We start from the raw sequence: 144179 nt of genomic DNA on the forward strand, positions 1-144179 counted from the left end.
ACTTACCTGTGGAAGGTCAATGACCTTCCACAGGTAAGGTCAACGACCCCAAATGTGTTGGGGCCATTAACACTTTGCCCCCTCTGGAGAGAACAACACCTTGAACCAGCTTCTTGGGGGACAAACCAAAAGGGAATCAAAAGACCCTTGGCAATATCCCAAGACAGGGACTGTTGTTGGATGGGCCCTGGAATCAATTTTCACACCTCAAGTCACAGCATTCCAGAATCAAAGGATGTTGTGTAACCTCACTGGACAGATTGAAGCACTGGCTAGTGCCACTCGTGTCAGGTTGGAAGAACTGAACATGCAACTACAGGCCACATCGAACATGGCATTACAGTATAGACTGACATTAGATTTGTTACTGTTGCATGAAAATGGAGTGTGTGGGTACTTGAGCTTGGCCAACAACACTTGCTGTATCCATATACCAAATGTATTAAAGAATTAAGGTCTTGTGTTACTTAATAAACAACTAGGCAGCATGAGGCATGTGGCAAAAGTGAGTAGAGACCTTAGGGAAAGTATGGAAGGCAGATGGTTGAACAAACTTTTGCATGGATTAGGATTCTCACTATCAGGATAGCTTGCTTCTTTATTGCAATCTACATTAACAGTAATCACTGTAATTATTGTTTTGTACATTATTAGCTTGCATCAAATCCATGCTAACCCAGTTGTTGCTTCGTCAAGTGTGCATGGTGTCTGGGTGGACTAAATTAGAGCTGCGTCCAGGTGGAGAGGAAGAAAATGCGAACACAAGAGATACCCCCAAGACTGATTCTATACAAGCATGATTTAGATCTTGAATCAAGAAGTGACTATAGTCACAGGGTGGATAATGTGGAGAACAGTCATACTTGTTAATGTCACTGATAAAGCACCAGCCTTGAGCAAAGGGGAGTTGAGCAGCTTTCTCCTGCTTATCTCATACAAACTTTGTGGATGCAGTTCTGCAGGCTTGGTATAAGAGGTTGACGAAGGTGGGAGTCTTGTGTTGGTGAGACGGCCCTGTTTTGGTGGCAGAACAGAATCTTGAAGGCTACGGTGCCTGCAGTGAAACCTTTTGCTTCATTATTTTAAAAATGAATATTAAAATTAACACTCCTGAATATGATAATGAGTTTAATGAAGTACATGCTAAACATATATGACTATGGTACTCGGCTCTTCACTCAAATCATGCTAAACATCACCCCAGAGAGGGAAGAGATAAGGTTAGGATATAAAAGAGTACTAGGATTTAGTGTAAAGTTAGTGTTAGGGAAAAAAAAAAAAGAAAAAAAAAAAAGAAGTTAGAGTGCAGAAAAAAGAAGAGCTGGTGGGGAGAAAAAAGAATTTGGAAACTTAGAAGAGGCAGTTGATGGGCTGTGCCTCCTCCACCAAGACAGGGATGCCTTCTCGGTAAGCTCTGCTCCTTTGGTGAGGAATACCCAGGATAGCATTTTGCTAGCGCTATCATCATATATTAGCGCTATTGCAGTAAATGTATTTATTAACGGCAATTCCGAGTCTATTATATCTGTCACCATATTAAATACGTTCAACTTTGCAAAACTGTCTCAGTGAAAGTCCTTGGCAGGGCTCTAAAACAGGCAAACGTTGGACTAGAAATACTTTCAACTTTGTGAAACTGTTTCAGTGAAAGCTCTTAGCAGGGCTCTGAAACAGGCAAACGTTTGACTCTGATAAGTCCCCTTTAACATGACAGACCCTCAGCAACCCCACAACAGAAGGGGGTTGAGAGACCAGACAAGGTAGACACCCCTCTAATTTCCTCCTTCTCCAAGACAGCTATGCCAAAAAGCCCACCGGAACCCTTTTGGGTCCTTGAAATATCCTCTCTGGAGGCAGTTTATGCCAACAATGCACAGAGCTTCTGAGCTCGTCACAATGGGGTGCTTTTGCCACTCATTCCCAGTTAGGCTCAGCTTTGGCCTCCAATACAATTAACTGTTGGGATCCCCCTGTCATTCCAGAAATACAGATGGGTTCTGCCCCTTGGTAGCCTGATGGCTTTAGGGTACACTGTGCGCTGGTATCCACTAGAACCTTATACTTCCATGAGTCTGATGTGCCAGGCCATCGAATCCACACAGTCCAATAAACCCGATTGTCACTTTCCTCCCCACAGATGGAGACAAGGCCCCTCTAGTGCTGGTCATAGTATTCATTACTCTGGGGAACTGGAGCAGCAATTTTCCTAGAAGAACTCTCTTTTGTGATTGTTTTTCCTTGCAACTCACGTACCCGTGCCTCTAGGGTCAAGGTAGATTTCCTGTCCCATTTCCTCATGTCCTCCCCATGGTCATGCAGGTAAAACCACAGGGTGGCTCGTGGTCTGTACCCACTACATCCTCTCTCTTGAGCAGAGGGACTCTTATTTCTTATAGTTGAGATACTGGTTCGTACATGTGAGGAGGAAGATGTATTCTTTTTGAGTTGGTAGACCTCCTGGGAAAGTTTCTCCATGATGTCATATGGTATGGAATATCCCTTTGGCCAGTTTGGGTCAGCTGTCCTGGTTCTGCCCCCTCCCAGCTTCTTGTGCATCCCCAGCCTTCTCGCTAGCAGTATGAGAAGCTGAAAAGTGTCTTGGGGGAAAAAAAAAAAAAAAAAAGTGACTTAGTGTAAGCACTTAAGCACTGCTCGGCAGCATTTAAAACATCACTGTTTTATCAACATTATTCCCATCTTAATTCAGCACCATACCAGCTACTAGGAAGAAAATTAACTCTAGCCCAGACAAAACCAGGACAACACATCACTCCCATTTTCTATGAATGAGGTAGCATTTCATGTCAGAGGAGGAATTCTCTCTCTCTAACTGTTGCTCTCTCTGTAGAGCTAGCCCAGTAGTGACCAACCCTTCTGATGGCTATGGCAAGTTAAAAAGTAATATAACATACATTTATTAATTCTAAATCCTATAAAAAGACCCTAGATAATTATTCTAGGAGTTGCACAAATCATGGTTGCGAGTCCTTGAAAGGCCACCAGTTTGGAAGATTATTTTTTTTTATTTGCTTATTAAATGAGGTTGTAAGTCTCACTTCTTACAAATGATATTGCCTTTATGTATCGATAAATATTCTGACTGAAATCAGTTGTAGAGATGCATCAGGTGGAAAATAATTTCAAGTGTGCCTACTTATGTGGCAATCTCATTCTTCCCCCTCCCCCATGACTTTTTTAAGCTCTTCAATAAATACATATTGAATTTTTCAGTGATGTGCTATCCATGTTTTGAATCTTTGAAAGCTTTTTATGAGTAAACATACGCGTTCACTGACAAATAAGACAACATTCTCTATCAGCAGATACATCTTTGCTCTCAGGGTCTGAGAGCACCCTGTTAATAACACTATTATTTCAGTCTAACAGCTTATCTTTCAAATGCCCAATTTCATCATCAAATCCTTTCCCAACAAGTTAGTCCCTGCCTTGGGTACATATAATAATTGCCCAGTGATCATCCTATCCCCTAGTCTCAGCTTGGTGTTTCCCAAAAGTAGCACTGTTATCCCAGTCCCTTCTATCCCCATTGCTTTTAGGGTTTCATTAGTTTATTTAAGCCCTGATACTTTATGGGCCAGTAATGACCTATCTGTCACAGTGTATTGGGTTTACGTGACAAGGTTCTGGTAGCAGGGGGCCTGCGGTGGTAGTCCCTGTGAGAAAAATCCAGAAGCTGCCCCATGTTAGATAAGGCCAGTTTCAGCTGTCTCCAAAGGGTCCCACTGCTGCCCAGAGCTGAGCCATGAGCGACGCTATTTGTGCCTCTGTGACAGTACACCCAAGCAAAATAGAAAAAAATAAGGAGAAAAAACAACAGCAACAAACCACCACCACCAACAACAAAAAACTGTTGTACAACAGCATCTGGGAGAGCGAGGAGTGAAAAACCTCCCTGCAGACACCAAGGTCTGTGAAGAAGGAGGGGGAAGAGATGCTCCAGGTGCCAGAGCTGAAGTTCCCCCGTGGCCCACAGAGAGGCCCATGGTGGAGCAGGCTGACCCCCTCACAGCCCATGGTGTACCACGGTGGAGCAGATCTCCATGCTGCAGCCCATGGAGAGGAGCCCATGCAGGAGCAGGTGATGGGGGGGTGTCCCCAGGGGGTTCCAAGCTGGACCAACCCACTCCTTATGAATAGACCCTGCATCACAGATCCACACCTGGAGCAACATCCAAAGAGCTGCTGCCTGTGGAGAAACCCACACAGGACCAGCCCAGGAAGGTTGGCACCCTGAGGGAGGGGGGACCCCACACCAGAGCAGGGGAGAGAGCAACTGTGAAGGAGCAGTGGAAATGAAGCACCTGGATCGACCACAGACTCCACTCCCAGCCCCCCCGCGCCACTCAGGGTAGGGAAGTAGTGGAAGAGGGTGGATGGGGGAAGGTGCCCCCAGCTTGTTTCTTTGTTTCTCACTGCTCCAGCCCGTCAGCAATAGGTAATACATTGTATTAATCTCCCTATGCTCTGTTTTGCCCATGACGATAATTGTAGAGTGATCTCCCTGTCCATATCTCAACCCTTGAGCCCTTTTTCATTTATCGGGGGCTCTCAATGGGACTAGCTTTCCAAGAAGCCCCGACTCCCCTATTCTGAATTTATAACAGCAAACTATCTCTTCTTCTTCCACTACGGATTCTCCTATTTGAAGTAGATGGCCAAGCCATACTTAAATCATCTTCTCAAAGCCTGTCCCTTCTAGGATTTAGGCTGCAACACAGGTAGCTTTCCTTGCCTGCCTCTCCTTCATCTCTCTTGCTCTCCTTTCCATCCTGGGCCCGACTCCCGCTGAGAGTTTTCTTCCTCTATCTTCAACCCTCTGCCTCATTACCTGGTATGCTGTGAATACCATTAGTTTCGCTCTCTGCTTTTCCTTCTCATCTCTCCTCCTGACATACACCTTCAGGCCCTCCTGCAGGAGGGCCTCCAGTGACTGTTCACTCCACCTTCTGGAGCTTTTTCTGTCTATCTGGCCAGGCTTTAATCACAAAATGAACTTTCAAGATCCCTTGGGCTACTAGGTCCTCAGGATTCATCCCCGAGTACTTTCTCATTCTGAACCCAAGTCTTTCATATGATTTCTGTGTTGTGGGTTGTTATTAACCCAGCTGGATAAGCGGATATTTCTGCCTATCGAAATTACTCCCAATCTGGGGTGGTGGTGTTTTTTTCACATTCTTGCATAGCTGCCCACCTAATCATTCCCCTCCTAAACATTCTTCTGTTCTTCTCCAGTGAATAACATACTCAAGATTGACATTCTGTGCCCCCCCCCCCGAATACAAATTAGGCCTTAGAAACTGATCCAACTGTTCCACTAGTCCTATAGGGTCCTCAATCAGAAACTTCATTTCCCATTTCCTTCTTAAAACTCTTAACCTCTCTGCTGGTAAGGGTGGGGGGGAGAGTTCACATAACCTATTTGTATTTCAGGTGTGCCTACTTACGTAACAATCTCATTCTTCCCCCTCCCCCATGACTTTTTTAAGCTCTTCAATAAATACATATTGAATTTTTCAGTGATGTGCTATCCATGTTTTGAATCTTTGAAAGCTTTCTATAAGTAAACATGCATGTTCAGTGACAAATAAGATGGCATTCTCTATCAGCATAGCTTCAACTATTCCTTGTAAGATCATGTGTTGTTGTTTGTCTTTCTGTAGTTGCTCTATTTTTGTATTGTTGATTTATTTAGATAACTTGATGTGACTGTTTCACCAAAAGCCAAAAAAAAAAAAAAAAAAGGAGCCTCGCAAATGGAAATGCTTTCTATGTCTGGGTTTAGACAGTATGGTAAAATATCTAACTAGCTTCACAGTTAAGAAACATACACCAAATAATGGACTTATGTTCAAAAAAGTACTAGGATATTGGCTCAATGGGAGCAGAAGTGTAGAGTGAAATCTTTGATTCTGAAGATCTAGTGCCCACCCCTGCATGTTTTGGAGGATTTTGCTTTGTACAAGCACTACTCTGATTCAAATAGTGTATTATATACTTTTCTAGAGCACTTCCGATATAGTTTCATCTGAAAGGAGCTATTTCATGCAGTCCAAGATGTGAACCAAATCATGGTGAGTGGTGACAATAAATAATCACTTCACTTCAAAAGTAAAAATCTTGTAAACTCTTTCAATAGTGGGAAAAGATCACCTGCCTGGTAGTGCTGACAATTTTCTTACAATCCTTAAAATCAACATGCTCTATTATAGCTCCCTGAGTAAAAAAGAAGCAATAACAAAAATCAACCCCATAGCCTAAAAGCACCTCATTTGTAAGTGAACTGGTTAGTCAAATTACAAGAAGTAAAAAAGAAGAAAATGCTCAACATAACACAAAAGCAGATGGCCCAGATCTAGCTCTGCCATTGTGGAGAGGACACTGTGTAATCTTGGGCAAATAATTTTTTCCTCATTGCACTTGGTTTCTGTTCTACTTTTTATGTTTTTGGTAATCTCTCATTTAATCTTTGGACAAGGCTGCTGTGTCCCTCACTGCCAGGCCCTCATGTCAGTGGGTCCCTCATGTCAGTCAAGATTTCTAGGTAGCATTATTGTAAATCAGATAAAAATAAACTCCTAGTGCCATTAAACTTTGCTCAGAGTATGTTTTTACTGGAGATTTGAACTGCCAGTAGTTAACTGGCAAGATATTGGCCTCCATTGGGGTACTTGCCACAAACTAACTGCAGTTTAATTGTGGATAATAATCACAGAATCACAGAATTGAAGGGGTTGGAAGGGACCTCGAAAGATCATCAGGTCCAACCCCCCTGCCAAAGCAGGTTCCTTAGAGCAGGCTGCCCAGGTAGGCGTCCAGACGGGCCTTAAATATCTCCAGAGAAGGAGACAATAATGGTTAATAATAATAATGGTTAGCTGATAATCAAGACAGAAACTTCATTTCCTTCTTAAAACTCCTAACCTCTCTGCTGGTAAGGGGCGGGGGGAGTTCACATAACCTATTTGTCCTTGCCTTACTGGGGCCTCCCTAAGAGGATACATAGGAGTGTTAGTACTGCTAGTATCAGGGAAGGGGAAACTCTCAATCTCTCTTCTACCTTGTTCTAATTCTTGCTAGAGCCTAGAGTGCACTCCTTCTCTAGGGACAGCGTTAATTCAGTCCCTGGCTCCCTTCCTGGAGCGGCTGCTGTTGCCACTGGTGCAATATTAGGATTAGAGGGAAGGGGTAAATTATCCAAGGGTTCCCATCCTTCCTTCTGACTCTTCTTTCTCCTGGTCCTGACCCATTTTCACTAACTGACTTACCCCCTGCACCCAGCAAGCAGCATAACTCCTCCAAAAAAGGAGTCCTATTGTTTACATATATATTTAAAGCCCGAATATTCATCAGACCGGAATTTTGGTCAAAATACTGCTGTTTTCTTAATTGGTTCCTTTGTCCAGATTAATACACAGTATTTAATCATTTTCTTTTTATAATTTCCCCTAATTTGGGGATTATTTTTCCAATATCTTATCATTCTTCCTGAAGGACTGTCAGTAGGCACTCCCCCAGGGATATCTCCCTGTCCCCTGGAACCCTTATTTCCCATTTTTCCTAGTCCTTGTCAGTGTGCTGCTACAGAATTTTTTTCCTCCTGCAGGGTACCACACACTAACATTCCAGTTCTAGAAAATGGGGGTGTACTGCCAAGCACTTTACTGTGCAAGGGGGTACCGTACTCCAGACTTCCCCAAGACTCTTCCTTTCTCACTTTTAACTTTCGCTTTGTACGTCTCCGGCCACACCCATCACAGAGCTACAGAATCAGGGACTGGGACTCCACACTCACTTCATACAAAAGTACATCCCCATCACACTTCACACAAGAGTCTTACCTGACCACCAAGGCAATATTTAATATTTCTTACCTCAGTCTGTGCACAGAGTTACCGGGTCAGTTCTCAAAACCGGAGTGCCTACCTTCCTTTCTTCCCTAATTCTTCACCGATCCTGCCTTCTTAACCAGTCTCGGTTCCTTTGTCAGTTCTCTGCAGTACCACCATCACCAAGGCACAGGACCGCTGAAATCAAGGCTCTGCATGAATTAAAGATGCCAAATAAAGGGGACAAGCCCGAAGGGAGGAAAGGGAGATGGCAAGACCAGGGCAGGACCCTCCACTGCGGTGTGTATAGTCTACCGAGGGAGGCAACCCCTATGGGTACTGACTGCCGAGTGAGAGGGCCTCGACCGGACTTCTCCCGTACTAAAGTCAGGTTGTCCCAGGGAAAAGAAACAAACAAACAAACAAAAATATATGTATATAATAAATAAGATTGTTTTTTTAAAAAACAAACAAACAAACAAACAAAAAAACCTGTTGTAATTAGTTTTCCAGGAGCTGGATCACCCTCAAAGGCTGAACAGTAACACAAGCTCAAATCGATCCTGGAAGTGGACCCAACCCCTTGATTGAAGGCATTTCTCATGCCCCCACACTACCCCCTGGACGACACAGAAGGATGTTATACTTCCTGGTATTATTTTTACAGGGGCAATTAAGCCATGGGCAAGAATGGAGGAATAACTTTTTCATTCTGGGGGAGGAAGTGGCCAAGGCTTTTAACCTTAGCAATTGCTGGGTTTGTGAGGGACCAAGGGGAACTGAAAGTTGGCCCTGGGTAGCTAGCCTGGTTGAACCTAAGTGGTGGGTTAGTAATTTGAGTGAAGTTCATAATGGAACACAATTTTGGAAAGAGGAAGAAAGCCCGTCACAATTGCACTCATCAGAGCAGGGTATATACTGTTTAAACAGAACAGGAACAGTAGAGGTGGGAAAAAGTATTTGTAATTGGACTCTATCTCCCGGATATGATTGTACTGATCCTGAATGTGGACCTATAAACTGTACAGCAAGTAAAGGAAAATAGAACGCTACACACGTCCAGCTGAAAAATGGGACTTGGCTGAAATGCTCATATAAAGAATTTTTTGGACCTGGATGTAAAGCCACGGCAAGAGCACAATCAAAGGGACAATTCGACGTTCAAATCCTGAGTTGTCAGCGTGATAACACCACTAGGGAGCAGCATGTGGTAAGGGTCTACCGCTGGAGGTGGCAAGATGAGAATGGGACACAAGTGTTCTTTAAACATTTCTGGTCAGCTCGTAATATGACAAGCCGCCAAGGAGAACTTGGTTGTAATTGTGAGTTGGAATCTAGTGCGGGAGCTTGGAGGTGTATATATACGAGTACTAATGGGGCAAACATTGTAACAGGACCACTTGGTAATGAAAACACTTTGTATTTTCACGCCCCAAGGAATAAAAGGGAATGGGACGGTCCTTTTCCAAATGGAACTTCAGGTCGGCAATGGCAAAGTTGAGAGTCTCTGGGTAAGGATCAAGGGACAAACGAATAAAGGGGATGTCGTTGTGGGAGTCTATTACAGACCGCCTGGCCAGGACGATAGTGCCAATAAATTATTCTTTACAGAACTAAGAGAGGCCTCGAGATTAACTCCCCTTGTCCTTATGGGGGACTTCAACCTGCCGGACGTTAACTGGGAGTGCCACACGGCTGACACGAGCAAGTCCAGGAGGTTCATGAAGCACCTAGATGATAACTTCTTGGTGCAGGTGCTAACGGAGCCAACTAGGAAAGGTGCCCTCCTAGACCTGTTGCTAGAAAACAGAGAGGGTCTGGTGGGAGATGTGGTGATTGGTGGCCGCCTCGGTCATAGCGACCATGAAGTGGTTGAGTTCAAAATTTATGGTGACAGAAGGAAAAGTGCCACCAAAACCTCATCCCTAGATATGGCGAAAGCGGACTTCAGGCTGCTCAGGGAACTAGTCAGCAAGGTCCCCTGGGAAACTGCTCTTGAAGGCCTCGATGTCCACCAGTGCTGGTCACTCTTTAAGCGATGCCTCCTAGAAGCACAAGATCAGGCAATTCCAAAATATCGCAAGTCAGGCAGGCGGGGCAGGAGGCCGGCGTGGCTGACCAGGAATGTTCTAATGGAGATTAGGCGGAAACAGAGAGTGTTTCGCTACTGGAAGGAGGGCCAGGTCTCATGGAAAGAATACAGGGATGCTGTTTGTGTTTGTAGGGAGAAAGTTCGTGTGGCCAAAGCACAGCTAGAGTTGAAGCTGGCTGTGTCTGTGAGAGAAAATAAAAAGGGTTTTTTTAGATATGTAAATGGAAAAAGGAGAACTAAAGAATACATAGGGCCGCTCCTTGATAGGGAAGGTCTCCTCACAGACAATGACGTAGGCAAAGCAGAGACGCTTAACGCCTTCTTTGCCTCTGTCTTCAATGCCGATGATGGGCTTCGGGACCCAGGGTGCCCTGAGCTGGAGGACCGGGACGGTGGGGATGACAAACTCCCAACCGACCCTGAACGTGTGCGGGATTTGCTACTCCACCTGGATCCCTACAAGTCCATGGGTCCGGATGGGATTCATCCCCGGGTGCTGAAAGAGCTGGCGGATGTCATCGTGGAACCTCTTTCAATTATTTTTCAACGATCCTGGGAATTTGGAGAGGTCCCGGTAGACTGGAAGCTGGCAAATGTTGTGCCGATTTTCAAGAAGGGTCAGAAAGAAGACCCTAGCAATTACAGGCCTGTCAGTCTCACGTCAGTGCCTGGTAAAATCATGGAGAAGTTGGTTCTCGGACTTATTGAGGCACACCTGGGGGACAAAGCGGTCATTGGTCCCAGCCAGCATGGGTTTGTGAAGGGTAGGTCCTGCCTAACTAACCTGATTTCCTTTTATGATAAGATCACCCGTATGGTGGACCAAGGGAAACCAGCTGATGTGACTTTTTTTGGACTTCAGCAAGGCTTTTGACACGGTTTCCCATAGGATCCTACTGGACAAAATGTCCACCATACAGCTAAATAAAAACATCATACGATGGGTGAGCAATTGGCTAACGGGTAGGGCCCAAAGGGTTATGGTAAATGGGGCTGTGTCAGGCTGGCGGGCGGTCACCAGTGGGGTCCCTCAAGGCTCCATTTTAGGGCCGGTACTTTTCAATATTTTTATAAACGATCTGGATGTAGGAATAGAGGGTATTTTGAGCAAGTTTGCTGATGACACCAAACTTGGAGGAGTTGTGGACTCGAATGAGGGCGTAAAGGCCTTACAGAGGGATCTGGACAGGTTGGAGAGCTGGGCGATCACCAACCGCATGAAGTTCAATAAGAGCAAGTGTCGGGTCCTGCACCTGGGACGGGGAAACCCTGGCTGCATGTACAGACTGGGCGATGAGACGCTGGAGAGCAGCCTAGAAGAGAGGGATCTGGGGGTCGTGGTAGACAGAAAGTTGAATATGAGCCAGCAGTGTGCCCTGGCAGCCAGGAGGGCCAATCGTGTCCTGGGGTGCATCAAGCACGGCATCGCTAGTAGGTCAAGGGAGGTGATTGTCCCGCTCTACTCTGCGCTGGTGCGGCCTCACCTCGAGTACTGTGTGCAGTTCTGGGCACCACAGTATAAAAAGGACATGAAACTGTTGGAAAGTGTCCAGAGGAGGGCTACGAAGATGGTGAAAGGCCTGGAGGGGAAGACGTACGAGGAACGGCTGAGGTCACTGGGCCTGTTCAGCCTGGAGAAGAGGAGGCTGAGGGGAGACCTCATCACAGTCTACAACTTCCTCGTAAGGGGGTGTCGAGGCAGGAGACCTTTTCTCCATTAACACTAGTGGGGCGTGCCATCCTGCTGCGGTGGTAATGGGGCTCCCCAGAAGGTTACTGGATCCCAGATGAGCCCCCAATTTGTGAGAAACAATCTGTAGCCAATAACACAGGTTCAGGCAAGGCTCTCAGTTGAGTAGCATTTTTATTCGCAATTGCAATGGTGGATGTTCTGCAAGCAGGAGTGCACAGCAAAAGTATATCATAACCTTATATTCCCTATTACCTGATGCTTGATTCCTCCCCTGTTTCCTCATAAGCTGAGTACTACAGGTTCACAAACTACTTGACCTTTATTATTATACCATATATGTACAATTTTATTTGCCCAACCGTTAATTTCTCCTTTTCCTTTTTTTTTCCTTCTTATCTCATGGTTAGAAGGCCTGTGGTTTTTTTTTAACTGATTTGGCACTGCTCATCTTGTTTTTCTTAGCTATCCTCCTTATCGTGGGATAGTGGGACCTTCCCCTTACCTGCTTTACATACTCCCCACTGCTATGCCTCTGTTATGCCTGCAGAATCACTTTTGAATACGCAAGGTTAGTGGAATTTTACACTGCAAAAACACCTGCTATTGCAAAAATACAACTTTGTTTCTCACACTATCACTACATGCCCTGACAAAGAGGCCATCCCCCTCTTTCCTGTAAGCCCCCTGAAAGTACTGGAAGGACACTATAACGTCTCCCAAGAGCCTTTTCTTCTGCAGGCTGAACAGCTCCAGCTCCCTCAGCCTGTCTTCATAGGAGAGGTGTTCCAGCCCTTTGATCATCCTCGTGGCCCTCCTCTGGACTCATTCTAATAGGTACATATCCTTCTTATATTGGGGGCCCCAAAGCTGAACACAGTACTCACGAGAGCAGAGTAGAGAGGGAGAATCTCCTCCCTTGACCAGCTGGTCATGCTTCTTTAGATGCAACTGAGGATACAGCTGGCTTTCTTGGCTGCGAGTGCCCATTGCCTGCTCTTGTCGAGCTTCTCATCAACCAGCACTCCCAAATCCTTCTCCTCAGAGCTGCTCTCAATCCATTCTCCACCTAGTCTGTATTTGTACTTGGATTGCCCTGAGCCAGGTGCAGGACCTTACACATGACCTTCATGAGGTTTGCACAGGCCCACTTGTCAAGCCTGTCGAGGTCCCTCTGGATGGCATCCCTTCCCTCCAGCGCATCGACTGCACCACACAGCTTGATGTCATCGGCAAACTTGCTGAGGTTGCACTCAATCCCACCATCCATGTCACTGACAAATACGTTAAACAGCACTGGTCCCAATACTCACCCCTGAGGGACACCACTCATCACTGTTCTCTACCTGGACATTGAGCCACTGACTGCAACTTTGAGTGCGACCATCCAGCCAATTCCTTAGCCACTGAGTGATGCGTCCATCAATTTAGAGACAAGGATATTGCGTGAGAAAGCACTGCATGCTTTACACAAGTCCAGGTAGATGACAGCAGTTGCTTTTCCCTTATCTACCAATTCTGTAATCCCATCGTAGAAGGCCACCAGATTTGTCAATTTGTTCCTGTAAACACAGTTAATCAGAAAAAATGCTCAACAAGTTGTAAAACAAGAAAAACTGAAGCAACAGAGTAGCTCCAACCACATGCCAGTGTAGACATTTATCTTCCCTAATTATGTTGTGTATTAAAATTTAGTACATAGAGTTTAATATTTTTATGGTTAAATATGAGAAACGTACACTGTAGAAAAATACCAGCTAAAAACAAGAGCCCACACACACTTTTAGTTTAAATTTAATTTGTCAGATAGATGTGATCTATGTACAATCAGTGTGCATTGTAACAATTCTATTAATAAAGTAATTCAAATCTTCTAAAATATTATCTGGCTGCATAGCACATTTGATGTTATTGCCCATTTTAAGAGGGAAAACAAATGGATGTACAATAAATTTTGGCTAATTTGATTCTTAAGTGTTCAGATATTGAACACTCCTCCTTTAAAACTAATGGACCGGAAAAAAACTTTCCAGAACACAATTTAATTCAATATTTCTCATCATTTCATTACAACAAATCACGATATTGACAGTTTAATAGAAACAAACAAACAAACAAAAATGTATCTGAATTATCAAATAAAAAAGGGGCACAAAAGGAATAAAAATGTTCCCTTTCCCCATTTCTACATTCTGAGCAGTGGTTTCATCAAGATATTTTATTAAAAAGAATTAGCACACTGACTTTTTTTTCATACTTGTGACAAGAAGGCCTGAGCTGGTGGGGAAAGGAACAAGAGAAAAAAAAAAGTTAATTTAATTAATTTGCAGTGATTTATTTTCATTTATTTATTGTAAAAAGGCATTATTACAACTGATCACAGAAGAAATCCTGGCTATGTTACAGTTATAGATAAAGAATTTAAATATTCGAGCTTGTTATGAAAAGTGGCAAGGTGGTTGCAGTGTAAAATGTAAACATACAGTTTTGGAAAGTGAGAATTCTTTACTAAGAAAACAAAGCAAACTCCTCATTCCTTCTTGAAACATGACCATATGTCAGTGTTTAAAAATTCATTTATAAACAATTTAAACTGTGTTCAGCCTAAAAACAGTTTTATAAGATCCAGTCTTGATGGGATAGTGTTGAGGTCCCTGTAAAAAAAATAATAAAAAAATAAAAATAAAAAAAGAGAAAAAGTGCCACAACATTTGCAGCACTGTGCAGCATAAACTTTAAATACAAAAATATTTTTCTTTTGTTGGGATAACAGACCTTGCATCCTGGGAAGAAGTAACAATACTGTTACTGATAGAATATCCAGTCTTTCAAGTCACATAAGGCAATTACTGTGTTAGCTTACTGTATATGGCTAAAAGAAGGTCCAGAAAATGTCAGTCTTTGTTATGTTTTTCGGCTACTCCATGTATGTTCAGGTGTATTTTTGTGATCTGATGAGTGTTCAAATGGAGATCTTGAACCATAAGGAGACTTCTGATCTAATGGTGACCTTGAGCCACTACCAGAAGCTCTGTGGTCCATTTGCCAGTCTGAGTGGTACCTATAATCTCTGGAAGATTTATGATGGCTGTACTCTGAAATTGAACAGGGATCTGAATGCATCCTGTGGTCTGAATGGGAATGGTGATCTGAATAAGGCCTACTATCTTTTAAACTTCCTTCTAGGTTTGACCTGTGATCTCTGCTCATGTGGTCATCCAACTTCCTATGTTTACTATCACTATAGTATCTGAAACAAACAAACAAAACACCAGTATATTAGTATTACTGAATACACGGTAAGAACTACAATTATGTCAATTCAACAGAACTGCATTAGAGAGCTTTCTTTGCAATTCTGTATTAATCAAAACAAAACAAAACAAAACACTTTGTTGCTTACTACAAGCAGGTTACAGGAAGGGAATTCTTAAGAGACTTTACAATAGCTGAAGCAACTTACCTGCTGTCTTGTTTGTAGTGATCCCACTCTCTATGATCTTTTCCATTGCTGAAGGCTGAATACGGCCTTTTCCTAGAGTCAGTTTTCTTATAAGCAGCTCCCTGATGCCTGTCCTTATGATGATCATGGTATTGTGACAAATGTCTATCAGAAGAATAACTGTCCCTGCTACTGTCATCATGGTTTGTATTCTCTTTAATTCTTTCAACATCTGTTTAATAAAGTAGACAAAGGTTATAAGCCTTAAAGGAACCCTCAGGAAGTTTGCAGATGACACCAAGTTGGGGGGGAGTGTCAATCTGCCAGAGGGTAGGAAGGGCCTGCAGAGGGACCTGGACAGGTTGGATCGAAGGGCAGAGGCCAGTGGGATGAGGTTCAACATGGCTAAGTGCCAGGTCCTGCACTTTGGCCACCTCAACCCCATGCAATGCTATGGGCTTGGGACAGAGTGGCTGGAAAGCTGTGCAGAGGAAAAGGATCTAGGGGTGTTGGTAGATGCTCGCCTGAACATGAGCCAGCAGTGTGCCCAGGTGGCCAAGAAGGCCAATGGCATCCTGGCTACTATCAGGAATAGTGTAGCCAGCAGGACCAGGGAGGTGTTCATCTCTCTGGACTCAGCTCTGGTGAGTCCGCACCTCGAGTACTGTGTTCACTTTTGGGCCCCTCACTTCAAGAAAGACATCGAGGCCCTGGAGCATGTCCAGAGAAGGTCTACAAAGCTGGTGAAGGGTCTGGAACACAAGTCTTCTGAGGAGCGGCTGAGGGAACTGGGGTTGTTTGGTCTGGAGAAGAGGGAGGCTCAGGGGAGACGTTATTGCTCTCTACAACTACCTGAAAGGCAGTTGTGGGGAGCTGGGGGTAAGCCTCTTCTCCCAGATAACTAGCAATAGGATTAGAGGGAATGGCCTCAAGTTGCACCAGGGAAGTTTCAGGTTGGAAATTAGGAGACATTTCTTCTCAGAAAGAGTAGTCAGACTTAGGAACAGGTTGCCCAGGGAGGTGGTGGAGTCACCATCCCTGGGGGTGTTTAAGGAAAGGTTGGACGTGGTGCTTAGGGACATGGTCTAGTGGGTGATATTGGTGGTAGGGTGATGGTTGGACCAGATGATCTTGAAGGTCTTTTCCAACCTTAATGATTCTATGATTCTATAAGGAAGTCTTATACACTATACATTTTTCTTCACCTAATTCAAACAGCATTTCTACCTGTCAGATTTAAAGCAATATGAAAATGACAGTATCATTTGACAGAAACAAGATCTAAACAGTTTAAAGACAAATGCACTAATGTGAGTGAACTCAGAGAGACCTCAGAAGTAAATAGAAGGCATGCAAGCTAGGAATATGTAGGGCTGAGAAGCTAAGCTTTTCAGCCTTATAAACTGAATGGAGAGTATGAGTGTGGTCCAAATGAGAGGTGAGTAGAGGCCTTCAACAGTGCACTTTTAGACAGAATGGTTGGAAGTTCCTCTCTAAGGAGAGAGAGCCGTAGCATGAACGTCAGTTCTAAAGGTACAACTTATTAATGAAACATATTATGTTCATTTTAAACCAATGATAACATACTCAAGTTTTACATGACATGATATAAAAATAAGTATTAAAAGAAGGTAAGTGTGGGAGCATAGAAAAACTGATTTTGTCAACAATAAAAGACATCCCATATTTCCTGAAGTCATGGTGACATTACAACTGCTACAAATATGCACAGAGCCTCCAAGAAGTTTACAAGTTTTGAGTAGGCCTCTCTCCCTTGCCAAAATTAAATACAAATATTTGCTTTTTATTTATTTTAAAAGAACGGCCAAATAACTTGCTACTAAAATCAGGAAGTACCAGGTTCAGTCTCTGCTCAGTTGAATTTCATCAGCAAATTAGTGAAGTTATGCCAAGACAGCCTATCCCTATTATATCGAGGAATATGGGAGTTCTAGGAAACATTTTTAAAACTTATTTCATTTTACATCCCACATTTAAGGTACATAGCACAAGAATACACTTAAGATTTCTTACCTGGATTTCTAATTACTTGTGTATTCACATTGCTGCTAATGTTCTGATCATTATGTTGCTGAAAGAGACAAGTACAGAAACTGTAATTGATAAATCCCAAAGTTGCATCTGAATTCTTCAGAAAATATCCTAACAAAATAGACTAGTTTACAATGAACAGAAAAATACACTTCAAGTAATCATTTTGTTATTGTTCCTTTGTTGTGGTTTAACCCAGCCAGCAGTTAATCACCACACAGCCTCCCCCCGCAGTGGGAAGGGGGAGAGAATTGGAGAAAAGTAAAAGCTTGTGGGTTGAAATAAAGACCGTTTATTAGAACAGAAAAGAAAAGAAAATAATAATGATAATGATAATGATAATAGTATTACTACTACCAATGTGTACAAAATAAGAGATGTACAATGCAGTTGCTCACCACCCGCTGACCGATGCCCAGCCTATCCCCGAGCAGCAGTTCCCCCCACCCTGGTCAGCCACCCCATATTAATTGTTCAGCATGACATCAGATGGTATGGAATATCCCTTTGGCCAGTTTGGGTCAGCTGTCCTGGGTCGGTCCCCTCTCAGCTCCTGCTGCACCCCCAGCTTCCTCGCTGGCAGGACAGCATGAGAAGCTGAAAAGTCCTTGGCTTAGTGTAAGCACTGCTCTGCAGCAATTACAATATCGGTGTGTTATCAACATTATTCTAATCCTAAATCCCAAACAGAGCACCCTACCAGCTACTAAGATGAAAATTAACTCTATCCTATCTATTAAATTGATAATCTAAAAAAAGTTATAATAATTAGAATACATATTTGTATAGAGAGAGTTTTAAAGTATTACCTGAGATTCTTGGCGTTTTTTGATTGCATGTTTATACAGTTTGTGCAGCTTTCTGGCATCAAATTCTGTAAACTTGGAGACAAAAATCCACAAGTTTCTGAGGAGAAAGAAAGAGAGGTTATAATTCTTCCATATATTAGTTTTTCATGTACAATACAAGAGAACGCAGACTTATATTATTTCAACTTTACTTCAGTAAACTGAAATCATATTATGGATTTTCCTTTTTCCAATAAAAATTTTGTAGAATAACTTACTTTCTCCATTGTTTAATTTGTTCAGGATTTGGGTACTCCTTTAGACATTCAGTAATATGGTCCCCAATTTTGATTAGGCACTGTCTAGTATGTTCTAGCTGTTCCCTTTCAGAAAGGCCTTTCTCTGGTCGATCCAGTTGTTTCAATGCTGCTTTGACAGGCCTCATTCTTTCTTTGCACTGTAAAATGGAAAAAAAGAAATACATTAATTCAAAGGGGAAAAAAAATCTAAAACATGACCCACCCTTACTGTGCTATTTATACAGGCAAAAACAGTACTGATCTAAGCCAAATGAAAAAGACTTCACTCACAGCCCATTACATTTAGTTTTACAAGAGGTTTAATTTGGAAAAAAAAGTATTTGAAATCAAGTAGAAAATTTATTCTTATATTAGATTATATACATTAGATTATATGCAACACAGATATTAAATAAAACACTAATTTAATATAAAAAAAAATAAAAGGGAAAAGAATTATTATAATGCATTTTTAAAATCATGGGTTTAACAGCACGAGTATATCAGACAAGACTTATATTACTTTTTAGGACCTTGAAAGCTATACAAACTCAGTGTCAAGATTCAGTATATTTCAAGTAGATACTTTCTGAAACAATTAAACTTGGCATTCAGCAGAAGATAAGCATTCCTCCTCTGAGCAGTTTATAAGCCCTTGTTCTATGCAGATATTAAGAGAAACTAACATATCTAGGATAAAGATATGAACGACATACGAACAACTCCTCTGACGGCAGTCTCCCGTTAGCTAGGCTGCAATGGTCTCCACCAGGCACGGTGCTCTCTCCAGGAAGTCAGTACACACCCAGACCGACTGCCCATCCAAAAATGCAGCAGTTCAGGTCACTGGATGCGGGGAGTGTCTGAGCCTGTTGCTGCCATCGGCGGGAGGCAGAGAGACTGTGTGCATGAGGTGCGAGCAAGTGGACGACCTGGTCCGCATGGTGGCAGAACTCAAGGAGGAGGTGGAGAGGTTGAGGGCTATCGGGGAGTGCGAGCGGGAGATAGACTGGTGGAGCAACTCCCTGCAGGGCCTGAAGGAGAGGTACCGGGGTGAGACACCCCAAATGGGGGTGGACCCCCTGCCCTGTCGCCGTCGGGCAGAGGGAGTGGACCTGGGAGTTGAGGAGGAATGGACACAGGTCCATGCTCGATCTCGCAGGCGATGCCCTCCCCTTCCGGCCCTGCCTTCCCAGGTGCCCTTATACAACAGATTTGAGGCCCTGGAGCTTGAGAGACCCGTGGGTGAGGATGAGGTAGGAAGCCTACCCAGGAGGACGCCTAGGGCGAGGAAGTCGACTCCACGCCTCAGGACTGCCTCCACCAAGAAAGAAAGAAGGGTGATTGTTGTAGGCGACTGAATCCCTTCTCAGGGGAACAGAGGGCCCTATTTGTCGGCCTGACCCTACCCATAGGGAAGTCTGCTGCTTCCCTGGGGCCAGGGTCAGGGACGTTGCCAGGAAGCTTCCCAACCTGGTTCGCCCCTCTGACTATTATCCTCTTTTGATAGTCTAGGCTGGCAGTGACGACGTTGAAGAGAGAAGCCTCAAGGCTATCAAGCGGGACTTTAGGGGGCTGGGACGATTAGTGGAGGGAGCGGGAGTACAGGTGGTGTTTTCGTCCATCCCTACGGTGGCAGGGAGGGGTACAGAGAGGACACGGAAAGCCCACCTGATAAACACGTGGCTCAGAGGCTGGTGCCAGCACAGAAATTTTGTTTTTTTTGACCATGGGGCGCTTTACTCGGCACCCGGCCTGATGGCCGCAGATGGGTCCCTATCTCTAAGGGGAAAACGGATCCTAGCCCAGGAGCTGGTGGGGTTCATTGAGAGGGCTTTAAACTAGGTAAGATGGGGGATGGGGCTGAAATAAGGCTTGTTGGAGCTGTGCCAGGGGGAACGATGGCAGGGCCAGGGGAGAAGGCAATGGCCCAGCTGAAGTGCATCTACACTAATGCACGCAGCATGGGTAACAAACAGGAGGAGCTGGAAGCCATCGTGCAGCAGGCAGGCTACGACTTGGTTGCCATCACGGAGACATGGTGGGACCACTCTCACGACTGGAGTGCTGCAATGACTGGCTATAGGCTCTTCAGAAGGGACAGGCAGAACAGAAGGGGTGGTGGTGTGGCTCTCTATATTAGAGAATCTTTTGATGTTGTGGAACTCGAGGCTGGGAATGATAAGGTTGAGAACCTGTGGGTTAGGATCGGCGGGAAGGCCAACAAGGATAGCATCCTGGTGGGGGTCTGTTATAGACCGCCGAACCAGGATGAGGAGACGGATGAGGAGTTCTACAGGCAGCTGACAGAAGTTGCGAAATCATCAGTGCTTGTTCTCGAGGGGGAATTCAACTTCCCTGACATATCCTGGAAACACAACACAGCCGAGAAAAAGCAATCTAGGAGGTTTCTGGAGAGCGTGGAAGATAGCTTCCTGACGCAGCTGGTTAGTGAACCTTCCAGGGGTGGTGCCCCGCTAGACCTTCTCTTCACAAACCGAGAAGGACTGGTGGGAGATGTGGTCGGAAGCTATCTTGGGCAGAGTGACCACAAAATGGTGGAGTTCTCTATTCTTGGCGAGGCTAGGAAGGGGACCAGTAAAACTGCTATATTGGACTTCCGGAGGGCTGACTTTGAGCTGCTGAGGACACTGGTTGGTGGAGTCCCTTGGGAGGCAGTTCTGAAGGGCAGAGGAGTCCTGGAAGGCTGGGCGCTCTTCAAGAAGGAAATCTTAATGGCACAGGAGTGGTCCGTCCCCACGTGCCCAAAGACAAGCCGGCATGGAAGAAGACCGGCCTGGGTCAACAGAGAGTTGCAGCTTGAGCTTAGGAAAAAAATCTTTTTTTTTTTTAATCTTTTTTATAATCTTGTTTATAATCTTTGGAAAAAAGGGCGGGCCACTGAGGAGGACTATAAGGATGTTGCGAGGCTGTGCAGGGACAAAATTAGAAAGGCCAAAGCTCATCTGGAGCTCAATCTGGCTACTGCCGTTAAAGACAACAAAAAATGTTTTTACAAATACATCAACGCAAAACGGAGGACTAAGGAGAATCTCCATCCTTTACTGGATGCGGGGGGAAACCTAGTTACAAAAGATGAGGAAAAAAAGGAGGTGCTTAATGCCTTCTTTGCCTCAGTCTTTAGCGGCAATACCGGTTGCTCTCTGGATACCCAGTACCCTGAAAGTAGGTAGCTGGTGGAAGGGGATGGGGAGCAGAATGTGGCCCTCACTATCCATGAGGAAATGGTTGGCGTCCTGCTACGGCACTTGGATGTACACAAGTTGATGGGGCCGGATGGGATCCACCTGAGGATACTGAGAGAACTGGCGGAGGAGCTGGCCAAGCCGCTTACCATCATTTATCAACAGTCCTGGGTATCGGGGGAGGTCCCAGTTGACTGGCAGCTAGCAAACGTGACGCCCATCTACAAGAAGGTCCGGAGGGCAGACCCGGGGAACTATGGGCCTGTCAGTTTGACCTCAGTGCCAGGGAAGCTCATGGAGCAGATTATCTTGAGAGTCATCACGTTGCACTTACAGGGCAAGCAGGCGATCAGGCCCAGTCAGCATGGGTTTATGAAAGGCAGGTCCTGCTTGACGAACCTGATCTCCTTCTATGACAAAGTGACGTGCTTGGTGGATGAGGGAAAGGCTGTGGATGTGGTCTACCTTGACTTCAGCAAGGCTTTTGACACTGTTTCCCACAGCATTCTCCTCAAGAAACTGGCTGCTTGTGGCTTGGACTGGTGTACGCTTCATTGGGTTAGAAACTGGCTGGATAGCCAGGCCCAAAGAGTTGTGGTGAATGAAGTCAAATCCAGTTGGAGGCCAGTCACTAGTGGCGTCCCCCAGGGCTCGGTGCTGGGGCCAGTCCTCTTTAATATCTTCATCGATGATCTGGAGGAGGGCATCGAGTGCACCCTCAGTAAGTTCGCAGATGACACCAAGTTAGGTGCGTGTGTCGATCTGCTCGAGGGCAGGAAGGCTCTGCAGGAGGATCTGGATAGGCTGGACCGATGGGCTGAGGTCAACTGTATGAAGTTTAACAAGGCCACGTTCCGGGTCCTGCACTTGGGGCACAACAACCCCAAGCAGAGCTACAGGCTGGGAGATGAGTGGTTGGAAAGCTGCCTGGCAGAGAAGGACCTGGGAGTGATGGTTGATAGTCGGTTGAATATGAGCCAGCAGTGTGCTCAGGTGGTCAAGAAGGCCAACAGCATCCTGGCTTGTATAAGAAGCAGTGTGGCCAGCAGTGCAAGGGAAGTGATTGTCCCCCTGTTCTCGGCTCTGGCGAGGCCGCACCTCAAGTACTGTGTTCAGTTTTGGGCCCCTCGCTACAAGAAGGACATCGAGGTGCTTGAGCGGGTCCAGAGAAGGGCGATGAAGATGGTGAGGAGTCTGGAGAACAAGTCCTACGAGGAGCGGCTGAGGGAGCTGAGATTGTTCAGCCTGGAGAAGAGCAGGCTCAGGGGCGACCTTATCGCTCTCTACAGATACCTTAAAGGAGGCTGTAGCGAGGTGGGGGTTGGTCTGTTCTCCCATGTGCCTGGTGACAGGATGAGGGGGAATGGGCTAAAGTTGCCAGGGCTGTTTTAGGTTGGATATTAGGAAGAACTTCTTTACCGAAAGGGTTGTTAGGCATTGGAACGGGCTGCCCAGGGAAGTGGTTGAGTCACCATCCCTGGAGGTCTTTAGAAGACGTTTAGATGTAGAGCTTAGTGATATGGTTTAGTGGAGGACTTGTTAGTGTTAGGTCAGAGGTTGGACTCGATGATCTTGAGGTCTCTTCCAACCTAGAAATTCTGTGATTCTGTGATAAAGCTACTTTAGGTATGCCTAAATTAGCAACAGCGTACAATACAGATGTACCCATATATACATGTAATATGTGTGTTCCTGAATTTTCACACTAATTCAAATGTATTAATAATAGATGGAGATAAACCAGTAAACATGTTTTAAATTAAATACGCTTGCTTGGAAATACCATCCAATCACAACAGCAAGGCAGACAGATGAAATGCATATTCTACCTGTCACATGGCAGAGAAGTCAAATGAGTTGGCCTCTACAACCCTCATCAGTATATTTCCATTTGATAAGATAAACATACTAATTAGACTGCATCTGACTATGGCTTAATGATGATTATACATTCCAGAAGAGAGGGCCTGTCCAAAAACGTTCTATACACAAACAAATTAGAATTGTTCCCACTATGGAAAAGAGGCAAGTCTGTATTATCATAGAAACATACATTCAAAGAACGGTTTGGGTTGGAAGGAACCTTAAAGATCATCTAGTTCCAACCCCCCTGCCATGGGCAGGGACACCTTCCACTAGACCAGTTTAATCAAAGCCCCATCCAACCTGGCCTTAAACACTTCCAGGGATGGGGCATCCATAACTTCTCTGGGAAACCCGTTCCAGTGCTTCACCATGCTCACAGTAAAGAATTTCTTCCTAATATCTAATCTAAATCTACCCTCTTTTAGTTTAAATCCATTACTCCTTGCCCTATCTCTACACTCCCTGATAAAGAATCCCTCCCCAGCTTTCCTGTAGGTCCCCTTTAGGTACTGTAATGTTGTTATAAGGTTTCCCTGGAGCCTTCTCTTCTCCAGGCTGAACAACCCCAGCTCTCTCAGCCTGCCTTCATAGGAGAGGTGCTCCAGCCCCTTGATCATCTTCGTGGCCCTCTTCTGGACTCATTCTAATACTTCTCTGTCCTTCTTGTACTGAGGGCCCCAGAGCTGAACACAGTACTCCTTCCTCACTGCCCTCAGGATCCTAAATTGCACCATTTCATGGTCACTGCAGCCAAGGCTGTCCTTGAATTTCACATTCCCCACCAGCCCCTCCTTGTTGGTGAGAATGATATCCAGCATAGCACCTCTCCTTGTTGGCTCCTCTATCCCTTGGAGAAGAAAGTTATCATCAATGCATTCCAGGAACCTCCTGGATCCCGAATCAAAACTGAGGGCATTTGAAGAACATCTCCGCTCCCCTATCAACATCAAGGGATAATTCAGAAATCAGTGAAGCTGCTGTTCCATTGCCAGTTCATGCCATTGATTTATTAAACAGTTACATTATATATTGCACTAACCACAGATTAAAGCAGCCTTTTAAAGACAGTTTACAGAGTGCATTGCTTAAGTTAATGTAGAGGTGATCAGAGAAGCATAACTATACATGGGAATCAAGTGATTTTCGGTCACCTAGCCACATATAAGATATCCTGGAAGTCATGGACAATTTGCTTATAATGTTTAGATTAAAAAAACAACAACAAAACAAACAAAAATAAATCCCCCAAACCCACATACATAAACTGGTCAGTTACCATACTGATGAGAAAACAAGATAATTTGCCTCTCACAGTTAACATTACAGTAGATCCAGTAGACCCATCTGGCAGTAGCAGACAACTGTTGAAAACTGAATGATAGAAGTTCCACAGCAGAAAATTAGCTGCTCAGAATAACTCCTTGACACCTTTCCAAAGGTCCTAATCAACCTATAAAATTGTATAGGTTGAGTTTACCTAACATTTTTTCTTCCAATATTGATACTGTTGTAGTCAAAAGTAGTGATTTAATAGTTTTTATTTTATTTTATTTTATTTTATTTTATTTTATTTTATTTTATTTTATTTTATTTTACTTTATTTCAGAGAGATCAATCACTCTGACAAGATATTTCTAAGGACTTTTGGATTTGTTACTTCCTGTGTCTAACACAGGAAGTCTGTAATACTTCAAGATCAACTTTGAAACTTAATTTTTCTCATTCGCTTACAAAGAACAAAAGGGTATTTGATAAGGTCAGGCCAGTGGCTACAACAACTGTGTTAAAACTCATTTGTTTCTGTCCTTTAAGGACACGAGTTATTCTTGATTATGGATCTTCATAGTCCGTATTTTAAAACTATTCAGTGCACAGGCCAATGGACAAATATTCTTCACTATACTGCAAAAATAGAATAAAACAAAACTGCTGGCCCAAAAACAAAACTGATTTTAGTATAGTATAGATAATCCTTCATTGTTCTGAGATTTTACTGACAATAGATATCTTTGTTATAATGTCTAATTAGCAGAATCAAGAACATCCAAAATTGTGTTCATTTAGAATATCAAGTGTAAACACTAAGTTATCAACAAGAGACTTACCACACTGAATGTCTTCTGATCCAGTTCTTCAGATTCTTCAGATATAGGAACTGGTTCACTAGTTGCAGTAATATGAACTGGAATATCCAATGATGGAACTTTTTTATTTTTTTCTTTATTTTCAGATTTGATTTCATTTACCTAAGAATAAATATGAAAATGTATCTGATCAGCAAACCTTATTTTTCGACTGGAATTATACTGTAATTAGGCAATCACCATAATTACTGCATTCTCTTCAGTTATAGCAAGAAAAATATATTCTGACATGCAATTATGGTACATTTTATTTTCTCTCTCTGAGGGATGGAGAATGAGAATGGAAAAGTTATGAGTTTCTTATATTACTTGCATTCACGGTCATTAAGCTATGCATCTTTAAAGGGGCAATTTCCCATTTCATTTGTCTGTCTTTGTAGTTGCAAGTGGTAAAAATAAAATTTCAAATGACGCAAAAGATTTCAATGTAATGACAACTGTGAAGTGATCCAAAATACATTTTCAACTCAAAATCATTCACAAAAGCTGGTGGCCTTTTCTAGTGCTATAAGAAAAGTAAACCTAGTTACCTTCTCTTCCTTTACTTCTTTTTCTTTCTGTGTGGATTCCTTTACTTTGTTTTCTCTCTTTTCTTTAATATATTTAAATTCTTTCTTATCCTCCTTTTCTTTTTTCTCCCTTTTCAAATCCCTCTTAATTTCCTTTTCTTTTGTCTCTCTTTTTTCTTCAGCTTCCTTTTTTATACCAATATCTGGCTCATGCTTTTCTTCATTTTCTTTTTCTGCTTTTACTTTTTTATGCGGATGTTTCACTGAAACAATCTCATCCTGTGATACACAAGCATATATATCACATCAAACTGATTTCTTAGCTATACAAGTTTTGTAACCATAAAATAAAAATTTACTTTTTTTGTGTGTGTGTGTGATTTCTTAGGTTTATTACCTATCAACTAGAGCTGGATACAGTTGCAAAGAAAAATAAGGACTACTTACTAATTTCCTTGATGTGACACAAAAAAAGTACTGATTGGGCAGTAGTAATGGGGGTGAGAGATTAAGCCCATTTAACTTTCATATCCCCAAAGAAATCTGCCCCTGTAAAAGGTAGTTAAGCTTTAAAGAGCTAAAAGCAATAAGGAAGTAGGCATCAGAAAACAGCTGATTTTTGAGGGCACTCAAGTGATGGTGAGGATAAAAGACCTCTGTTCTGTTTAGCTTTCTTCTAGTAACTTTTTTACTGACCACAAATTAAACATTCACAGTCAAAGGAAAAGGGAACAGAGTTCCAACTTGCTCTTTTCCAGAGGTGTTCTGAAGAATCTGGTGTTCTTTTATCTACCTTCAAAGTCACAGAATTAGGTGAGCAACATGGCCAGCCCCTAGACTTCATCATCTCTAGGGAACCTGCTTTGGCAGGGGGGTTGGACATGATGATCTCTTGAGGTCCCTTCCGACCCCTACAATTCTGTGATTCTGTGATCTGTTTTGTCCCCTGTCCCCCCCCCCCGTGATTTCTGCTGTGTGATAGATTTAAATAAGTGACCCAACAAAAGCAGAGGCCTAAAGGAATTAATTGGAAGTAATAAAAATATAAGAAAGTTAAGTAGTCTATTAGAATAATGAAACCCTTGACATATACAGGAACATTCACTTGTATGTATCAAAACATCATTTATTCATGCTGTGCTTTCTAATCAAGCTTGATTTTTTTTCCTGAGCCTGGAAAAAGTTGCTACCTGAAGAATCATTATCAGTAGTAATAACGGATTAGTCAGAAACATTGGAGTATTTATGATATGAGTTTTCACGTTACATTAAAATTACATTTCTAGCAGATACAATGCTCAAGTGTTTAAAGAGCATTGAAATTGCATGATGTCACTTGTAATTGGACTACAACATTATTTTAGGACATAATAATTTGGACAACTAATCATAAATGCCTCAGCTACAGACTTATCATTAAATTAAAATAGATACAGTCTTCCATGTGATTATATTGATGCAATTTTATTTGCCACAGAAGGAGAATGCCATTCAAGTGTTTCAATTTTATTAAATCAAACAGAAGATCAAATTGAAAGTGTTACTAATAAAGAACTGAATAACCCATACCATATGAAAGATGTTTACCTCGTTATCTTCACCAGATTTTTCTGAGGGTGGTGACGAGGAGTCACTTTTTATTTCTTCTTTTATTTTTGCAGCCTTTGTTGCTTTACTCTTCTTACTTCTTGTTTTCCTCCTCTTTGAATTGCCCTGAATGCAAATAGGTACCTTTATTATGTGAACTGACAAGTATCTGCACCATAGTTACAGAAAAAATTGTTTTTATGTTAAATAAAACATTAATTTTATTTGTTAACACTAACGACTAATACTGTTCTCAGGACTGGAGACTGAACCTAGCGCAACAGTAGAGTATATATACAAATAAGAGGCAATAAAATAATATTAAACTTGCAATTCATTCCTCGAGTTAGTCTCATATAATGTGATTAGCAATATGGAGAAAATTGTACAAAGAGTAGAACTAAGGAAAAAGAAGGATCTATTGATATGCCCATAAGCATAATGTTATCTTGCTACTGAATGTCAAGATTTACTTACTGCACTAGCAAGTCTCTGTGCTTCCTTTCTTGCAAGGTCTTTATTCAGTAATTTAATGAGGTAGTCTGCACGGGTCTGTAACTGCTTGGCCTGGGGTTTCTTGTCCGGATCATCAGGTAAAATCTGAAGAGAGCAATGGTGGTATCAACTATAAGTACACATTATCAAAATTGGAAGCTGCATTTAAAAAAAAAAAAAAAAAACGTAGAAAACCAATTCACTCCAACTACACCTGGCAAACATAACAGCATACTTGAAGGAATGTATAATTTCTTGAACGTTATATATTTTCTGCAAACACACAAATAATGTAGAGTCTTGGAAATGGCCTCACAAAATTTACAGTAAACTCAAAAAAATAGCCTCAAATTTCTGTTTCCAATTTCATAGTTTATCTAAGAAATTCAGAGCTCCTGTACCACTGTCATCCACAGATCTAGTTCTGACTTGTGCTTCTTCTAAATGCAGAACTCATTACCACAGAATATTTCTGAAGCCAAAAATATAAATGAGTGATTTCATAAAACAGGCAAAATTATGGAAGGCAGGGGTACGATATCATTAAACAGATTTGGATACAATCCTGACCTCTCAAATCCCAAAGCTACAGGTTGTTGACAATGTCACTGAGTTTGCTTCACTTCAGTCTTTCCCTAAATATCTGTTTCTCACTACTAGGCAGACGCTGCACTACTACTTGTCTAATGAACACAGCTATTCTCATATTGTGAATAAGAGGCAGTTTCAAGCAAAGAAACTGTGGATGGGAAAGAAAGGAGGGGTGAGAAAACCAAACCAAAACCCCAAAATATCCTTCCCTCCAAAAGATCAAGAATAAAATTAACATAACTAGAGCATCTAAAGTAGGGAAACAACAGATGGAAGAGAGAAAATTCAAGTGACAGAGATCCAAATACACAAAAATAATGTAACAGACTATAAGAAGGTATAATTCAAATGAATATACAAGATCTTGAATTCTAATAGATGTACAACAAGAATACAAAGGAGTACAACTGTCCTAACTTCTGTGCAATTTCAGCGATCAGAAAATAAGCTCTTTCAGTAACTGATCTTTTTAGCATTATTACTTAAACATCAAAAAAAAAAAGTCCTTCATGAAATTTCATAGATGACATACCTTCTGCGTCAAACTGAGATCAGGATCCATTTTTATCATTTCCCAGCTGCCATAACCATACTCATAGATACCTATTAACAGATTGGAATCATCTTCCTTACCCCAATCTATATCAAAATGAGCTGCCTTGGTGTGGCATGGGATGACATATCTAGTAGAAAAAAAAATAGAAACATAAATAAGCCACCTTCTCAAACTTAGCAAGGGAGAAAGGAACATGCTAAGAGCAGAAACAAAAATGTTACACCACTAAAATGCTGGTATATTTAGGTAAGTAATCCAGATAACTATCATAAGATTTTCTTACAATTTCTATAAAATATTTATTGAAATCAGTACTGAAACAAGTTTTAAAGCAGATCTAGATCAAGATATAAAGAACAACAGATATCTATCTGTGGTCATGGATTAAGACAGAATTGGTTAACAATGAAGACAAGCTTAAAATATCACTCTTGTGTAACTGCTAACTGAATAAGCATAGTCTAGGGACTGTGATACAGAAGGTAGCAAGCTAAGAAGTTCAGAGGGCTGAAACTATCACCAACAATTGGTATCTGTTCCCCTTTGACAGATATTGCTTTCCCTCAGGCAGAGGTGACACAAAGCAACTCCTCAACAAGCCTAATTTCTACTCTGAAATAATTAAGAGTAACTGAACCCAGGCCCCAGTGAATACAGTTCAGAAGCCAAAGCAAATACTGGCTACAAAGGAGAGGGAAGAAAGAATAAACAAAGAATGTGGATCAGATTATGCTACCAGTTCTTACAGGAAATGAAGCAACACTGGTGTCCCAGCGTGCTTACAGTCTGGACTGGTTAAATATATGCTTACAAGCCTCGAATAATTTTCTAGATTATTGTTTCCTTTAGGAGGAGAATAAAAAAAATACCTTTTCCTTTCTTCTGGATCTAAAGGAATGGATTTGTGCAATGGTGCCAACTCTTCTTCATGGGAGATGACTAGCTTTGCATTCACCTGCACTCCTGATATTCGGAATGTTGGGCCTTTAACCTTCCCAAGTCCACCTCCTTAAAATAAAGGACAAAACTGTTAAAATATTCAGCCTTTAGGTGAATGTTATACACAAACGTAAAGAAAAAACAAAATTGATAATATAGCAGATGACATTCAATTAGAAAAACTTTTTCTAAACAAACACTCTAAGCTCCAGAATCTCAAGGTCTTCCAAATACTAGTAGATTAATTACAAATTTCATGATAAAACAAAATCATGTCACATTCCACTGTGACAAAATACACAGGGAATGGGGATTATTTTTTAAATTCACCAAGCACACTAACATTTTTGTTTCTGTTTTCCCCCAAGAAAATAAATGTTATAATCAGACCTTAAGAATAGCTCATAACACTTGACACTTTTTATTCTGCTTGCCAACTCCCAAATACAATTTACCTGATCTTTCTTGTCCAAAGGCATTGTCCCTTAAAGCCTTAATGCATCCATTATGTACAAGTTCTCCCAGACGTCTAAGGTCTGTTTCCGATTTATCAACTAGCTCAGCATCTCTAGCTATAGCATCTAACCTATAAAAAAAGAAGTATGGTTTTATAACTCCAAAACATTAGTAACTACACAATCAGAGAACCAAGGAATACCTTAGTCTCTGGGACCTGGGATTCCTGAGGGCCAGCCTTGATGGTAAAGACCAAGGCAAAGAAGGCATTCAGTACCTCAGCCTTTTCCCTGTCCCGTGTAACCAGGTTCCCCATCTTGTTCAGCAATGAGCCCACATTTTCCCTAGCCTTCCTTTTGTCACTAATGTATTCATGAATGACTCCTTCAGACTTTGAAACTAGAGTAGTTATGAAATAAGCTAGAATTCACCCACACTTGCTATGCTGTGTGCATTTTTAATCCATGCACTTAAAAGTATCTATAGAAAAGAATACAGAAAATATTATTTAAAAAAAGGAAAAAAAAAAATCAAAAAAAAGGTGTTTCAGATATTAGAGGACAATACAATAGGAACTATAAAGGACCCTAACTATACAGTTTCAATATATTTCTGTATATTCTTTTGAAAATAAAAGGAACTATTATATATTGTATGATCATATAGAATATAAGTATTGTTAAAGAAAATGAAGGTGATAATTTTTTGGAGAATATGGAGTAATACAGAAAGCTTAAAATAATAACTGACAATAAAAATGCAAAACTGGTAGTTACAGTGCATAAAACCATAAGCTTTTACCATACTATCAAACAAGAAAACTGAATGATCGTCACTAATGTGGATTAAAGAAGCTAATAGGTAAAGTGTAAAAAAAGACGAAGTAGTCTTCCAAAATTGAAAGGTTTGTCTTTCTGTCTTTCTACATAAATACCACGTATGAAGAAAGGAAATAATTTAATTTTATGTTATAATCAAGGCAAAAAGTTGGGTATACTATTATCTCTTCAGCCTAAGGATTTTTGGTGTACTGATCTAATTTTAATGTAAACCAGATTCCAAATTGCTACACAAATATAATCAAATGAGTTTACCTTTCAAGTGGGCCACCAAATTTCTTGTAACTCTTGATAAATCTAGTAACAGAAAATAATTCTGCAGTTAAAAACATATGCTTAACTACACCGGTTTCAAAATTTATTTGTAAAGTCTTAGTACAATGCTATATGGACAATGCAAAGAAAAGAACTAGAGAGACCAGGGCAGGTTAGCATTTCAATTAACCCACATTTAAAGCCAGAGTTCTGTTTGGTTTATTAACTGATACAAATAAAATAGAAAATATAATTCATTTCAAAGGTTACTTTACTAGTTTCACAAGTCAAAGCATTCAGCAACACAAGGTGTTTAAAACAAAAGTTTAAAAGTTTAAAGTTTAAAACAAAATTCTCTCAACATTTTGTAGGTATTTCCACAAAGATATACACATCCTTTCTTCAACTACAGTTTTTAGGTAAAATGATGGAAAGTTTACATGTTTTTTTTAAAAAAAAAGCTCACCCACTGTAACAACTGTTTTTGAAATCACTGCCTTCAGGGGATGCAGGAAGAATAACACATATTAAAAGACTGTAAACAATAAAGAATATTTTTCCAACCCAATTTTATCCCTCACCTAAATCTGTTCAAAATCTGGATGTGATAGTTCTTTATCTCAGCACCACAAACTACAAAAAGTAAAGCTTTAAATACCTAGATAGATTGTTTTCCATATTTTCAAACTCATAATGATAAAAAAAAAAGTCCCATTAAGCACGTCCCCCCACATCTTACCGTCTAATCTCTGCATCACTAAATCCTTTAATATTTTCTCGAGGAATAGTTCGTGGTCGTCCACGTTTTTTTGGTCGTTTTCTTTCTGAGACAGAGTCACTATCAGATCCAGAATATCTTCTGCTCCTACTGCATCTCCCTTCATTTCCATTAAAGCTAATCTGGAATTTCAGAGTAAGTAGTTCAAAGCTATGTGACTAAAACATTTTATTCATTTGTTATCTAGCCCATCAAAAATATGTATTGGGGGGGCACACGCAAAAACCATCCAACACAAAAGTACAAGCCAAAAAAACATCAATGCAAATATCAAAGAAAATTGGTCAAAACCCAGAGATACCTGTTTTGCACAGTTCCTCATCCTTGGGAGCATATATATTTCTTCAAGTTCTTTTTGTCTTTCTTCCTCTTCTAATCGTCGCCGCTGGACTTCTGGAATGATTTCTTCCCAACTTCTTAAATTTTGTTCTGGTTCCAATTCAATGTCATCTTCATCCATATTGGAAAAGTTAGCTACCTTATGTATTGCAACATAAGTATTTTCACAAAATGAGTACATGGTTTTATTTAAACAAGGAGTCAGCAACTAACTTTTTAAGAAAACTTAGTTTGGAATGGCATATTTTATTTATTTATGTATACAAAATATATACATATAAAATAGTTCATGAATCATTGTCTTGAAAGTAATTTCATACGTGAAATGCACACGCTCCATGCAACACATCTGAATATACATATGAGAATATTTTTCTTCCTTTACAAGTTGACTAATATAGAAACACTATGAAATACCTCCTTGATAGCTGTGTGATTGTTGTTTAATTTCCTTCAAAGCAAAGCTAACAGTATTTGAATGCTCAAGCTGATGTAAAATTCTGCATTATTACGCAGAACTAACCAAACATTAATAAACTGTAGAAACCACAATATATTGCAAATGAATGAGCAGCAGGAAGGTGATTTAGTACTCTATCTAAAGAAAAGTCCTTCCCCACTTTAAACAAAAAACAAACAAAATCACACACACAAAGAGATACAAGGCACACCCACAATTTAGACCCACCATAATATTTTAAGTATTATCCAGTTAAATACATCTGGAATTCAAGTTTACGTATGTGTTGAAAGGAATTCCTAAAGGTCATCAACTAAGAAATCCAAACTTCATTCTGTTTTCAGAAGTGCCATAGTTGCTTAACAGTGTAAAGCATTAAATGAAGAACAGCCCTCCCCAGTATTACAATCATTAAATCAAAGACTAATGTATTTGTAAATGTCTTTCTTATTTTGTTAGCAGAATACATTATGCATTTTTAAATGCTTGCACTGGTGGTAACTATCCTGTATAGGTGAAAAGACATTCTATGCGAGAGTTGACCTATTGTCAACAAATTGACAATTTCATAAGAAAGAAAAAGGTTACACAAAAGGAAATAAAAAGTAGCATTTATAAAGAAAATCATGATTATGGGAGGAGGGAGGGAACAGAGCAATACCTTGAACTGAGAAAGTAACTCATCTCCTACAGTTAATGGGCCTGGCTCATTTTCTCGAGTTTCAGCCCTCTTCAGGATTTCATCTATATCCATTTCCTGAAACAGAAGTTGTTTCTTTTTATAACAAAATAATTCATACATATTTTTCAGTTGTTATATCCATAAAGTGTAGATGCACTGCTCCATTTACCTGAGGCTCCTCTTCCTCCCCTTCAGGTTCTTTAAAGAGTTCCTCAGCACCAAACTTCAAAATTGCTGATAACTCTTCCTTATTAAAAGGTGTTGAGCTGAAATACGGGAAATTTCAGAAAAGCATTTTATCTTTGAGAATTTTTTCAAATTACTATAACCATGAATTAATCAAGCTTCCTTCTGACTGTTAAATAAAAGCTATATTTAATATGTAAACAAAAATATAGAAAGACATTATACTTTGCAATCTTTACTTATAAGGTTGCTGTTATTTTATTATTATATTATATACTGTTGGGGTCAGAGGACTACCACCCATTCCTACTCTTTCATGTAGGGTCAAATAAGGCTGCAACCAGATGCCGAAATATCAAAAAGGACTTCGTGTCCCCTCAGAAAGATGTTGAAGGGATTAGGAGTGCAAATAGTGTTCTCCTGTATCCTCCCAGTTGGTGAATGGGACCCAAGGAGACAAACAGACCAAGTGAATGACTGTCTGCATGGCTGGTGCCATGCTCAAGGTTTTGGGTTTTATGATCTCAGATGTACTTTTGAGAGACCAGGCATGCTGACACTGGATGGGGCATACTTGACCAAGTGGGGCAAGAGTGTTCAGGGCAGTAAGCAGGTGGGACTTATTAGCAGGGCTTCAGACTAGATGAAGTGGGGGAAGGGGATGTACCTCTTAGTGACAGAAAAGAACTTGGGAACACTGACACTTTAGGAAGCAACAGGGGAATACCTGTGAATTGTCCCAAAGGAATTAGGAAGGGCTCCTCTAAAAAGGTGATACAGCCAATAGCCCAGCTGAAGTGCCTCTACACCAATGCATGCAGCAAGGGAAACAAACAGGAGGAGTTGGAAACCATGGTCCAATTAGAAAACTGACATAATTGCTATCACGGAAACACAGTGGGATGAATCACACAACTGGAACACTGAAATCGAGGGCTAAAAGCTTTAGAGAAGATATAGACAAGGAAGAAAGGGTGGGGGTGTTGCTCTCTATGTTAAGAAATGGAGAGTTGCACTCAATGGTATTATGTTCAAGTGGAGGATGATGATGTCCCTCAGGGGTCTTTTTTGGGACTGGTACTGTCTAATATCTTTATTAAAGACATAAACAGTGGGATTGAGTGCACCCTCAGCAAGTTTGCAGATGTGACATCAAGCTGAGTGGCACAGTTGATAAAACAGAAGGAAGGGATGCCATCCAAAAGGACCTGGTCAAGCTTGAGAAGTGGGCCCCTGTGAATCCAGTGAGGTTCAACAAATCCAAGTGCAAGGTGCTGCACCTGGGCCAGGGTAATCCCAGACAGGAGCACAGACTGGGAGAAGAACTCATTGAGAGCAGCCCTGCAGAGAAGGACTCGGGGGTTCTGGTGGATGAAAATCTTGACACGAGCCAGCAGTGCACACTTGCAGCCCAGAAAGCCAACTGCATCCTGGGCTACATCAACAGAGGAGTGGCCAGCAGGTCAAGGGAGGTGATTGTCCCCCTCTACTCTGCCCTCGTGAGGCCCCATTTGGAGTAATGCATCCAGGTCTGGGGCAAAAAAAAAGCACAAAAACAAATGTGGACCTATTAGCAGGGGACCAGAGGAGGGCCATGAAGATTATCAGAGGGCTGGAGCACCTCTCTTATGAAGAAAGGCTGAGAGCTGGGGATGTGAGGTCCATCTATAAGAATGGTTGTAAGGAGGAACCAGGGAACTACAGGCCTGTCAGCCTGACCTCGGTGCCAGGAAAGGTGATGGAGCAGGTCATCTTGAGTGCAATCACACAGCATCTGCGGGACAATGGGGGAATCAGGCCCAGTCAGCATGGGTTCATGAAAGGCAAGTCCTGCCCGACCAACCTCATCTCCTTCTATGAGTGGGTGACCAGCCTGGTGGATGAGGGAAAGGCTGTTGACGTAGTCTACCTAGACTTTAGCAAAGCCTTTGACACAGTCTCTCACAGTATTCTCCTGGAGAAGCTGGCGGCCCATGGCTTGGACAGGTACACTCTTTGCTGGCTGGACGGCCAGGCCCAGAGGGTAGTGGTGAATGGAGTGAAATCCATCTGTTGACCAGTGATGTCGACGATGAGTGGTGTTCCCCTGGGGTCAGTGTTGGGGACCACCCTCTTTAATATCTTTATTGATGATTTGGATGAGGGAATTGAGTGCACGCTCAGGAAGTTTGCAGATGACACCAAGTTGGGGGGGAGTGTCAATCTGCCAGAGGGTAGGAAGGGCCTGCAGAGGGACCTGGACAGGTTGGATCGAAGGGCAGAGGCCAGTGGGATGAGGTTCAACATGGCTAAGTGCCAGGTCCTGCACTTTGGCCACCTCAACCCCATGCAATGCTATGGGCTTGGGACAGAGTGGCTGGAAAGCTGTGCAGAGGAAAAGGATCTAGGGGTGTTGGTAGATGCTCGCCTGAACATGAGCCAGCAGTGTGCCCAGGTGGCCAAGAAGGCCAATGGCATCCTGGCTACTATCAGGAATAGTGTAGCCAGCAGGACCAGGGAGGTGTTCATCTCTCTGGACTCAGCTCTGGTGAGTCCGCACCTCGAGTACTGTGTTCACTTTTGGGCCCCTCACTTCAAGAAAGACATCGAGGCCCTGGAGCATGTCCAGAGAAGGTCTACAAAGCTGGTGAAGGGTCTGGAACACAAGTCTTCTGAGGAGCGGCTGAGGGAACTGGGGTTGTTTGGTCTGGAGAAGAGGGAGGCTCAGGGGAGACGTTATTGCTCTCTACAACTACCTGAAAGGCAGTTGTGGGGAGCTGGGGGTAAGCCTCTTCTCCCAGATAACTAGCAATAGGATTAGAGGGAATGGCCTCAAGTTGCACCAGGGAAGTTTCAGGTTGGAAATTAGGAGACATTTCTTCTCAGAAAGAGTAGTCAGACTTTGGAACAGGTTGCCCAGGGAGGTGGTGGAGTCACCATCCCTGGGGGTGTTTAAGGAAAGGTTGGACGTGGTGCTTAGGGACATGGTCTAGTGGGTGATATTGGTGGTAGGGTGATGGTTGGACCAGATGATCTTGGAGGTCTTTTCCAACCTTAATGAATCTATGATTATATTTTCAGCCTGGAGAAGAGAACGCTCTGAGGAGACCTCATTGTGGCCTTTCAGTACTTAAAGAGGGCTTATATAAAAAGATGGAGACTGACTTTTTACTCAGATAATGATAGGACAAGGTGGAAGGGTTTTAATCTAAAAGAGGAGATTTAGATCATGTGTTAGGAGAAAATTCTTCACTTGGTGGATGGTGAGGCACTGGAACAGGTTGCCCAGAGAAGTAGTGGGTGCCCCATGTCTGGAAGTGGTCAAGGCCAGGTTGGATGGAGCTTTGAGCAACTTCATCTAGTGGGTGGCATCCGTGCCCATGGCAGAGGAGTTGGAATGAGGTGATCTTTAAGGTCTAAGCCATTCTATGATTTTATGATATAACACCTTACCATATATTTTTTGCCTTTTGTTAACCAAGTGAAGTGACTTGCACTTTTAATAAAATAGTCAAGTATACTTAACTCTAAATTGATATGTAAGTTATATAAATATACCTTGAAGGAGTAGAGCCTGTATGTAGTACAGTTTTCCCTGTAGTGTCCATTCTCTGAATCACTAAGTGATCTAACACCATCTTTTTCTTGGCTCTTTCAAGAATATCTTCTTCTACTGATCCTTTTGTGACTAGCCGATAAATATTAACCTATGTATATTATAAATAGGCTTTACTTACATGCTCACAAATTACACAGGAAAACAATATTCAGATAAGATTAACAACAACAACAAAAAAAAACACACCTTGAACAACAACAATGTTAGTCCTTACTTCTAATCTTCTATCTCATTGAACTAGTATTTCTCATATGAAACCAGTCAATCACATTACCATTGTCTCTACGTAAAGTTTTTTAAAAATAAAGAAATTCTTAGACCTCTCCTCTTTAAACTTCAATGATTAGGCACAAGCATGGCCATAAGGAACAGTGTCATATCTGATTATTACTTGAAGTCTTCTGCAAGAAAGAAACCCAAAGAGAACTACTAATTATTTATCATTAGGTAAAGGAGATGTGCCTTAAATATAACAGTTATTTTCTAGGATGACATGAAGCCAGTGAACATGAGACAAGCCCAGAACTCTTCTCTCTACTCTTCCATATACTACAGCTACTATGCCATTTCTCCATATAGGGAGAGATTTATTTATTTATTTATTTATTTATTTATTTATTAAAAAATGTCAAATGAGCATTATTAACATTTTTAGACATACCTGGCAAGTTCTAGTTATTCTCAAAATACACAAAGACTGCGATGGCCAGACAAACAGCTTATGGCTACTGTGTGAAACCCTCCTTCAGGTTTGAAGCTTAGAAGACCTGTTTTGCATACCTGTTTTTTCTGTCCAATCCTATGAGCTCTAGCCTGCGCTTGCAGATCATTTTGTGGATTCCAGTCAGAATCAAATATAACTACAGTGTCAGCAGATGCCAAGTTTATACCTAATCCTCCAGCTCTGGTAGACAGCAAAAAGCAGAAATCCTGAAATTATAAAATAAGAAATAGCTTTATATATGTATTAGTCATAATAATGCTTTGTGGAGCGGACTATCAACTCATACACTATCAAATAGTTCTTCCATAGGTGAAGCTTCTTTGAGTATGAAGCTTAAATATATATATATATTTAAAGAAAACTAAGCAGCTATGGCATAAGAGGGAAGATTCTTGAGCATATAAGTAACTGGTTAAGAGATAGGAAACGAGTTCTGTCAGGGTCAATGCTCTTCAACACACTCAGAAACAATATGAAAATAGTATGATCAAAGTTTTCAGATGATATGGAATTATTCAAGGACAAAGGACAACTATGAAGGACTGCAGGAGGATCTTATGAGACAGGCAATAAAAAAAAAAGCATATGAAATTCAAGATAAAGAGAAATAGGAAACAATTTTGAATATTAAATACAGTGACAAGTAATAGCAAACCATTAATGCACAGGAATGAGTCCTTGGAGTTGTCATAGATATTGAGACCTTCACTCAGTAATAGTGAAGAAAGTTGATTAGGTAAAATGTAGTTTTATGGATTATTAGGAAAGAAATAGAGAATAAAACAGGAAACAATTCTGTTGCTGCACAAGTCTATAATTTACCTCCTTTTTTGAATACCATGTGAAGTTTGGATCCCCCTTCATCTTAAAAAAAAGTACAGTACAACTACAAGAATTCCAGAAAAAGGCAACGATGTCTATATTAGAAATTTACATACAGAAGTTAGTTCTGTTTTAACAAATATCTGAAGATTATGTTATGAAATTAAGTCCTTCCTCCTCAACCATAACATAAATATAAGCCCAATAGCAACTGACAAATGTTATGCTTCTATTGCTGAAAAAAACCCTGTCAGTGTTGAACAGAAGACCTAAGATTATCAAAGGTATGGAATGGCTTCCATTGTAGGAATGCTAAATAAACTAGGAATCTTATAGAAGTACACGATGGCTATAAATCAGTTCTTCATTTTCTTCCAGGGCAAGGAAATAAAAAATAGTAAATGAAGATAACAGAAGCCAGGTTTAAAAAATATTTAAAACAATTTTTCTTTATACAAGGATATACACAACTCAGTTCTGCCCATTCCCTAAGTACTTGTTCAATGTCAAAGGCTTATGCAAAAGTTCAGTGCTCCTGTAAAAACTGAAGGACTAAGTCCTACAAAACAAACAAACAAACAAACAAAAAAAACCACAGGTTAAATTCTTCAGTGTTTATACAGTACTGAAAATTACTTTGATAAAAAGCACTGTCAAAAATCTAAAAAGGTAACTTATGCAGTTATATTAGTTAAACGTCATTTTCATAAATTCTGTTTCCTATTTAACCTCTTCTCAGAAAAAAAAGAGTTGTAAATCTTGTAATATATAGGTTACCAATAACAAAATTTCAACATGATACATCCCTTACTTTTTTCTGTCTTCATTTTTTTGGTAATATTTGTTATATTTCTTGGGAAAAAAAATAAAGCTGTATAGATTTAAAAACCACCACCCACTAATATCATACCTCTGATCCTTCTGCATTAAAATGATCCAGTGCTTGTTTCCTCAATTCCCCTTTTATTGATCCATCAAGTCTCTAAAGAGATCAAATATTACAGTTAAAGAGGAACTCTCATACTATATTCTAATCAGAGCAACTTGAAATCTCAATTGCCAAAACAATTAGGGGCAAGGAGAAGAGCAATGTAACATTTTACACCACCTTTCTAATTTATCATTTTAATTTCAAAACACCATTTATCATATAGTCTTTTTCTGTACATAAAATTAAACTTTTATAAACCCTTCTACTAAAAAGGACACTTTTCCTTTTCTTAAGCTAAAGTGGCAAAGATCAAGGCTTCTTGGCTACTACCAGCAAAATTCCTACCTGAAAAGGAAATTGACGATACTTCAAATATTCTGCTAGGATGTCTAGCATCCTCACCATCTGAGAGAAAATCAGTACTCTGTTGCCACGTTCTCGTAGACGAATCAGTAGCTTGTCAAGAAGGATTAGTTTCCCACTGCTTCGTATTAAATGCTACAAAGATAAGAAAAGGTGTATTGCAAAATTAGTTCACCTTAACACTAATATACACTGCAGTTGGTTACACTTTTTTTTAAGGTTTTTAAGGTTTAAGGTTTTTTAAGGTTTAAGGTTTGCTTTCTTGTCTACTGGAATGGGAAGAATGACAGAAATTTTGACATTCCCTTAAAAATATGTTTTAAAATGTGCACACAATAGTCTCCTAGAACTAAATAACGCATTCAGATGTCCATACTATACCACTATATACATTTACTAGTATGCAGCATTAATTGAATATGAAAGTTTAATAAGGACTTAGTCAGTCCTGATCTCGTAAAAACTCATTATAAAAGCATGGAGTACTCTAATTGGAAGCAACAGGAATACTAACTAGCATGTTTTAAAGGAAATGCATTTCTCAGCTTTGGCTAATAAAACATCATCTTAACGTTTCATTAAAAAAAGTAAGCAAATAAACTGTGCTACAAGTTAGAGCAGTTGAGATATAGACTCAATGTTTTCCTACCAAATAATCATTTGGTAGGAAGTAAGATTACGTTACTAATTTAGTACTACTTACTCCTTGCTTTCCATCTTTTGAACAGAAATAAGCACTGCTATTTGACCCTCTAATTATTTTTAAACAGTAACTAATCTGTCAAGTTTCTCAGGCAAGTTAAAAATGAGAGGAATCTTGTTTGTAGAGCCCAAGAGGCTTTAGATGGCTTATAGCATTATACATGGTCTGTTTTGAAAGTAGTAGGACTCATTTTTCTAAAAAAAAATTATTCATGAGAATAGAACAAACGATTAGAATTTTTCAAAGTAGCACACTTCTGCATCTACACACTGCTGCCAACGAGTTTTCCAGTTTTTGTACGCCTCCATGAACGCCTGGACCGGAATGCTGTTTAGCTCCCTCGTCACGGCCTCTTGAAGCGCCTCTACCGATGCACGATGCTTCCCCTTGAGCGCTGATTTTACTCTCGGGAATAGAAAAAAGTCTGGCGGGGCCAAGTCAGGGCTGTAGGGGGGCTGAGGCAGCATTGCCACCTTGTGCTGGGCAAGATACTCCACTACGCGGAACGCTGTGTGGCTCGGTGCGTTGTCATGGTGCAGCCACCAATTGTTGACGATGGCTGGGCGGACACGAGCAATGCGTTTTCGCAGTCTTGTGAGGACTTCCATGTAAAAAACTGCATTAACTGTTTGTCCGGGTGGTACAAACTCTTTGTGGATGACTCCATGTCGATCAAAAAAGCAAATGAGCATGGACTTTTGCTTGGATTTGCTCATTCGTGCTTTCTTGGGGCGTGGGGAAGCAGGGGTGTGCCATTCTGTGCTCTGCCGCTTACTCTCCGGGTTATATTCAAACACCCACGTCTCGTCACCAGTCACTACATTGTCCAAAAAGTCGGGCTCCTCATTCACATGATGAAGAAGATCCTGGCAGATCGCTTTCCGGTTGGCCTTTTGCTCCTCTGACAACACTCGCGGCACAAACTTCGCGCACACTTTCTTCATGGCTAAGTTTTCTTTCACCATCTCAAAAACTTGGGTTTGAGGAATGCTCGAGTCATCAGCAATCATTCTGATACTCATCCTGCAATCACGGTTCAGTAAATTTTTCACTCGCGACACATTTTCGTTGGTCTTGCTGGTCAAAGGGCGTCCGGAGCGGTCGTCATCTTCCACTCTTTCCCTACCTTCTCGGAACAGCTTGTGCCACTCAAAAACACCCGATCTACCCATGGCAGCATCACCGTAGGCCTCCTTAATCACATTGTGAGTCTCTTTGCCAGTTTTACCAAGCTTTACGCAAAATTTGATCGTGTATCGCTGCTCCAGTAAACGCTCCATGATTCTCCGTGACGAGGCGTTTCGACAGGTGTTCACAGTACAAACGACCTGCTCTCTTCAACGGCCGACAGCCGACTGCTGATTTTTCCCAGCGTTCCCAATATCCCCCTCCACCGATCCTGTGTGCGCAGACCGCCTCTTGTCCGCCCGTTCGCCCAGGAAAAAGCCAGTCCTACTACTTTCAAAACAGACCATGTACCTTCTCAGCTCCAGTGGGAACAACTAGAAGAGGAATTCAGATGCACATTGAATTTAATGTTGAAAACATTAGGCCTCTTTAGGTGAAGAGGCTCAGGATAGAATTATGTAGAATAAAAAAATTGGATTTAGGTGCTTTCATTCCTTTTGCCTGAAATGAGAAGGATGTATCATTCATAATAAGAGTTAGCAAAGCTTATTCAGATGAGCCAAGGAAATCATTATTAAAAATATGCAATTATTACAAATAATGGCTGAACAGTTCTAAAGAGTTTAATTATAATTTAGGTAGTTAGAGTGTGCCACGTTGTAAATTAAATACCCTTTAGCTTTGAGAAACACTTTATAATATAAAACACCTTGAAATCACAAGCTGTCACTGCATAATCTAGTAGTTTTGGGAAAGTCTTGAAATTATGAACTTCAAAGCTTACAGGAAAAAAAAAAAAAAAAGATCATTAGAAGCATTTATGTTGGTATAAAATGCTGCCAGGTGCCCACCAAGCTGTTCTCTCACTCCCCCTCCTTGGCAGTAAAAGGGCAGAAATTATGATTAAAAAAAAAAAAAAAAAAAAAGAACAACAAAACTCATGGGTTGATATTAGGACAGGAAGATCACTCACCAATTACAATCACGATCAAAACAGACTCAGCTTGGGGAAGATTAATTTAATTTATTGCCAATTAATAACAGTGTAGAGCAGCGAGAACTAAAAGCAAACTAAAAACCACCTTCCCCCCATCCATCCTCTTCTACATCCTCCCCCTGAGCGGAGCAGGGGAGCAGGGAATGAGGACTGTGTTCAGTCTATAACGCTTCATCTCCGCCACTCCTTCACGGTCACTCTTCCCCTGCTCCAGTGTGGGGTCCCACCTATGGGATGCAGTCCTTCACAAGCTGCTCCAACGTGGGCTTCCCACAGGCTGCAGTTCTTCAAGAACATGTTTTCTCCACAGCGTGCAGTCCTTCAGGAACACACTGCTCCAGTGTGGGTCCCCCATGGGCTGCAGCTTCCTTCAGGGTATATCCACCTGCTGTGGCATGGGGTCCTCCATGGACTGCAGTGGGACAACCTGTTTCACCACGGTCTTCTCTGCAGGCTACCTGGAGCACCTCCCCCTTCTTTACTGACCTTGGTGTCTGCAGGATTGTTTTTCACATTTTCTCATTTGTCTCTCTCACAGCTGATGTGCAGCATTTTTTAAACTTTCTTAAATATGTTATCACAGAGGTGCAACTAGCATTGCTCATTGGCTCAGCTTTGGCCAGTGGTGGGTCCCTTTTGGAGTAAGCTCTTATCTGACCTGGGGCAGCTTCTGGTCTCTTCTCAGAGGATGCCCCTGCAACCCCCCTGCTACCAAAACCTTGTGACATGAACTCAATACAAGTACAAAGATTGGTTAACATTTACAAAACAAACAAAAAATGCAACAAAACCCTGAAGAAAAAAAAAACAACAACAAAACAAAACACAAAACAATCACGAATCATCTTTAGTAATGATGCTTACAGGTATTTTCATTTATAACAATAAAAATCAGACTAAGCTTTGGATGTTTATTACTTTTATTTCCTTTCAGTTTGGTTGTTTACAGGCATGCAGCGAACAGTGTTTGTTTACAAAAAAGCTTGAAGAGACTATGCAGATCACTTTCTGCTATCACATGGACTGTTGGTGCTTTGCCAGTCATGCATTTGCACAGAGATGCTTTATTTAGTATTGATCTCTCTATTATTCAGTTCTAGCTAAGAAATAAAGAAACAATTCACTTACCTGTAAAACCCATGATGTACATTTAATTGAGAACTTGTTTATTAATATTAAATGTTAACATTATATAATTCTATTAATATACTTTAATAAGAATTAATAAATTGCTAGAACACTACAAAATTTCTGCATGTATATTAGAGATGGAAAACAACTTTATAAAAATAAATTAAAAAACAAGGTGGTATTACCTGTAAGGCCTCCTGTTTATTATAGAATTCATTATCATCTGGTGGTTTAATGAGGTAGCAATGGTTACAACACTTCTTGAGTTCCATCATGATGTTCAAAAAGCCTGAGGTACTGCCTTTTGATCCTTTACTCAGGGCTTTATAATTCCTGGTTAAAATCCACCTATGATATAAAATGTGTAGTGGAAGTAATTTCTAACATGTCATATTTCCACAAATGGTAAGCTCTCAAAATATCATTTCAAATTGCATCATGAGAACTATTACACTTCATTACTTTTCATACAGACATCTAATTAAAATAGTGCGATTTTAAAAGCGTCATTACTTACTTGTAATATTGCTTCTGTAATGCACTCATTTCCATCCTCAAAATTTGCTCAACCTTAGCAGGTAAAGACTTTTCTACATCTTTTTTAACTCTTCTGAGTAGAAACGGTTCAAGTTCTTTGTGAAGACTTGCATAACCAAACTCTCTCCCTTTGCCATGCTCCTCTTCAAAATCTTCCCAGGAAGAAAACCTTCAACATAAGAAAGAATAAAGGGAGAATAATGACACAGTATGAATGACCTGAAGAAGCAACAGCGAAGAAACAGAACACAAAAAAAAAACATAAATATACCACATGCACACAAAAGCATATGGACTCATTCCCCACTCCCCTCTGTTTCATTCAATAAATTTCTGAATTTTCATCTCACAAGCAATTCTAAACATTTTGTCTGCAAATAGTAGAATGGAAGTTTCCAAACACTTTTGCAAAATGAAAGTTCAAAACAAACTACTGAATTTTAATTTCTCCAATGAAAGCTCTGCATTTTACTTTTCTGCATGGAAACCCAGGTAGAGGGTTACAGAAATTCCATTATTATATTTCTCAAGAGCAGCATGAGAAAAAAAAAGTTGCATGGCTGGAGGGAGTGCAAGAGAACAGACCACTTTACATAATTCTTGCAGATTGGATGGTCTAGCTGAAATTTGATTATCCTCTGATATGTGCTAACAGACTAAGAAAATGGACTGTAAGGTTCTGAAGAAGTCGATGTAATGCATAGCTCCGAAATTGGAGCTACAGTGATTTGTATTCACAAGATATCTGAAAGGAACATGTGTTCTCCTTTATTCCAGATATAAACAGAAGTCACTACAGAATAATGTCAATACAATAAACGTATTGTATGCAAACCATAAGGCTGCCTGACTGAACTACTGTATATCAGGCATCATGGTACAAACTTGTTCTCATTAATGGTACTAACACAGAAAAGAAGACATCCTCAGCCCCATTCTGTTTCCATACAGTAAGTCCATGTGGTTTTCCTTTTAGATTAAGATATGTGCTTTCAGGGAAAAAGACGTATATCAATCAACCATACATCAATATCAATCAACCACATACATCAATCCACCCTTTTTGTGGACTGCTAAAACAGAAAAAGCAGCAACTGCTACCAGAATGACTTAACAAAAATAGAATGAAAAATAGTATGAAAAAGTATGTACATCTATTTTATATAAGATATTTAAACTGTTTCACGATGTAATTCTCTATCTCTATTGATTCTCCAATCACTAAAATATTCCACCATAAGAAACTTGATAAATAAATAAAAAGAACCATGTAAAACTCTTCCTTACTTTTCTGGCATGATGAAGTGCAGCAAAGACCAAAGCTCTTTGAGGGAGTTTTGCAGAGGGGTTCCAGTAATAAGAAGACGATGATTAGACTTGAAGTCTATTAAAGTCTTGTACAGAAGGGAATCATCATTTTTTAAACGATGAGCTTCGTCAACCCCTATAAACACCCAATTCAGACCACCAAGGAATGACTTAAAGAAATTGGGATGGGGGAAGAAGACATTAAACAAGTTAATATATTATGTAATTTCTGACATTTTACATGAGGTTATAAATCCCATCACTTTTTAATTTTAATACCATATGGACACCTATGCATTTTTAGCATCAATTATAGTTTTTATGTTTGCAGGATTCAACAAAAGGTTATGGAAGCATCCCAAGTTGAAAAGAAAAGAAAAGAAAAAGGCTAAATAAAGTTGATCTATAAATTTTAAAATAAAACAAACAAACAAACAAACAAAAAAAAAAACAAAAAAAACAGAATAGACTCTCTTCTTTCCAGTATGTACAAACAAATGAAGTAAAGAAGTTCCACTCATTTGGCTTTCAGTTAAAATTTTCATATGCCATTAAGATTAACAATAACTCTATGGGCTACCGTCATAGAAATAGTAAGAATATACATACTACTGCACACACAAATACAAAGAAAACATGGATTTCAGAGTTGTGAATCACAGGTGTTTGGGGCTATGAGTTGGTTTGTGTTTTTTTTTCAGTTCCTGGATGATAGTCTACAAAAAAGTAGAGCATTTTGAGAAGTGAAGAAATTACTACAGTAATGAGAAGCCCAAGCAAACTGATATGGAGAAAAAAAAAGGGGGGGGGGGGGGGAGAAAGCCATACCACACATACAGAAAATATAAATGTGTTTTTTAAAAAAAAGAACACTTCACTGCCATATTTCTAAAAGCAACGTTGTCATACTCCACATCCAGAACCAAAATATGTGCAACTCAAAAACATTTGTCAAATGTAAAACTCATTTAATCACCCTGAAGAAATAAGTGTGATTACCTTATCCTTCAGCAAAATTTCATAAGTTGTTAGAAGTATATTAAATTTTAATCGTTTGGTCTGTGGATGCATCCATTCATGAGTTCTAATCTATAAAAAGAATCAAGTAAATTGTAAGCTAGAAGAAAAACAGTCTTATTGGTCAGTATGACTTTAAGAACTACAGCAATATAAATGTTAAGTGACATACAATAATCTGATCACAAAACAGGAACACAATACTCAAGCTATTAATTTAAACTTCTGAAAAAATGACAAAATTTCCACAAAACTTTTTTTTTTTTAATTTAACAGTTACTTACGTTCCTCATTTCAGAAAAGGAATTAAAATTGTGGCTGTTATACTTAAATATTTATATTTATTTTATGGACCTAAATAATTGCATGACAAAAGACAATTTATTTTCAAATGCAAGGTTGCATTTTTAATCATTTTTATTATTAAGCAGGAAGGGAATCTTTCACATACATTTATATCAGAACAAAATTTAAGCTTTTAATTTGCATTTTAAACACAAAATATTTCAAATAAGTATTTGAAATATTTATTAAATAAATATATTATTTATTGATATTTATATATCAGGCCCAGATATTTATATCGGAGATTAGCATAAGACAGGAACATGAAATGAGTCTTGCTTTTTACCACTAAGTTTTTTCAATGATACAAAGAAATACTCACCATATTTCTGCTAGTTATATCTCCTAAGTAAACCACAGCATTCATCTGAGGAGCCCAAGTTTGAATCTCTCTTTGCCAAGACGTCAAGGTAGAAAGTGGCACGACCAGCAAAAAAGGCCCATACAGTTGATGTTCATGGAACAGGTAGTTCAGAAAAGAAATTGTTTGTATTGTTTTTCCCAGACCCATTTCATCTGCAAGAATACAACTATTCCCTCTAAAAAAAAAAAAAAAAAAAAAAAAAGTTTTATAAATGCTTACAATTTAAAAACAGCAAAACTCATTTAAGACTATACTTACTTGCACCATGAGTGAGCAAGCCAATTCAGTCCATTTAACTGATAATCTCTTAACTCTAAACTCTCATGTCCTCCAATATAAGATGGCTGCTTCTTTAGTGCAACAAACCTTGGCCTCTGTTTAAGAATCTGTCAAAAGCAAATTGAGCATCAGTCCTGCTACTGACTGAAGTTATCAAAATGCTTTCCTATAGAAACAAATTAGTGGTAGAAATGTTGTTGAGTTGCCAATTCTACTGTTTATTCATCACAGACAACTAGGCCATACAACATCAACTCACTTGCAAGTTGGAGGAGCAAGTTGAATGGCTGAACTACATTCCACAACAGAAGTGACATTAACTCTTTCACAAAGGATACTTTTAAAAAACTAAGAATACCAAATTCCATCTTTGAACGGTAATAAAAGAAGCAGGGAACAAATATCTACAAAAAACTATTCTCAGTAATGATACTTACTTCATATATAAATATAACTATCATTACTATTCTGAACAACCTTCAAAAATATTTTATAATTAGCATCTGATCTCAGGATGCATAAAATACTTCAACTTTTTTTTCTTTTTTAAAATTATCACAACTGTATAAATCCATTGCAATTACACACTCACCTTGCAGTCCTTAAATGGAGTGGTCTTGGACTGATTTCTGCTAAAATACTCATCAATACATGCCTGAAATTTTTTGGCAATGAGAGCACCATCTTCCCAGCTACATTCTGAGTAAGGCAGACCCTGCCATTTGCAATAGTAATCTGGATAACCAGCTGCTGATTTCTGATTTGAATGAGCTGCAGAAACGTATCAGAGATACCAGATCAATATTTTCCTTTTGTTTTTTAAGAAAGCACTCATTTTAAGTGATAAGACAACATGAACTAGTTTCACAGCAAAGACAGTACAATGAGTTTTCTCTTTATCAGATTTTGTTTTGCCTTAAGTTGTTAGGGATATTTATAACCTAAATTTCTTAACTATAAAGGCAATGTGAAAGTAACGAACACAGAATATTCTCAACAACATTTTCTGTTTGCAAGTTTGTCACGTACCAATTATCCTTTCCACTACTTGATATTGTTTATGTAGATCATCTGTAAGTTCCTGCTGGCAGTTATAATATTCCACATCTTCTGGAGAAGCATTTTTCAGCCTGAAATGGAAATTTATTTAAAGCACTTATTACGTTATGTAGTTATAAAACTAAGAAAATGTAGCAATTCTAAAGCTCTGAATGTAAACATCATGGGAATGCTGCTTAGAAAGCTTCTTTGAAGGAACTACAACTCTGAATGAAATTCCTGCTATAAAAGTGTTGCATCTGGCCTGAGAAAGCTAAATTAAGAGACATTTCTATCAGCTACAGCTTGTACTAGTTATGCAGATAATTTACAATGTCTATTCTCAACAGCGAGTAGTATACTTCACATGATATTTTCGTAAAACAGCACTAATAATCACGCTAATAAGAATCCATTTTATGAGTATGAGATGCTAAAAATCCCACCAGCATTCACAGATTATATTAAACACACTAATAAAATTGAACACAAAAAGGTAGCACTAAAACATAAGGATTTCTTCAGTTCTTGGTTCTGAGGCTTTAAAGGAAGTTTGAGCCAAAAAAGTAAATGCTGTAATGTTTTGAGTGCTTTAGGAATTTCAGGTTTTTTTCTTTTTATTTTTAATAATCTCTGCAGGAATTCCCAAAGAACTCTGATCAAAGTACAATCAATGACAAAACTAGTAAAAGGTAAGATTTAAAACAAAACCAGAAAACTCACCACTCACCTTGTTAAAACTTCGTTTATAACGTGCATTAAAGTCTAGGTGCAAAAGCTGCTTCCTTAAAAGGCCTGATTTTACAGAAGGTGTGAGTATACTCACTTTCTCAACCAAATTTGGAATGCTCAGAATGTTACAGGATCATAAGTATTAAGGAAGCTTCAACTTAGATTTTGTCTTCCTGTTGTAAAGGCACTTGATATGCCTTCATAAAGAGGCAATGGAACATACATAAACACAATAAAACATCTATACTGTTACAAAATATGTTACATGGAAGTAGTTATAAAAACACTCACCATCGTTTTGTTTCCTGATACTTTTTCTTATAGTTGTCCAGTTTCTTCATTCCTTTAACATTTTGTTGCTTCAGGGTTTCCTCAGTTTCCCAAGTATTATGTATGTGTGACCAACCTTTCCATTTAATAAGATACTGAACTTCTCCTGGCTCCTTTGACTTTTCAAAACCAGCATTTGGGTCACCATCTGCCTCGACTGCATAGATAGTGGTTGCAGCACCAGTGGCTGAATAAGACACCACACCATTAGGCTTGATTAAGAATGCACTGCCATAAATTAAACAGTAAAAAATGTACTGCAGAAAACAACCTGATGTTTCTACCTAAGCATGTACCTTGACTAATTTCAGCTACAATACTTATGTCACTCCTCTTATTTTAATATTATGATGAAACTAAGTTAATACATGTAAAAATACTCCAAAGAGTCAAAACAGAAACCAAAACACTTTGCATCGAACCTATAGTACCTCATCTTTTCTTATTAGAATTTTCTTGTCGCCCCTAGTTTTTTTTGTGAACCCCAGGGAACGCTCCACAAGGACTGCTTGATGCCATCTTTACTAGATTCTTCTCCTCTCTGAGCATATAATAGATATTTAACATTAGGCTTGATCAGACTTGCAACTTGAAAAACCTACTATTCAATTATTACTATGGAAGCTATGAAAACAATTAACAGAATCACAGAATGGTTGAGGTTGGAAGGAGCCCTCTGGAGGTCATCTGATCCAAGCCCCCTGCTCAAGCAGGGACACCTAGAGCAGGTTGCCCAGGACCACAGGCCTAGGACCACAGGCCCAGGACCACAGGCTCTGGGCAACCTGTTCCACTGCTCCATCACCCACACAGTAAAAAAGAAAAAGAAAAAAAGTGCTTCCTGATGTTGAGATGGATCCTCTTGTGTTTCCATTTGTGCCCATTGCCTCTCGTCCTGTCACTGGGCACCACTGAAAAGAGCCTGGCTCCATCCTCTTCGCATCCTACCTTCAGGCATTTATAGACATTGATGAGATACCCCTGGGCCTTCTCTTCTCCAGGCTAAACAGTCCCAGCTCTCTCAGCCTCTCCTCATAGGAGAGATGTTTCAGTCCCTTAATCATTTTTGTGGCCCCTTTGTTGGACTCTCTCCAGTAGATCCAGGTCTCTCTTGTACTGGGGAGCCCAGAGCTGGACACAAAACTCCAGGTGTGGCCTCACCAAATCCGAGTAGAGGGGAAGGATCACCTCCCTCCACCTGCTGGCAGTACTTTGCCTAATGAATGCATCCCAGGATATCATTAGCCTTCTTTGCTGCAAGGACACATTGCTGGCTCATGCTCGACTTGGTGACCCCCAGGACCCCCATAGACTTTTCTGCAAGGTTGCTTTACAGCTGGGTGGCCCCCAGCATGTACCGGTGCCTGGGGTTGTTCCTTTCCATGTGCAGGACTTTGTACTTCCCCTTGTTGAACTGCATGAGGTTCCTCTCTGCCCATTTCTCCAGTCTGTCCAGGTCCCTCTGGATGGCAGCAAGACCCTCTGGTGTATCCACCGTGCCCCTCTATTTTGTGTCATCTGCAAACTTGCTGAGGGTACACTCTGCTCCATCATCCAGATCATTAATGAAAATGTTGAACAGGACTGAGTCCAGTATTGACCCCTGCAGTACACCCCTAGTTACTACTGGCCTCCAACTAGACTTTGTGCCGCCGACCACCACCCTCTGGGCCCAGCCATTCAGACAGTTTTCAAACCACCTTGCTGTTTGTCCATCCAGCAATGGCCACTTTAACAGCTTGTCTATGGGGATCTTATGGGAGACAGTGTCAAAGGCCTTACTAAGTCCAGGTGGACTATATCCACTGCTCTCCCCTCATCCATCAGGCTGGTCATATCATTATAGAAACTTATCAGGTTGGTCAAGCATGACTTCCTCTTGGTGAATCCATGCTGGCTCCTCCTGATGGTTTTCTTGTCCTTCATATACCTGGAAATGGTTTCCAGGATTAGCTGCTCCATTACCTTCCCAGGCATCAAGGTGGGGCTGACTGGCCTGTAGTTCCCAGGGTCCTCCTTCTTGCCCTTTTTGAAGATGAGTGACATTTGCTTTCCTTTAGTCTTCAGGCACTTCTCCTAGTCACCATGATCAAGCAAAGATTATCAAGAGTGGCCTTGCAAGGACATCTGCCAGCTCCCTCAGTACTTGTGGCCCCATCAGGGCCCATGGACTTATGAATGTCCAGTTTGCTTAAGTATTCCTTGACCTGATCATCTCCCACCATGGATCCATCTTCCTTCCTCCAGCCTTTTCCCCAGGTCTCTGGGACCTGGGATTCCTGAGGGCCAGCCTTGATGGTAAAGACCAAGGCAAAGAAGGCATTCAGTACCTCAGCCTTTTCCCTGTCCCGTGTAACCAGGTTCCCCATCTTGTTCAGCAATGGGCCCACATTTTCCCTAGCCTTCCTTTTGTCACTAATGTACTTATAGAAGCCCTTCTTATTGTCCTTGACATCTATGGACAGATTCAATTCCATCTTGGCTTTGGCATTCGTAACCTCATCCCTGGATGCTCAGACAATGTTTCTGCATTCTTCCCAGGTTACCCATCCTTGCTTCCACTCTCTGTATGCTTCCTTTTTGTTTTTTAGTTTGGCCAGGAGCTCCTTGATCTTTCATTCTTGCCTCCCAGCATTTTTGCCTGATTTCTTGCTTATTGGAATGTACTGATCTTGTGTTATGTCTTCCTAACCTCTTTTTACAACATTTTTCCCCCTGCATTTGGAATTTTATGTGGAGTAAGTTTTAATTACATTAAGTCTGTATTACTGCTGCTAGTATGCTTCATCTGTAAACAAGCTCATTTCTGTGAGAAGAGCCAAGAAAGGAAGATCTAGACCCTTCATCTGGACCCAACCAGATTCAGGGTCTAGATCTAGCAAGAGAGTGACAATAACAAAGAACAGCACAAACAGTAACATCTAAGCATACAGAATACAAGAAGCCTTATTCAAAAGGCTTTTAACACAGCAGTGATACTTTGCATTTGAGTAAGTGGCTGGAGTAAAGATACAATGGCATTTAGGACAGTATGGGAGAAGGAAGGTGAGAGGGAAGAGAGTGCAAGCTCTATAGCATATCAGAAACTCTAGAACTTAGGTATAACCCATGAAGAAAGGCAGTTTTGAAGTGTGAGGGGGGCCAAATTTTCTATGATTTGAACCCTAATTTTCAGACTAAAAAAACACTTAAGTAGGATACTGCATCCTATCAGCTAATGAAAATGAGACCCCTATCATAATTCATAAAATTTTAGAAATTCATATCCAAGCACATTACTGAAATTTTAGATGCACTTTGTAGCCATTCCACCATCCATTGTATTGTATTGAGACTAATTATACAGGAATACCTGAAATCACCATCTCAGTGCTTCAGCCTTCCCAATACCATCCTTTAGGGTTCAGCCTACTTGTTAGATGCCCTATCCAGTCCACTTTCTCTGCCTCACTATAAACAGTTTATACCTATCATGTAATCAATAAACTGTACAAATAGTAGTTTAACAGCATGGTATGCAGTTGCGTAATATGGAGCTATCTTCCACGTATTTTTTTTTATTTTTTCATTAGTTATGCAAGTTCTTCTATGCTTTATTTTATAAAGTTTACAAAAGAAACATACACATATGAGTATGAAAAACAAGATGATTCCCTGGTATTTTTAAACTTATTGTTTACAATCACAGGTGACCTACAGCTGAGAACAACTGACATTTATATTGCACAATGTACTCCACCATCTTCCTGGAGCCTGGATCAGGGATATCACCAGGATACTCCCCAACCTGCTGCGCTCCACAGACTACTACCCACTGCTGATCTTCCAGATAGGTGGAGAGGAAGATGCATCCCGTAGTCTGACGGGAATGAAGAAAGATTTCAAGGCCTTGGGACAGTTGGTGAAAGAGTCTGGGGAACAAGTCATTTCCTCCTTCTGATCTGGGGTGATGACATGAGACGGAATAGAAGGATCTGGTCCATAAATGATTTGCTGTATGACTGGTGCTATAGGCAGGGCTTTGGGTTCTTTGATAATGGCTGGTTTTATAAGACACCAGGCCTGACAGTAATACGTGGGAAAGGTTTATCTCACAGGGGGCAAAAGGGTTCTGGGACAGGAATTAGCAGGGCTCATTTGGAAAGCTTTAAACTAAATCCATAAGGGGATGGGGTTGTACCTGGGCTTGCAATGGTGGGGCAGCACTCTAGCAGTGAGGAAGACCGGGAGGCCTCCCACTCCCCTAGGGTGAAATCGGCGTGCTCAGCTCGCTCCCCGAAGTGCCTCTACACCAATGCACGTGGCATGGGGAATAAGTAGGAGGAATTAGAAATCCATGTTCAGTCAGGAGACTATGATCTCATGGCAATTACAGAGACATGGTGGGACAGCTCAAGTGACTGGAATGTGGTCACGGATGGGTATGTCCTTCTCAGAAAAGACAGGCCAGCAAGGCAAGGTGGCGGAGTTGCTCTTTACGTGAGAGAGCAACTACATTGTATTGAGTACTGTTTGGGGCAGATGAGGAGCAAGTTGAGAGTCTGTGGGTGAGAATTAAGGGGCAGGCTGGCATGGGGGATACTGTTGTGGGTGTCTATTACAGGCCACCAGATCAAGATGAGGAAGTTGATGAGGCCTTCTACAGGCAGCTGATAGCAGCCTTGCGATAACAGGCCCTGGTTATTGTGGGGGATTTCAACTACCCTGACATTTGCTGGAAGGCCTACTCAGCCAGCCATCCGCAATCCAGGAGGTTCCTTCAGTGTATTGATGATAACTTCCTGATGCAAATGGTGGATGTGCCAACTAGGAGAGGAGCGCTGCTGGATCTTGTCCTCACTAACAAAGAGGGGCTGGTTGAAACGGTGAAGGCAGCCTTGGTTGCAGTGACCATGAGATGGTGGAGTTTAGGATCTCGTGTGGCAGGAACAGAATACCGAGCAGAATCACAACTTCAGTAGGGTCAACTTTGGCCTTTTCAAGCATTTGCTAGGGGAAATCCCATGGGACAAGGTACTTGAAGGAAAAGGAGCCCAAGATAGCTGGTTAGCTTTCAATGACTGCTTCTTCTGAGCTCAAGAACAGAGCATCCCAACAGGTAGGAAGTCAGGAAAAAGAGCCAGGAGACCTGCATGGTTAAACAGGGAATTGCTGGGCAAACTCAAGTGGAAGAGGAGAGTCTACAGATCATGGAAGGAGGGGCTGGCCACTTGGGAGGAATATAAGGCTGTTGTCAGAGGATATAGGGGAGCAACTAGGAAAGCTAAGGCCTCTTTAGAATTAAACCTTGCAAGAGGGGTCAGGGACAACAGAAAAGGCTTCTTCAAATACACTGTAGATAAAACTAACAGTAGAGGCAATGTAGGCCCACTGATGAATTAGGTGGGTGCCCTGGTGACAAAAGATAAAGAGAAAGCAGAGTTACTGAATGCCTTCTTTGCCTCTGTCTATAATGCCAGAGGCTGTCCTGAGGAGCCCCGTACCCCTGAGTCCCCAGAGGAAGTCAGAATAAAGGAGTTTGCCTTGGTTGATGAGGGCTGGGTTAAGTACCGATTAAGAAATCTGGACATCCATAAGTCCATGGGTCCTAATGGGATGTGCCCGCAGGTGCTGAGGGAGCTGGCGGAAGTCATTGCTAGGCCACTCTCCATCATCTTTGGTAAGTCGTGGGGAACGGGAGAGGTGCCTGAGGATTGGAGGAAAGCAAATGTCACTCTGGTCTTCAAAAAGGGCAAGAAGAAGGACCTGAGTAACTATAGACCGGTCAGCCTCACCTCCATCCCTAGTAAGGTGATGGAACAACTTATCCTTGGCATTGTCTCTATTCATATCAAGGATAAAAGGATCATTAGGGGCAGTCAACATAGCTTCACCAAAGGGAAGTTGTGCTTGACCAACCTGATAGCCTTTTATGAGGATATAACCAGGTGGATAGATGATGGAAAGGCAGTGCACATGGTCTATCTTGATTTCAGTAAAGCCTTTGACACCGTCTCCCACAGCATCCTTGCAGCTAAACTGAGGAAGTGTGGTCTGGACGATCGGGTAGTGAGGTGGACTGTAAACTGGCTGAAGAGAAGAAGCCAGAGGGTTGTGGTCAATGGGATGGAGTCGAGTTGGAGGCCTGTATCTAGTGGAGTCCCTCAAGGGTCAGTACTGGGACCGGTGTTCAATACATTCATCAATGACTTGGATGAGGGAATGGAGTGCACCATCAGTGAGTTCACTGACGACACTAAACTGGGAGGAGTGGATAACATGCTGGAAGGCTGTGCTGCCACCCAGTGGGACCTCGACAGGCTGGAGAATTGGGCGGGGAAAAATTTAATGAAATATAACAAGGGCAGGTGTAGAGTCCTGCATCTGGGCAAGAACAACCCCAGACACCAGTATAAGTTGGGGACTGCCCTGCTGGACAGCAGTGAAGGGGAAAGGGACCTGGGGGTCCTGGTGGACAGCGGGATGACCATGAGCCAGCACTGTGCCCTTGTGGCCAAGAAGGCCAATGGCATCCTGGGGTGTATCAGAAGGGGTGTGGTTAGTAGTTCGAGAGAGGTTCTCCCCCCCCTTCTACTCTGCCCTGGTGAGACCGCATCTGGAATATTGCATCCAGTTCTGGGCCCCTCAGTTCAAGAAGGACAGGGAACTGCTTGAGAGAGTCCATCTCAGAGCCACAAGGATGATTAATGGAGTGGAGCATCTCCCTTATGAGGAAAGGCTGAGGTAGCTGCGCCTCTCTAGCTTGGAGGAGACTGAGGGGTGACCTTATTAATGTTTATAAATATGTAAAGGGTGAGTGTCAGGAGGACGGAGCCAGGCTCTTCTCAGTGACATCTAATGACAGGACAAGGGGCAATGGGTGCAAGCTGGAACATAAGAGGTTCCGCTTAAATATGAGACAAAACTTTTTTACAGTGAGGGTGACAGAACACTGGAACAGGCTGCCCAGGGGGGTTGTGGAGTCTCCTTCTCTGAAGACACTCAAAACCTGCCTAGACGTGTTCCTGTGTGACATGATTTAGGTGTTCCTGCTCTGGCAGGGGGATTGGACTAGATGATCTTTCAAGGTCCCTTCCAATCCCTAACATTCTGTGATCTTAAGAACACTGATTTAAAAAAAATACCTCCTTTTCGGCCAATTCGACTATCCATAAACTTCTCTATAGTTTCAAATTCATCTTCTTCAGGCTGCAGGACATCTTCTCCACAAACTTCCAGCAAGTCATCAGAATCTGTCTTAGCTTCTTCAGCTTCTTTGTAACTAACATTGACTGTTGCCTGGCGACGAGATCCTCTCTTGTCATAATCGTCATCATCATCATCTGATGAATCAAGCTGCCTCTTTTTCTGTCCTGCATTCTTTTTACCATTTTTTGGCTTAATTCTTGAAAACAGTAAAATAGAACAGTGGGGTTTCAACATGTACAACCACAAGCCTTCTGTATTTGTTTCTTAATACATATATTTCATGACTGCTCAGTTACACCACTTTCAGATACAGTACAGAGGCATTCAACACAAAACACTGGTATGATAACATCTTTTGTAGCTTAGTCTTCAGTTTCTGTAATATGTATTAATGTTTTCATTTGCCTATACAGTAGTACAATACTCAATTTCTAATTTGAAATAGTACTAGAGTATCCAAAATGTGAGACTTCTTACCTCCTTGGAGGTTTCTGGCTTTTGACCTTGTTTTTTGGCTCATAGTCAGATTCACTCTCTTCACAACTGCTTTTCTCTCTATCTTCCTCTGATACAGAATCAGAACCAGTTCCCGATACTGACCCTGACCCAGACATTTGCCAGTCTTCACTGTACATATTGAAAGACAAAACAGTAACTCGCATTAGTTTTGTTTTCTTTTATAATCAGGTATTCACCACGGGTTTGCTGCTTTAATTTCAACATTCTCCATAGAAATAAAAATGTTATAATCATTATTTCAGCAGAAAGAACAGAAAATTATCATGAATGGATAACAGATGGGTAAAAATGCATAATGGTTTCAAAGGGAATTGAATTGTTTTCTATTATCAAGATGTAAATTAAAAAAATAAAATAAAATCTGGATTTCTGTATAAATTACAGCTTTAAGAAATGAATTAACTTGACATAAAAAAAAAGTACTTAACAAGACTTTAGCTGAAAAGATATATGTTTACTGGAACTTACCTATGCTCAAATCATAAACTCCCTTAAAATTATATTTTGTAGAGTCCAAAATTCTCTGATAACTATGTTCACTGTGCCTCATGTGAGAAATCAGCAACTTTGACACAGGAACCAAAAATAATGCAGAATCAGATGTGAGAAACACAGAAAGACTTGAACCAAGGCAATCTGAAAGGCACTGGCTCCCAAAAGCCTTCACTGAGCTCCCAGATCAATACTTCACACCCATACAAGATATGAGTAAGCCACTTGTGACTTCCAGTGGCAGTATCTCTGTGCCGCTGCTTAGCTGAGATGATCCATTTGCAACAAGAAAGAAGCACCCGCTGATCAACAGTATCTTACCTCAGTTTCCTGAAATGCCTAAAAGACAATGCAGTCATTGGTCATAGCCAACACGGGTTTATGAGGGAAAAGTCCTGCTTAACTAACTTAATTTCCTTTTATGACAGGTTACCCATCTAGTTGACCAAAGGAAGCCATTAGATGTAATCTTTTTGGATTTCAGAAAAACTTTCAATACTGTTTCTCACAGTATCCTTCTGGACAAAATGTCCAACATACAGCTAGATAAATACATATTACGATGGGTGAACAATTGGCTGACGGGTCAGGCTCAAAGGTTTATAGTAAATGGGATTATATCAGGCTGGTGTCCAGTCACTAGTGGGGTTCCACAGGACTCCATTTTAGGGACAGTTCTCTTCAATGTTTTTATAAATGACCTGGACGCAGGACTCAAATGTATACTAAATAAGTTTGCGGATGATACTAAATCAGGAGAGGCTGTTGACTCCCTTGAGGGTAGAGAGGCCTTGTATAGAGATCTTGACAAATTAGAGGGCTGAGAAATTTCGTATGAAATTCAACAAGAGCAACCTGGGACAATTCAACTTGCACCTGGGACAGGGCAACCCTTGATATATGCACAAATTGCAGGATGAGAGGCAGGAGAGCAGCCCCACAGAAAGAGATCCAGAGGTTCTGGTTGATAGCAAGTTGAATATGAGTCAGCAGTGTGCCCTGGCAACCAAAAGGGCCAATCATATCCTGGGGTGCATCAAGCATGGCAGAGCTAGCCATTTGGAGGAAGTGTTTGTCCCGTTCTACTCTGTACTGATATGGCCTTACCTTGAGTACCATGTGCAGTTTTGGGCACCACAATAAAAGAAAGATATGAAACTATTAGAGAGTGTCCAAAGAGGGGCTACAAAGATGGTGAAGGCTCTAGAGGACAGGACGTATGAGGAGCAGCTGAGGTCACTTGGTTTGTTCAGCCTAGGGAAGAGGAGACTGAGGGGTGACCTCATCACAGTCTACAGCCTCCTCACAAGGCAGAGCAGAGGGAGGCACTAATCTGTTCTCTCTGGTGAACACTGGGAGCATAAAGCTGCATCAGGGACATTCAGGTTGGATATTAGGAAATGGTTCTTCACTAAGAGGGTGGCTGGGCACTGGAATGGGTGCCCCAAAGAAGTAGTCATGGCACCAAGCCTGCTAGAGGTCAAGAAGCATTTGGACAACACTGTCAGACGTGTGGTTTGATTTCTGGGTAGTCTTGTGTGGAGCCAGGAGTTGGACTCGATGATCCTTGCGGGTCCCTTCCAACTCGGGCTGTTCTATGACTCCAAGTTTACAAAGGCAAATGTAATATTAATAGCTTGGGGAAGGGAGAGCCTGGCATGCATTCTTGAAAGGTTGCTAAATCTTTATGCTACCATCTATTATCACGTTAAGGGGTCTTTGACCAAGATGCTGTATGGGGTTTACGTGGCAAGGGTTTGGTAGCAGGGGGGCTGCAGGGGTGGCCTCTGTGAGAAGAATCCAGAAGCTGCCCCATGTTAGGTAAGAGACAATTTCAGCCACCTGAAAAAGGGACCTGCTGCTGGCCAGAGCTGAGCCAATGAGCAACATTGGTTGTGCTTCTGTGAGAGCATAATTTTAAAAGGGAAAACAAACAAACAAAACCCCTGCTGTGCAACAGCAGCTGGGAGAGAGGTGTAAGAAACAACCCTGCAGACACCAAGGTCAGTGAAGAAGAAGGGGGAGGAGGTGCTCCAGGCGCCAGAGCAGAGGTTCCCCTGCAGCCTGTGGTGACGACCATGGTGGAGCAGGCTGTCCCTCTGCAGCCCATGGTGTACCATGGTGGAACAGATTTCCACTCTGCAGCCTGTGGAGGAGCCCACATTGGAGCAGGTGTATCTGGCCTGAAGGAGGCTGCAGCCCATGGAAAGCCTATGCAGGAGCAGAGTCCAGGCCAGAGCTACCGCCCATGGGGGACCCAGGTTGGAGCAGTTTGCTCCTGAGAGATGGACCCCATGGTATGGACCCATACTGGAGCAGCTCTTGAAGAGCTGCTGCCTGTGGGAAGCCCAAATAGGATTAGTTCGGGAAGTACTGCATTCCATGGAAGGGACCCCACGTTGGAGACACAGGAAGAGAGCGACTGTGAAAGTGAGGCAGAGATGAAGCATTATGGACTGACTGCAACCCCCATTCCCTGTTCCCCTGTGCGGCTCAGGGGGAGGACATAGAACAAGGTGGATGGGGAGGTGGAAAGGTGTTTTCATTTTGCTTTTAGTTTCTCAGTGTTCTAGTCTGCTAGTGATAGACAATAAATTATATTAATCTCCCTATGATGAGTCTGTTTTGCCCGTAACAATAATTGGCAAGCAACCTCCCTGTCCTTATCTCAACCCTTGAGCCATTTCCATCATACTTTCCCTTTGAGAAGAGGGAGAGAACGGTTGTGGGGGAGTTCAGCTGCCCAGCGGGGTAAAACCACCACATATGCTCATGTCCTTCAAGAAGTAGAATATTACTCAAAGGCTTCTTCATTAAATTTACGATTATAAAACCTAAGATTCAGTACTTCAACCCTTCTTTCACTTGAATATGCACTGGTCCTAGAAATTACAGTTTTATTGTGGTCGATACATATGTGTATCTTGGAAATGCTATGAAAACATCCATCTCCATGAAATATTTTTTCCGTAAGCAGTAAATTAAGAAACATGCAAACAACATCCCTCCAAAGCAAAACGAAAAAAAAACAAGAACCAAAACAAACAACCCCCCCCCAACCTCATGCAACTCCACAATCTGTATTTTTTGGAGAATCTCCATATTTTACTGGATGCAGGGGAAAACATGACTACAAATGATAAGGAAAAGGCTGAGGTTCTTTACATCTGTCTTTACTAGTCTGAACACTTATCCCCAGGGTACTCAGCCTCCTGACCTGGAAGTCTGGGACAGGGAGCAGAAGAAACCTCCCACAACCCAGGTGGAAACAGTTAGAGTCCTGCTGCTCCACCTGGACTGTCACAAGTCCATGGGGCCAGATGGGATCCACCTAAGGGTGCTGAGGGAGCTGGTGGATGTGATTGCTGGGCCGCGCTCCATCATCTATCAGGAGTCATGGTCATCTGGAGAGGTCCCAGATGACTGGAGACTTACTATTGTGACACCCATCTATAAGAATGGTCCATAAGGAGGACCCAGGGAACTACAGGCCTGTCAGCCTGACCTCGGTGCCAGGAAAGGTGATGGAGCAGGTCATCTTGAGTGCAATCACACAGCATCTGCGGGACAATGGGGGAATCAGGCCCAGTCAGCATGGGATCGTGAAAAGCAAGTCCTGCTTGACCAACCTCATCTCCTTCTATGAGTGGGTGACCAGCCTAGTGGATGAGGGAAAGGCTGCTGACATGAAACAATGAGAAGAACTCATTGAGAGCAGCCCTACAGAGAAGGACTTGGGGGTTCTGGTGGACAAAATCTTGACATGAGCCAGCAGCGCACGCTTGCAGCCCTGAAGGCCAACTACATCCTGGGCTGCATCAGCAGAGGGGCGGCCAGAAGGTCGAGGGAGGTGATTTTCCCCCTCTATTCTGCCCTTCTGAGGCCTCAAAACAAAAACAAAAGGTCCTGGAACACAAGTCCTAAGAGGAGTGGCTGAGGGAACTGGGGTTGTTTAGTCTGGAGAAGAGGAGGCTCAGAGGAGACCTTATTGCTCTCTACAACTACCTGAAAGGAAGTTGTGGGGAGCTGGGGGTCAGCCTCTTCTCCCAGATAACCAGCAATTGGACTAGAGGGAATGGCCTCAAGTTGTGCCAGGGGAGGTGGACATTTCCTATCAGGAAGAATAGTTAGGTATTAGAATGGGTTGCCCTTTCCTATCAGGAAGAATAGTTAGGTATTAGAATGGGTTGCCCAGGGAGGTGGTGGAGTCACCATCCCTGGGGGTGTTTAAGGAAAGGTTGGACGTGGTGCTTAGAGACATGGTTTAGCGGGTGATATTGGTGGTAAGGGGATGGTTGGGACCAGATGATCTTGGAGGTCTTTTCCAACCTTAATGATTCTATGATATGGACAATATATAAAACACCATACTCTATGGTTTGATCCTGTACTAAGTTAAATAGATAAATCTGATCTGCATGTCATAAAACAGCTGCAAACATACTTGTTCAAAACAGTCTGAAATGAAAATTGAAGCACTGGACATATGAGATTATTTGGTTACTAGTTTCTAAACTTAATATATATTTCCTATAACAAAGTATGTTTTTAGGTGTTGTCCTGGTTTCAGTTAGAACAGAATTAATTTTCAGAATTAATTTGTGTAATCACATTCTTAAATAACAGTGGACTATAAAAACTAATTCATCACTATAGAAGTACCATCTTGCATAGCAAGCTTTTTTTTATTTTTTTTTTTTTAACTATCATTTCTTGAAGAATTCATATTGACAACCCTGAATATTGAGATGATTCATTAACTGGAGAAGAAGAGAGAATGATTCAATTTCTATATACTGTTCATTAACAGACACACCCACCCTTCCAAGGTCATTATGTTTATTCTCCTCTCATTGTGGCAATGAGAAGGTATGATCTTTGTCATAAACTGTTTGATTTACAGCTTAAAACCATCTCAATTTCAATTAAAGTGTCTTGGGTAGTCAATAAAGCTAATTACTGTCAAACCTATAATAATTTTTGGAACTTTTAAAAGGCTTCAGCTCAAAAATATGCCACAAATATGACTGTTTTAAAAATAAAAATTGCTGGTGAATATTCTTCAACAAAACTTTAGGTAATGCAGTCTCTTTTGCTCAGAAATGAATAATGATATATATATGTTCCTTTGAGAGTATTTATTTTAAAATATTCTAAAACATCACTCAAAATCAAGAAGCACAAGATTATTTATTTCAAGTGCAGAGAAGTGAAGTCTGGATAATTACAAGCATATGTTGCCATAACAAAAAATGATGATATTTATGAAAAATAACTTACTCTCTATGTCTTTTCTTTTTGGTTTCACTGGATGAGTCACCTGCAGAATCTTCACTGCTTGATAAATCCTGCAGATGAAGTAAAAAAACATATATGATTCATTATCACAAAAAGAATGAAGTGTTTTTACTATTAAAAAGATAATTCAGCTCCTACTTTCAAACTGAAATCATATTCATGTCTTATCTTCTTCACACACACCCCCCAGTATACTCACTGATATTGAGTAAGATTGGGATTACTATTGATTCTGTATTTCTCCATCTATGAATATACTAGAACTCAAGAAGATACCACAAAAAAGTCTTAACAAATAATCAGTGTGTACATATAGTCAATGTTTAAACTGCTGGAAGTTAATAAATCAAGTTTTAAATTCTATCAAAAGCCTCAATAAAATTTCCTGCCCTTTTAGAGTTCTCTCACCTTTAAACATGACTAGGAAATTTTTCCGAATACTAGGTACGTTTCTTCTCTTTCTACTCCTAAACCAAAAAAAACTTAAAATTGTCTTTAAAATTATCTTAAAAAATCCTAAAACCAATCTAATGGGGAATAAGTTTACATCGTTTTTACAATGAAAAAGAATTTTCAGGAAGAGTACTTAGCAACAGCTCAACAGCTATAAATTAACATTTTAACTCTATATGATTAACTCCTTTGATTAGTTTTAATGATGAGCAGCTAAACTTGACCAAAACAAACAAACAACAACAAAAAAAAACACACAACATTAAACAGTAATAAGACTTGTGACCAAAGTGGAATCAAATCATAGAATCATAGAATCATAGAATATCCTGAGTTGGAAGGGACCCTTAAGGATCATCAAGTCCAACTCTTGACATCGCACAGGTCTACCCAAAAGTTCAGACCATGTGACTAAGTGCACAGTCCAATCTCTTCTTATCTTAAATGATCGATCCCACTAACTACAGTGGAACTGACTGCAACCTCAGCAAGTTTGCAGATAACACCAAGTTGAGTGGTGGTATTCATATCATAGAAAGAAGGGATGCCATCCCGAGGGACCTTGACAGGCTTGAGAAGCAGGCCCACATGAACCTCATGAAGGTCAACAAGGCCAAATGCAAGGCGCTGCACCTGGGTCAGGGTAATTCCAAACATCAACAAAGCTTGGGCTATAAATGGATTGAGAGCAGCCCTGCAGAGAAGGGCTTAGGGGTGTTGGTGGTTGAAAAATGGGATGTAAGGCAGCAGCGTGTATTTGCAGCCCAGAAAGCCAATCCTATCCTGGGCCGCATCAAAAGAAGCGTGGTTAGCAGGTTGAGGGAAGCAATTCTCCCCCTCTACTCTGCTTTTGTGAGACCTCACCTGGAGTACTGCATCCAGTTCTGGGGTCTGCAGTACAAGAAAGAGGTGGACCTGTTAGAGTAAGTCCAGAGGAGGGCCACAAAAATGATCAGACAGCTAGAACACCTCTCCTATGAAGACAGGCTGAGGGAGTTGTGGTTATTCAGCATGAAGAAAAGGCTCTGGGGAGACCTTATTGCAGCCTTTCAATAATTAAAGGGAGGTTATAAGAAAGATGGAGAAATACTTTACAAGGGCATGTAGTGATGGCACATGTAGTAATGGTATTAAACTGAAAGAGATATAAGAGATAATGGAAAGATATATTAGATATAAGGAAGAAATTCTTCACTGTGAGGGTGGTGAGGCACTGGAACAGGTTGCCCAGAGAAATTGTGGATGCCCCCATCCCTGGAAGTCCTCGAGGTCAGGTTGGATGGAGCTCTGGGCAGCGTGATCTAGTGGAAGAAGGTGTCCTTGCTCGTGGCATGGGTGTTGGACTAGACAATTTTTAAGGTCCCTTCCAACCCAATCCATTCTGTGGATCTATGATTCAATGCTTACTTTTTTTTTTTTTAAATAATAAAGGAAATATGAAAATCTGCTTTATATGTAATTCTAACTCACAGTCACTAATGTCCTTGAAATATGTTCATACTACACAAAGTCAGTATCTGTTTAGCCTATGCTTTAGGTTTTAAAAATTGCTAAAATTAAGGTATGGGTCTTAAAATACAATAATTATTTTATGACTGTTACAGAAGTTGTAAAAATCTAGTTTACTACTCTATACAGACTTGTGGGATTTTAATTTTTTTTTTGAAAACTGCAGGAACTATCTTTATATAGAAACAATGATGAGAAAGTCTTTTAGTATTTTAGCTGTCTTTACTGAACTTAGAATGCAGAAATACAATGAAATTTAGTACTACGTGACTTGAAAGTTTTGTCCATACATCACAGTATATCTAGCTAAAAATACTAATCTAGACTGCTCTAATTTTGGCACAACTTACCCGAAAACATGCATATAAGGAAACAGGAAAAAAAATCTTTGCATGTCACTTATTTGAACATTACTTTTATAGACTAAATACAGACTTTTTATACACACACAAGAGAACTTGGCTCTACATAATTTCATTCTAACATATGGGGCAATGAGACATGGATGTTTAGACTTTAATAGACGAATTTTTATGTTATTCACCTCTTCTGAACCACTGCCTGATGAGGCTATCATTTGCTGTTGTTTCTTGATCATTATTGATCCCTGCACAGCAAGTATATTTTGGACTGGACTTCCAAAACTGAATTGGAATTCAGATACAAAAGTCACTTAAACATGTTGAAACTTTACAGTTTACCACATATTTACTTTTCTTAACATGAGCAGCATCGCTGTTAAAGTCACAGAATAGTTGAGGTTGAAAGGGACCCTCTGGAGGTCATCTGGTCCAAGCCCCCTGCTCAAGCAGGGACACCTAGAGCAGGTTGCCCAGGACCATGTCCAGGCAGCTTTTGAAGATCTCCAAGTAGGGAGACTCCACAGCCTCTCTGGGCAACCTGTTCCACTGCTCCATCACCCACACAGTAAAAAAAGAAAAAAAAAAGTGTTTTGTGATGTTGAGACAGATCCTCCTGTGTTTCCATTTGTGCTCATTGCTTCTTGTCCTGTTACTGAGCACCACTGAAAACAGCCTGGCTCTGTCCTCTTTGCATCCTCCCTTTGGGTATTGATAATATTCTCCCTGAGCCGCCTTTTCTCCAGGCTAAACAGTCTCAGCTCTCTCAGCCCTTCCTCACAGGAGAGATACCCCAGTCCCTTAAAGAAGTATCTCAGTGTTATTAATTAAAAAAAAAATACTCCCTATAAAAATACTGCATGTATTAATAATATTGGATAGCATTTTAAAGTAGCGAGACTTCTGCAGAAAATAATGTTACATGAGAATTGCTGGCACACTTTTAACAGTAAATATAACAGTAGCTGTGCAGGCCTCTATAATTAAGATAAAATGTTTGTAAAGTAAACTTTTAAACTGATCCAGATAAGTCTTTTCAGGCTGCTTAGTTGATATATGTTAGCTTCATATGGGAATACTGAAGTACATGAACAAAAAAATAAAAGAGAATCCTTAACAGTCTTTGAGTCTTACAGTAGTGAATATTTTATTAGTTTTCATAGATATGGTCTATCATTCAAATTAAGTTCATATGTCACAGAGAAACAGAGGAGAGTTTGGGTAATTTTCAACCACTGGATTTAAGAGATTTCTAAATAACAGTTTATTTCTAATTTTAGCAAACTTTTCCCCATACAGAAAACAAAACGTATGTAAGCCTGAAATTGTTGTACAATGACTTATTGATATGAAGAAACTAAGCACTAGAGAAACAACTTAAATAAAATTTTAGAAATAATGTCACTTTGTCTTGAAAAATATACAATAAGTTAATAGGTGCTTCTGCATGACAAAAATAGCTAAATATGAACAAACATGAGAATTTAAGAGCTCAGTGATTATGAGAGCTAAGCATGCATATTCACTAACCCAATTCTGTTAAAATTCTAATTAAAAATGCTTTGTTTATTCGTTTAAATAAAGGCTGCTCTTGAAGCTACTCTGTACAGTGCTTTTTCCCCAGAAAGGGTTCATGTCTTATTTTACCTCAGATCCATCAATTTTTGGTGGTTTAGCTTGAACCTGTTTCTTCTCTCCAGATGTGTCAGATTCTGATTCTGACTGACTGCTGGACTCTGAACCAGACTCAGAATCACTGCTACCTGACTGACTGCTACTTCCATCACTACTGCTTCCAGAGCTTGAACCAGATCCAGAAGCCGATGTTGACCCAGAATCATCATCTGACTGGCTGCAATCAGAAGATAGCAGGATATTATACAATGGCTAAGAAAACAGGATTTAAAAAGTCACATTAAAAAGACTTTAGCTTCACCTATAAATCAATTGTTAAATTAGCCCCCGCACGTGGATAGCATACAAATGAATGTACTGGAGTAAGGCAGGAGTGAAAATTCAAAGTTTAATTAGATACTTTTCAGCAAACAAAAAAAAGCAGGAAACAGAAAATGAACTCAGAGGAGTCAAGCAAGGGTATTTCTCACCCACCCAAACCCTTACTTAGCTTTATCAAACCTCACATGTTTTTGCATATATTTGTATACATATATATATACACATGCACACATATACATACACACACATACACGATTGTTTTAAAAATCTTTTTAGATCAGCAATCGTCACCTCTGTCATCCCTTCCATATTTTTTTTGAGCACACATTCCTTTAAGGAAAATATAATCTCAGTTTTGTTTCCCTAGTTTGACTTTTTTCATGAAAAAGTAGGGAAAAAAAAATCTTTGAGGAAGTACTAGAAACCCACATTTCATGTGATTTGGACCAACTATATACAAAATACTACTAAACATTTTAAACATCAATGTATTTATAAAAGTAACTGGAAAACAAGAAATGTATTGTCACACATAATATAAATCCACACAGACCATCTTATTCTGTTAAAAAAACAGCAGTAAAATTCCCCACACAGACAAATTCTGAATGATTTGTGCCAAGACACTTAGCATATTGAGTCACTGGATTATTCCACCTGTACATTCATTTTATATTAGATTTTAAATATTTTTCTTTTAAAATACGTTAAGTTAAACATTTATTTCATGACTATTCAAAAACAGAAACATTTGGTTTTCTAAAATAATTTCACAAAGGAACTGAGTTGAAACTTTAATCAAATTCCTCATTAGGTTAAATACTACCCTATATCAAATATACGAGAGAAAACATTGGAATCACTCCACCACACAGCAAAATAATTTCAAATTATGTATAGTTCAGATGCAAGTATTTAAAAAGGAAACAAACAAACAAACAATAAAGATAACAAAAAATCCCAAACAATAAAAACCCTAAAGCTGATATCAAAGTCTAAGACTATCACTGTTAGCACATTTCATCTGGCTGGCAGACAATGGGAACTGATCATCTTCTGCACTAGAACACACTTGACTGACATTTAAAGTCACAAAACAAAACCACTACTCTCCCTGTTGTTGCTAACACAAATTAAACTGAATTTATTGAGGAAAAATAAATTCACAAACTGATTCCTGTAGACAGTACCTCAATAAATAATCTGCATCTGCTGACTTTGAAAAAAAGAGAAAGAAACAAACCATGGTGAAGCTTCCTTATTTGGAAGTACGGGATATGGAGAAATACAACTGCTGGGTTTACTCATACTTACTGAGGAGAAAACTGGGAAATAACAAAATTGCTTCCTCCAAACTTCCCATTCCTGTCATCAAGGGCCTGCTTCAGGCAGGATGCTGTAACACTAACAGATTAACTTGGTTTTGCAAAATAAAGCAAGGTACTCACTGTAGAATATAACTGTTCAAACTATTTACCAGAAATTAAGGGCAGCATCCATCATGATTTACCATAAACTTTTTAATATAATAGTATTCTTGTACACAACTGTTACCTTACCTTTAATGATGGGTAACTTAGTAACTTAGATGGGTAAATGTCACGTAGACTGCAGAAGACAGCACTAACTACAAATGAAGAAAATTCAGCAAGGAGAAACAGCGAGACACAAGTAAATACCTGCCAAATAAGTCCTTGTGAGAAAATGCCACCAAAAACTCTTAAAACCTACATACCCTTGCAGAAAAGGAAGGGAATCAAATACCTTCATGCAGGAGGACAAGGCTCGTCCAAAGTTGCCATGCTCATGGCAATAACATGGATTACCAAATCTAATAAAGGCACAAACACTGAGCCACAAGTATGGTGATGATTAGGTTAGCTTTCCACAGAAAGGTAAAATATTTCACATGCACTAATATAACACTACCCATAGGTTCAAGTAAATATAGGGCCAAAGACAAACAAAACAAAGGTAGAGGGGTGGGGGTAGGGAACTGCAACTGAAATAAACCATATTGGGCCAAACAAGTTGCCAATATTCTGAAAAACAAACTAGATACAGGAGAGAACTGGTAAAGACCAAAGGGGAAAAAAAAAAAAAAAAAAAGAAAAAAAAAACTTTCTAATGTATCTAGATAAATAAGCAAAATTCATGTCAATACGATACACAGTTGATGGGAAATTTTAACGATTTAATGTTTTTCAAGACAGGAATTAAGTGGCAAGTACAAAAAAAGGATTGTGAAATAGTAGGAAAAAAGTCTAAATAGATAGTGTAAATAGTTGTTCTGTAGTTGAATCTAAAAAGCTAAACTGAAATCTTTTCCTTTCTGAATAGATCAACTAGCTATCTTCTATGCTCTCCAGTAAGTAATACCAATCCACCAACAAATGTAGTTCATACAATATTCAGTGTTCAGACAAAATACATAGACTCTATATCTTGCCAACATTGCCTCTTAACAATGGCTGCCTGGAAATGGATCCCCCACTGGGCTTAGTGCTTATTATGTTGATCCTGCTATCTCATGATCCCTGCTTCTCAAAATAAATTGACCTGATTCAAACATGAGCAGGGTAATATTATCAGACTGCATATCAACTAATAGTAACATCTGAAAAGAGCAAAATTTTCAAACTCAGTATTTAACTCAATTATTAATAAATACAAAACTACAAAAACAAATTGGTAACTAGAAGAAAGAAGGATGAGGACACAAAGAAAGGAAATTACAAGAAACAAGATCATAAAATCATAGAATATCCCAAGTTGGAAGGGACCCATAAGGATCATCAAGTCCAACTCCTGGCACCACACAGGTCTGCCCAAAAGTTTAGACCATGTGACTAAGTGCACAGTCCAGTCACTTTTTAAATTCAGACAGGCTTGGTGCAGTGACTACGTCCCTGGGGAGCCTGTTCCAGTGTGCAACCACCCTCTTGGTGAAGAACCTCTCCCTGATGTCCAGCCTAAACTTCCCCTGCTTCAGCTTAACACCATTCCCGCAGGTCCTATCACTGGTGTTTACAGAGAATAGGCCAGCTGCCTCTCCACTCCCCCTTGCGAGTGTGTTGGGTCTGTCGGAACTCTTTCGAGTGGGGCCCCGAGCAACAACAGGCCTTTGAACAACTCAAACAAGAAATAGCTCGTGCAGTAGCCCTTGGGCCTGTTCGTACCAGACCAGCTGTGCAAAACATACTTTATACTGCAGCTGGGGAGCATGGGCTCACCTGGAGCCTCTGGCAGAAGACCCCAGGAGAAACTCCAGGCCAACCTCTGGGGTTCTGGAGCCGGGGCTATCGAGGATCAGAAGCCAATTACACCCCAACTGAAAAAGAAATATTAACAGCATATGAGGGGATTCGAGCCGCTTCAGAAGTTGTGGGTACAGAAGCACAACTCCTCTTGGCCCCACGGCTACCTGTGTTACATTGGATGTTCAAAGGGAAAAGCCCCACTACACACCATGCAACCAACGCTACGTGGAGTAAGTGGGTAGCGTTAATTACACAGCGGGCTCGAATGGGGAAACCTAATCGCCCAGGAATCCTGGAGGAGATTATGGACTGGCCGGAGGGCAGGGATTTCAGAGCACTGACAGAAGAGGTAACTCATGCTGAAGAGGCACCACCATACAATGAGTTGCCAGAAGACAGAAAGCAGTATGTGTTGTTCACTGACGGATCCTGCCGTGTGGTAGGGAGCCATCGGAAGTGGAAAGCTGCTGTGTGGAGTCCCACATGACAAGTTGTGGAGGCCATGGAAGGGGAAGGCAAGTCGAGTCAGTATGCAGAAGTGAAAGCCATACAACTGGCCCTAGAAATTGCTGAAAGAGAAAAGTGGCCAGTTCTCTATCACTACACTGACTCATGAATGGTAGCAAATGTTCTGTGGGAGTGGCTGCGACAATGGAAACAGAACAACTGGCAGCGCAGAGGTAAACCTATCTGGGCTGCTACCCTGTGGCAATATATTGCTGCCCGGGTAGAAAACCTAGCTGTAAAGGTATGTCATGTAGATGCCCATATGCCTAAGAATCATGCCACCGAAGAACATCAGAACAACAAAGAAGAAGATCGAGCTTTGAAAATTGAAGTAGCTCAGGTGGACCTGGACTGGGGACGTAAGGGTGAGCTGTTTGTAGCTCGATGGCCAATGAAACATCAGGACATCTGGGGAGGGATGCCACATACAGATGGGCCTGCCAAGGTAAACATTACATACTCACCATGGTAGAAGCAACTACTGGGTGGCTGGAAACATATCCAGTGAATCATGCCACTGCCCGAAACACTATCTTGGGCCTGGAAAGACAAGTGCTATGGCGACATGGTACACCAGAGAGAATTGAGTCCGACAATGGGAGTCACTTCCGAAACAATTTGGTCACTTCCTGGGCCAAGAGACATGCCACTGAGTGGGTGTATCACATCCCTTATCACCCACAAGCCTCTGGGAAGGTTGAGAGGTACAATGGACTGTTAAAAACTATGCTGCGAGCATTGGGTGCTGGGACGTGGAAACATTGGGATATAAATCTACCGGAGGCCACTTGGCTAGTTAACAACAGGGGGTCTGACAGCCATCCTGGTCCTGCTGAAACAAAACACCTGCACACTGTGGGAGAAGCTAAAGTCCCTGTAGTGCATGTGGGAAAGTGGATGGGGAAGGCAGTGTGGGTTGCTCCTACCTCAGGAAAAGGCAAACCCACTCGTGGGATTGTCTTTGCCCAAGGACCAGGGTATACCTGGTGGGTAATGCAGAAAGATGGTGGGTAATGCAGAAAGTGTGTGCCTCGAGGAGATTTAACACTGGGAGAAAATTAATCTGTCATCCAAGTTATGTGTTGTAGGAGGACACTGCAGAACCAACGACAGGTCAACTTCGCAAGGAACCGGGCAAGTGCAACAGTGATGTGAGCTAAGCTGGTGCTGGTATCAAGAAAACCAACTTCGCCTGCCCTGAGTGACCACTTTGACAGATGAAGCTGAAACCATCAACAGTTTTTATGAACATTTTGGGAAAAGACCTATGGAATGAAAGGAAGTACAGACATATAAATGCTTCAATGGACAGAAAACAATGGTGATGAGAACATCTATATATTAAACTGTACCTGATTGTGACACAAATATTATGGAATAAGGGGTGGAGGTTGTGCTGGGTCTGTCTGAGCTGGAGTCACCATTTCCCTGTGCAGCCCACACAGTGCTGTGCTCTGCACTTGTAGCTGGAACAGCACTGATATCACTCCAGTGTTGTGTCTATTGCTGCATAGTGCTGGCACAGCATCAGGACTCCTTCCAAGTCCCCAAGAGCCAGCAGGCTGGGGGTGGGCAAGTGATGGGGAGGGGACATAACCAGGGCAGCTGACCTAAACTGACCAAAGGGATATTCCATAACACCTGATGTCACACTCAGCAATAAAAGGGGGGGCTCTCATGGGGGAGGGGGCTGTTCCTCCTGAACAACCACTACGCGTTTTGAGGCCCTGCTTCCCAGGACGTGGCCGAACATCGCTCATTGATGGGAAGTAGAGAATAATATTTTTTCCCTCTCTCTGTGCTTCTGCGCGGACTTACTGTTTCTTTTGTTTCTTTTTTTTCCTCCCCATTCCCTTTCCCTTTAATTAAACCTTTCTCATCTCAAACCTCGACTTCTCTGTGTTGTATTTTCTCCCCCTTCCTCTTTGAGGAGAGGGGGAGTGAGAGAGCAGTTGTGGTGGAGCTCGGCTGCCAACCTGAGTAAAACCACCACAGCGAGTTAGTTGTGGACTGCGATGAGGTCCCCCCTCAGCCTCCTCTTCTCCAGGCTGAACAGGCCCAGTGTCCTCAGCCACTCCTCATATGTCTTCCCCTCTACGCCTTTCACCATCTTCATCGTCCTCCTCTGGACACTCTCCAACAGTTTTATGTCCTTTTTTTTACTGTGGTGCCCAGAACTGCACATGGTATTCGAGGTGAGGCCACACCAGCGCAGAGTAGAGCGGGACAGTCACCTCCCTCGACTGACTAGCAATGCCGTGCTTGATGCATCCCAGGATATGGTTGGCCCTCCTGGCTGCCAGGGCACACTGCTAGCTCACATTCAACTTCCTGTCAACCACAACCCCTAGATCCCTCTCTGCAGGGCTGCTCTCCAGCATCTCGTCGCCCAGTCTGTACGTAAAGCCAGGGTTGCCCCATCCCCGGTGCAGGACCCAACACATGCTTTTGTTAAACTTCATGCAGTTGGTGATCGCCCAGCTCTCCAATCTGTCCAGGTCTCTCTGCAAGGCCTTTCTACCCTCATCAGAGTCCACAACTCCTCCAAGTTTGGTGTCGTCGACAAATTTGCTCAAAACACCTTCTAGTCCTACATCCAAATCATTTATAAAAACATTGAAGAGGACTGGCCCCAAAATGGAGCCTTGAGGGACCCCACTAGTGACCATCCGCCAGCCAGATGTGGCCCCATTTACCACAACCCTTTGAGCCCTGCCCGTCAGCCAATTGCTCACCCATCGTATGATGTTTTTGTTAAGTTGTATGCTGGACATTTTGTCCAGTAGGATCCTATGGGAAACCGTGTCAAAAGCCTTGCTCAAGTCCAAAAAGATCACATTGGCTGGTTTCCCTTGATCGACTAGACAGGTGATCTTATCATAAAAGGAAATCAAATTTGTTAGGCAGGACCTACCCCTCATGAACCCATGTTGGCTGGGACCAATGACTGCATTGTCCCCCAGGTGTGCCTCAATAACTTCAAGAATCATCTTCTCCATAATTTTACCAGGCACTGACGTGAGACTGACAGGCCTGTAATTGCTAGGGTCTTCTTTCTTACCCTTCTTGAAAATTGGCAAAAAGCATTTGCCAGCTTCCAGTCTACTGGGACCTCTCCAGATTCCCAAGACCATTGAAAAATAATTGAGAGGTCACCCGATGACATTAGCCAGCTCTTTCAGCACCCTGGGATGGATCCCATCCGGACCCATGGACTTGTATGGATCCAGGCGGAGCAGCAAATCCCGCACACGTTCAGGGTCGGTTGGGAGTTTGTCATTCCCACCATCATGGTCCTCCCGCTCAGGGCACCCAGGGTCCCGAAGCCCATCATCAGCATTGAAGGCAGAGGTGAAGAAGGCATTAAATGTCTCTGCTTTGCCAGTCTCATTGTCTGTGAGGAGACCTTCCCCATCAAGTAGCAGACCTACGTTTTCTTCGGTCCTCCTTTTTCTGTTCACATATCTAAAAAAAACATTTTTTATTGTCTCTCACAGACATGGCCAGCTTCAACGCTAGTTGGGCTTTGGCCCCACGAATTTTCTCCCTACAAACACGAACAGCATTCCTGTATTCCTTCCTCATCGCCTGACCCTCCTTCCAGCAGCCATACACTTCCTTTTTCCATCTAAGCTCCATTAGAAGATCCTTGGTCAGCTAGGCCAGCCTTCTGCCCCACCTGCCTGCCTTCCAATACTTTGGAATCACCTGATCTTGTGCTTTTAGGAGGCAGTGCTTAAAGACTGACCAGCTTAAAGACTGATGGACGCCAATGCCTTCAAAAGCAGCTTCCCAGGGGACCTTGCTGACTAGTTCCCTGAGCAGCCTGAAGTCTGCTCTCCCCACATCCAGGGTTGAAGTTTTGGTGGCAGCTTTCCTTCTGTCACCATAAATTCTAAACTCAACCACTTCATGGTCACTGTGACCGAGACGGCCACCAATTGCCACATCTCCCACAAGACCCTCTCTGTTTTGCAGCAACAGATCAAGGAGGGCACCTTTCCTAGTTGACTCCCTTAGCACCTGCACTAAGAAGTTATCATCTAGGTGCTTTATGAACCTCCTGGACTTGCTCGTGTCAGCCATGTGGTGATCCTAGTTGATGTCTGGCAAGTTGAAATCCCCCATAAGGACATAAGGACAAGGGGAGTTGATCTTGAGGCATCTCTTAGTTCCTCAAAGAATAATTCATCAGCGTTGTCGTCCTGGCCAGGTGGTCTGTAATAGACTCCCACTACGACATCCCCTTTATTTGTTCGTCCCTTAATCCTTACCCAGAAGCTCTCAACTTTGCCATCCCCAACTTGAAGTTCCACGCAGTCCAGCCCATGCTTCACATACATTGCCACCCCACCACCTCACCTACCCTGTCTGTCCCTCCTGAAGAGCCTGTAACCATCTATTGCAGCACACCAGCCACAGGACTCATCCCACCAGGTTTCGCTTATGCCAATGATGTTGTAGCTGTGGGACTGGGCCAAGACTTCTAGCTCGTCCATTTTATTCCTCATACTGCGTGCGTTTGTGTAGAAGCACTTCAAATGCGCTTCCCTACACACAGCACCTTGTGGAGCAGACCAAAGGACCTCTCTGGCACACAGTCCCTCTGATTCTAGTGCACCATCCCTTAGCTCATCACCAGCATGCCTGGTTTTATCCCCTTCCCCTTCAACTCTAGTTTAAAGCCCTATCTATCAGCCCTGCCAACTCCTGAGACAAAATCCTTTCCCCCCTCTGAGAGAGGCGCATCCCATCTGGTGACAGCAGGCCTGGTGTCACGTAGACTTTCCCATAATAGAAAAACCTGAAGTTCTGTCGGTTGCACCAGTCCCGAAGCCATGTGTTAATGTGGTGAGCCCGCTTGTCAGCATTGATCCCCCCTATCAGAAGGACAGAGGCAAACACAACCTGTGCCCCTGATCCTTTAAGTAGTCGCCCCAAAGCCCTAAAGTCCCTTTTGATCGCTCTCGGACTTCTCCTTGCTACCTCGTCATTACCAGCCTGAAAGACCAGTAGCAGGTAGTAGTCGGTGGGCCGTACCAGTTGCTTGACTTTCTTAGCTAAGTCTCCCCGGGGCTCGGGTGAGAGACAACAGACTTCCCTGTCGGTTGGGTCCGGTTGGCATATCGGGCCCTCTGTCCCTTTCAAAAGGGAGTCCCCCATGACAATAACCCTTTTCTCTTTCTTGACAGACGATGTAGCAATGCAGGGGGTAGGTTGCCTTGCCTTAGGCACCCTCTCCAAATGGAACTGGCTTTCGTTTACTTCATTGTTCTAACTATGGTGTTCTAGAGCCTTGTACCTGTTACATAAGGGTAGATGGGAAGGTGAGGTGGGCAGGGACAGGATTCGCCTACCACCCCGAACAGGAACCTGCCTCCATTCCCCCCCGTGGCCTAGGTCCCCTCTTACTGCCTGGTGGGATGAGGGGACTTTTGTCTTCTGCGTAGCAGGAGGCACCTGTGCTGCGGCAGGCTCCTGAGTCTGTCTCAGAGAGGGTAGAGTACACCTCCACCAGTCAATTTCCCTCTCTGACTCCCTGATGCTCCTGAACCTGTTCACCTCCTCCCGAAGGTCTGCTACCTGTTTGAGCAGCTCTTCAACCTGGGCACACCTCCCACAGGCATAACCCTCACTGCTGCTGTCAGATACAGACAGAAGACTCGGGCACACCCTGCAGCCCAAGACCTGGATGGCAGTGTGTTTCCCCGAGCCCTCCCTCAGAGTAGCCACATTGGTGACTGCAGCTGGAGAGGCCACGGTTTTCTGCCTGGTTGATACCATGGCCAGGTTTCTTGCAAGCAGGCTACCAGTATCAGTACCGAAGGGAGAGACCGCTGCAAGAGAGTGACGAGGGGCCCTCCCTGCTCGCCCTGCCTGCAGGAACTGCTGCGCCACGCCCTTCTGACACACCACACCCTGCTTGCCAGTCTTGGTCGGCGTGCTCCTGGTCACTCGCACTCCCTAGGGGCTGCTTTTGAACAGCCGGGGAGGGGGCGCTACTGACTCCGCCTACGCATCGTCAGCCTCCCTCGCGAGAGCTGTCGGGTCCTGGCAGCTCTCTCAACTGCTTCGAGTGGCCTCGATGCTGGAAAAAAAAAAAAAAAAAAGTCCTGCCTGTCTCGATCCCCCGCTCCGCTGCAGAACGCGTCTGCCCCGGAGCTGATCACCTCAGCAAGATGAAAAAATCAAATAATAAGGTTCATTACAGTTCTTTTAGGACTACCCTAATTATATCATCTACAAAGGAAGAATGCAGGATGACTACCGTAAACTAATGGCTAATATTGCTGGGTTTTCTTTTTTTTTTTTCTTCAAAACAAGGCATTGCTAAAACAAATTATGAAACACAATATCAATATTCACAAAGAATCACAGAAGGCTGAGGTTGAAAGGGACCTCTGGAGATCATCTGGTCCAAGCCTCCTGCTCAGGCAGGGACACCTAGAGCAGGTTGCTCAGGACCATGTCCAGGTGGCTTTTGAAGATCTCTAAGAAGGGAGACGGTACTGGGTCTGGCTGTGATGGAGTTAACTTTCCCTGCAACAGCCCATATAGTGTTGTGCTCTGCACTTGTAGCTAGAACAGCCCTGGTATCACACCAAAGTTCTGTCTTCTGCTGAGCATTGCTGTCACAGCATCAAGACTCTCTCCAAAGCCCCCAAAGCCAACAGGCTGGGGGTGGGCAAAAAGTGGGAAGGGGATATCACCAGTGCAGCTGGTGGGATATCAGCTGCACTGATGCAGTGGGATGGGAAATCTACCTCAACCCCAGAGGCACAAAATAAAACAATCAATCAAAAAATTGGGTTCTTCCAGGAAAATGGCTGCTCCAGTTTCTAGTGGGAGCAGAGGGGTTGATCTTATTTCTGATTTTATTGAAAAAGACATCTGATTGACATTTCCATGAAGTGAGTAATGAATACTATTACAAGAATAGAGGAGGCTGCCTCCAGCCAGGTGGAGGAAAATGACAACCAGGTTTACCAGACTGTGTGGATTTGGTGGTCTGGCACATAAAACACACAGGAGTTGAAGGTTCTAGTGGACACCAACTCACTGTGCATCCTAATGCCAAGCTATAAAGGGGCAGAACCTATTTGTATTTCTGGAGTCACAGGGAGATCCCAACAGCTAACTGTACTGCAGGATGAAGTGAGAATAACTGGGAATGAGTGGCAAAAGCACTGTGACTGGTCTGGAGGCTCTGTGCATTCTTAACATACACCAACCTCAGGAGAGGGTACTTCAAGGACCCAAAAGGGTTCCGGTGGGCTTTTGGTATAGCTGCCTTGGAGACAAAGAAGATTAAACAGCTATCTACCTTACCCAGTCTCTCAGAGGACCCTTCTGTTGTAGGATTGCTGAAGGTCAAAGAACAGCAGATGCCAATTGCTACCACAACGGTGCAGCAGCAGCAATATCATACAAACCAAGACTCCCTGATTCCCATCCATAAGCTCGTTCATCAACTGGAGAGCCAAGGAGTGATCAGCAAGACTCATTCACCTTTCAATAGTCCCATATGGCCAGTGCAAAAGTCTAATGGCGAGTGGAGACTAACAGTGGACTATCGTGGCCTGAACGAAGTGACGCCACCACTGAGTGCTGCAGTGCCGGACATGCTGGAACTTCAGTACGAACTTGAATCGAAGGCAGCCAAGTGGTATGCCACAATTGATATCGCTAATGCATTTTTCTCCATCCCTTTAGCAGCAGAGTGCAGGCCACAATTTGCTTTCACTTGGAGGGGAGTCCAATATACTTGGAATCGGCTGCCCCAGGGGTGGAAACACAGCCCTACCATTTGTCATGGACTGATCCAGTCTGCGTTGGAACAGGGGGAAGCTCCTGAACACCTGCAGTACATCGATGACATCGTTTGGGGTGACACAGCAGAGGAAGTTTTCGAGAAAGGGAAGAGAATACTCCAAATCCTTCTGGAATCTGGTTTTGCCTTCAAACAGATTAAAGTCAAGAGACCTGCACAGGAGATCCATTTTTCTTAGGAAAAAAATGCATATAATAAACTACAGTCTGATTATAAGCCCTCTCTATCAAATGACCCAGAAGAACAATTTCAAATGAGGCCCTGAGCAATGAGAAGCCTTTGAACAAATTAAATGGGAGACAGTTCATGCAGCTGCCCTTGGGCCAGTCTGTGCAGAACAAGGTGTAAAGAAAAAAAAAAAAAGAAAAAAAAAAAGTACTCTACACTGCAGCTGGGGAGGATGACTCCACCTGGATTGTCTGGCAGAAAGAGCATGACGAGACTCAAGGTCAACCCCTAGGGTTACAGAGTCGGGGATATAGAGGATCCGAGACCCGCTATACTCCAACCAAAGAAGAGATATTGGCAGCATATAAAAGAGTTCCAGCTGCTTCAGAAGTGGTTGGTACTGAAGCACAGCTCCTCTTGGAACCCCAACTGCCAGTGCTGGGCTGTATGTTCAAAGGGAGGGTCCTCACCCAACATAACATCAGTTCCCTCATGTGTGGAAAGTGCATCACACTGATTACACAACAGGCTCAAATAGGAAACCCAAGATTCCCAGGAATCTTGGAAGTGACTGTGGACTGGCCAGAAGACAAAGTTTTCAAAATGTCACCAGGGGAGGAGGTGATGTGCTGAAGAAGCCCCACTGTATAAAAAGCTACCAGAAAACAAGAAGCAATATGCCCTGTTCACTGATGGGTCCTGTCATACTGTGGGAAAGCATCGGAGGTGGAAGGCTGCAACTCGTCCTACACGACAAGTTGCAGAAACTGCTAAAGAAGAAGGTGAATCAAGCCAATTTGCAGAAGTGAAGGCCATCCAGCTAGCTTTAGATATTGCTGAACGAGAAAAGCAGCCAGTTCTCTATCTCTATACTGATTTATGGATGACGGCAAATGCCCTGTGGGGGTGGTTACAGCAATGGAAGTAAAACAACTGGCAGCACATTGACTAACCCATCTGGGTAGCCACACAGTGAAAAGATATTGCTGTCTGAGCAGAGAAACTACCTGTAAAAGTACACCATGTAGATGCTCACATGCCCAAGAGTCAGGCCACTGAAGAACATCAAAACAACCAGCAGGTGGATCAGGCTGCTGTCGTGGTTTAACCCGGCTGGCAGCTAAATACCACGCAGCCGTTCGCTCACCCTCCCCCCTCCCTCTCTGGGACAGGGGAGAAAAATGGAAAGTGAAGCCCGTAAGTTGAGATAAAGACAGTTTAATAAGACGGGAAAATAATAATAACAAAATAATAATAACAATAATAATAATAATAATACAATGATGATAATAGTACTACTACTAATAATATGTACAAACAAGTGATGCACAATGCAATTGCTCACCACCCGCTGACCGATGCCCAGCTTAACCCCGAGCAGTCCGGCCCCCTCCCCCCGGCTAGCCACCCCTATATATTGTTTAGCATGACGTCAGATGGTATGGAATACCCCTTTGGCTAGTTTGGGTCACCTGTCCTGGGTCTGTCCCCTCCCAGCTCTTACTGCACCCCCAGCCTGCCTGTTGGCAGGACAGAGCAAAAGTCTGAGGTGTCCTTGGCTTGGTATAAGCACTGCTCTGCAACAATTAAAACATCGGGGTGTTATCAGCACTCTTCTCATCCTAAGCCAAAACACAGCATTCCACCAGCTACTAGGAAGAAAATTAATTCTGTTCTAACTGAAACCAGGACATCTATCCACCCCTTATTCCATACCATTTATGTCATGCTCAGGTTACACTCTTTTCCATACATTCTAATTAGTCACCTATAGTAGTCATGGTAGTGATAACATACAGTATTATATAGTAATTAACATGGTACAATTCAGTTCATGGGCTATTCTCACCCAGTATTAAATCTCCTTGAGGTACACACCGGACCTCTCCGTTCTTTTGCATCACCCACCAAGTGTATCCAGGTCCCTGAGCGAAAACAATTCCACGAATGGGTTTGCCTTTTTCTGAGGCAGGAGTAGCCCAGACTGTTTTACCCAGCATATTTTTTACATGCACTACATGAACTTTATCCACATCTACAGTACGTAACAGGTTTGATTGGGCAGGTCCAGCTCGGTTGGCAGATCCCCTAGTATTGACTAGCCAGGTGGCCTTTGCCAAATGCGTATCCCAATTTTTGAATGTCCCAGCGCCCATTGCTTTCAATGTAGTCTTTAACAGTCCGTTGTATCGTTCAACTTTCCCGGAGGCTGGTGCATGATAGGGGATGTGATACACCCACTCAATACCATGCTCTTTGGCCCAAGTGTCTATAAGGTTGTTTCGGAAATGAGTTCCATTGTCTGACTCTATTCTTTCTGGGGTACCATGTCGCCATAGTACTTGCTTTTCAAGGCCCAGGATAGTGTTCCGGGCGGTGGCATGAGGCACAGGATATGTTTCCAGCCATCCGGTGGTTGCTTCCACCATTGTAAGTACGTGGCGCTTGCCATTGCGAGTTTGAGGGAGTGTGATGTAATCAATCTGCCAGGCCTCTCCATATTTATATTTCAGCCATCGTCCTCTATACCAAAGAGGCTTTGACCGTTTGGCTTGCTTGATTGCAGCACATGTTTCACAGTCATGAATAACCTGTGCTATAGCGTCCATGGTCAGGTCCACCCCTCGATCACGAGCCCATCTGTATGTTGCATCTCTACCTTGATGGCCTGAGGTGTCATGGGCCCATCGGGCTATAAATAATTCACCTTTATGCTGCCAATCCAGATCCACCTGAGCTACTTCAATCTTAGCAGCCTGATCCACCTGCTGGTTGTTCTGATGTTCTTCAGTAGCCCGATTCTTGGGCACATGAGCATCTACGTGGCGTACTTTCACAGCCAGGTTCTCTACCCGAGCAGCAATATCTTGCCACAATGCAGCAGCCCAGATGGGTTTGCCCCTACGCTGCCAGTTGTTTTGCTTCCATTGCTGTAACCATCCCCACAGGGCATTTGCTACCATCCATGAATCGGTGTAGAGATAGAGAACTGGCCATTTTTCTCGTTCAGCAATGTCTAAAGCCAGCTGAATGGCCTTCACTTCTGCAAACTGACTCGATTCACCTTCTCCCTCAGCAGCTTCTGCAACTCGTCGTGTAGGACCCAATACAGCAGCCTTCCATCTCCGATGCTTCCCCACAATACGACAGGACCCATCAGTGAACAGGGCATATTTCTTTTCATTTTCTGGTAACTGGTTGTACAGTGGGGCTTCTTCAGCACGACCCACCTCCTCCTCTGATGATATCCCAAAGTATTTACCTTCTGGCCAGTCCATAATCACTTCCAATATTCCTGGGCGACTGGGGTTTCCTATTCGAGCCCACTGAGTAATCAGTGCAACCCACTTGCTCCACGTAGCATCAGTTGCATGATGCGTAGAAGAGACCCTTCCCTTGAACATCCAGCCTAGTACTGGCAATCGGGGTGCTAGGAGGAGCTGCGCTTCAGTACCGACCACCTCCGAAGCAGATCGAACTCCTTCATATGCTGCCAATATCTCCTTTTCAGGTGGAGTATAGCGGGCCTCAGATCCTCTGTATCCCCGACTACAAAACCCCAGGGGCCGACCTCGAGTTTCCCCAGGTTCTTTCTGCCAGAGGCTCCAGGTGGGGCCATTGTCCCCGGCTGCAGTGTAGAGCACATTCTTTACATCTGGTCCTGTTCGAACTGGCCCAAGGGCTACTGCATGGACTATTTCCTGCTTGATTTGTTCAAACGCTTGTCGTTGTTCAGGGCCCCATTCAAACTCATTCTTCTTACGGGTTACTTGGTAGAGCGGGTTTACAATCAGACTGTAATTTGGGATGTGCATTCTCCAAAACCCCACAACACCTAGGAAAGTCTGTGTTTCTTTTTTGTTAGTTGGTGGAGACATAGCTGTTATTTTGTTGATCACATCCATTGGGATTTGACGACGTCCATCTTGCCATTTTATTCCTAAAAACTGGATCTCTCGTGCAGGTCCTTTGACTTTATTTTGTTTTATGGCAAAACCGGCTTTCAGAAGGATTTGGACTATTTTCTTCCCTTTCTCAAAAACTTCCTCTGCTGTGTCACCCCACACAATAATGTCATCGATGTACTGCAGGTGTTCAGGAGCTTCCCCCTGCTCCAGTGCAGACTGGATCAGCCCATGGCAAATGGTAGGGCTGTGTTTCCACCCCTGGGGCAGTCGATTCCAAGTATATTGGACTCCCCTCCAAGTGAAAGCAAACTGTGGCCTGCACTCTGCTGCTAGAGGGATGGAGAAAAATGCATTAGCGATATCAATTGTGGCGTACCACTTGGCTGCCTTCGATTCAAGTTCGTACTGAAGTTCCAGCATGTCCGGCACTGCAGCACTCAGTGGTGGCGTCACTTCGTTCAGGCCACGATAGTCCACTGTTAGTCTCCACTCGCCATTAGACTTTCGCACTGGCCATATGGGACTATTGAAAGGTGAATGAGTCTTGCTGATCACTCCTTGGCTCTCCAATTGACGAATTAGCTTATGGATGGGAATCAGGGAGTCCCGGTTAGTGCGATATTGCCGCCGGTGCACAGTTGTGGTAGCGATTGGCACTTGCTGTTCTTCGACCCTCAGCAACCCCACAACAGAGGGGTCCTCTGAGAGACCAGGCAAGGTAGATAATTGTTTAATGCCCTCTGTCTCTAAGGCAGCTATACCAAAAGCCCACCGGAACCCTTTTGGGTCCTTGCAATATCCTCTTCTGAGATAGTCTATGCCAAGGATACATGGAGCATCCGGGCCAGTCACAATACGGTGCTTTTCCCACTCATTCCCAGTCAGACTCACTTCAGCCTCCAATACAGTCAACTGCTGAGATCCCCCTGTCACTCCACAAATATAGATGGGCTCTGGTCCTTTATAGCTCGATGGCATTATAGTGCATTGTGCACCGGTGTCTACTAAAGCCTTATACTTCTGTGCGTCTGATGTGCCAGGCCATCGAATCCACACAGTCCAATAAACTCGATTATCCCTTTCCTCCCCCTGGCTGGAGGCAGGGCCTCCCTAATCCTGGTCGGAATCTTCTTCGTTTCTGTGTTTGAAGGACTGTCTGCTGGAAGTTGGAGCAGCAAACTTTTCAGAGAATCCCTTCTTCCTGATTGTTTTCTTTTGCAACTCACGTACCCGTGCCTCTAGGGTCGCGGTAGATTTTCCATCCCATTTTCTCATGTCCTCTCCATGGTCTCGTAAGTAAAACCACAGGGTAGCACGGGGTGAGTACCCACCATATCGTCTTCCTTGTGTGGATGAACAACTACCCCTGATAGCTGAGACACTGCTCTGTACAGGTACGGAGGAGAATAATCTCTCTTCAAGTTGGTGAACCTTTTCAGAAAGTTTCTCCACAGTGTTCTCTTTTGGTCGGTGGACACTGGTTGGTTCAGGTGGGGATGAAGATAGATTCTCTTTAAGTTGGTGGAACTCTTCAGAAAGTTTCTCCACAGCTGAGACGCAGGCCTGTAAGGAAGAGGAGAGACTTTCTTCGTACTGCCGGAGTTGTTTAGCCACTTCATCCACTGTCGGTTCCTCATCCTCTTTCCAGGCCATTATTGCCAATGAGCTGGCATATGATGATGGTGCACTCTGTACAAACTTCCGCCACATGGGTCGCGTACACCTGACTTCATCTGGATCTTTGGATGTTTGTCTGAGGTCTGGATCCTCATAAATCACTTCCCGTACGGCTAATTCCCTCAGATACTGGATTCCCTTCTCCATAGTGGTCCACTTGCCTGGTAGACATAAAAGTTCTTCCTTGAAGGGATACCTTTCCCTCACAGCTGAGAGGAGACGCCTCCAGAGGCTGTGAGATTGTGCTCCATCTGCAATTGCTTTGTCAATGCCTGCATCTCTAGCAAGGGATCCCAGTCGCTTGGCTTCCCTGCCGTCTAATTCCACACAATTAGCTCCAGTGTCCCAGCATCGGAGCAGCCAGGTGACAAGCTGCTCACCTATACAGCAACCAAAATCTTTTCGCACATCTCGTAACTCACGCTCGTTTAGGCTTCGGGTAGTTACTGTTGATTTTTTGGCATCCTCATCTTCCTCCTCCTGAACCCTTGATGGCCCAGCGTCGTCGTCGTCTCCGTCGTCTCTATACCTAGATTTGGCAGAAGATTCTCTGCGTTCTAAACGACCTGAATCTCTATACCATTTTTTCACCTTCTCTACAGGGGCAGCTTGCACTGCTACAGCTCGTTTCTCTGACCTTGTTATAGGGTCTGCCACAGAGGTTGGAATACCTTCTGCAGGGTCAACTTGCACTGCTACAGCTCGTTTCTCTGACCCAGCTACAGGAGCTGGAGCAGCTGCAGGAACCGGAGCTGGAGCGGCTGCAGGAGCTGGAACTGGAGCGGCTGCAGGAACTGGAGCTGGAGCGGCTGCAGGAACTGGGACTGGAGCGGCTTCAGGAACTGTGACTGGAGCGGCTGCAGGAGCTGGGACTGGAGCGGCTGCAGGAGCTGGGACTGGAGCGGCTGCAGAGTCCACCGTAGGGGTCACAGTGGCCGTTGGATCTGTCACGGGACTTGGAGTGGCCGCAGGGTCTGTCACTAAGTTGATAGCAGTATCCATGGCAGCTCGATAGGCATGAGCCAGGCCCCAGCATGTTACAATGATTTGTGTTACTTTGGAACTTCCCGAATCGCGACACCTTTTATTCAAGCATTCTGCCAGTTTTTGAGGATTTTGCACTTGTTCAGGGGTGAATTTCCAAAACACTGGGGGTGCCAACTGGTCTAGATGCCTGCCCATATCCTCCCATACTCCCTGCCACCCACAACTATACTGCCTCCGGGCAGATCTCCGGATGAGCTTCCTAAGTAGTTGTTTAACTTTAAGCAGAACCTGAAGCGCATTCAGGAGGCAGAACAACAAGACTATGCTGGTCTGAGTATCCCAAGGATATTCAATATCTTGGAGAGCTATGTAATAAACTCGGAGGATAAGAGGGTGGTGAAGGAGGAAGGGAGAGTGATCAAGGAGGGTACAGGGGTGGTGAAGGAGAAAGGAAGAGTGATCAAGTAAGAAAAATTATCTTCCCCTTTCCCCTCCACAGATTGACTCCCTAATGAAAAAAGGCAACAGATATAATTGCTAATAGTTTCCAAAATACAGTTTCCAAAGTATAGAATCGAAGATGTTACTGAGTACAAATACCAGGTTAGAGTCATGGCCAGATATTTCATCATCTCATAAGCCACTGATACAACACACAGTACCATAATGGTCTGAAACCAGGGCCCGGAGAGGATAAACAACATGACAGAGAGCACATACGGAAAATAACGTGCTATAATACTCAATTTGGAAAGCAGGCGCAGCACAGTTGAGATTAAAGCAATCAGCATTATGACAAGTGACTATTAAGCAGGTCTAATACTTATACCAATTTTAGTTTAACACACTCTGGTCAGATCTGCCATTATCTCAACCTTTCGTGCCCCACGTTGGGCGCCAAAAAGACTGTCGTGGTTTAACCCGGCTGGCAGCTAAACACCACGCAGCCGTTCGCTCACCCTCCCCCCTCCCTCTCTGGGACGGGGGAGAAAAATGGAAAGTGAAGCCCGTAAGTTGAGATAAAGACAGTTTAATAAGACAGGAAAATAATAATAATAATAATAATAATAATAATAATAATAATAATAATAATACAATGATGATAATAGTACTACTACTAATAATATGTACAAACAAGTGATGCACAATGCAATTGCTCACCACCCGCTGACCGATGCCCAGCTTAACCCCGAGCAGTCCGGCCCCCTCCCCCCGGCTAGCCACCCCTATATATTGTTTAGCATGACGTCAGATGGTATGGAATACCCCTTTGGCTAGTTCGGGTCACCTGTCCTGGGTCTGTCCCCTCCCAGCTCTTACTGCACCCCCAGCCTGCCTGTTGGCAGGACAGAGCAAAAGGCTGAGGTGTCCTTGGCTTGGTATAAGCACTGCTCTGCAACAATTAAAACATCGGGGTGTTATCAGCACTCTTCTCATCCTAAGCCAAAACACAGCATTCCACCAGCTACTAGGAAGAAAATTAATTCTGTTCTAACTGAAACCAGGACATAGTAATAGTAATTAACATGGTACAATTCAGTTCATGGGCTATTCTCACCCAGTATTAAATCTCCTTGAGGTACACACCGGACCTCTCCGTTCTTTTGCATCACACACCAAGTGTATCCAGGTCCCTGAGCGAAAACAATTCCACGAATAGGTTTGCCTTTTCCTGAGGCGGGAGTAGCCCAGACTGTTTTACCCAGCATATTTCTTACATGCACTACATGAACTTTATCCCCATCTACAGTACGTAACAGGTTTGATTGGGCAGGTCCAGCTCGGTTGGCAGATCCCCTAGTATTGACTAACCAGGTGGCCTTTGCCAAATGCGTATCCCAATTTTTGAATGTCCCAGCGCCCATTGCTTTCAATGTAGTCTTTAACAGTCCGTTGTATCGTTCAACTTTCCCGGAGGCTGGTGCATGATAGGGGATGTGATACACCCACTCAATACCATGCTCTTTGGCCCAAGTGTCTATAAGGTTGTTTCGGAAATGAGTTCCATTCTCTGACTCTATTCTTTCTGGGGTACCATGTCGCCATAGAACTTGCTTTTCAAGGCCCAGGATAGTGTTCCGGGCGGTGGCATGAGGCACAGGATATGTTTCCAGCCATCCGGTGGTTGCTTCCACCATTGTAAGTACGTGGCGCTTGCCATTGCGAGTTTGAGGGAGTGTGATGTAATCAATCTGCCAGGCCTCTCCATATTTATATTTCAGCCATCGTCCTCCATACCAAAGAGGCTTTGACCGTTTGGCTTGCTTGATTGCAGCACATGTTTCACAGTCATGAATAACCTGTGCTATAGCGTCCATGGTCAGGTCCACCCCTCGATCACGAGCCCATCTGTATGTTGCATCTCTACCTTGATGGCATGAGGTGTCATGGGCCCATCGGGCTATAAATAATTCACCTTTATGCTGCCAATCCAGGTCCACCTGAGCTACTTCAATCTTAGCAGCCTGATCCACCTGCTGGTTGTTTTGATGTTCTTCAGTAGCCCTATTCTTGGGCACATGAGCATCTACGTGACGTACTTTCACAGCCAGGTTCTCTACCCGAGCAGCAATGTCTTGCCACAAAGCAGCAGCCCAGATGGGTTTGCCCCTATGCTGCCAGTTGTTTTGCTTCCATTGCTGTAACCATCCCCACAGGGCATTTGCTACCATCCATGAATCGGTGTAGAGATAGAGAACTGGCCATTTTTCTCGTTCAGCAATGTCTAAAGCCAGCTGAATGGCCTTCACTTCTGCAAACTGACTCGATTCACCTTCTCCCTCAGCAGCTTCTGCAACTCGTCGTGTAGGGCTCCATACAGCAGCCTTCCATCTCCGATGCTTCCCCACAATACGACAGGACCCATCAGTGAACAGGGCATATTTCTTTTCATTCTCTGGTAACTGGTTGTACAGTGGGGCTTCTTCAGCACGACCCACCTCCTCCTCGGATGATATCCCAAAGTATTTGCCTTCTGGCCAGTCCATAATCACTTCCAATATTCCTGGGCGACTGGGGTTTCCTATTCGAGCCCACTGAGTAATCAGTGCAACCCACTTGCTCCACGTAGCATCAGTTGCATGATGCGTAGAAGAGACCCTTCCCTTGAACATCCAGCCTAGTACTGGCAATCGGGGTGCTAGGAGGAGCTGCGCTTCAGTACCGACCACCTCCGAAGCAGATCGAACTCCTTCATATGCTGCCAATATCTCCTTTTCAGGTGGAGTATAGCGGGCCTCAGATCCTCTGTATCCCCGACTACAAAACCCCAGGGGCCGACCTCGAGTTTCCCCAGGTTCTTTCTGCCAGAGGCTCCAGGTGGAGCCATTCTCCCCGGCTGCAGTGTAGAGCACATTCTTTACATCTGGTCCTGTTCGAACTGGCCCAAGGGCTACTGCATGGACTATTTCCTGCTTGATTTGTTCAAACGCTTGTCGTTGTTCAGGGCCCCATTCAAACTCATTCTTCTTACAGGTTACTTGGTAGAGCGGGTTTACAATCAGACTGTAATTTGGGATGTGCATTCTCCAAAACCCCACAACACCTAAGAAAGTCTGTGTTTCTTTTTTGTTAGTTGGTGGAGACATAGCTGTTATTTTGTTGATCACATCCATTGGGATTTAACGACGTCCATCTTGCCATTTTATTCCTAAAAACTGGATCTCTCGTGCAGGTCCTTTGACTTTATTTTGTTTTATGGCAAAACCGGCTTTCAGAAGGATTTGGACTATTTTCTTCCCTTTCTCAAAAACTTCCTCTGCTGTGTCACCCCACACAATGTCATCGATGTACTGCAGGTGTTCAGGAGCTTCCCCCTGCTCTAGTGCAGACTGGATCAGCCCATGGCAAATGGTAGGGCTGTGTTTCCACCCCTGGGGCAGCCGATTCCAAGTATATTGGACTCCCCTCCAAGTGAAAGCAAACTGTGGCCTGCACTCTGCTGCTAGAGGGATGGAGAAAAATGCATTAGCGATATCAATTGTGGCGTACCACTTGGCTGCCTTCGATTCAAGTTCGTACTGAAGTTCCAGCATGTCCGGCACTGCAGCACTCAGTGGTGGCGTCACTTCGTTCAGGCCACGATAGTCCACTGTTAGTCTCCACTCGCCATTAGACTTTCGCACTGGCCATATGGGACTATTGAAAGGTGAATGAGTCTTGCTGATCACTCCTTGGCTCTCCAATTGACGAATTAGCTTATGGATGGGAATCAGGGAGTCTCGGTTAGTGCGATATTGCCGCCGGTGCACAGTTGTGGTAGTGATTGGCACTTGCTGTTCTTCGACCCTCAGCAACCCCACAACAGAGGGGTCCTCTGAGAGACCAGGCAAGGTAGATAATTGTTTAATGCCTTCTGTCTCTAAGGCAGCTATACCAAAAGCCCACCGGAACCCTTTTGGGTCCTTGCAATACCCTCTTCTAAGATAGTCTATGCCAAGGATACATGGAGCATCCGGGCCAGTCACAATGCGGTGCTTTTCCCACTCATTCCCAGTCAGACTCACTTCAGCCTCCAATACAGTCAACTGCTGAGATCCGCCTGTCACTCCACAAATATAGATGGGCTCTGGTCCCCCCGAGCAGTCCGGCCCCCTCCCCCCGGCTAGCCACCCCTATATATTGTTTAGCATGACGTCAGATGGTATGGAATACCCCTTTGGCTAGTTTGGGTCACTTGTCCTGGGTCTGTCCCCTCCCAGCTCTTACTGCACCCCCAGCCTGCCTGTTGGCAGGACAGAGCAAAAGGCTGAGATGTCCTTGGCTTGGTATAAGCACTGCTCTGCAACAATTAAAACATCGGGGTGTTATCAGCACTCTTCTCATCCTAAGCCAAAACACAGCATTCCACCAGCTACTAGGAAGAAAATTAATTCTGTTCTAACTGAAACCAGGACAGCTGCTAAGATTGAAGTGGCTCAGGTGGACCTGGACTGGCGACATAAGGGTGAATTATTTATAGCTCGATGGGCCCAAGACACCTCAGGCCATCAAGGAAGAAATGCAACATGCAAATGGGCTCATGATCGAGGGGTGGACCTGACCATGGACGCTATAGCACAGTTTATTCATGACTGTGAAACATGCTGCAGTCAAGTAAGCCAAGCGGTTAAAGCCTCTGTGGTATGGAGGATGATGGCTGAAATATAAATATGGAGAGGCCTGGCAGACTGATTACATCACTCCCTCAAACCCACAATGGCAAGCACCACATACAACGGTGAAAGCAACCACTGGATGGCTGGAAACATATTCCATGCCCCACACCACCGCCCAGAACACTATCCTGGGCCTCAAAAAGCAAGTCTTATGGTGACATTTAACCCCGGAAAGAACTGTTGGTGAGATCAAGGTCCAGCAGAGCAACTCTCCTCATCTGCCCCTCTATCATTTGTAGAAGGAAGTTATCATCAATCCATTCCATGAACTTCTTTGATTGCTCATGCCCTGCTGTGTTGTCCCTCCAACAGATGTCAGAATGTTTGAAGTCCCCCCACAAGGACCGGCACTTGTGAAGGTGAGGTTGCTCCTATCTGTCTGTAGAGGGCCTCATCTGCTTAGTGTTCCTGGTCAGGCGTCCTATAGTAGATCCCCACTATAATGTTACCTAACCCATTCCTCCCTTTAATCCTAAACCATAAACTCTCAATTTACTACTCATCCATCCTGAGACAGAGCTCCATGCGCTCCAGCTACTCTCTCACATAGAGGGCAACTCCCTCTCCTCATTCTCCCCAGCCTGTCCTTCCTAAAGAGAGTGTATCCTTTATTTGCAACACTTCAGTCGTGAGAACCATCCTACCATGTCTCCCTGATCTCAACAAGATCATAGCCCTGCAACTGCACACAGACTTCTAGCTCATCATGGTTATTTCCCTTACCACATGCATTAGTATACAGGCACTTAAGAGGGGAACTGCAGCATATCTGGTTCCTAGAAAGGTTTGGAGGTTTGGGGAGATTTTTAGATAACAGCACCTTGTAGTCATTTTTGTGCTAACCTACAAATGCTGGAGGTGACTCTGCTTAAGCCCCATTTTGTGATCCCTCCGTCACATCACCCCATGCCCTCTGTTCAGTAACCCTGTCCATTGCTCCCTCACAGGGCTGCTGGTAACCCTCTCCCTCCCCCGTCATTACTAGTTTAAAGTCCTCATGAGGTCAGCCATCCTACTGGGAAACAGGATGCCTCAGTTTTTGCCCCTCTTAGCGAGGCAGATCCCATGTATCCCAAGCAGCTGATGATCTTCAAAAGGGGTTCCATGTTCAAAGAACCAAACCCCTGTCACTGACACCAGTTCAAAAGCCAATTATTCATAAAAACATTGGATCATAGAATGGCTAGGGTTGAAAGGGACCTTAAAGATCATCTAGTTCCAACACCCCTGCCATAGGCAGCGATGCCACCTGCTAGATCAGGTTGCTCAGGGGCTCATCTAACCTGGTCTTGAACAACTCCATGGACAGGCATCCACAACCTCTCTGGGCAACCTGTTCCAGTGCCTCACCGCCCTCTGAGTAAAGAATTTCCTCCTAACCTCTAATCTAAATCTCCCCTCTTTTAGTTTAAAACCATTCCCCCTTGTCCTGTCATTATCTGATTGAGCAAAGAGTCACTCTCCATCTGTGTTTCTTTTTTGTAAGTCCCCTTTAAGTACTGAAAGGTCGTAATGAGGTCACCCCTGAGCCTTCTTTTCTCCAGGCTGAACAGCCTCAACTCCCAGTCTTTCTTCATAGGAGAGGTGCTTCAGCCCCTTGATCATCTTCGTGACCCTCTTCTGGACCTGCTCTAACAGGTCCACATCCTTCTTGTGCTGGGGGCCCCAGACCTGGATGCAGTACTCCAAGTGGGGCCTTACCAGGACAGAGTAGAGGGGGACAATCACCTCTCTCGACCGCTGTTGATGCAGCCCAGGATGCAGTTGGCCTTCTGAGCCGCCAATGTACACAGCTGGCTCATGTCAAGCTTCTCATCCAATAGAACTCCCAAGTCCTTCTCTGCAGGGCTGCTCTCAATGAGTTCTCCAGCCAGTCTGTACTCCTGTCTGGGATTGCCCTGAGCCAGGTGCAGCACCTTGCACTTGGACTTGTTGAACCTCATTTAGTTAATGTGGGGCCACTTCTCAAGCTTGACCAGGTCCCTTTGAATGGTATCCCTTCCTTCTTTGATATCAACTGCACCACTCAGCTTGGTGTCATCTGCAAACTTGCTGAGGGCGCACTCAATCCCATTGTTACTGATAGAGATTAAACAATACCATCCCAGGACAGACCTCTGAGGTACACCACTCATCACTGGCCTCCACCTGGACAGAGAGCCAAGACAAGTCAAGCCAAGTCCTTATCCGCTGAATGGTCCACCCATCAAGTCCATCTCTCTCCAATTTGGAGATCACGATGTCATGTGGGACCATGTGAAAGGGCTTGCAGAAGTCCAAGTAGATGACATCAGTCGGTTTTCCCTTGTCAACTGATGCATCATAGAAGACCACCAGGTTGGTCAGGCACAATTTATCCTTTGTGAAGCCATGCTGGCTGTCTTGGATCACCCCTTTGTCTTGCATGTGCCTTGACATTGCTTCCAGGAGGGCCTGTTCCATGATCTTGCCAGGCACAGAGGTGAGGTTCACCAGTTTGTAGTTCCCTGGGTCCTCCTTTCTACCCTTTTACAAATTATTGACTTTTACTATCAGTGGCCTACTTCTCATACCTTTCCCCTCTGTAGCAGTACTAAGGAGAAAAATACATGATTTAAAAAGTTTCAAATTTACTGATAAAAAGTACCTATTGGAGTTCAAGCACAGAAGACTAGTACATACTGCATAGAGCTTACTTGAACTCTAGTCACCCAAAGCAATGCAGATGCATCCAACTACACTAAACTTCCTGCCTGTGCACTCTCATGTGTACCACATTCCCAGAGGTCTTTATGTAACTACAGCACACAAAAAATAGACAAGATTAATAATAGCTGTGACTTCATTTTTACTGAAGCTTAGAAAAACTTGCTTATTCACTGGCTAAAGGATAACCAGCTATGGATGGCTCTGAGGACTACCAGCACACATTTAATGTCATGTGTTCTTACTGCAGAGTCTGTTTCTACCTTAAGCTTCAGTAGAATTTAGGCTTGGAGGCATAACCCCTACAAAGACAGTATTATAATCCCAAAATCAAAAGTTTGTATTCACAGAGGACATAGGAAGTAGAGCAATATATGAGCACATTTTACATTGAAGATACACTATGGATTGCTGAGACTGTACAAGCAGCACTGCATGACACGCAGTACTTAAAACCCCAATATCCGCAATAATCTCTTTATCAAAGGACTTTCCTCTAAGAAATTTAATGGACCAACAATAACATTGATTAGGAATGCAAGGCAAAACACACTCTACAGGAAATGCTACAGGGTACTCAGTTTTCAGCATAAAACAAACAAACCCACCCTTTTCCAAACATCATAGAGAACATATACATTTTTCTTTCTACCACTGAGATCACTGCAGTCTAAGAACTAGAATAGAAGTTTATGCCAAGGCAAACCACTAGCTGTCTCATATTTCCAAGTGCAGACTGTGTCCTTGTTTTACCTTCAAAGAAATTATCTTTTTCTTAATTCCTAATAACAATCTTCTTTCACAAAGTGTAAAGCTGATTTGTCAGCATTTCAAGCTATGACATTCAACTTTATAAGATTTTTTTTTAAAAAAGAACTAATTACTAGTATATTGCAATTTCAAATGATTTTACAGGAACATAGGTGTCATGAAAAGTCTTAAGAACAAGGTACTCAGTTTAGTCACACTCTCTGCTGTCTCGCAGAGATTATTTTTTCTTAAGCCTAGGGGAAACATAGATATATACACACACCCCTCCATCCATACACACACACACCTATAAAATTGAAAACTTATTCCCTTATCAAGCTATTTGAATTCTGCAGCCATTAAAAGAAAACTTTGTAACAGCACCACAAACAACAACTAATTACTGTCTATCAAAACTACTTACCTATTCAAACAGAAGTTGAATGGAAATTTTCAGCCTAAGATTCATTTCTTAATTATCTTTAAAAGGTAACTACTTACGCATTAGAATGAACAAACGAAAGAAAAAGATTTTGTTTTGTTTTGTTCTTATTAACCTCTCATAAGGAACAGTTTCAGATTGGCATCAGTCAGAATACCAATTTGCATCGTCAACTTCTGAAATAAAGTAACGTTTTATTTGTTTTTCAAATAATACTTGTAAGAAAGCAGCAATGATAAAAAACACAGACCTATCTAATTTTCTAAAACCAAAAGATGTCTCAAAAATATGCCAAGACTTGCTTGGAACAAAAAAAGAAGTGTTATCTAAAGAGGAGAATAAAAAAAAAATCCCCCCAAAAAACAGAAAAAGAAGTTTGTCTGCAGGATTCTAGTCATGTATCTTAAGCAGTATCCAAAATAAAAACTAGGGTTTTGAAAATTACATCTTACTGAAGAACTACTGTAGTAAGTTTTCAATTTCAAATTCTTTTCAACACAGCTACTAGCAATTTGATATACCACGTCAATTCACTATCCACCCATCCTTTTCTGGCACTTGGCATTTGTGGATGCAACTTCACTGGGATGTATCTTTACTTGGCCTTTTTTTTTTTTTTCCCTTTAGTTCACTTGACTAGTGCCGACCTAGTAGAAATTTAACAAGGAGTCATTACTTCTCAGTATAACCTAAGAATGGCCCAGATTCACCTTGCCTCAGGACTCAAATATAACCAACCTTTTAGCTACAATATTTTAGCTAATGGATTCTGGTTTTCTTTCATGAATACTCCACCCAGTCTCCCTCCATTTTACTGCAAACACAAAACAACTGGCACACTACTAAGAAGTAAAAAACAAAAAGACACTTTTTCCCTAACACAGACACATTTAGCAAGCTTTAGTTATTAAAAAAGCATATAAGTCTCTAAACCCTGTCAGGGAATTACCTATAAGACTCTACCACATGAGTAATGTATTGGGTTTATACAGCAAGATTTTCGTAGCATGGGGCTGCAGGGGTGGCCTCTGTAAGAAGAGTCCAGAAGCTGCCCAGTGTTACATAAGGGCCAGTTTCAGATGGCTCCAAAAGGGACCTGCTGCTAGCCAGAGCCAATCCAGTAAGCAATGCTGTTTGTGTCTCTGTGAGAGCAAATTTAAGAAGGGGGGGGGGGGGGCGGAAGATGCAACACAGCAGCTGGGAAAATGAGGAGTGAGAAACAGCCTTACAGACAGCAAGGCCAGTGAAGGAGGGGGAGGAGGTGCTCCAGGCACCAGAGCTGAAGTTCCCCTGCGGCCTGTGCAGAGGACCATGGCGGAGCAGGTTGTCTCCCTGCAGCCCACGGGCACCATGGCAGAGAAGATCTCCACACTGCAGCCCATGGAGGGAGCCCACAGGGGAGCAGATAGATCTGACCTGAAGGAGGCTGCGGCCTATGGAGAACACCCTCCGGAGCAGACTCCAGACCAGACCATGGAAAGGAGCCCATGCAGGAGCAGGTGATCTGGTGGAAGCTGCCACCTGCAGGTAAGGGACCCCACACTGGAGCAGGGGAAGAGATTGACCATGAAGGAGCAATGGAGACAAAGTGTTACAAACTGACTACAACCCCCATTTCCTATTCCCCTGTATTGCTTGGGGGGAGGACATAGAAGATGGCTGTTTGGGGGAAGTTGCTTTTAGTTTCCTCACTGTTCTAGCTTGTTAGTAATAGGTAATAAATTACCTTAATCTCCCTATGCTGAGTCTGTTTTTGCCTGTGACAATAATTGAGTGATCTCCCTGCCTTTATCTCAACCCTTGAGCCCTTTTCATCATATTTTCTCCCCCTTTCCCTTTGAGAAGTAGAAGAGAGCAGTTGTGGTGGAGTTCAGATGCCCATTTGGGTAAAACCATCACAGATTTAATTCAGATTAAACCTCAGTGATTTTGATGCTAACCCTTCAATCACCCTGATAACTGTTGAGAGGGATAGCACAGCAGGGCATAGGCAATCCAGGAGGTTCCTGGAATGCACCGATAACTTTCTTCTCCAAGGGATAGAGGAGCCAACAAGGAGAGGTGCTATGCTGGACCTCACTCTCACCAACAAGGAGATGCTGGTGGAGAATGTGAAACTCAAGGGCAGCCTTGGCTGCAGTGACCATGAAATGGTGGAGTTCAAGACCCTTAGGGCAGAGAGGAGGGTGCACAGCTCGCTACCCTGGACTTTGGGAGAGCAGACTTTGGCCTCTTCAGGGATCCGCTTGGTAGTGTGAAATATGTTCATCTGATTTGTGTCAGTATGGAACAATGCTAGGGCTGCATGGTATGATGAATGTGACCTTCTGTCTTACATACCCTTGTATAACCACAAGTCTAAGAAAAACAGAGTGGTTAATGTATATAGTTCTTGTATCTTGCAAAGGAATGTTTTAGCAAGTCGTGTCAATAGAGAGCTTGAAGGGAAATGTATTTGTAGGCTTTTCCTTTAAGTCTCTGATATCTGGGGGGGTTTCAGAATAACTGCTAACTATTATGACTATTGCACGGGACATTATGCAAGTCTCTGATATCTGGCCAGGAGATTAAGGAGACGGGGAGAGCTGAAGAACAACTAAAAGACAAAGCTTGCAGGGGACGCTGCACAAGTCTCTGACATACAGCCAAGTTGGACAAAGGAGAAGGACAAGAGGGAGGAAGACTATGAGCCTTCAGCATGAGAGACCCCCAGAGGGACCACCGGAGACTGATACGCATGCTCCAGTAGGAGGGTTCGGATTCCAGAAACTAATTATAATAACCCTGTTGGTTTTTTTAGAAGTAGTAATGAATATGTATTAGCCTAGGAGCATAAAAAACAGCTGCTTGATGTAACTGGTGTGCGTCTTGGTGGAGCAGAGACTCCCGGCGCACCCAGCGCTGTTTGCTTACCTCTATTCCTTTAATAAATTGTAAACTTTGATTATAGTCCTATTTTGAAGACTGAGCCATTTATTACAGTAGAGTCCCATGTAATAATGCCCTGGGGGGGAAGAGGGGCCCCAAGAAAGCTGGTTAATATTCAAGGATCACCTCTTCTAAGCTCAGTGATGCATCCCAACATTTGGGAACTGAAAAAAATCAGCAGGAATCCCAAAGCCAAACTAGAGTCTACATACACAATGAAAGCTGTATCATCAATTTAGAATTTATTCTTTTAACAGAAAAAGGTTCTAGACAGAAATACTTGTGTGTTTTGTTTTTTTTGATGAATATTCTGTCTGAACTGTAAGATGAAGAGAAGCGTGTTTTTTGTTTTGTTTGTTTTTTTTTTTTAAACTTAGACCAACATATCTGATAATGCTCAATTCCATGACAAATTTTCTTGGTAAAAATCACAACTTGCTAATCAAAGAGAAGACTATTACTAACAAAAGCAAAGAGCTTGCTTCATCCACTAGCCCTTCACATTAAGTTCTATGTACAGTTTCCTTCACCTTTCAGGTATTTTTTCTGATCTCAGGAGTCTTCTGCATTAAAATATACAGATATATCCATACTTTAAGGTATATACTCTTGTGGTGGTGTGTTAAGCTTGGCTGTCTGCCAGACCTCCACCCAGCCACTCTCTTACTCCCCCCTCCTCAACAGGGCAGGGTGAGAAAATAAGATGGAAGAGCTTGTGGGTCAAGATACAGACACAGAGATCACTTACCAATCACTGTCATGAGCAAAACAGTCTCAACTCAGTGAAAATTAATGTAGTTTACTGCCAATTAAAATTTAAGTAGGATAGTGAGAAAACAAGAAAAATGGTTCCATTGCCAAGCCAGCTGGGACTGGCTTTGTCCAACACAGGGACAGCCCCAGTCTCTTCTCAGAGATCACCCCAGCAGCACCCTGCTACCAACACCTTGCCACATAAACACAATACAATTCTCTATACATGCACAGTTTTTAATTTTTATTATTATTTCCTATCAGACATCTACCAAAAAGAAACCAATAGATAAGAATACTTCTGTAAGTATGCTCATGTTTTCTTGAAAGCAGGATCCTAGAGTAGTAGCTTTCAATTTATCCTTTTAATCTTCTGTGGAAGGTATGAGTTTATACAGCAAATTCAAGCCTGCTGACAAAGAGCTGGTTTTACTTAACTGTCTTTTGTGGTCCACAGACTATTAAATCAACAAAGCAAATTAAATCCACAGAAATTACTGCACTGTCGTAACATCAGCTTTCAAGAATGTAAACAATGATAAGGATATTTGGTGCAAGAAACCACTTTCTGCTTACTAAAAAGAAAGGAAGTACAATGCACCCCAGCCAGCTACTTTCCAAATGGGGTATACTGAGTATACTCCTTTTTACCTACAGAGTAGGTCTGCTCAAGCGCTCCATGTCTTGTTCTACAGGAAACATAGGAGAATCAAAGAGATGGGAAGTCAGATTGCTATTCAACGTTTCACTTCTGCATTCCCTGTTCTTATTACTAGGTAACTAATATGTATTTACTCCTATTCAAGTTTGCAACAGAATGCTTTCAAGAACATACACAAAAACACTTTGCTTAACTTTAAAAGTTTCTCGGAGTATTGCTATTAAGTTTTCTGCTTATATTTACTTGCTATCCAGATGAACATTATCTGTGATATTTCACCTAGAACTACTAAAAACAATCCAAAACAGTGATTTATAATAAAGAAAAAGCCGAAGAGTAGATTCCACTGTAATTATTACACAAATTCTAACATCAAGCAGCAAGATTAGTTTAGTGTTTGTCAGTTCACAATCTTTGCCATGCCTGGTACTAGCACATACTTATAGCTTCAGAGGTTGCTAACATGGCCAAGGAAAGTCCAAACAGTACAACAATTATTCAACTGTGAAAATACAAGAGATTCACTTCTACTTGTAGCAAAACAAAACTTCAGGCTCAGCATCTGCAGCAATGGAAAGATTTCTGGTCATCTACCAAACAGATGAAGAGATTCAAGAGTGGAAAGGAGCATAGGAGCATGGCAAATTGCCCTTTCCTTTCCCACATGCTTCAGAAATGCCTTTTCACTGCCAGTCACAGGGAATAGAAGACAGCTACAGTTCCTTACCACAGTGCTGGCCGTTTATATATAATCTAAGGTTTCCAATTAGCCCCTTCTCTAGCCCTCCTATTGCTGAGAATACTACAAGCTTTCCACAATTTCTGCAATTCATTATAAGAGTTTCTTTAAAACAATGTAAACTCCTTTTATAATAGTTATTTTAATAACATAAATTGGCTCAATTCTTTAAAACAGGAAATTTCACTCTTCCTGATTGCAAATGGTAAACATGCAAATATGCTTTCTGACATCTGCCTGTGAATTCAGTAGGCTACAGGGTTAATGATTAATAAAAAACTAGGGAAAAAAAGTTTTATTTTTTTTTTTTTTTTAAAAAAGTTTTAAAATAGCTCAACAGCACATTTAAAACGCAGAACAAAGTCTCACTTCACCAGCAACTATCAAGTTCCAAGTAATTTGCTGATATTTACTTTTAATAAAATTGTTCAGGAAGCTTTAATGATATTTATTTAGTTTAGTCTTATGAGAATTGCTACAGCTTTTAAATAACTTTGATATACCGGTATTTTTATATCAAAGTGGTCATAGCTTGATATGAAGTAATTTTCCTACATTATTTTTTTTAGCTAGGTGGCTTTTTTCAAGTAGTAAAACCTTTCATAAATACAAGGTCAGAGTTGTCCCCAAAAAATTAACGTTTGTTGAAGGACTTATTTATAATTCTCTAAAAAGTTCAGAAGATTAGCTTTATTCACATTTCTATTTTGTTCATATTCCTCTATTCAACTGACAAAGCTTGTTTTGTTTATTTGTTTTATGTAACTGGGAATGTTTTGCCACTTAGTAGAAATAAATTTGTTTGCTAATTAGACAAGTACCATCTTTACTGGAAGCAGAGATCTTTATTTAAAATAAATTAGAGTTTACAAATTATTCACAAGATCCAAAGTTTATTATCTTTCTAGAATATTCCTAGGTATAACAAGAATAATGACATCAAAAGAATACACAAGAGTTGTCAAAAGTTTCTTTAATTTTACTGTTCATAAATTTCCTAGAGATTTGCACCTAATATCAGCTAAACATTTCTCTCTTCCCCATCTTCCCACCCCATTACTCACATAGTGAATAGATTTTTTTTTTTTTTTTTTTTTTTAAATTAGGAAAACAGTTGGGAAAGTTGTACTTCCATTTTGGAAACCAAACATGAATTTAACACTTTCCATTATACTGCTTTCACAGCTCAACAAAGAAGGAAGCCTCATAAAGTAGCACATATCAAAAGCTAGAATTAACAACTCATTGTTCCAGCTTTAGAGATAGTCCAGTTCAGGGCTTATACAGCATATACTATGCATGCATGCCCTGCACTTCATAGACATGGAGTCTTATTTTAACATTTCAATCCAATCTGTTTCAGCTTTTAACACTTACGGCAACTTTTGAGGAAAAAAAAAAAGAGTAACACTGATACAGTTCTAATACTAGTTAAGTTCTATTCTGTAAGGTATATCCATGATTATTAGTTATTAAACAAAACTATATGAAACTAACAAGCAGATTAAGCAGACATAAAAAAGCATAGCCAGTCCTCCTAAACATGGCTTGTTTGCTCACTAGGAAGTTTTGGCACAAAATTAAAAGGTAAAGCAGTTCTATTAAACAAAATATAAGAGAATACACAACCAGGGACTGAAACGACAAAGTGCTTACCTTGACTCTCCACTACTGTTTCTTACACGTTCTTCATCACTGTGCCCATTCATTGTAAATATTAAGAAGTTTAAAAGATAAATAGAAGTCACTCAGGTTACAAGGTGGATGTCAAGAATCCACTTCCTGGTACTCTGTGTTTTCCAGGTGATGTGTTTATTCAACCGTTCTTTGCATGCATTCAAGTTTTTTTTCCCAAAATTACCTAAAGTAATAAAACAACATGCATAATTTTAAACACAATTTGAAATATTTGATGGCTACAACTGAAAGATACTGAAAATTACCTGTCCCATCACACCAATGCTAGAAGGGTATATCTCACATTTTAACTGAAAAAATATATTTTGTTATACTACACTGAAAAAATTAAATAACTAAATGAAATACATGAAATGCACAGAAGGAAAGACCTTTTTTGCAGTTGGGCAAAAAACTATCAGGTCCCAGCCATTATATGTTCTTTTATGCAACTTTTAATTGATTGTACTACAAGTTCTGCAAAACCACTAGCTGCAGAATAGTTGCTGGTCTGCCCACAGACCAGCTTTGAAAATACTATTCTTTTAAGTATTTTGGGTTGAGAAGAGTGGCTTACCATGTATCCGCATTATACCAGGTGGCATGATTTTTGCTATAGTACTATCTTAAGAACAACCAGATCTAAGTTTTAAAGGAAAACAGCCTCCCCAAATGCAAAAATATAAACTACAGATATTAATGCTCTGCTAAGATCTGAAAAGTGAAATTATTTCATGCACAAAAAATTTCCAGACACAGACATAATGCTTACATCCAGTCGAGGGCAGAGGCTGGAAAATAAGGACCGTCCCTATTAAAAACAAAAAAGAAACAAAAACAAAACAAACAAACAAAAAAAAACACACACAGCTCAACTACACCAAGCAAACAAGATCCCACAGGTGGAATGACTGTCATTTCACATACACAAACATCTTCAATCAGTTCACTAGCTTCAGATACACCTACAAAAAGTTTAGACTCACTTTAAATGTAGTGCAAGTATGAACTCACTGATAATCAGCTGAAGAGCTGTGCCTCTCACTGATTTAGTGGCATGAAAGCAATTAGTGGCTCATCTGCAAGTTGCCTGCTTCGAACTGCTCCCTTCTAAGTACGACCCTACCCACAGCCTACGATAGGGGCGAGGGCTATCTCGTTCTGGGGTGGAAAAAAACCTGTGCTCAGGCACTATTTCGGACAGAAAGGCCACTCCAGCCATCAAACAAAGGCAATGATGAAAGAAAAAGTGACAGGAAAAAGCCTTGTAACCCCAAAGCGGCCGCAAAGCGAGGCCAGGGCCCCAACGGCAGTAAGCCGAGCAGCTTAGTGGTTTCTCGAGAACCAGCAGCTGGCGTTCAACGGGGCCTAGCTCCCCACTGCTTGTCCTCCCGCGCCCAGGGGGCAAACACCTTGCTGCCTGCCTCCGTGTCTGGTACTCTCGGAATCCCTGGCGATACCCTTTTAGCGTCACGAAAGTCTTTCCTTGTCGCCAGCTCCCTTCTCCGCAGCGATCCTCCCCGACCACGCTCTCGCAGCCTCCCGTTACCGACCGCTCCCAAAGCATTCCCGAGAGAAGCCGAGGCCAGAGCTGCATCCCTACCCCTCGTGGGTTCGCTTCCAGCCCCCGGAGACAGCACTCCGCTGGTGGTGCACGCCGCGCAAGCGCTGCTCCTAGTAGAGTCACCAAGGCCGCCGCAGTCCTCCATGCTCACTTCCCCCAGCGCCCCCCATGGGCAGAGAAGAGCGAAGGCCGCACTCCCAGCCGGTTCGTCACAGGCTCCCCCCACAGGAACCAGTGAAAAAGCCTCAACCCCAATTAGCTGCCTCGGCTCTCACAGCTCCCTCCCCCGTCGGATAACAGCGAGCAGGCCCAGGAGCCCAGATCCGCAGTAGGTATCCAGCCCCCTGTCCTCAGTACCAGCCACCTCCCCATCCATCTTCGAAAGCTACCGCACAACTCCAGTTGAGAGAGGGAAAGGAACCATGACAGACCTCTACCTACCTGCGTGTGTGTTCGTGCCAGCCTCCCTAGCGCAAGACAGAGCTACGCTCCACGAAGAGGTTTGTGCTGTAACCTTTAGCCGAAGACTGCTCCGGTGACCGCCGCAGGGCCTGGACCGCCGGCTCCTCACAGCCCTGCACAGTGGGCTCGCCCGCAGCCCCCACCGGTTCGAACAATAGAGCCACCCCTCGCTCCCCCCCCCCTCCAAGCAGGGAGGAGCCTGGGAAAACACGGTAGGGGCTGTGCTGTGCCGCCGCTTCTTAAGTCCTCCCGACCATCGCCATCACGCTGCCGCTCCGCTCAACCTCCTCCTCTTCCCCTCAGTCAGATGGAAATCCTGGGTGTGATGTCAGTCCTGCGCCTTGGGACAGAGCAAGGAGGAGGAGCAATGGCTGGGAGGGGATAGCACCATCGTGTTATGGCGGCAGGAAGGGCGCAAGCGGCCTCCTTGCCGCACCGGATACTGTCTGAGCCGAGGGCAGCAGGTATCTGCCTGCCGCAGCAAACAAGCGCTGGGGCCAGTGTCGGTACCAGTACCGCTCCTGGTCAACTAGCGGTGACGAGGAAGAGTCATCAGTCTTCATCCCCACGACCCCCGACGACCACCACTAGAATACACTGCGCAAGCGCAGATGGAAGGAGTTTATGGAAATGACTCTTTGGAACTAATTTTAATATGAAGCGGGGATGGGTTATGAATATGTATAGGCGTAGTGTGAAACTTCATGCATATGTAACTCTTTGCTGCATATAACCATGGAAAGTTGCTGTGTCAGGTGCGCACAACTTTGGCGGGACTACCCCTGTGCTGCCCAGCGCTGAATAAACATACCTACTTTACAATCTAACTGATTGTGGAGTCTGTTTTCCGCAAGTCAGTTTGGTGAGCCAGCCAGGAGACGCTCTGCTCAGCTGCGGGTTTGACTGCAGAGCGGATGCACCTAGGGGCACCCTGAGTATTTTCCTTGGAGGAGCCTCCGCTCTCAGCCGCTCACCGCGGGAGTAGACAAGGACCTCCTGAAGCTGCGGACAAACGGTATGTTTTACAGTACAGGAAGTCGTACGCGTGACGGGGCAGCTGGTAAATCGTGCATAGACATCTGGCGTGCAGCGTAGTCCCCATATGAGAGGAGGGTAACCTACAGTCTGACCGATAGTGTGGTCAAGGAGAGATTTGGTGACCGATACGAGTGGTCAAAGGGTATTTGCTGACCAATAGAATCAGGGGGATTTGCTGACCAACAGAGCAGCCGCTAGCGATCTTGGCAGTAGATCAAGCAAATCCAAGGTTACCGCTGCATCCCAGTTTTGGGAGCCAGGATGGGCCTGCTAATGACTGTATAAGAAGCAGGAGAAGGGTAAGCAGGCCTCTCACAATTGTGACAAGGTTACCTGGGTAATATTTTCAGCTGCTGGAGGGATATTAATTGGAGCGTTAATAATTGTATGTCTTATTTGTGGATGTCTGGGTATCTCATGTTGAAAGCATTTGTGTATGTGTTTGAGACAAAGTATTGTTGTGAAGTGAATTACTCCACGAGGAACACAGACAGAAATGATACAAACAAGTTTGGTTATTGTTTTAAGTGATATATTCTTGTGGTATGAACGAGAAGCGCAAGGGGTCTCTCTGTGTGATTGCATGATTGTGCTGTGTGAGTGAGATGCAGCATTGCTGCAAAGTGAGTGCGGAGTTCCGATCCGTGGTTCCATATTCTCCGTGAGGGGAATGGCTGGAGATGAATGAAGCGCATGACAGTCCGAAAAGAAGTGCTGTTTTATCCAAGTGTTGATTGGTGGTGCCCAATATACGGGCCTGGCAGTGCATCTTGTAATCCTATTTTGTTCTTAAATGTTTTGAGTGTGACAAGAAAAAAGGTGGGAGCATTATCTTAGTAACAGTTTAGAAGTTTTGGTATATTTGCTGTGGTGTTTGGTCAGTTTCCCAAGTATCGGGGAAGGGGGCTGACTGATTATCAAAGCGGCAGAATGGAGAGAGTCATTTCTTTGGTGGTTCGGGCTTGAGCCCTGGGAATTTGGTAAGAAGGGGGAGAGTGAATTTATTTAGGCGTCAATACCTTTTAAACCCCCATATTGACAGATACACAGGAGTGATTCCTTGTTTTGTATGGGCTTACTAACAAAGTGCATGAGAAAAATTGGCATTTGGCTTGAAATTCGGTCCTGTTGAAATGTAAATTTTTGTGGAAAAGGTGGTATTGTTTGTCTAGAAGACTGAAGGCTGAGTGCTTCAGGTGTTTTCCCAAAGTCCTGTGGATTTATGATTGAAACGGGGCTCGTTAATGATTTGAAATAGTAAAGTTTGTATGTGGGAAGAAGAGTTTAATCCCAGAGAATTGGGACATTTGGGAAGAAGATTAGAAAAAGATAGTAAGTAGTAAAAAGGTTTGCATGGAAATTGAAACAAGGGACAGTAACTAATATAAATAAATAAAGGGGAATGGGAAATCAAGGAAATGGGTAATATCCAAAACAAAGACGTTTTAAAGAAAGCCTCCTTGGGCACACTGGCACACTATTGGCACACTGGAAGGATATTGTTAGAACTGGGGCGCACAGAAAGCAAGACGACTTCCACTAAGTATTGCAATCAATGGTGGCCAATACATAAGCTAAATGGCCACTTTATGGATCAATCGACTATAACACTATCTTGCAATTAATGTTGGTTTTGAGGAGAGAAGGAAAATAGGATGAAATGTTGTATACTGATATGTTGTTTCAGCATCTTAGAGGGAAAAGGAGTGGAATTAAGTTGGCCCCTGACTGAGCATTTGCTGTTGGCATGAGAAAAGTACAGGCTGGAGAAAGATAAAGGAAGGGTTGAAAGGGTTGTTGAAGGTGTTAAAAGTTGTGTGGCATGTAGTATTTAACAGAACTGTTTGAAGTTGAATGAGCAGGGAAAGAGGATGTAGAAATGTTAATAGTTCTGCCTCAACAGGAGGCTGTGATCTCAAAATCAGGGGTGTGAGCCTTTGGGGCAGAGGGACCATGATGGGTCCGAGAGAGTTGTCATGGAAACAAAAAAGCAGCTCTTAAAACAACCTGAGTTCATGTGTGAGCTCAGATTGCCAATGGGACCGCTCAGGGAACTGTCAACGATTGCATTTCCCTGACAGACACCCCCCCACTGAGACCCTAATCACCCCGGAAATTATGTAAATACCAAAATCTGGTTAAATTGGGAATTGAGAATCTGTTCCAGCAAGGTCCAAAAGAAATCCCTATGTAATTGTTGAATTTTTGGACCAACTTTGAAATACAATGAAGAAAACCAAAACTAAACAAAGAAACAGACAATAAATTTGACCTGGCTTCAGAAAACAAACAGAGGCTAGCCTCTTTCTAGGGCAATCGGTTCCTGATATCAGAAAGAAATTGTCTTAGGCTGCAGGATAAACATGCAACAGTCAGGAATGACGGGGACCTGGGACATCTACCCTAGCAGGTCCACTAGTTGAAATAAAGCTAGGGAATGAATCATAGAATCATAGAATCATAGAATATCCTGAGTTGGAAGGGACCCTTAAGGATCATCAAGTCCAACTCTTGACACCGCACAGGTCTACCCAAAAGTTCAGACCATGTGCCTAAGTTCACAGTCCAATCTCTTCTTAAATTCAGACAGGCTCGGTGCAGTGACCACTTCCCTGGGGAGCCTGTTCCAGTGTGCAACCACCCTCTCTGTGAAGAACCCCCTCCTGACGTCCAGCCTAAATTTCCCCTGCCTCAGCTTAACCCCGTTCCCGCGGGTCCTGTCACTAGTGTTAATGGAGAAAAGGTCTCCTGCCTCTTGACAACCCCTTACGAGGAAGTTGTAGACTGTGATGAGGTCCCCCCTCAGCCTCCTCTTCTCCAGGCTGAACAGGCCCAGTGACCTCAGCCGTTCCTCGTACGTCTTCCCCTCAAGGCCTTTCACCATCTTCGTAGCCCTCCTCTGGACACTTTCCAACAGTTTCATGTCCTTTTTATACTGTGGTGCCCAGAAGTGCACACAGTACTCGAGGTGAGGCCGCACCAGCGCAGAGTAGAGCGGGACAATCACCTCCCTTGACCTACTAGCGATGCCGTGCTTGATGCACCCCAGGATACGATTGGCCCTCCTGGCTGCCAGGGCACACTGCTGGCTCATATTCAACTTGCTGTCTACCACGACCCCCAGATCCCTCTCTTCTAGGCTGCTCTCCAGCGTCTCATCGCCCAGTCTGTACATGCAGCCAGGGTTTCCCCGTCCCAGGTGCAGGACCCGGCACTTGCTCTTATTGAACTTAATGCGGTTGGTGATCGCCCAGCTCTCCAACCTGTCCAGATCCCTCTGCAAGGCCTTTACACCCTCATTTGAGTCCACAACTCCTCCAAGTTTGGTGTCATCAGCAAACTTGCTCAAAATACCCTCTATTCCTACATCCAGATCGTTTATAAAAATATTGAAAAGTACTGGCCCTAAAATGGAGCCTTGAGGGACCCCACTGGTGACCGCCCGCCAGCCTGACGGAGCTCCATTTACCATAACCCTTTGGGCCCTGCCCGTTAGCCAATTGCTCATGAAGAAGTGAGGCTTGATTTTTTTTGTTGGTTACAGGAACTTCTTTCTCTGTGTTAGTCTGTAAATGTAATAGGAGCAACTGGCCAACAGGAAAAGGCATTTTTTTTTGGTTGGTTGTTTTTTTTTTGTTTGTTTGTTTTTGTTTTTCAGTGCTTGAAATTTAAATTGGGAAAAATGATTGGAATTACAAAATAAGAAAAACAGTCAAATTTGGTTCATGGTATTAGATTTAAAGGATGCCTTTTTCTGCCTGCCCGTGGCAACTGAAAGCCAGAAACTCTTTGCCTTTGAATGGGAAAATCCTAATAGAGGACGGAAAACTCAGCTGACTTGGACTGTGTTACCACAGGGGTTCAAGAATAGCCCCACCATATTCAGGAACTGTGATCTTGAAGCTCGAAAGACCCCTTCGGGAAAAGGGGACACTGTTGCAATACAGAAATGATAGCTACTATTGAAGAAAAGGAATGTGTAGAATGGACTATTAGTTTACTAAAATTTTTCGGCACTAATACTGTGAACCCAGCCTCTTTCCTTAGTAACAGTTTCCAGATCACCTAATCATGATTGCATCAAGACCACAGACATGGTATACTCCAGCTGACCAGACTTAAAGGATACACCCCTAGAAGATGTGGAGGATTGGTATATAGATGGCAGCAGCTTCGTCCACCAGGGACTTCACCTCACAGGATATGCGGTAACAAACATCAGACCAAAAGGTGGAAATCATCGCCTTGATAATTTTTTTGAGCTGGCAAACATTTGGACAGATTTGAAATATGCCTTTGGTGTGGTGCATACACATGGGGCAATACACATGGAAGGAGAGAGGACTTTTATCTTCCTCAATTAAACATGCAGAAGAGATACTGAAATTACTCTGAGCGGTATACCTGCCTACATCAAGCAGAAAATACTGATATTGAAAAGAGAAATAGATTGGCTGATGCAGGAGACAAAGGGGTGGCAGAACAGGCATCCGAGAGTCAAATTTTGGCACTAGTACCAGGAACAGAAAACCAGGCATTAACAAAAGCTTTAGAAAATGAAGTAGAATATTCTAAGATGTAAACGGAAAATGTTACCTACAGGTTTAATGTAAATAAATGATGGGAGAATTGTGATACCATATTAAATTGAATGGTGATTGGACAACATAATAAAGCATGCTGGGGAGCTGAAGTAGTATAAGAGTTTTTAAATAGAAAATGGATAGGGCCTAATTTGTATACCATTGTTAGGCAGGTATAAAAGTAATCAAGCTCCAAACAGTGGCAAATTAATTTTTTTTTGAACTCCCAAGAAAAGGGGAGTATCAGTATTTATCGGTATTAACTGACACCTTTTCAGGATGGACAGAAGCATTCCCAACTAGAACAGCCAAGGCTTGGGAGGTAATTAAGATACAAGAAATAATACCTCGTTTTGGAGTTCCAGCAACTATATCCTCTGACAGGGGCAAAAGTGGTACAACAAATTACTTCATACCACATATCGCCCTCAGTCAAGTGGCCAAGTAGTAAAAATGAACCACTTAATCAAAGAACAAATTGTGAAATTGGGACAGGAAGCAAATTGGGCCTGGCCTCAGTCTCTTCCTTTAGCCCTTTTGCGTATACAAGCTAGACCAAGGGTAAAGGAAGGGTTAAGCCCCTTTGAAATCTTACAAAGAGGAATATCCATGCAAGCTGGGGATGAAATTATGACCTCCTATATGGTGGTCTTAGGTAAACAGCTTAATGAAATTGGAAAGCATGTGAGTGGGACTCCAGGTAGAGGGTTAGATGGACCAGTGCACAATATACAACCTGCAGATTATGTTTACGTAAAGTCTCTTGCAGAGAAGATCTTGAAACCACAGTGGGAAGGACCATTCCAGGTACTCCTTACTTCTTTCACAGCAATCAGAATCAAGGAGCAGAATGCCTGGATCCATCACACCAGAGTGAAAAAGGCCGATGCTTTGTTGGCATTATAGGAAGAAATTTCCTCCCTACATAAAGTAGCGCTTCAGAATAGGATGGGATTAGAAATGCTTTTAGCCAAGGAGGGAGGATTGTGTACAGTCATAAACCAAACTTACTGTGTATATGTTAACAAAAACAGATTGAGACTGACCTGGAGAAGATTTGGGAAAAGAATACAATTTTGCACGCAGTAGCTCAGGATGATACATCCTGGGGATTTACAGACTTGGTAGAAAAATTAACTTCCTGGTTGCCAGACCTAACCTGGCTGAAACAGTTGTTTATCACAATAATCGCGGTCGTGGTTTTGTTCATGGTTCTTTGCGTAGTGATCCAATGTACCTTATGGTATTTTAAGAGTACAGGAAACTCCTACAGCGAGTGGAAAAAGAACCAACTCAGATGAAAACTGGAGTCTAACAGATATTTTGAAAGAGTGATAGATAGAGAAACATTATATTGAATCTAGAAATAGTAAAAGAACTTTACGACCCCTGATGACCACCACCAGAATACACTGTGCAAGCGCAGATGGGAGGAATTTATGGAAATGACTCTTTGGAACTAATTTTTATATGAAGCGGGGACATGTTATGCATATGTATAGGTGTATTGGGAAACTTCATGCATATATAACTCTTTACTGCATATGACCAAGGCAAGTTGCCGCATCAGGTGCGCATGACTTTGGCGGGACTACCCCTGTGCTGTCCAGCGCTGAATAAACATACCTAATTTACAATCTTACTGATTGTGGAGTCCATTTTCCACAAGTCAACATGTTACCGTTTAGTGTAGTGTGGGTGGGGTTATTTGTTTAAGGTTTTTCCTGTGTAAAATCAGAGACCCCTAACAAACACATTTGCATTTCTTAGTCTTCCTACACAGTTAAAAGTGGCATTAGGGCATATTTAGGAAGGCTTGGCATGCAGCTGCACAGAGAACACATGCCTCCATGAGGAAGGCATCCCCCAGCTGAAGGCAGTGCACTCCTTTTGATATTGTACTTTAGTTGAAATGATTAATGACCAAGCTGTTTGTTTAGGTGGGTCATGTTCATTAAAAATAATAATAATGTGTTATCGCTACAGTTTACATGTTTCCAGAGTGTCAAAAGAAAGTAGTGGCTGCTGGGTAAAAAACTACACTCTGAGCATTACAGCTCCACAGCCAAATGTGTTGGAAAGAGGAAGCAATTCACCTGCTTTCTCCTCTTTAGATTCACACATATGCAATTATGCACTGCTATGCTAGGGAGGATTGTGGGGTCATGTCTGACGAGGATGTAGTACCATACTTGGAAATTTCTTCAGCACCCTGCAAGAGTAAAATAAATTGAGATTAGCATGAAAACAGTTTGCTCGTGAAGGAAGGAAAAGTTTGAAAGAAGAGTCCTTGTGTGGATATATCAGAGCAAGGTGGCTACAGTAGCTGTCAAATCAGTTCATGCTTGAAGAGCTGTGTTGGCCAGGAGCCAGCATCTGAGCCACAGTTGGTCAGCTAGAGACCTTGGGCCTAGGGATTATTTTATGGCTGCCACCCCCCCCCCAGGGTGAGCAACACTGGGCAGCCAAGGCATCCCCTCAGCAGATCTGCACGGGTTTCCTGGAACTGCTCCTTTGGCCCACTGTTGTGGTTTAACCTGGCAGGCAGCTAAGCATCACACAGCCGTTTGCTCGCACACACACAGCGAGATGGGAGAGAAAATTGAAAAAGGTAGAAGTGTGAGAGCTTGTGGGTTGAGATAAAGGAGAGGAGGGGAGGAGAGGAGAGGCCAAGTGATGCGCAACACAATTGTTCACCACTAGCCGACTGATGCCTAGCCAATCCCTGAGCAACAGCAGCTCCCCTGGCCAATTCTCCCCCGCTCTTATTGTTCAGCATGATGTCGTATGGTATGGAATATTCCTTTGGTCAGTATGGATCAGCTGTCCTGATTCTCAGAGCTTCTGGTGTATCTCTAGCCTCCTTGTTGTCAGGGCAGTATGAGAAGCTGGAAAGTCCCTGACTTAGCGTAAGCACTGCTCAGCAACAACTAAAACTTCAGTGTGTTAGCAACATTATTTTCATTCTAAATCCAAAACACAGCATCATACCAGCTACTAGGAAGAAAATTAACTCTAGCCCAGCCAAAATCAGGACACCCACCAAGTAAGTGTTGGGATCGACTTGCGCATTGAAACTCCATTTCCATTTTGGAACCAGACTGAAGCAGCAGAGACTAGATGAAGCACTTCCACTAGTCCCTCTCTCAAACACTATAGGAAAATACCTCAAAATCTCAGGGATTAAAGACAGAATAAACTTTTATTCCTCCCCTAGAGTTAAAAAAAAAATGCATAAGGTGTTCAGACAAGAAAACAGCTTCAAAGTCTGCAAAAAAAAAGCTGTATTAGACTATGTTCCTTACTGAAGCACTTAAGTTTGCCTAAGTCAGCTTAAGGGAGTATACTTCATTGTGTTAGAGAAAGATGCCACAAAATCAATGGACTTTAAACTCAGGAATGTCAGAATGTAAGTAACTGCCTTAAATTGAAATGAAAAAAAAAATAAGGTATTTAACACTGAAACACTTTACCAAGGTGTAGTGGGTCTGGCTGGGATGGAGCTAATTTTCTTTATAACAGCCCACATGGTCCTGTGTTTTGGATTTGTGACTGAAACTGTTGATAACACACCAGTGTTTTGGGTATTGCTGAACAGTGCTTGCACAGCATTAAGGCCTATTATTTTTCCCACTTTTTGCCCCTGCAGCAAGTAGGCTGGGGGTGGACATGAAGCTGGGAGGGGACACAACCTGGACAGCTGACTCAAATTGACCAAAGGGATATTCCATGCCATATGACATCATGCTCAGCAATAAAAACTGAAGGGAGTTGTGTTTTTTTTTTTTTTTGCAGGGAGGTAGCCATTGCTCAGAGACTGGCTGGGCATTGGTTTACTTGTGAGAGTTGATGAGTGATTGCCTTTGCATCGCTTGTTTTGTGATTTTTTTCTTTCATTTTTTTCTTTCCTTTGCTTATTAAACTGTCTTTATATTGATCTAGAGTTTTCTTGCTTTTGCTTTTCCTATTCTCTCCCCTGTCCTTCTGGGCCAGAGAGGTGGGGTGTGGAGAGTGAGCAGCTGCATGGTGCTTAGCTGTCAGATAAGGCCCCAAATCTGCAAACATCTTAAATATTTTCAGTTCCTTGGTATTCCTCTCATGAGTTTTTAGGGCAATTGCTTCATTAAGAAGGATATAGAGTATATAATAATATAGAGAGGATTGTCTATACAGTAAGAATGCATGTCTGTACATAAATTAAGTATATTTGTTAATTAAGCTTATATAATTTTAAACTTTATAATTAAGATTATTTTAGCTATCAAAAATAACAATAGCTATGAAAATATGACAGCATTAGCATAAATTAATAGTTGGAGTGTGCACTAGGGAAATTTACCAGCAGTACTATCAAGATTATAACATCATTTGATCAGACATCTATGGAGAGCTGTTGTATGGTTTCTAGAAGGCTCTGGAACACATTATGCTATTTTAGAGTAATAAAGTTATAATACATGTGCTTGCACCTACTACAAACACCCCTTTGTCAGGAAGGCATTACACATCACCACTATAATCTCTTACTACTGGATAGTTTGCTATAAATTGTCTTTTTTTTTTTTTTTTCTTCTCAGGACTTCAACAGTAGTAGTTTCCACAAGTAAATTAACATGATTAAACCTACCTCTTTTGTAATGAGGATAGCTTGTTTATAAAGTTTCATGATTTACTTAGAGCTGTGAGATATCTCTGCTTTCTCTCTGTAGCAAAAATGCTAGACTGCGTCCACTAAAAAGCAGAATAAAGTCCTGCTTCAGCAGGACATGAAGTTAAATAACAAATTATAAAGTTTGGGAGAATGTTGCGAAGCACGGACGAAAGCACGACAGACACGAGCAGAGTCAGATCATGCTTCACCATTTTATTGCCCGAATAGCCCAACTTTTATAGTGAATTTTACAGGGGTGGACAGTGTTTCACACAAGATTATTGGTCAAAAGCACCCAGACAAACTGTTAAGAAAATAACACCACCTGCAAGAAAAGAACCCCCCTTTTGATTAGAAGTTAGGAAAACAACCCCCTTTGTGCTTAACGGTCACGTAGGCCTAGTCCTTGAGGCCAGCTGCTGATAACAATATTTTCTGAGTTCCTTAATTGGGTGATGTGGGAGTCATTGCCGTGGGAGCTTCTCACAGTTACTCTGGCAGCCTGGTTTGCTCAGCTACAGCAGGCCCTGAGATTTCTAAGGCCTACCCTGGTTGCTTAAAGCAAGCTTAGATCGAACAATTATGCCAATTCCCAACAATTCCCCCGTTTTCTTTTTGTACAAGCAGTACTTGGTTTTACAGCAGATGTCAAATACATAACATAACACAACTATATAACTTAATCCTAATAACACTACAATTACTGTAAGCACTTAATGGTAACACAATCTAATAGTAACACACTTAAACCTAATCACTTGATGGTGATCAAAGGGTGTCACAGCCCACGTCATTGTCAGAATGATTATCAGGAACCTCTTCATGGTCGTCTTCAGCGTGTGCAGATTCTAAAACTGCTTCAGTCCACTTTGCAGTGATCCACTGGGTACCTGTTCCCGGCACCACTTCAAAATCCCTATAACATTTTGCAAGTAACCCTTTAACCACATTTAACATAATACTATGTGTAATGATGATTGACACCACAATGAACAGAATCCTTAATCCCCCTTTGACTAATCCCAGTAACCATCTATGCATTGTTTCAAACAAATCAGTGAACCATTGATTGAAAGGATTGATACCATATTGACTCTTTCTCATGTGCTCTTTCAGGAAAGTAATGAATTTGTGAGTTGAAAAGGTCTAAACAGTACATTCCCTTAAATTTCTCCAAGTGGCTACTTCAAACAATGACTCCGTACTAGTGAAACTTGATTTTGCTCAACCGATCACAACTAGCCCTGCTAGTTGCTTAAAATTGACTCCCCGTTTTTCTAACAGCGTTGTAATAAATCCATTTCTTCTGATTTTTGCCGGCACCAATTTCCTATGCTTTTAGCCTGCCCTATGGTTATATCCCGGGATCCTGCACTGTGGCAACAATAACCTGTACTAAGGCTATATTCCGGAATCCTGCACTATGGCAACAATAACCTGTACTATGGTTATATTCCGGAATCCTGCACTGTGGCAACAATAACTATGGCTATATTCCGGAATCCTGCACTATGGCAATGATAACCTGTACTAGGGCCATATTCCGGAATCCTGCACTATGGCAATAACCTGCACTAAGGCAATAACCTGCACTGTGGCAAACCTGCACTAAGGCAATAACCTGCACTATGGCAAACCTGCACTAAGGCAAACCTGCACTATGGCAAAAGCGCTCTCTCACTCACACAGTACACAGCACAATCACACATACAGAGCACAATCGCACACCCAGAGGCCTCTGGCACATCTCACTCTCAATCATACCACAAGAACATAATTTAGAATGATAAGCAAACAAACAAGTATTGTCTCTCATTGTGTTCCTCGTGAAATGACTTGCAACACTTTGTTTTAAAACCTTACCCTTACACAAATACTTTCAACACAAAATACCTGGACATTTAAGAATAACACACACAATTATTAACACTCCAGTTAGTATCCCTCCAGCAGTTGAAAACATACTGTTTGTCTGCAGCTTCAGGAGATCTTTGTCTGCTCCTGCGGTGAGCAGCTGAGAGTGGAGTCCCCTCCGAACAAAACGCTCAGGGTGCACCTAGGGGCGTCCACACCACAGCCGATCCCCACAGCCAAGCAGTTGTTACGTGCGGCTGCAGATGCCACTCCAGGCACTAAAATTGCCAATGCCGCTCTAGCTGCAACCCCACACAATTCAACATTATCATTGCAATCCGGTGCAAGCAATGCCCATTTATGTCTGGTGATCTCACGCAACTGTAACAAGCTAGGAGCAAATACAATGAGTTTATCTAAGTAACATGGACATCTGATAGCATTTGCAGCAATACCTTGCCAGGCCCTATCACCACAAATCAGAAAAGCATCAGGAGGTAAGGCCAAAGCTGTACAATTGTTCCAAACACTGTAGTTGTTACCGCTTGTCTCCATGCTATAAACCCCTAAACCCTGCTTAGCAGTGTCATTGTAATCACAGGTGTTATTTGTATTTCTGTACCCGTATGGCCCTTTCCAGGTTCCTGTAGCAGGATCCATCTGATAGCCATGGCTACATTCACATTTGTAGCCACCTTTCAGGTTGATACAGATTTGACTACAGCTACCAGGGTTTTGGCATTCATCAATGTCTCCACAGTTTCTCTTGTCTACAAACTCAAACCCAGCTGGACAGTCACATTCATTTATGATGCATTCCTTCAGGGGCTCATCACCCCAGTCCTTGCAGTCTCTCTGCTGGTTACACACTTTATTGATATCTATGCATTCTCCACTTCTGCACTTGAATTTGCCAGGTCCAGAGCACTGAATAACATTGTTACAGTTTGCTTCATCAGTGCCATCCAGACAGTCTCTCACACCACTGCACTGCCTACTCCCATGGACACAGTTCCCATCTTCACATCTGAACTGGTCTGGCCTGCAGGTCTGAGAAGGGCAGTTAATTTCATCACTTCCATCCTTGCAATCAGGATCTCTGTCACAGTCTTTTTCACCATCACATTTCCAGGACACTGGGATACACTGGGTTGACTGAGGACCACAGCTGATTTCATTTACCCGGCATGCTCTCATATGACACAGCTCAGCACTTTCGTCAGACCCATCTTCACAGTCCAGATCCCCATCACACTGCCGTCTGTTTGGCGCACACTGACCACTGTTGCACACAAAGTCAGATTCAGCACACATGTTCTTCACACAAGCACTCTCATCACTGCCATCTGAGCAGTCTTCACATTTTGTTCTAGCACTGTCGGCAGCAGTGCACAGGCCGGCAAGGGCGAGCAGCAGGCAGAGCGCCCCGCAGCGCGGCAGCGCCCGCCACCGCCCCACACCTGTGTCACTTATACTACTCCTATTACCCCTGCTGTTAGTGTCAGTGGCATCCTCCTGGTTCCGTTTCTGTCTTTGTCGCCCCTTACTCTCCCCCTTTTCTTTTTGCCACTGACCATTCACCACAAATGGATGAGACACATGATTACTAGTTAGGAAAGAGAGTGTAACGTCTGCTATACGGCTGCAGGCAGTGCCGGCTGCAACCTTAGAAGCTGTTTGTGAAACAGCCTGCCGGTGGTCATTTGGCAGTGTAATCTGCGTCTCTGCACTCCTGCCCCGCAATAGAGCTAATTCGTCATTAATAGTCTGTAGAATGTGGCAACCCCACGGAATGTTATCCAGAAACATAGTTATAACACCGATCTGGGGACGAATAGTCTTTTTTGCATTGCAAGGTAAACCTCTTAGAAAAGGAATGCTAGAGAGAAGCTGCACAGCCGCTGCTGCCTCCATGGTTACGTCAGACAGGCTGCAGGGTCCTGATGTCCGTCCCTCTGCTCTGTGCCGACTCGCCACACGGTGAGAGTCGACTACCGTTGTCCACTGACGCCTCTGGTCTCCCGTAGCAACTCCATCTCGGATGTCCCGCATCGCACCGCGATTATTTCAATGTCCCGCGTTTTCCGCGGCTCCTTTTCCCGCGTCCCTGCGCGGTTCCGTTTCCCGCGCTTCCCCGCGGATCTTTTCCCACGCTCCCCACGGTTTCCTTTCCCCGTGTCTTACCGTGAGTCCTTGGTACAGTGTTTGCGGCTCGGTGTCTGGTCAGGTGCAGCGCCGGTGCGATGTCCGCTCCGATGTCCACTCCGATGTCCCGCGCCGCTCCGATGTCTCAGTCTCGGCGCTGTGATGTCGCGGCGCCGCTGGTCCCCGGCGGCACTGGTCCCGGCGCCGCGCCGATGTCCCGGCGCCCGGCGCCGCTGGTCCCAACGCCGCTGGTCTCCTGCTCTACCTGCGTTCGGATGTGCCGGCGCCGCTGGTGTCCCGCTGCGCTGGTGTCCCGCTGCGCTGCGATGTTCGCCCCGGAACCGCTGCGATGTCCGTGCTCGGCTGCGATGTCTGCTCCGGTGCTGCGATGTCCTGCTCCGGTGCGATGTCTGTCCCGCTGCGATGTCCTGTTCAGGCCCTGTTCAGGTCTCCAGCTGCGATGTCCTGTTCAGGTCCAGTTCAGGTCTCAGCCTGTTCGGGCGCCATTTGTTGCGAAGCACGGACGAAAGCACGACAGACACGAGCAGAGTCAGATCATGCTTCACCATTTTATTGCCCGAATAGCCCAACTTTTATAGTGAATTTTACAGGGGTGGACAGTGTTTCACACAAGATTATTGGTCAAAAGCACCCAGACAAACTGTTAAGAAAATAACACCACCTGCAAGAAAAGAACCCCCCTTTTGATTAGAAGTTAGGAAAACAACCCCCTTTGTGCTTAACGGTCACGTAGGCCTAGTCCTTGAGGCCAGCTGCTGATAACAATATTTTCTGAGTTCCTTAATTGGGTGATGTGGGAGTCATTGCCGTGGGAGCTTCTCACAGTTACTCTGGCAGCCTGGTTTGCTCAGCTACAGCAGGCCCTGAGATTTCTAAGGCCTACCCTGGTTGCTTAAAGCAAGCTTAGATCGAACAATTATGCCAATTCCCAACAGGAGAAGTCTACATTTTATGTTATTTTCTACTACTTACTAATATTGTTAGTTTCTTCAGTTTCCCTCACCTAGATTATTTATTGGTAGAGTTTCTCAGCTTTCTCTCCTTCTACTCGCAGTAGAGTTCATGAAACCACTTTCACTGCTCACCTCAACGATCTCTTGCACAAGTGACCTTTTCAGTTTAAGGAATGCTTTTATAGTATTTTAGAAACTGCCAGCCTGGCCTTCCTTGAGACCAAACTGTCTTGGGAATCTTCTTCAAAGGTATGATTTCACAAGAGTTTAACTGGAGTCAGAGCTGCTGTGATCCCATACTCTCTTCTGCCATACCAGAGGCTGCACCTATGGGAATAAGCTCTCTTTTTCTTCTACCTTCTGAAACTGTATTATGGGTTTATGGCATCTCAGCATGCTTCTAGGATCTGGGTAAGAGTATTTCTTGTGCCTAAGGTGTCACTGATTTTGTTAGAGGAAAATATATTTTGCCAGATCTGACAGCCTAGGAATACTAGGTATAGTAAATTTACTAGGTATAGTAAAAATATACCAAGATTCATGTCCATGGGTGTAGTGGGTTTACGTGGCAAGGTTTTGGTAGCAGGGGGCCATAGGGGTGGTTTCTGTGAGAAAGATCTAGAAGCTGCCCCATGTTTGGTAAGGGCCCCACTGCTGACCAGAGCCGAGCCAATAAGTGATGTTGTTTTGTGCCTCTGTGAGAGCATATTTAAGACAGGAAAAAAAAACACTGCTCCACACAGCACCTGGGAGGGTGAGAGGAGTAAGGAACAGCCTTGCAGATGCCAAGGTCAGTGAAGAAGGAGGGGGAGAGGTGCTCCAGGCGCCGAAGCAGAAGTCCCCTGCGGCCTGTGGTGAGGACCATGGTGAAGCAGGATGTCCCCCTGCAGCTCATGGAGTACCACGGTGGAGCAAGGTTCCACGCTGCAGCCCGTAGAGGAGACCACGGTGGAGCAGGTGGCCCTGCACCGACGGAGGCTGCCGCCTGTGGAAGACCCCTGCCGGAGCATATTCCGGGCCGGACCTGTAGCCCATGGAGAGGAGACCACGCAGGAGCAGGTGACCTGGCAGGAGCTGCTGCCCGTGGGGGATCCGGGTTGGAGCAGTTTGCTCCTGAGGGATAGACCCCGTGGTACGGACCCATATCTGGAGCAGTTCTGGAAGAGCTGCTGCCTGTGGGAAGCCCACGCCGGATCAGTTCATCAAGGACTGTATCCTGTGGGTGGGACCCCACAGCACAGGGGACGAGAGTGATCGAGAAGGAGTGGCAGAGAAGAAGCGCTGTAGACTGACCATAACCCCCATTCCCCCGTTCCCCTGTACTGCTCGGGGGGAAGAGGTGGAAGAGAGTGGATCGGGGGGGGGGAAGGTGCTTTTGGTTTCTTTCCTTTGTTTCTCACTTCTCTAGCTTGTTAGTAATAAGCAATAAATCTTATTATCTCCCTATGCTGAGTCTGTTTTGCCCGTTACAATAATTACTGTGTGATCTTCTTGTCCTTATCTCAACCTTGGAGCCCTTTTCATCGTATTTTCTCCCCATTCCTTTTTGAGGAGGGGGAGTGAGAGAGCAGCTGTGGTGGAGCTCGTCTGCCCACTCGAGCAGAACCACGACAACTGTCAAACCAGATATCACCATCCCAGCTTTCAGGGTCTGCATTATGCAACAATCTACGAATCTGCTTAACCAGAGCACAAGGCTGTATTTTATTTATCAGATGACTAACCCTATCCAGTAATTGTTTAAGATAATTATTTTCACTCACAGGTTTATCCACTCTGACTCCTAATGCTTTTCCTGTGTCCCTTTCAAAGGCCAATGATGACTTCAATACCTCATTCTCTGATTTCAAAGCGATATGTTCCGCATCAGAGATCAGTTTGGGAGCAGGAGTTTCCTTATGTGATGAGGGTGCAGCCCGTACAAACTTCCACCACATGGACGTTGTGCATTGGACTTCATCAGGGTCTTTAGGTGTCTGGACATTGTTTAAATCACTATAAAGCATCTCCAGCACAGCTAATTCCCGCAGCTGCTGGAGGCCCTTATCCATAGTGGTCCATTTGCTTACTTGGTATACAATATCTTCTTTGTGGGGATACCTTTCTTTCACAGCTGTTAGGATTTGCCTCCAGAGGCTGAGAACTTGTGCCTCTCTCCCAATTACTCTATCAATGAGCCTTTCTCTAGAGAGGGATCCCAGCTGCTTGGCTTCATTGCCTTCTAGGTGTTGGGTATTGGCCCCAGTATCCCAGCATCGAAGCAGCCAGGTGAGGATGTGCTCACCTGGATGACGACTGAAATCCATTCGTATTTCTCGCAGCTCACTCAAGAATAGAGACCGAGTAGTTTCTGATTCATCTATGATTTCAGTATCTTCTCCGTGATGTTGCCGTGATGACGCTGCTTTAGAGCTGCCTGCCTTTTCCTCTTCTCCCTCATCCTTAGGAGGAGCTTCTTCCCTTACTAAACGACCTGATCTCCGTTTCCACTGTTTTGTCTTTACTATAGGGGCGACTGATACCATAGATGGTCGGTCCTCTGGGGTGGTCACAGTATGTGCTGTCTCATCATCAAATTCAGGAAACTCCCTATCCCCTTGAGGGTGCTGGGCAATGTTAATTGACATTTGATAGGCGTAAGCCAGACCCCAGCAGAGTGCAGCAAGCTGGTGGAGTTCTCTGGTATTGCCAGGGTCAGGGCATACGTCTTTCAAACATTCTACCAGTTTTCTTGGATTTTGCACTTGTTCAGGGGTGAAATTAAGGACCATCGGAGGAGAAAACCGTGATAGGTACCTGCCCAAATCCCCCCACACACCTTGCCACCCACAACTACTTTGTCTGGGGACAGGTCCTTGGATAATATTCTTAATAAATTGCTTTACCTTGGGGAAGACAAACACTAGACCTAGTAATAGGAGGATAATATCTGACCAAGGGTATCCAAGATACTGAAAGGCTGCTGTAATTAGCCCACAGGGAGAAAAGTAGAAGGCACCACCCCCGATATTATTCACTGATTGACTGCTAGGGGCAAAAGAGAAGGCGCTGTAATTCTTAATATTTTCAAAAAGATAATCTCCATGAGACCAGGAAGATAACAGTGCCGGGCCTGAATACCAAACAAAACTGAAGGCCAGTATGTTACAGCACAACATGATAAAAAAAAACAAGCACAGACTTCACCACTTCCTCCGATCAGATGTAAAGGAAAAAAGAAAACAGAGAGTGGACTACATACAACATAGCCACACAGAAAAATATTACCAGAAAACCGAACATTATGACTACCAGTATGTTAGTTGTCAATACTTCAACCAATGCTATTGTTATCTCAACCCTTGAGCCCCACATCGGGTGCCAAAAAGGACTGTGGTGGTTTTACTCAGGTGGGCAGCCGAGCTCGACCACAACTGCTCTCTCACTCCCCCTCTCCTCAAAGAGGAAGGGGGAGAAAATACAACACAGAGAAGTCGAGGTTTGAGATGAGAAAGGTTTAATTAAAGGGAAAGGGAATGGGGAGAAAAAGAAACAAAAGAAACAATAAGTCCACGCGGAAGCACAGAAAGAGGGAAAAAAAAATATTCTCTACTTCCCATCAATGAGAGATATTCGGCCACGTCCTGGGAAGCAGGGCCTCAAAATGCGTAGTGGTTGTTCAGGAGGAACAGCCCCCTCCTCCACGAGAGCCCCCCTTTTTATTGCTGAGTGTGACATCAGGTGTTATGGAATATCCCTTTGGTTGGTTTAGGTCAGCTGCCCTGGCAATGTCCCCTCCCCATCACTCGCCCACCCCCAGCCTGCTGGCTCTTGGGGGCTTGGAAGGAGTCCTGATGCTGTGCCAGCACTATGCAGCAATAGACACAACACTGGAGTGATATCAGTGCTGTTCCAGCTACAAGTGCAGAGCACAGCACTGTGTGGGCTGCACAGGGAAATGGTGACTCCAGCTCAGACAGACCCAACACAATGGGGAGAGACATAGAATCATAGAATGGCTTGGGTTGGAAGGGATCCTAAAGGGATGCATTTTTTTGCATTCCTCTGCTATCAAATTTGTCAGGCATGATTTGCCCTTGGTGAAGCCATGGTGGCTGTCTTGGATCACCTCCTTGTCTTGCATGTGCCTTGTTATTACTTCCAAGAGGATCTTTTCCATGATCTTGCCAGGCACAGAGGTGAGGCTCACTGGTCTGTACTTCCTCAGGTCCTTCTTTCTACCCTTTTTAAAAATGTCAATGATGTTTCTCTTTTTCCAGTCGCCAGGGACTTCGCCTGACTGCCAGGACTTCTCAAATATAATGGAGAGAAGCTTGGCAACTACGTCAGCCAACTACTTCAGGACCCTCAGATGCATGTCATCAGGGCCCCATTGACTTGTACTTAGTTTCATCAGGTGGTTTCTAAATTGTTCTTCGCTTACAGTGGATGGGACTTTACTCCCCCAACCCTCATCTACAGGTTCAGGGAAGCGAAAGACTTGTGTCCTGGTTTCGGCTAGTTAATTTTCCTCCTAGTAGCTGGTATGATGCTGTGTTTGGGATTTAGGATGAGAATAATGTTGATAACACACAGATGTTTTAATTGTTGCAGAGCAGTGCTTATACCAAGCCAAGGACTTTTTAGCTTCTCATGCTGTCCTGCCAGTGGGCAGGCTGGGGGTGCAGCAAGAGCTGGGAGGGAACAGGCCCAGGACAGCTGACCCAAACTGGCCAAAGGGGTATTCCATACCATCTGATGTCATGCTGAACAATTAATATGGGGGGGTGTGGTGGTTTTTCTTGAGTGGGCAGCTGAGTTTCACCACGGCCACTTCTCACTCCCCCCTCCTCAAAGAGGAAGGGGGAGAAAATACGACACAAAGAGCTTGAAGTTTACGATAAGGATGATTTAATTAAAGGGAAAAGGGAGAGGGAAAACAAACAAACAAAACAAACAAAGCAAACAGACAAAAAATGCTGTGCAGAAGCACAGAGGGAAAAAAAAATAAAAAAAGTTATTCTCTACTTCCCATCAATGAGCGATGTTCGGCCATGTCCTGGGAAGCAGGGCCTCAAAATGCGTAATGGTTGTTCGTTGTTTGGGAGCACAGCCCCCCTTCCCCCACGAGAGCCTCCCTTTTTTTTGCTGAGTGTGACATCATGTGGTGTTGAGGGATTTTTTGAAACAGCAAAAATCCCATGGCTTGCTGCATCTGAGCAAACCAAGCTACCAGGGCAACTATGAGAAGTTCCCATGACAGTGTTCCCACATTGTCCAATTGAGGAATTTAGAAAAATATTGTTACCTGCAGCTGGCTTCAAGGATAAGGTCTGCGTGACTGCTGATCACAGGGGGGTTGTTTTCTTGCAGGTGGGGTTGTTTTCTTGTAGTTGTTTTTCTGAGTGCTTTTGACCAATAATCTTGTGTGAGACACGATCCGCCCCTGTTAAGTTCACTATAAAAGTTAGGCTATTCGGGCAATAAAATGGAGCATGATCTGACTCTACTGGTGTCTGTCGTGCTTTCGGCCGTGCTTCCTGCAACAATGTGGTATGGAATATCCCTTTGGTCAGTTTAGGTCAGCTGCCCTGGTTATGTCCCCTCCCCATCACTTGCCCACCCCCAGCCTGCTGGCTCTTGGGGGCTTGGAGGGAGTCCTGATGTGGTGCCAGTCCGATGCAGCAATAGACACAACACGAGTGATACCAGTGCTGTTCTAGCTATGAGCGCAGAGCACAGCACTGTGTGAGCTGCTGTAGGGAAAGTTAACTCCATCCCAGACAGACCCAGCACAGGGGGCTTGCCAGGGTGGGGGGACCGGCTGTTCGGGGATAGGCTGAGCATTGGTCAGCAGGTGGTGAGCAGTTGCACTGTGCATCACTTGTTTTTACACATTATTAGTAGTAGTACTATTATCATTATTATTATTATTTTCCTTTCTTTTCTGTCCTAATAAACTGTCTTTATCTCAACCCACAGGCTTTAATTTCTTTCTAATTCTCTCCCCCATCCCAGAGAGGGAGGGGAGAGGGTGAGCAAATGTCTGTGTGTTGCTTAGCTGCCAGCCGGGTTAAACCACAGCAACTTGGGAAGCCAGACTATCAGTGAAGACTGAGGCAAAGAAGTTGTTGAGTACCTCAACCTTCTCCATGTCTGTTGTTACCAGCTCTCCCTTCTCATTCGTAAAAGGGGGTACACTCTCCTTGGCCTTTCTTTTCTGAGCAATGTACCTATAGAATCCCTTCCTGTTATTCTTTGCATCCCTTGCCAAACTCAGTTCCATCTGTCTTGGCTTTCCTGATCCCATCCCTGCACATCCAGACCGCATCCCTGTGCTTTTCCCAGGCCACATGTTCCTGCTTCCACTGTGTGTTCGTTTCCTTCTTGCACCTTGATTTGACCAACAGGTCCTTTCTCAGCCATCCCAGTTTTCTGCCCACCCTGCTCGCTTTCTCACACGGGAGGGTGGAGAGTTCTTGTGCTCTAAGGAAAACATCCTTAAAGTCTCCAGCTCTGCTCAGCTCCTTTGTCCCTAAAGACATTGTTCCAGGGGATCTAATCCACCTGGTCTTTAAATAGCTTGAAGTTTGCTCTTTTCTCTTCAGAAGTTCAGGGTCATGACTTTGCTCAGGCCCATGTTCCTCGAGATCACAAACTCAACCAGGGTGTGGTCACTGCAGCCCAGACTGCCTCCAATCTTGACCTCTTTAATGAGTTCATTCATGTTGGTGAGAACCAGGTCCAGTAATGCTTCTCCTCTGGTTGGCTTGTCGAATACTTAGACCAGGAATTTATCCTGAATGCACTATAGGAATCTTCTGGATTGAGTAGACCCCAACCACAAGCTATCCTTTATTGTTGTGGTCGTTAACTTTCACCCACAAGCTCTCAACCTGTCCATGTTTTTTTCTGAGAGGCATTTCTTGCAATCAATCCCTTCCCTAATGTAGAGGGCAACACCCCCTCCCTTCCTTTCCTGCCTATCTCTTCTGAAGAGCTTGTAGCCCTCTATTCCAATGTTCCAGTTATGTGATCCATCCCACCACGTTTCCATGATAGCAATCAGGTCATATCTGTCTAATTGCACCATGGTTTCCAATTCCTCTTGCTTGTTTCCCATGCTGTGTGCATTGGTGTAGAGGCACTTCTGCTGAGCTATCAAATTTCCTTTATCAATTTATCAAATTTTTCTGCTGATCGCATCAAATTTCCAGAATGCTTCCTGATTGCTTTGGGACAGTTCACAAGTATTTTCCTGTTGTTACTTGGAGTGACAGTGTTTTTAGGCATACTTCCATCACTCAGCGGTGCATCCCCTTCCCCTTCACATCTAGTTTAAAGCCCTCCTGATAAGCTCAGCCAGCTTACTGCCCAGAACACTCTTGCCCCAGGATACTCTTGCATGTATATGATTGATGTTGTGTTTAAGCTTACTTACAGCATATTCTATAGTAATGTGGGAGGCTGTTGCATACTCAGTGTTGTTTTCAATTTGGCATTCTATTGAAATGGTGTTTCTGCTTTTCCCTGTTAGAGACGGAATCCGCTGATCTTTGTTCTCATCTTTTATAACCCATTACTGTTTAGAAAAGTTAAAATTGTTTCATAATGCTACTACAGACAAACTTAGAAATGTGGGTGGGGAAGTTTCAAGCATGTTTCCATTATAGCCAGTTTAAGCATGGATCCATGGCCACCCTATTGTGGATGTATTCCATATATTTTGTTTATTAATTATAAATTAAAATAGTAATTCCGTGCATAAAAAAAAACATTCCCCCTTGTCCTGTCATTGTCTACCCAAGCAAAAAGTTGTTCTCCATCTCTTTTATAAATCCCCTTCAAGTATTGAAAAGCTGCAATAAGGTCACCCCGAGCCTTCTCTTCCTTAGGCTGAACAGCCCCTGCTCTCTCAGCCTTTCTTTGTAGGAGAGGTGCTCCAGCCCTCTGACCATCTTCATGATCCTCCTCTGTATTTGCTCTAACAGGTCCACATCCTTCTTGTGCTGGGGGCCCCAGACCTGGATGCAGTACTCCAAGTGGGGCCTTACCAGGACAGAGTAGAGGGGGACAATCACCTCCCTTGACCTGCTGGCCACTCCTCTGTTGATGCAGCCCGGGATGTAGTTGGCCTTCTGGGCTGCAAGCGTGCACAGCTGGCTCATGTCAAGCTTTTCATCCAATAGAACTCCCAAGTCCTTCTCTGCAGGGCTGCTCTCAATGAGTTCTCCAGCCAGTCTGTACTCCTGTCTGGGATTGCCCTGAGCCAGGTGCAGCACCTTGCACTTGGACTTGTTGAAGCTCATTCAGTTCATGTATGCCCGCTTCTTAAGCTTGACCAGGTCCCTTTGAATGGCATCCCTTCCTTCTGTTTTATCAACTGCGCCACTCAGCTTGATGTCACATCTGCAAACTTGCTGAGGGTGCACTCAATCCCACTGTTTATGTCACTGATAAAGGTATTAAACAGTACCGGTCCCAGGACAGACCCCTGAGAGACACCACTCATCACCGGCCTCCACCTGGACGTAGAACCCTTGACCACCACTCTCTGGGTGCAACCTTCAAGCCAATTCCTTATCCACTGAATGGTCCACCCTTCAAATCCATCTCTCTCCAATTTGTAGACACATGTCATGTGGGACCATGTCAAAAGCCTTGCAGAAGTCCAGGTTGATGACATCACTCAGTCTTCCCTTGTCAACTGATGCAGTCACTCCATCATAGAAGGCCACCAGAATGGTCAGGCATGATTTGCCCTTGGTGGAGCCATGCTGGCTGTCTCGAATAAGATCTGACCAGAGCATGGTAGAACAAACTTGTATATAATTTGTTATAAGCATTATGTTGGTTAAATAGTTGCTCACCATAATGTTGATTTATTTGCTCTCAAGGTTATTTTTCTTAACGCCTTCATTGTTTATCAACTCTAAGGGCTGGCCTAAGGTTGTGAATTTGTCAGCTTGTATGTAGCATATGGTCATGTTACACCAGTCATGAAGCTAAACTGGTATTTGTATTCATTATTGCCGTCATGCTTGTACTTCAAGAACCTTCTTATGGAAACTATTAACAAGTATACTCTCTACTTTTTCTTGGGGAACCAACCTAGGTGGGGGAAAAGGCTGGATGCCTTCCCCTTCCCATTCACCTTCCCCTTTTCCTCTAGGCTAGTTACAATAGCTCTTAAGAATTTTGAATATCTTTGGGATGTTCAAACTAGCATGATCCTATTGCTATGTCTCCTACATGCATTGTTTGTTGTTTGTTTTTTTTTTTTTTTTTCAGTTTAAACAACTATTTAAGAACATCTCTCAGAGATCTGCCCTGAGGCAAAACAGTTACGGGTGGCAAGGTGAGTGGGAGGATATGGACAGGTATCATGATTGCCACCTCAGATATTTTTGGAATTCACACATGAAAAAGTGTGGGATACTAAAGAACTGAAAGGATGTATAAAAAAAGGTATGCCCTGATCTTGGCAATGGCACAGTCATAGCTTGTTGCATTGTGTTGGGTCTGGCCTGCACCTATGAAACAATAGTCAACACTATTCAGCACCCTCAAGGGGAAGAGAATGCCTATGGATCTGATCCAACCCCTGCATCAGGTGCTGCAGCTAACTCAACAACCCCTTCAATAGGTGCTGTAGATGAACCAAAGAGCCAACATGTGCCAGTATCAGTCACCCCTATATTCAAGAAGAAACAATTGAAGTGGAAGTCAGTTCATTTAGTAAGGCAAGAAGACTATACTTAACCTCGGAGGGACAAGGAGGAAGACCTGGAAGAGGCAGGCTATTCTGAAGTAGGGCCATCATGAGACAAGGAGGGAGAAGAGGCAGAAGTCATAAACAAGACAGTAACTGCCCATTTCCTATCCTTGAGTGTGCTGTGAGATAGTCAGAAGGACTTCAGCCATTGTCCAGGTGAGAACATTGTCACCTGGCTGCTATGATTCTGGGATAACAGGGAAAGGAAGTAAAACAGCTGGAATCCTTCTCTAAGGAAAGGGTCATTGACAAAATGATTGGAAAAGGAGCACAAGCCCTCACCCTCTCGAGGTGACTCCTGTCAGGAGTGAAGGAAAGGTATCCCTTCAAGGAAGATGATGTATGTCACCCAGGCAAGTGGACCACCATGGAGAGGGGTATCCAGTACTTGACAGAATTAGTTGTGCTGATGTGGTGGTTTTACTCTGGTGGGCAGCTGAGCTCCACCATAACCACTCTCTCACTCCCCCTCCTCAAAGGGAAAGGAGGAGAAAGCATGATAAGCTCAAGGGTTGAGATACAGGGAGAGTACAAGGAAGTTGCCAGTATATGCAGAGAAAAAATCAGGAAGGCTAAAGCCCAGAACAAGCTCAACCTGTCCACTATGGTTAAGGATAACAAAATGTTTTTACAAATATATTAACAGTAAGAGGAGGGCCAAGGAGAATCTCCATCCTTTACTGGACGCAGGGGAAAACATGACTGCTGAGGATAAGGAAAAGGCTGAGGTTCTTAATGCCTTCTTTACATATGTCTTTACTAGTCTGACCACTTATCCCCAGGTTACTCAGCCTCCTGACCTGGAAGTCTGTGACAGGGAGCAGAAGAAACCTCCCACAACTCAGATGGAAACAGTTAGAGTCCTGCTGCTCCATCTGGGCCATCACAGGGCTAGATAGGTCCATGGGGCCAGATAGGATACACCTGAAGGTGCTGAGGGAGCTGGTGAACGTGATTGCTGGGCCGCTTTTCATCATCTATCAGCGGCCATGGTCATCCAGAGAGGTCCCAGATGACTGGAGAGTTGCTAATATGACACACATCTATAAGAAGGGTCCATAAGGGGGACCCAGGCCTGTCAGCCTGACCTCGGTGCCAGGAAAGGTGATGGAGCAGGTCATCTTGAGTGCAATTACACAGTATCTGCGGGACAATGGGGGAATCAGGCCCAGTCAGCATGGGTTCGTGAAAGGCAAGTCCTGCCCGACCAACCTCATCTCCTTCTATGAGTGGATGACCAGCCTAGTGGATGAGGGAAAGGCTGTTGATGTAGTTTACCTAGACTTCAGCAAAGTTTTTGACACAGTCTCTCACAGTATTCTCCTGGAGAAGCTGGCAGCCCATGGCTTGGACAGGTACACTCTTTGCTGGGTTAGAAACTGGCGGGACGGCTGGGCCCAGAGAGTAGTGGTGAATGGAATGAAATCCATCTGTCGACCAGTCACGAGTGGTGTTCCCCTGGGGTCAGTGTTGGGGCCCACCCTCTTTAACATCTTTATTGATGATTTGGATGAGGGCATCGAGTGCACGCTCAGGAAGTTTGCAGATGACACCAAGTTGGGGGGAAGTATCAATCTGTCAGAGGGTAGGAAGGCTCTGCAGAGGGACCTGAACAGGATGGGTTGATGGACAGAGGCCAATGGGATGAGGTTCAGTCATGGGCTGCAGGGGGACAACCTGCTCCACCATGGTCCTCTCCACAGGCCACAGGGGAACTTCGGCTCTGGTGCCTGGAGCACCTCCTCCCCCTCCTTCTTCACTGACCTTGCTGTCTGCAAGGCTGTTTCTCACTCCTCCCTCTCCCAGCTGCTGTTGTGCAGGTTTTTTTTTTTTTTTTTGTTTGTTTGTTTGTTTCCCTTTTCTTAAATATGCTCTCACAGAGGAGCAAGCAACGTTGCTTATTGGCTCGGCTCTGGGCAGAGGCATGTCCCTTCGGAGATGGATGAAACTGGCCCTTATCTAACATGGGGAAGCTTCTGGACTCTTCTCACAGAGGCCACCCCTTCATCCCCCCACTACTAAAACCTTGCCATGTAAAGCCTCTTCATCTGGTGTTGATTTATGTGGTGGTTTTACCGTGATAGGCAGCTAAACACCACAACCGCTCTTTTACTCCCCCTCCTTAGAGGAGGAGGGGAAGAAGTAAAGAACAACTCATGGGTTGAGATAAGGATAATTTAATTAAAGGGAAAAATTATTAAGGAAAGATTATTATTAACTAAACAATTTAACTAAAGGGGGAAAAGAAGGGAAAGGGGAAAAGGGAAAGGGAAAGGAAAAATAAATAAATAAAGGCTATGTGGAAGTGCAGAGGAAAGAAATTACTCTCTACTTCCAACAAATGAGCAATGCTTGACCACGTCCTTGAAGCAGGGCCTCAATGCACGTAGCCGGTGTTCAGGAGGAGGACTGACATTTTCACGAGAGCCCCCCCCCCTTCCCCTTTTCCACCTTTTGTTGCTGAGTGTGACATCATATGGTATGGAATATCCCTTTGGTTGGTTTAGGTCAGCTGCCTTGGTGATGTTTCTTTTCTCACTTTTTTTGCCCACCCCCTAGGAGGGTTAGAGAGTGTCCTAATGTTGTGCCAGTACTGCTCAGCAATAGACACAACACTGGTGTGATACCACTGCTGTTCTAGCTACAAGTGCAGAGCACAGCACTGTATGGGCTGCTGCAGGGAAAGTTAACATCCCAGCCAGACCCAGTACAATTTATGATGACCTAGACAATAAACAGCTGTCCAAAGATCCAGATGAAGTCAAGTGCATGAAACTCACATGGTAGAAGTTTATATGTAGTACACCATCATCATATGCAAACTACTTGTAAGTAATGACCTGGAAAGATGGAAAGCGAAACACGGTGGATGTATTAGCTGTCCAACTCTGGGAATATGAAGAAAATCTCTCTTCCCCCACATATTTTTTACAGCTTGTCCTGCTCAAACTGCCCCAGGGGTGGAAACACAGCCCTACCATTTGCCATGGACTGATCCAGTCTGCACTGGAACAGGGGGAAGCTCCTGAACACCTGCAGTACATCGATGACATCATTGTGTGGGGCAACACAGCAGAAGTTTTTGAGAAAGAGAAGAAAATAGTCCAAATCCTTCTGAAGGCTTGTTTTTCCATAAAACAAAGTAAGGTCAAAGGACCTGCACAGGAGATCCATTTTTTTTAGGAATAAAATGGCAGGATGGATGTTGTCAGATCTGAATGCATGTGATCGACAAAATAACAGCTATGTCTGCACCAACTAACAAAAATGAAACACAAGCTTTCTTAGGCATTGTGGGTATTCCAAACTACAGTCTGATTGTAAGCCCTCTCTATCGAGTGACCCAGAAGAAGAACAATTTCAAATGAGGCCCTGAGCAATGACAAGCCTTTGAACAAATTAAATGGGAGATAATTGATGCAGTTGCCATTGGGCCAGTCTGGGTAGGACAAGATGTAAAAAATTTACTCTACAACGCAGCTGAGGAGAATGGCCCCACCTGCCCCACCTCTGGCAGAAAGCCTTAGGGGAGACTTGAGGTCGATCCCTAGGGTTTTGGAGTCAGGGATACAGAGGATCTGAGGTCTGCTATACCTGCTCCAACCGAAAAAGAGATATTGGCAGCCTATGAAGGGTTTCAAGCTGCTTCAGAAGTGTTTGGTACTGAAGCACAGCTCCTCTTGGCACTCCAACTTCTACTGATGAGCTGGATGTTCAATGGGAGGATCCCCTCTACACATCATGCAACTGCTGGGTAAGTGCATCTCACTGATTACACAACAGGCTTGAATATGAAACCCCAGTTGCCCAGGAATCTTGGAAGTGATCATGGACTGGCCAGAAGGCAAAGATTTCAGAATATCACCAGAGGAGAAGGTGACATATTCTGACGAGGCCCCAATGTATACTAAGCTACCAGAAAATGAGAACCAATATACCCTGTTCACTGATGGGTCTTGTCATATTATGGGAAAGCATCAGAGGTAGAAGGATGCTGTATGGAGTCCTACATGACAAGTTGCAGAAACTGATGAAGGAGAAGGTGAATTGAGCTAATTTGCAGAAGCGAAAGCCATCCAGCTGGCTTTAGATATTGCTGAATGAGAAAAGTGGCCAGTTCTCTATCTCTACACTGATTCATGGACGGTGGCAAATGCCCTGTGGGGGTGGTTACAACAATGGAATACGGCAACTGACACTGCAGAGGCAAACCCATAATTTAGCAAAAGGTACCTGGTTAGTCAACACCAGGGGATTTGCCAATCCAGCTGGACTTGCCCAATCAAAACTTTTACGTACTGTAGATGGGGATAAAGTCCCTCCAGTCCACGTAAAAAAATACTGGGTAAGACAGTCTCGGTTATTTCTGCCTTGGGAAAAGACAAACCCATCCCTGGGATTGCTTTTGCTCAAGGATCTGGGTGCACTTTGTGGGTAATGCAGAAGGATGGGGAAGTCTGGTGTGTACCTCAAGGGGCTTTAATGATGGGTGAGAATAGCCCATGATTTAAATGGTATGATATTTTAATTCCTATATAATACTGCATGTCATCACTACTACAATTGCTATATGCCATATCAATATTATTAGAGTAAGAATCACCCAGTTTAATGACAACTGAATCTTGCTGGAACTGGGCACATGTAGTGGTGATGTGACCAGAATTGATATAACCATGCAACAATCCAACACCACAGACCATCTCTACTGTCCGGAAGGCCAATTATGACAGAGGGAGCCCAAAATCATGTACTAAAATGAACTCAACGGCCATTTTAAATGAGCATTTAAATGGACATTTTAAAGAATGGCCCATAGACTAAGGGAATGATTGTATTGTGCATCTTTTGCTTTGATTAATTTTTCTCTTATTTTTATTGCTTTTTTCCCCTCCATTTCTTAACTTTTTTCTTTTCTTTCTTATCAACCTGTCCTTATCTCAATCCATGCCTTCTTGTACTCTTCTTCTCAATCCTCTCCCACATCCCACAGGGCAAGAGAATGAGCAAACACTGTTTTGTTTATCTGCCTACTGGGTTAAACCACAACAAACTGTAAAACAGATGGAACAATCATGATGTTTTATATTGCAACCATTATCTGCACAAAAAAGTCCAAGACATTTACAAAGTAAACCTTCAGACAGTATATTCCCCAGTGACAAATTTAGATTTCATCTGCTTTTTCAGCAGCCAGGGGTGTAGCCGGGGGCACAAGACAGAAACATCCCCTTTGCTCCAAAAAAACGTTCTGTGGTGTTTTTATCCTGATGGGCCACCAAACTCCACCACAACCGCTCTCTCACTCCACCACATCAAAAGAAGAGGGGGAGAAGAAAGTATGATGGAAAGAAAAAGGCTCATAGGGCCTTCTTGATAAGGAAAATTTAATTAAAGGGAAAAGGAAGAGGTGACGAAAAAAAAGAAAGAAAAAAAAAAAAGCAAATGTGCTGTAATAAATGACTGAGTCCCAAATAGGATTGCAATTAAAGTTTACAATTTATTAAAGGAATAGAGGCAAGCAAAAAGCGCTGGGTGCGTCGGGAGTCTCCGCTCCACCAAGACGCACACAAGTTACATCAGGCAGCTGTTTTTTATGCTTCTAGGCTAATACATATTCATCACCGCTTTTGGAAAAGGCAGGGTTATTATAATTAGTTTCCCAGGATCCGAACCATCCCACGGACGCATGCATATCAGTCTCCGGTGGTCCCTCTGGGGGTCGCTCGTACTGAAGACTCGTAGTCTTCCTCCCAGGCTTTGTCCTTCGGTCGTTCTTCAGCTTCCCTTCTCTCCTTATTTAGTAGTCTCTGGGCCGAATGTCAGAAATTTGTGTCTCGTGCAATAGTCAGCAGTTATCTCAAAAACTCCCCCCTATTCTCTTATCTCCCAGACCGAGTCTCAAGGTTTACCCTTCAAACCCTCTATTGACAGAACTGCTAGACCATTGTTTTCCAAGATACAAGAACTATATACACTAACCACTCTGTTTCTCTTGGACTTGTGGTTATACAAGGGTATGTAAGACAGAAGGTCACATTTCATCATGAGGCCCTAGCATTGTTCCATATTGACACAAATCAGATGAACATATTTCACAATCCCCCATCTCATTTTTCATGGTATTGATTCGTGTTTTCCTTTCCAATCGAGTCAATACTTGCCGAAGTGGTATCAATTTTGGATATTCTTTTGTTTTTATTATCATCAAGGAATGGGTTTTCTCTTTCCCTGGTTCTGGGTCAACAGTGTGAAAAACACTCCGTAGCCAATAACTTAGGCTCAGGCGAGGATCTCAGTGAAGTAGTAATTTATTTGCGATTGCAATGGCGGGCGCCCCACAAGCAGGAGAGAGCGCATCTACTAGTTCCAAAACACAGTTTATATACTTTTTGATGATAGGACCCTCCCCTGTTTCCCCACTGAGTGGGTAATCCAGGTTCACTATCTATCTGATGCTTCACAGACAATGCATGGCCTTCAGTTGCCGGCCTGTTGAATTTCAATTTTCTTTTGACATTTTTACTGCTTGAAGTGGTAATGTTTCTTCACTTATCTGACTTGACTTAACACCCGATTTTCACCTGATTGTCCTAAGGAGTCTGATTGTCTGCATTTTACAAGGTCGCCTGCTAAGCTTTCTTATCACTGTAAGCATATCTCAGTACCACATTCCTTCCCTCTAAACAATGTAACTCTGCAAAAACAACATTTCTATTCCCACAACAGGTACCACAGATATTTGCATTCCTTGTATAACCGAGAGTATTAGTCTGGTAAAACAAGGTATTAAACATGGAATTGTTAAGAATCCTCCACATATCCCCAGTACAACCATCCCAATTTTAGTAAGCCAATCGACACCCATAAAGTCCCCCCCAATAATCCTCCCAGATCGATTCCATTCCAAGTTTGAACTGGGGCATGTGCAATTTTCTTCATTTCTTTTACAAGTTCATTTACAGCTTTTCCTTCTGTTGTGGTTTAACTCGGCTGGCAGCTAAACACCACACAGCCATTCGCTTACCCTCCCCCCTCCCTCTCTGGGATGGGGAGAGAAATTTAAAAGTGAAGCCTGTGAGTTGAGATAAAGACAGGTAAATAATAATAACAATAATAATAAAGTCAACACAGCAGCTTTCCACTTCTGATGGCTCCCTACCACACGGCAGGATCCGTCAGTGAACAACACGTACTGCTTTCTGTCTTCTGGCAACTCATTGTATGGTGGTGCCTATTCAGCACGAGTTACTTCTTCTGTTGGTGCTCCGAAATCCCTGCCCTCTGGCCAGTCCATAATCTCTTCCAGGATTCCCGGGCGGTTGGGTTTCCCCATTCGAGCCCACTGTGTAATTAACGCTACCCATTTACTCCATGTAGCGTCGGTTGCATTATGTGTAGTGGGGATTTTCCCTTTGAACATCCAATGTACCACAGGTAGCCCTTGGGCCTGTCCGTACCAGACCAGCTGTGCAAAACATACTTTACACTGCAGCTGGGGAGCATGGGCTCACCTGGAGCCTCTGGCAGAAGACCCCAGGAGAAACTCGAGGCCAACCTCTGGGGTTCTGGAGCGAGGCTATCGAGGATCAGAAGCCAATTACACCCCAACTGAAAAGGAAATATTAACAGCATATGAGGGGATTCGAGCCGCTTCAGAAGTTGTTGGTACAGAAGTGTCAGTGGTTTAACCCAGCCGGCAGCTAAACACCACGCAGCCATTCGCTCACCCTCCCCCTCCCTCTCTGGGACGGGGGAGAGAAATGGAAAGCGAAGCCCGTGAGTTGAGATAAAGACAGTTTAATAAGACAGGAAAATAATAATAACAATAATAATAAAATAATGATAATGATAATGATAATGATAATGATAATGATAATGATAATGATAATGATAATGATAATAATACAATGAGCGAAAGGCTGAGATGTCCTTGGCTTGGTATAAGCACTGCTCTGCAACAATTAAAACATCGGGGTGTTATCAGCACTCTTCTCATCCTAAGCCAAAACACAGCATTCCACCAGCTACTAGGAAGAAAATTAATTCTGTTCTAACTGAAACCAGGACATCTGTCCACCCCTTATTCCATACCATTTATGTCATGCTCAGGTTACACTCTTTTCCATACATTCTAATTAGTCAACTATAGTAGTCATGGTAGTGATAACATACAGTATTATATAGTAATTAACATGGTACAATTCAGTTCATGGGCTATTCTCACCCAGTATTAAATCTCCTTGAGGTACACACCGGACCTCTCCGTTCTTTTGCATCACCCACCAAGTGTATCCAGGTCCCTGAGCGAAAACAATTCCACGAATAGGTTTGCCTTTTTCTGAGGCAGGAGTAGCCCAGACTGTTTTACCCAGCATATTTCTTACATGCACTACAGGAACTTTATCCCCATCTACAGTACGTAACAGGTTTGATTGGGCAGGTCCAGCTCGGTTGGCAGATCCCCTAGTATTGACTAACCAGGTGGCCTTTGCCAAATGCGTATCCCAATTTTTGAATGTCCCAGCGCCCATTGCTTTCAATGTAGTCTTTAACAGTCCATTGTATCGTTCAACTTTCCCGGAGGCTGGTGCATGATAGGGGATGTGATACACCCACTCGATACCATGTTCTTTGGCCCAAGTGTCTATAAGGTTGTTTCGGAAATGAGTCCCATTGTCTGACTCTATTCTTTCTGGGGTACCATGTTGCCATAGGACTTGCTTTTCAAGGCCCAGGATAGTGTTCCGGGCGGTGGCATGAGGCACAGGATATGTTTCCAGCCATCCGGTGGTTGCTTCCACCATTGTAAGTACGTGGCGCTTGCCATTGCGAGTTTGAGGGAGTGTGATGTAATCAATCTGCCAGGCCTCTCCATATTTATATTTCAGCCATCGTCCTCCATACCAAAGAGGCTTTGACCGTTTGGCTTGCTTGATTGCTGCACGTTTCACAGTCATGAATAACCTGTGCTATAGTGTCCATGGTCAGGTCCACCCCTTGATCATGAGCCCATCTGTATGTTGCATCTCTACCTTGATGGCCTGAGGTGTCATGGGCCCATCGGGCTATAAATAATTCACCTTTATGCTGCCAATCCAGGTCCACCTGAGCTACTTCAATCTTAGCAGCCTGATCCACCTGCTGGTTGTTTTGATGTTTTTCAGTAGCCCTATTCTTGGGCACATGAGCATCTACATGGCGTACTTTCACAGCCAGGTTCTCTACCCGAGCAGCAATATCTTGCCACAATGCAGCAGCCCAGATGGGTTTGCCCCTACGCTGCCAGTTGTTTTGCTTCCATTGCTGTAACCATCCCCACAGGGCATTTGCTACCATCCATGAATCGGTGTAGAGATAGAGAACTGGCCATTTTTCTCGTTCAGCAATGTCTAAAGCCAGCTGAATGGCCTTCATTTCTGCAAACTGACTCGATTCACCTTCTCCCTCAGCAGCTTCTGCAACTCGTTGTGTAGGACTCCATACAGCAGCCTTCCATCTCCGATGCTTCCCCACAATACGACAGGACCCATCAGTGAACAGGGCATATTTCTTTTCATTCTCTGGTAACTGGTTGTACAGTGGAGCTTCTTCAGCACGACCCACCTCCTCCTCTGATGACATCCCAAAGTATTTACCTTCTGGCCAGTCCATAATCACTTCCAATATTCCTGGGCGACTGGGGTTTCCTATTTGAGCCCACTGAGTAATCAGTGCAACCCACTTGCTTCATGTAGCATCAGTTGCATGATGCGTAGAAGAGACCCTTCCCTTGAACATCCAGCCTAGTACCGGCAATCGGGGTGCTAGGAGGAGCTGCGCTTCAGTACCGACCACCTCCGAAGCAGACCGAACTCCTTCATATGCTGCCAATATCTCCTTTTCAGGTGGAGTATAGCGGGCCTCAGATCCTCTGTATCCCCGACTACAAAACCCCAGGGGCCGACCTCGAGTTTCCCCAGGTTCAGGTGGGGATGAAGATAGATTCTCTTTAAGTTGGTGGAACTCTTCAGAAAGTTTCTCCACAGCTGAGACGCAGGCCTGTAAGGAAGAGGAGAGACTTTCTTCGTACTGCCGGAGTTGTTTAGCCACTTCTTCCACTGTGGGTTCCTCATCCTCTTTCCAGGCCATTATTGCCAATGAGCTGGCATATGATGATGGTGCACTCCGTACAAACTTCCGCCACATGGGTCGTGTACACCTGACTTCATCTGGATCTTTGGATGTTTGTCTGAGGTCTGGATCCTCATAAATCACTTCCCGTATGGCTAATTCCCTCAGGTACTGGATTCCTTTCTCCATAGTGGTCCACTTGCCTGGTAGACATACAAGTTCTTCCTTGAAGGGATACCTTTCCCTCACAGCTGAGAGGAGACGCCTCCAGAGGCTGTTAGATTGTGCTCCATCTGCAATTGCTTTGTCAATGCCAGCGTCTCGAGCAAGGGATCCCAGCCGCCTGGCTTCCCTGCCATCTAATTCCACACAATTGGCTCCAGAGTCCCAGCACCGGAGCAGCCAGGTGACAAGCTGCTCACCTATACAACAACCAAAATCTTTTCGCACATCTCGTAGCTCACGCTCGTATAGGCTTCGGGTAGTTACTGTTGATTTTTCGGCATCCTCATCTTCCTCCTCCTGAATCCTTGATGGCCCAGCGTCGTCGTCATCTCCGTCGTCTCTATACCTAGATTTGGCAGAAGATTCTCTGCGTTCTAAATGACCTGAATCTCTATACCATTTTTTCACCTTCTCTACAGGGGCAGCTTGCACTGCTACTGCTCGTTTCTCTGACCTTGTTACAGGGTCTGCCACAGGGGTTGGAATACCCTCCGCAGGGTCAACTTGCACTGCTACAGCTCGTTTCTCTGACCCAGCCACAGGAGCTGGAGTGGCTGCAGGAGCTGGAGCAGCTGCAGGAACCGGAGCTGGAGCGGCTGCAGGAACTGGAGTTGGAGCAGTTGCAGGAGCTGGGACTGGAGTAGCGGCAGGAGCTGGAACTGGAGCGGCTGCAGGAGCTGGAACTGGAGCAGCTGCAGTGTCCACCGTAGGGGTCACAGTGGCCGTTGGATCTGTCACAGGTCTTGAAGTGGCCGCAGGGTCTGTCACTAAGTTGATAGCAGTATCAATGGCAGCTCGATAGGCATGAGCCAGGCCCCAGCACGTTACAATGATTTGTGTTATTTTGGAACTGCCAGAATCGTGACACCTTTTTCTCAAGCATTCTGCCAGTTTTTGAGGATTTTGAAGTTGTTCAGGGGTGAATTTCCAAAACACTGGGGGTGCCAACTGCTCTAGATGCCTGCCCATATCCTCCCATACTCCCTGCCACCCACAACTATACTGACTCCAAGCAGATCTCCGGATGAACTTCCTACGTAGTTGTTTAACTTTAAGCAGAATCTGAAGCGCATTCAGGAGGCAGAACAACAAGACTATGCTGGTCTGAGTATCCCAAGGATATTCAATATCTTGGAGAGCTATTATAACAAGCTCGGAGGATAAGAGGGTGGTGAAGGAGGAAGGGAGAGTGATCCAGGAGGATACAGGGGTGGTGAAGGAGAAAAGGAGAGTAATCAAGTAAGAAAAAATATCTTTCCCTTTTCCCCTCCACAGATTAACTCCCTAATGGAAAAAAACAATAGGTATAATTGCTAATAGTTTCCAAGATACAGTTTCCAAAGTACAGAGTCGACGATGTCACTGAATACAAATACCAAGTTAGAGTCATGACCAGATATCTCATCGTCTCGTAAGCCATTGCTACAACACACAGTACCATAATGATCTGAAACCAGGGCCCGGAGAGGATAAACAACATGAAAGAGAACACATACGGAAAATAATGTACTATAATACTCAATTTGGAAAACAGGCGCAGCACAGTTGAGATTAAAGCAATCAGCATTATGACAAGTGACTATTAAGCAGGTCTAATACTTACACCAAATTTAGTTTAACACACTCTGGTCAGATCTGCCATTATCTCAACCTTTCGTGCCCCACGTTGGGCACCAAAAAGACTGTCGTGGTTTAACCCGGCCGGCAGCTAAACACCACGCAGCCGTTCGCTCACCCTCCCCCCTCCCTCTCTGGGACGGGGGAGAGAAATGGAAAGCGAAGCCCGTGAGTTGAGATAAAGACAGTTTAATAAGACAGGAAAATAATAATAACAATAATAATATAATAATAATAATAATAATAATAATAATACAATGGTGGTAATAGTACTACTACTACTAATATGTACAAATAAGTGATGCACAATGCAATTGCTCACCACCTGCTGACCGATTGTTTTTAGTGATTCTAGGCCTCAGAGAAGGCCTCGGTCAATTGGTAACTTGGAAAAGGCATGACCAGATAATAGCAAAAACGGGATGCCCCATCAAAATATGGGTGACTGTGACAGAGGGTTATGTACCACAAGCCGTCACGTTTGATGCTTGTGAGGTGTTAGCTTGTGGAGATTTAAATGCCCAATGACAATTGAGCAGAAAGAACAAATAACTGGGAGAGACACGACAGCCAGATTGAGAATAGCTGTATGGAAACAATCCTCTATTGCCATCAGAGAAAGGGAGAAACTCAAGGAGAAAACAGGAGAGTAAACAGGAGGCCCTCTGAAATGTGGCAGTTCAAACATTTGAGATTCAAACAGGGTATGGGGATGTGAATGCCTGGATAGAATGGGTCAAATATACTGTCCAGAGTCTCAACCGTAGCTACTGCTATGCTTGTGCCTCGGGATGACCGATTGCCCAGACAGTGCCCTTCCCATGGGGGTGAACCGAAGACTCCCAAGGGATGCGATGTATGATTGCATTGTACCAAGAAAAGACTGCCTGGGGAAATGAGGCCTGTAAGTCTCTTTGCTGTTCCTTGCATGATAGCAATATCACAGTTCCCCCTGCATTCTCTACAGCTATAGGTAACCATACAGCTTGCCTCTCACAGCAGGGTGTGAGTGCTACCTGGCATCTGGGAGAATTTGCCTTGTGCTACCAAGGACTTGATGGGAAACTGCTCAAGACTAGAGATCCCCAGGGCAGATCTCTGGTGGTACGGTGGAGGGAAGATCTTACTGTCCACCCTACCATCTAATTGGGAAGGCACTTGTGCACTTGTTCAATTAGCTATACCCTTCACCCTGGCATTTGAAAGAGAAACATCACAAATACCCAGAAGAAGTAAAAGAGGCTTAGGAATATCATTTGATGATAGAGTATACATAGATTCTATTGGGGTACCTAGAGGAGTTCCGGATGAACATAAAGCTAGGAATCAAATTGCTGCAGGGTTTGAGTCACTGTTCTGGTGGGTAACAATCAATAAAAATGTGGATTGGATTAATTATTTCTATTATAATCAGCAGAGATTCATGAATTATACCAAGGATGCGATGAGAGGAATCTCTGAACAACTAGATGCCATCAGCAAAATGGCTTGGGAAAACAGGATAGCATTAGATATGATGCTCGTGGAGAAGGGTGGTGTATGCGTGATGCTGGGCAACCGTTGTTGTACTTTTATCCCTAATAATACTGCCCCGGATGGCTCAGTAACAAGAGCATTGCAAGGGCTTACCGCCCTTGCCAGTGAATTGGCAGGAAAAGTAGGCATATTTAAAACATTGATCGTAGTTGTAGGAGTTCTGACAGCCACTGGTTGCTGCATTATCCCCTGTGTAAGAGGACTAGTACAGTGGTTAACTGAAACCGCACTATTGAAACAAATGACCATGGAGCTACCACCTTACTCAGATAAGGTGATAATGAGGAGATGGAAAGCAAAGAAAGCAAAGAAGAAGAAATCTATCAAATTACACCTTAGAGAAAGGTTTTGCAAAAATCAACAGTTTATAAAAAAAGAAAAGGGGGGAATTGTGGGAATAGAAATGTTGTTTTTGCAGAGTTACATTGTTTAGAAGGAGGGAATGTGGTACTGAGATATGCTTACAGTGATAAGAAAGTTTAGCAGGCGACCTTGTAAAATGCAGACAATCAGACTCCTTAGGACAATCAGGTGAAAATCACGGTGTCAAGTCAAGTCAGATAAGTGAAGAAACATTACCACTTCAAGCAGTAAAAATGTCAAAAGAAATTTGAAATTTAACAGGCCGGCGACTGAAGGCCATGCATTGTTTGTGAAGCATCAGATAGATAGTGAACCTGGATTACCCACTCAGTGGGGAAACAGGGGAGGGTCCTGCCATCAAAAGGTATATAAACTGTGTTTTGGAACTAGTAGATGCGCTCTCTCCTGCTTGTGGGGCGCCCGCCATTGCAATCGCGAATAAATTACTACTTCACTGAGATCCTCGCCTGAGCCTAAGTTATTGGCTACGGAGTGTTTCTCACAATCACTATCTTGCAATTAATGTTGGTTTTGAGGAGAGAAGGAAAATAGGATGAAATGTTGTATACTGATATGTTGTTTCAGCATCTTAGAGGGAAAAGGAGTGGAATTAAGTTGGCCCCTGACTGAGCCTTTCGTGTTGGCATGGGAAAAGTACAGGCTGGAGAAAGATAAAGGAAGGGTTAAAAGAGTTCTTGATGGTGTTAAAAGTTGTGTGGCATGTAGTATTTAACAGAACTGTTTGAAGTTGAATGAGCAGGGAAAGAGGATGTAGGAATGTTAATAGTTCTGCCTCAACAGGAGGCTGTGATCTCAAAATCAGGGGTGTGAGCTTTTGGGGCAGAGGGACCATGATGGGTCCCAGAGAGTTGTCATGGAAACAGAAAAGCAGTTAACTCTTAAAACAACCTGAGTTTATGAGTGAGCTCAGATTGCCAATGGGACCGCTCAG

At 43.3% G+C, this 144179-nt stretch overlaps 1 protein-coding gene across 1 annotated transcript; it reads right to left on the minus strand.

Moving 5' to 3' along the window:
• Positions 1-14002: 14002 nt before the first annotated feature.
• LOC309889573 (chromodomain-helicase-DNA-binding protein 1-like) lies at positions 14003-102380 on the minus strand (the record flags this gene model as incomplete). Its single annotated transcript, XM_082782442.1, is given in 37 exon segments — positions 14003-14879; positions 15093-15303; positions 17106-17163; positions 17933-18029; positions 18190-18368; positions 25388-25528; positions 25957-26214; positions 27523-27648; positions 28000-28122; positions 29141-29291; positions 30034-30172; positions 30559-30689; positions 31654-31695; positions 32393-32553; positions 32733-32909; positions 33892-33987; positions 34082-34178; positions 37636-37784; positions 38477-38626; positions 40153-40224; positions 40519-40671; positions 44681-44843; positions 45013-45201; positions 46320-46510; positions 47340-47429; positions 48025-48241; positions 48325-48452; positions 48938-49116; positions 49375-49475; positions 50407-50632; positions 57570-57829; positions 58111-58260; positions 63925-63992; positions 66449-66529; positions 66531-66548; positions 67911-68115; positions 102328-102380. Coding segments are annotated over 37 exon segments (5376 nt in total). The 3' UTR covers positions 14003-14533.
• Between the last annotated feature and the right edge of the window lie 41799 nt (positions 102381-144179).

Source organism: Aythya marila, assembly GCF_965140915.1.
Source record: "Aythya marila genome assembly, chromosome: W".
Classification (NCBI taxonomy): domain Eukaryota; kingdom Metazoa; phylum Chordata; class Aves; order Anseriformes; family Anatidae; genus Aythya; species Aythya marila.